The sequence below is a fragment of the Xiphophorus hellerii genome, chromosome 21, assembly GCF_003331165.1.
Source record: "Xiphophorus hellerii strain 12219 chromosome 21, Xiphophorus_hellerii-4.1, whole genome shotgun sequence".
In the NCBI taxonomy this organism is placed as follows: Eukaryota; Metazoa; Chordata; class Actinopteri; order Cyprinodontiformes; family Poeciliidae; genus Xiphophorus; species Xiphophorus hellerii.
The window spans coordinates 9,858,459-10,002,637 of NC_045692.1; the positions used below are offsets into that span (position 1 = coordinate 9,858,459).

Sequence of the window (144,179 nt, forward strand, 5' to 3'; positions counted from 1 at the left end):
ACAGCTGTCAAACAAGGTTATGATACAACCTGCCAGAGTACTCTCGTTGGGGCACCTGTGGAAAATAATCAATATCCTGGAGTACATTCTGAACCTTTTCCTTTGCCAATGAAAAACAGTCTGGGTCTTGCAAATTTGGTTATTACACTGATGTGAGGTGTCAAGCTCAGATGTAGATACCTAAAAACTCAAATTAGCCAACTTTCTCCACCACTCACTTCTCAATGCAAACTGGGCCTAGTGCCCTACAGGTTGTTGTTCTGGTATAATGATGACATGGGACAATAGTGTTGATGGTGGTAAGAGTTTGTCCTGCCTTGCCTGCTGGTGGTGGTGGTGGTGTGAAGTGTTACTGAACGTAGTGTGAAGTGCTTTGCTTGATAAAGCACTAAGCAGGTACAGACCATTTACCATGATTTCTATATCTTCTCTGTAGATAGACTCATCGCCCTTTTCGTCTTTTGCTGTAAAATCCCCCGTGAGGTGTCACACAGGTGGCTAAGCTCACATCCCTGAGGAGTCTCAGTGCTGACTATCAGTGTGTTATGATGCTTCATTATGAGTGTCAATGGACATTCAAAACACAGCTGCAATCATATATATAGATATATCTATAGATATATCTACAGATATATCTATAGATATATCTATATAGTATATGTGTGTGTGGGGGGTTGCGTGTGTAGGGGTGTATGTGTGTATGTCAATCAAAGGGTTTGGTTGATCAGAGAGCAATTTCCTCCATTTCACACTTCTTAGTAGAGAGCCTGCACACATCTCATGAGCACAGCATAATATTCCCACAAGGTTTAGACAAGCTCTTGTATGCAACCTCTCTTTCAGTCATGCATTTATACCCCCTAAAACCACAAACTACCAAAAGACCCACACACACACACACACGCACCATGCTCTCCTCTATGGCATGTAGCAGCTATGTAGCACAAAGATCTCCTGTGAGTCTCCTCTGGACACAAACATACAACTGTTAGGTTTGTGTTTGCATGTGTGATGAAGCAAAAATGTGACCAAAATCATTTATTTATCTAAATGTTTCTAACACAAGCATCTCTGTCTAAAATTTGACAGGAAATGTAGCTTCTTCCTTTAAACCAAAGGCAGAATGACTGATTATGTAAGCGATATTAGACACTCTTGGCGTTATTGTTTAATCAGTGAGTTAGGCCCACACAGAGAAGCCATCTACTCCAAAGCTAAGAGTAACACTCACATTCAAGGCTAAACAAAACATCTATTGGCAGCTCTAATTCAGAAAAAATGCAATTGTCCACAAGTTGTAATTAACTAACCTCAATCAGCTGGAAAGGGTCTTTAATTAAGTCTTCTTTTGATGAATGGAAAGAAAAAACTGTGCTAAATGCAACCGTGGTTGAAACAACTTCATTTATTGGTATCACATTCCACAAATTATCCGGAAGCTAACACAAAATATGTTTTAATAATAAATAGAACATTTAATAGAAACACAATTAGAGGACATCTACCCCAAAGTGAAACTGAGAAAAGAATTCAAGTCTTCTAGAAAAGGCACTCATGCTTGCACACTCTTAGATTTGGTCCAGTACATAAAATCATTGTAAATGAGAGACTGAGGCAAAAAAGGAACTGCAGACGGATCGTAAATGCTAATGACTGCTGGAATGTGGCTTAAAGACATTGCAAAAAGTGATGAAAGCTGTGAAAACAGTCCCAGTTTTGTCCTGGAATAATAATAATAAAAAAACACATACATTTTTTTTTTTCTTATTTAAAGTCTAGAACACAATTTTTCACTAGCTAATGTGTATCATGTTTAGAAATGTTAAATAACCACTCTACAACAAAAATAATGAGCCTAAAAGATAAAAAAGAAATGGATGCTTTCTCAATTGACAAAGTGGTAGTTTTTACTTTCTCTTACCACCATCTGCGTTTAAGGAAGTGTTGGTTTGTTTAAAGTGGATTCGGATGAGGTGCTTCCACACACTATCAGCCACTTTTAATGGATGGCTGCTTGGGAAGGGCCTAATTTAGAGGAGCAGGCAGAAGAATCATTCACTGTAAATAGTCAGCAGTAAAATTAGCATTTTTTTTGTAATTTCTTTTTTAACCAGAAATGCATCAACAAAAAAGAGAGAATTGGCTCATCAGCAAATTGCACCCTTTGTCATATTTAATTGCTTTTATAGGTAGGTAGGTAGGTAGGTAGATAGATAGATAGATAGATAGATAGATAGATAGATAGATAGATAGATAGATAGATAGATAGATAGATAGATAGATAGTCCAAATCACATAAAAGAACAATCAGTAATAAAATTTATAGCATTTATAAACCAGTGGTTAAACTTTTCACTCTTACTGTATATGTGGTGATATCAGTGTTATTACCTAATATTGTAGTTTTATTAATCTGGGACTATTCATACATCTTGAACTTAAGCATATCTGTCTTACTGTTAAGCTGTTAAATGCTAAACTATTACAAGAGGTACTTGTAATAGAAGTACTTTTGCAATAAAAGATGTATAACACCAACATAATCAAACATAACCATAACTTTTCTCCAGACTTTATGTATGTCACAGTAGGCAAGCTGAGTCTCTCTCTGTCAGCTGTTTTGCCTGAAAACAAAAGCTAGATGTGCTGACTATACTCCTACTTAGCTCCTGACATTGTTCTGGGGAAAATCTAGATGCTACGAAGTTGAATCCATGTCATGCATGTGGATGAAGTTCACAGGTTTTATCATCCCATCCTGGATTGCCCTGCAAAAGACACATTTGAAGTATGTTAACTATTTTTTTAGGCAAAGTCTCCCACATTCACCAGACACAAACATACACAATAAATAAATAAATAAATAAATGAGTTATCTCTCACCACAGAGCAGCTAGATATGCTCAACACCATCAGAAAACAACATGAATCATGTTTTCCCTTTTCCTTACCCTTAGAACTGTTACACAACAGCCACACACAAGAACACTAACAGGGGGTCTTTGTGTCCGTTTTCTCTCCTCTTGCCTGTTACACACTGTTCTGCAACTTTCCCTGATTCCCCGGAGATGTGATCTTATAGGCAAAGCTTCGAAAAACAAAAAAGAAACAATAAAAATGGTGCAATAAGGTCCGCCCTGCAGCAGAGATTCCTACAGGGCTGACATATTTGCAATGACATCATATTCTTTCCATGTTTCAACACCTTTAAAACAATGGGACTTACAGGACCGAAGCATGTAAATGTGACCATTGTTTCCCGAAGATGAATCCTGGAAATAGAAGTGAGTTGCCCAGACTAAAAATTAGGTATATATATCAGGAAACTTAAGGATATGAAAACAGATGTTCAGTTGATAGCATCCCGGGGGGGAAGGTATCAGAACACCAAAAGGTCAGTAAATACAGGAATGCATCTTCATGTTAAAACAACAAGTTCATGGGGTATTGCTTTGAGTGAATTATTCATGAATAAGAGCATAATCTACTTTACCAGGGCAATCAACAAGGACAGGTTTTACCTGATAAGGTGGGTCTCTATAATTGTAAGAAGGGTAAATGATCACTTCCTTGATTATTGAAACACCAATTTCCTCTGTTATTGATATACCTCAGAATCACAGTGCAACAATATCCACTCTCTACTTCCTAAGCAACAAAATGAACCTATAGGTCCCAATAGAAGTGAATCATACTCGTTCTAGGAACAGAGTTATAGCTTCATTGAATTGACAGTGTATAGCTTCTCTGCATTGTTGTATATAGAAAACAGAAATTTGCAAGTTCAAGTCTCTATTTTTTATTTATTTAGTTATTTTACAAATTAGTACTAATATACAGTATATTGTTATATATTCTGGAGTATAACCTTAGTTATCTACAGTCATACCTCTTGAATTTTCCACATTTCTGTTTTTTGTAAATTATGGGACATTTTAATGTGATATACCATCACCACATAGCACGTAATTGCAAAGTCTAAGAATGTTCTTTGTGTTGTCTCTGTTTTGCCCTGTGATGAACTGGTGACCTTTCCAGGTTGCTACCTCACCTCTCGCCCAATTAGCTTTCTTTATAGACAATGGATCGATGGCTTTTTCTTCCATATCATAATTATGCATTACTTTCAGTTAATGCTAGTTCAAAACAATGTTGTTGTACCTGTAATGTGAGACAATCTGAACAATGTTTGAGGGGTATGAATATATTTACTTGACATTATATCCATTTTTTATGTAATGCAGCTCAATTTGCTGAATTACATTAACTCATTCAAGAAGTTTCTTTAATAACATTTTTGTATTTGTATGTTTTATACGATAAAAGCATTTTGCAAACAGAGTGGCTTTCTGGGCAGATTCCAAAGAATTGAATTTGTTATTGTCAAGACACTGCCAGACTATTTCTCTGGGGGTCATCTTGAACATGTCTGTTTTAAGACCTGACAACATTCCTTCTGTGTTGTGTCACATGGGTGGAGAGACCGCTGTTATTAAGTTATCGGTCGTTCTATCTGCCCTTCAGTAGCCTCGAATTGATCACAGCTGCAGCCCTGCAAGAGGCAGTGTTCGGTGCATGTGTGTAAGAACGGAGGATGCTTTCAGAAGAAAACAGAGTCTCAGTTTGCCACATGAGAACACGTCTTCAGAATATGCTTTTGCTTTGAGCGTCTTGCATGACAACCCAAAGGTGAACAAAACACAAGCCTCTGAACTGAGCTGGAAATTGTGCTCTGATGCTAATCTCTTCCTCTTCTTCGTTTGCTCAGGAAGAATGAATACCCAAGATAAAAGGCCAGTAATGGTGAGACTGTAAGCTGATAGGTTCAATGGATGATAAATGAACTTAGGCTAATCCAGGCAAAAGAAAATGAGGAATAAAACACAGGCTGTGAGGCAGTTGTGTACCTCTGTTCATGCTCAGAAAAAGCAATCTCATTAGCCCTGACATTAGCTGCTTCACCTTTACATCAACATTTAGACAGAATGAGTATTTCTAACAATTAATGGGACGAGTTGGAGTACTCATGGGTTCTTTTAATAATTCACCACAATGACTCCCTTCCTTTCTTCTGTTGCTTCTTTTAGTCTTCCATAGCCATTTTTTTGACCACAAACTTCCTCCTGGGGTAGAAGTTGGAAACTTGAATCATGCCGTTCTGCTTGTTGCTGTCGGGCAGAGACACCAGCACATTAAGGCAACACCAAGGATTTTTGCAACAGTGAATATCACAATCTCACAACATCATTTGAGGCAGAGAGGAACTGGCTCAGCTCATAAACTGTCTGTGCTTCTTAGCCAACTGACACTGACTGTCACAAATGGTGGACCAAGCTGAACCGAAAGCAGTGTGTGTTTTCTGCACTGTCAACACTGCACAGAAAAAAACATACTGGCATCACTCTCTCAGCATTTTTAAGTCAATGTGATGCATAAATTTTTTTGTCATCCTGCGTTTATTTCAGCATAAATGTCATCAATCCACACACAATTCCACGTAAAAGCAAAGCAAATTCACATTTTATATGTATTTGGATATGGTGTGGTAAAATTTAAACGGCCTTGATCTGTAGTGCCATCCAAGAGCACTACAGACCAGGGCTTCTCATTTCATCTTATTGCTGAAATGAAGAGATTCAATGTGAGAAGTGTAAATGTACTCATCAGGATCATGCATGTCATATTAACTTGGTATTTTCTTGCCAGAATAAACTTCAGTGATTTTTAACTGGAAATGTAAGTTTGTGTCTTAACCTAATGCTAATGCAGACAATTAAGCTTTGAGCAAGCTTCTGGAATAATTCTACCTGGATATTTGTTGTTCTCATCAGAGATTTTAGGATTCATTAAAATTATCATTGTTATTTTTTCTTTGGCATTAACTCAACTTTTAACAACAATCTCTGTCATTCAACTGTGTTTGATTTGGTGGAAGTTGAAGAAATTCGAGAAAGTCCTCCTTCAGTATCTCATCTACTTTGCATCCAATTCAATTCTGGACTAGAGACAATTTCCAAAGAATTAAAACTTATACTCTTAAGTTTTAAAACTTTAAGTTGTTTGCTGCTTTAAATGCCATAAATTATGATGCTACATTTTAATTAAGCCATAATGGAGAATTGTGTATAAATCAATGTAATAAAAGTGGTTTCAAATTATTTAAGGTTTAAGTATGTAACATAAACATGCAAGTGTAAAAGAAGAACCTACATTAGTGGCATCAGGCTGTGGAGGAAGGTCTCAGTGTGGTCCTCTGCTTTGTCCCCCTCTAGATGAGCCAAGTAGGTGTAGAGATGGGAGAAGGTATCGAATGGGATCCTCGAAGGGCCACCCTCCTCATCAGTTGTCAGGATCTCACAGGCGTACTTCATAGAGCTTATAAGAGTCTGGAAAACGCCAACGACGGAAGCACAGACAAAGGAGTTCCATGCAAAATAAGAAAAAAAATAATAATTGGCAAGAAAATTAATATGCATTCAGCTTTGAAAAGCAATTACATGCCACATGTTATGTGTATAAAGAAATAAATAAGAGCCCACTGATATTAAATAAATAAATAAACGAGTGTAGGTCGAGACTGCCCTCATGTGGTTTAAGTGTTCAACCGACTTGATCGCATCTTTTCCAAAACTGCACAGTACTTTCCTAATTCCTGGTTGTTGTTGTTTTTTCTTCTTTTGCAGACACAAAGACATCTACATGCTGAAATAAATTCTCTTTAATCTGCCTCCAGTGCTGCTTCTCCTTGGTCCAAAAACGATTGGCTTCACTGGAGAAAATTGATTCATGTTAAAGAAAAAGGCTTATGGAATCCTTCTGTCCGCAGCCTGCGAAGCCAAAAAAAGAGAGCCTGGACCAAAGATCTCTGAGTCTAGGTTTGTTCCACTAGATGCTCAGACGAGGAGATGAAGAAACACAACTCCTAAGGTTCTCCTCTTAACCTTCAGATTAAGTAGTAAGAAGCAGTATTAGAAATTAGATTTTGCCTTGTGTTAGACCTCACCCCTCCAAGAGCACTACAGCCCAGGGCAAAAAACTCCATCCAGTTGATTTTCGAATCAAAGCTGCCCAACGACAGCAGAGCCTCCAGTTGTTCCATGGGAAGACATAGAGCCTTCCATTTCAGCTGCACATCCTCTTTGCTGCAAGTTTCCTTTGGAGACAACTGTGACAGGGTGGGAAAAGAAGAGAGATGCAAATACATAGGTGAAAACTGTGAGTTTACGTGCATCCTTATTGTAATATCCCAAACAATAATACAACACTGCTTTTAGTAGACATGTCTAGTTGAAAAATTAGCATAAGTAAAATCTCAGCATAGACGGAAAGAGGGATTTTCATTAAAGTTAACTACAAAGAAGGTAAAAATAATTTAACAATGATATATAACAACAACAGTTTTGAGCAAACTCTTCCTACCTGCTTATGGAGGATCTTCAGTAGACCTGGAGTCAGTCCAGTGTCAGTCTTCTGAGTGGCAACATTCATCTCCAGCCTCTCCTTTACTGGAAGACACTCCCCTTTGGCCAGCGCATTGAAGTATCTGGGATGTAGTTTTGGCATGTAATAACCACACATTATATTGATATAGAGTGTAGCAGTGTAAAAATGAGCATGTGCACCTCAACCAGCTTAATAATATTTTATATTATTGAGCTGGATGAATAGAGGAGTTGTACTCATGTATTGTTCATGACACCTGTTTGATCTTGATCTTGTTTCAACAATATTTTGATATGAATTTACAGGCAGGGTGACTTTCAGTATCTCTCGAAGGAAGCAGAGCTTTGTTTTACCTCCGTTATTTTTTTGCACAAAGGAAATTTGTAACATGTTGCTCGATTTTAGGTCTTTATAAAAGCTCTGTAGGTTAACACAATAGTAGACAGGACAATCCTAGGGGAAGAGAAACAAACATCCTGTATGCTTCGAATTCAGCCAGCATGTTAAACATTTTATTTTTTTACTTTGTTAAGAGAAGGCATTTAGTTTAACCACAGAAACTGCATGGACGCCCCTGGGAGCTAATTACAGCCTGTCAGTAGTAAGGGAGAGAGGTGCACAGGTGAAAGATAGCTTGGAGATACTTTTTATGAATTATTTGACGGAATAAATAAACCACAGCAAAATCGCACACGTCTATCCCCCCCCCCAAACGATGTTGATGACATTTAACACTTACGCTGAACACCACTGCAGCAAATCTTTGGGCTGTGTTCGGATAGCTGCCTTGGTGAAGCATTTGAGGATGTCCGGTAGCTCGGGAGGGATGTTGATTTGTTGGGAGCAATAGAATGTGTCTGGAAGAGGCATGCCTATAGTGTGTACACATTGCAATACAGTCAGGTTAGCAGATAAACACAAACCAATAGAAAGCCAATTTTCTTGACTTTGTGCCCATACTCGTGGAAACATGACTAATTTTGGTAGGCACAGTAATGTCCACAATGATGCATAATAGTATCAAGTAAAAAGTTTAACTATAAGATAAAGCTACCCGAATCTATCCAATTAAAAGAAAAATAGTAATAGGACAAATATTACATTTAAATGAGAAATAATATAGATTTTTGATCAGTTATTTGCTCAATTCATTTCGGCTTATCTTTTAACACTTACACGTTTTATTATTTTCAGTTCTTTCCAGCTGATTAAAACGTTGACTAAAAATGTTAAGATACCTACCTGGAGAATAACGGCTGTGGACAAAGACTAAAAAAAAACAACAAAAAAAAAGAAGAAATTTTTTAATTAAAGGCGAGCCGAGAGGTTAAAATGCAGCTGTTTCGAACACACAGTATTGTAGTATGTTTGTCGCCTAGCAACGGAGTTCTTCTTCTTGAGAGGTAAAGAGTAAGGAATGTTGTCATATCGCCCTCTGTCTTCCTTCTGCCTGTGTAAAAATCGTGTCTGATTAATACGTCGCACTTCTACGACAATGAGTGAGTGTCATACTTAAAGACAAAATATGGTTCATTATTTCCACGATTAAACACACACACGTATATAGTTTACATTATTTTTATATTTAAAAGGTTTTGGGGCGTATTCATAATTAGGACAGCTTGTAAATTTGTGTTTGACTTGGGGGAAAAAATGGCTAAATATAAAGCACATATTCATCGTTAAAACAGCTTTTCCCACAAAATGTACGCCAAAGTTTCTCTGCTGTTGTATGCATATGCCATGATGTGAAAAAAAAATATTAGTAAAAAAAAAATAGCACTCTGGAAACCAGTTAAAATATTTTCTGGTACAGCTGCCAAGGTCTCTCACATTCCTTTATTAATAAATAGTAAATCTAAACTAAAAAGATCACCAAGAAATATTAAATGCAATTTTGAAAAATCTATGTCAGTTATTACAATTCAGGGTAATCATGTAATTTATTGACCAATAGTGTAATTTGAGCTCAAAATCCATATTTGAGATCTACAATTTTAATCTATTCGGGTGTGTTGGAAACTGCATTAAATCCAAACTATTATGCCCTATGTAATTAATGTATCCCTCGTAATCAAAAGGAAAGCCATCTGCAAATTATCTTAGAAAAAAATCTGGAGAAACTCATCTGTGGCAGCCGGAAATTCAACAGGCAAAAGATTTTATTATTAAACAGCATCTCAAAAATACAGATCTTAACAGACCGAATAGAAAACAAGAATACAACTACAATTATTTGGTAATAACCAAAGAGACACGGACAAAAAGAGACACAGTTCTTAACCCAACGCTCAACGGAAGCATGATAGCTGAGTGACAGGCATATTTACACATTCACACGATCACTATCAGATCACATACACCAGATAGTGCAACCTTTACCTAGCACATGTATAAACCGAGCAAGCTGAATATGCTTGAGAAACTCAAAATAAACGTAACATTTTATAGGCCTATTGAGGACAAGGAGCACAGTATTTTTCCCCACAGTCTTACAATACCTTGGTGAAGACGCAAAGAGAAATTCTGTCTATGAGAAATGATCAAACAATTAGAATGCATCTCAGCAAAAACAGATTTTGTGGACAAAACATCGGAAAACCCACAAGATGTTTGTGTTCTTAATTTTTTTTTTTCTGAATGTCGTAGTTTCCTTCACTTGATACAAAAATAAAATGGCATCTTCCTAAAGACACATTGGACAGTCTGGGACCTAAACTCTACGATCAAATGTTCACTGACACTGGTAGACTCTGGCTATACTGTTCCCTTTTCCCATTACCTCTTTAAAAAAACAAAAACTCCTCTTTGGACGCAACTTGAGGGAAGTTAATTGCACAGCAGCTCTGTTCTGAAAGAGTTTTTGATGCAATGGAGAGAAAACTACAGTTCATTAGAAAGCACAAAACATGTTTATCTTATACAATTAGACAAAACAAAAAATCTCAAAATAACTGAGCAATTTGTTGTTGAACCAACTGTTTTTGCCTTAGCCTTTCCCAAAGCATTGTCACACCAAAGACAAGAGTGAGAAACAAACTGTTAGAGGAAATTCTAATGGGCATAATCATGCTTCATAGTTTCATCTCGCCATCTGACACTGTGCTGATGGGATTCGTTGCCTCTTTGCTCACATCAGCTATGGCATAATAACAGAATAATGATAAACAAAACAGGACAAATTATGCCAGATTGTCCACAGGATTCGTTCTTTCCAGGTTGAAATAATATTACTCAAAATAGTCTGTTACATGATAGAATCTTCTCCCTCAAACCAATGTTCCTTGCTTTTTAAGGTAACAATTTATCTTAGCACTGTTTCTATGCTTTTAAGGAGGCCAAGCTGTTCTTTGCTACAAGCCACTAGTTGGTCTGTATTCTTTTCTTAATCTGTTTCTATCTTTTCCCCCTTTTATTCCCAGCGGGGGGCTTCTTCAGCTGGAGAGCTGGGGTTGTGCCAAAGGCACTGCCTGGCTGGTTCGAAACACCAAATGTCAGCCCAGCAGACTGGTTGATGCCGGGGTTGCTGAAGTTGAAGCCGGAGCTGCTGGTGCTACCAAAACCTAGGGATGCAAGAGGGTCAGACAAAAAGATGATGTAGGAGGTTTCACATAAATATTTTAGGACACTTAAAAGGTAAGACGATTTTTGATGATTGTTTTTTTACCTACGGAGTTCAACCTCTGAATTTAAAACTGGACAATATTAGAGATGTGGGTCTGCCCGGGGTGTGTAGACATGCATAAGAAAACATTATGTCGAGAAAAAAGTTGTGAAGCTTGCTGAAACATGTTTAACTTCGAAAATACACTTCATTCTGCATCAATTACTTAGATTACTAAAGAACAGAAAATATAATAAAAAATAAATAAAAAGAAGACAGGCTGTACTTTTATTAGATACTGTCTTTATTAAAGCTTGTTTACTGGGGCATGTGTGATCCAGATTTCCATATACCTGCACTCAGACTGCCCCCTGCAGGCTTATTGGTGGAGGAGAATCCAAAAGAAGACCCTCCAGTTCCAACTCCACCAAACCCTGGCCCACCTCCAAAACCTGTGGGAGAGAACAACAAGGAAGTCAGACCGAGGTAGGTGTGCAGCCTGCACTGAGAACAAACAATGAGCAGTGTCTCAGGAGTGCACACAGACAGGCATAAGCAAGCGTAAGCAAAAAAAAAAAAAAAAAGAAACCTCAGCTGAATCATTAAGCATTATGTACATCTCAGCGTTTAATTACAGATTACAAAGCAATGTACTGCAAACTGAAGACAAAGGAGAGGTGATGTGGTCAAGTTTCACAAAATACACTCCTAACAAGGCAAAACACCAACACTGTGCGCTCAAACCACCTGCTCCCAAACTCTCAAAGGGATTTGTCTTTAATTTGCAAAAAAACGTTTAGTGACAGATTCCTTTCGCAGAATGACAAATTAGAAACACATTTAAGTCAAACCCCTCAGTTTTTTTAAACCGATAACGCATGAACAATGCAGTTTGTTAAGTGTTCCTGTGGTGTGAACGCACATTACAGCTGAGAAGGAAGAATAAAGAGCAGAAGGGGGGAATAAGATTCTGAGCCTGCACAAGTCAGGCCTGCCTCCCCCTCTCTCTCTCTCTCAAGCACACACAAGAAATTTTATAGTAAAAAAACAGACAAAAGACATTTGGGAAATTGTAGACTATGCAACATAATGGGGATAATAGAGGGGAGTATATACAACTCATAACAGGCAGAGGTAGTACCTCCAAGTGTAGAAGAGCCCAAACTAGTGCCTACTGCTGAGGCAAAGGGGTTTCCAAAACCTGCCCCCAAAGGTGCCTGGGTGCCTAAGGTACAAAAAGACAGGATTTGTTTTACTTTTATAAACGTGCCTTTAGAGTGCAAGTTAAAAACCAAACAGCAAAATTTGCAGCCATTATACTCAATTTTATTTTCTAAAACTCCCCCATTAAGAAAATGCCTTTAACTTTTAAAATATAGCAGAAAAGCAGCAATCTGGATCTATATTTTATTTTTTTAGGTCCAACCTGTTTTCGACTGACTTTCACAGATTAGGCTTTTTTAACTGATAGAGGTAGCAGATTTGAAACCAACAGAGAATGAATTACAATTATTCCTTACTCTTATCTGATTTTTTTCCCCATTAAACTCGAGGTGTATCAAAGCACATGGTGTTGGTTGAAGTTTTTATCGGTGGAAAAATTATAATCCTTAGTTTAGCTGCATTCAATAAACTGGGGAAAGAAACTGATCAAAGATGATGAAGGGAACAATATATCAATTCCATTGTTTGGCCTATTGATTGGTGTATAAATTAGTTCTGCAATGCCTGAACTAATTCATTGAATATACATATATTCAATACGTATATTGAATATGTATATTGTAATATGACAGATTTAGCTTTTTTTCCCTTTAAAACAAAAGCTATAGTAGCCATTTTTTACAGTTCATAAGTAGAAGTATGATCAATAAGAAAATTCAAGGTCTTCTACTACTCTACTCTAGATATGATTATAAACATCAATTCCACTTTTTCCAAAATGCTACAGCTCCTTATAAATGAGGAAAAAAAAAACATAACTAGACAGATTGCTAGTTCTTTCACTCAGAAACTTGTCCTTTTTCCCTTTTTATGCAGTTGTTTCTTTCTGTACTGCCCGGTTAGCCTCCACTGCTAAAACAACTTCAGTCAAAAAGAAACAAGGACAAACGTTTCTTTGTTTAAAAACTGATTTATTGTCAATTTAAATGCAATTCCACTTACATAAACACAAACATTTAGGAACAGAATTGGCTATTATTTGCTAACTGCTACTGCATTTGACAAGTTTCCAAATCCTCAAGATTTCTGAGAGTGAATGAACTAGCATACGCCCCTCCTAACAAAATGCACCACACAATTATTGTATATAGTTTATAAAGGCACACCATATTATATATTAATGTATTGTTTATTAACAGGCATTGGATATATAGGTTTAAACATACCATTACAAGAACTAGAGATTACGATAAAACAAAATCTGAAATTGGCATTTGTGATTTAGCTTCAGTGTAAACTGGTCAAAAAGAAAACTGTGGAAATGAATGTACAACGTTCTGTAAATTCCTGGAGATATTGACAAGTGTAATTTTGATGTTTGAAGCTCTAATAAATAAAAAAAAACCTACATGTGATTGTTTCAGGCCAAAATGTTGGCAATAAAGTATAGAAACACAAGGATAAAATAGAGAGTAAATTTAAACATTTAAAAAAAAAAATGAGGCTCAGTTTTCTGCACTGTCGTGCCAAACCTGAAGAAAAAGGAAAACTGAGAGGAGTTTGTCATTAATTAAGCAGGTCAAGAACAGAAAAAGAATTCTGATAATCAAAAAAATAAACTTCACATTTTTCCCCTTTATCATAAAAAAAATAAAATAAAGGGGGGTAGATGGGATGACACCTGCCTTACCAATAACATTCAAAACAATAACAGCATTCAAATAGAGAGAACTGTCAGACACTCAATATAAGAAATAAGGCCAGTAAATATCCAGTTAAAAACTTCAAAGCCCAAACACCTTATGAAACATCGGTTTTTGTTCTTTATTTTCAGTGTTATTGCGCCAACTAATGACTATGGAAGACGCCGTGTTAAATGTTAATGGAAGAATACACAAAAATGAATAGAAGATAATATTTTAGCAATCTGGCTTCACAAATGGTTAGGTTTAATAAATAAGGAATGAAATATTCAAAGTTGTGTTTTTTTTTGATGCAAAGTGACCATTGAGAAACAGAGTGGCTCACTCACCGCTATGACTATCAGCAACATTAATACTATTGTGTTCATTGGCTTAAAAAGAGTACCGGTAGTTATTTTTCTTACTATTATGCTCACCAGGTCAAAAAAACATAACCTTACATGGCACAATGAAACATGGCAATCTGTAAATGTGAATAAACAATGAGACCTCCCTGATCTCTCCATTTCATTTTGGCACCAATCGTAGATCACTGATAGCTGTGGACCAGCGTGAGCAGCAAATACTTTCTTCAAAACAATTAAAGAAACATAAATACGATCTCACCTGACTCGGAACCAGCTGAGACCAACAAAGTGTTCAGTCTAGAAAAGTGAGAATTGTTCATAGGAGATAATCCAAAGGGAGTACTACTATGCTTTAAAAAAATACACCTGACAGCTTTCTGTGAAGTGAAAGTAATTTTAAAATGGACCAGCCCTGTTAAGCCGACAGTAGCCCTTAGGTGAAGCAGCTTTTATCAAGTAACAGTGGTATGGCCTCCTTGCGAGTAACCCTACCAAATGGATTAAACTGAGACAAAGAGCATCTTTATGACTATTGAGCAGGATTTCCAGTTTAGGCAATTAATTGGTTCGTATTCTAGTCCTGAGTCTTTTTGGCATGTTCCCCCTTCCGTCCCGAAAGATACAAGTCTAAACAATACCAGGTCAACACAATCATTGGGACACTGTCAAGTATTTAGGTAAAACAATATTTTAGAGGTAAGTGCCAGCCAGCAGCACATTTAGTGTTGCGTCTGCTGTGAAACTAAACATCTTTCAATGTTATTCGTAGCTCGCACTAAATTAAGCACATGAAAAACAGATTAAATAAATAGTTTAATAAATATGATGTGTGATTAGGATTAAAGATTTTTGTTCAGAGAAAAGAAAAATAAGAATTGAGAAAAGATGACGATATTGCTAAAATCTGTCACTGAAAAAAGGATAACCTCTCACAAATATGCAACAACTTTAAGTGTAAAAACAATCAGGAGTGCATTTAAAACTGCAAGCATCCCCTATTGGGCAGCAAGAACATATAAGGTTGCAATTATCTAGTTAATCTGTATCAATTTAGCTTTACATCAAAAGAGCAAAAAATGACTGCAAGCAGGCAACAAGGCGGCTTTTTACTCCTACCACACAGCTTCTATTGTTGCAGGAGATGTCTGAACTGCTTTGTGTAAATAGTGAAAAAGCAATGGATTCCTCCTTGGCATGTATGATCAAATGTGGTTGGATTGTTTATACGATTTATACTAAAATTTAAAGAGAGGCTTATTGTGATTCATAAACAGTCCAAGAGCAGCTGAAGATCTTTTTGAAAAAGAAAACAGCAAAAGTTTACACAGTCTGCGTTTCTGCCATTTGTGACATTAGTTCAACTTTTAAAACTCAACCAAACTTTAGCCTTACAAATCTACAGACTACGCTAAATTATCATACATCAGAAGCCCTGATATGCCTGTTTATGCTCATCAGATGTCACTTTTAACGTCCCAGATATGACTGCACATATAAAAGATTATTGTTATTTGACTTGTAAACTATTTTTTTTTCTTAAAAGAACTAAAGTAAATACTTGGGGATATCTCTGAAGACAGACAAAGAGCTGATTTGTTGGGATACTGCAAAGGATTATTAAATCAGCATTCTTAATTAGTCTGCTCATGTACCAAAACAACTGCTATATTTGTTTGAAATATTTGATTAAAAAAAACATGTAATTAGGAAACTTTAAAGAACATTTGGGGATTATCTGTTTCCATTAAAAAGTGAGCTAAGGATTCACACTAGTCATAAGGAACCAGGATTCTCTGAACCAGGCATTTTAATATATATATTTTTAAGATTTTCCTTTTCAAAACAACATCAGAGCCAAGTTGTCCACTCTGCTTAAAATTTCTACTTTGAGTGTAAGAAAGCTTGTACCTTGATCAACCCCTCACCACCCTCGTAAGAAAAAGCTGGACTGAAAAAAGTAACATTTTAATATATAAACAAAACATCAACAGCCCACCTAATTAAACAGTAGATCTACAGCTCTGCGCAGTATTTCGATAGCTCGGTCGACATTTGTCATCTAAATATAAATCAATATAAATCACAGCAAATTTTTGATCCCAACCCCACCTCATAACATTCACACGTCAGGCTCCTTTGGATTGTTTGAATAAAAGAAGATCCCTAATGATTTAGAAACTGGAATATTTTGTTGTAGGCCTAAAAAAACCAAAAAAAACCTACAGGGTCTGGTGTTTGTTGTGCACATGTATTACACTTCCTTACTTTACTTTTTGTAAGGTGCATAAAATAAGTGTCTATAAACCACTGAAGTGTTTTTAAATTAGCGACAGGCTAATAAGGCAGCACAAAGGTTTCCTGTCAAAACTGTGCAGCAGATTTTTTTTCCTTTTCATTCTCCCTTTTCTTTAATAGTCACTCATATTTTAGAACCAGCTACATATGTTTTAGTCCAGTTATTTTCAAATAATTCTGCCAGCCATATTTTGAATGTTTTGCTCCCAAAATGTAGTAAATATAAAAAACACACAATCATCCCGTCTACAACGCTCTAAGACTTAACAGTCTCCTTTGCCTCATTGAACATCTTAAACAAGGTGAAGATGAGGAGAACTTTCTAAAACTTGAAGGCAGTCAGACCTGGAGTTGGCTGCTGTTGCTGGGTCAACGTGGCTGCCATAGCAACAGCTGCGGCATTGGGTACACTGGAGAATGGGGCAGGTCCGGTTGTGACTTGTGGCGCGCTCTGCCATTTCCTGTTGGAGGCTCGTTTGGACTCAAAGATGTCAGTGGAGTCTTCCAGGAAGGCTCTCCGGTAAGAAAGGTACTGATGTTTCAAGATCTATTGTGGAGAATAATAATAATAGAAAAAAATTACTTGCAGATGACAAATCCAAATGATCACATTTTCTTAAAATACACAAACATTTTTGAAAAAAATACATTATACACAAAACTATGTTGTTTTTTTTACTGCTGGATCTTTTTGGAAGAAATTCACACATTACAAAAGAAGAAAAAACTGACCTTAACATTTTCATGGACAGACTGAAGCTGAGCAGCTTGTGCAACAAATGTTTGGTATAACTTCTGCATGGCCAGAGTCAGATCTGTAAATGGAAAACAGACAAAAAAAATAACATTATAATCACATTTTATGTCAATTAATCAATAGGCACAGAAAGCAAAACCATTTAAAATAACAATGCTGTCCAGATTCTATTCTTGCCTTGCGGGGTGATGTGTGAGCCATTGCTCTGAGTGGTCAGGTGGTTCTCCAGTTCCTCTATCTGCTGCCGGAACTGTTGCAACTGCACCTCAAATTGGTCCACCAGGCTACGAAAATAACTGAACGGGAAAAACAACAGGTGAGAACCGCTACAACAGAGGAACAAGGTTCTGCTTGTCATTTGGTAGTCAAACGCTCTAGCATTTGACAACTTCACACAATGTACTTACAATGTACAATTCATAAAAGTTGGTGATACAGAGATTAATTTGCTTACAGCCCTGCATTCTTGCACTGGATTTACTTAATAACTCACTCTGATGGAGCCGTGTTTTCATGCTGAAGTCCAGGGGGCGTCTTTTGCGTCCGCAGTGCTATGTCAGCATTTTTAAGCTCCTAACAAACAAAATAAGAACAGTCAACAGAGTGCAGACCAGTTGCATCATCACTCTGCCCTCGCCATCCACAGAGGAATATGCAACATTAACTACTGACACCCTAGAAAATTAGAATTGGGATTAGAGCATAGATGAACCTTCATTTCCATCAGATTCATTCTACAGTGAATTCTTTAAAAACAGTTAGTGAAACTTTTCATTAGTTTTTTTTTTCTCCTTTTACCTGTGCTGTCTCCAACTTCAGTTTATCAATAGCCAGACCTTGGCGCTGCAGACCGCTGGCGCAGACAGAGAGAAGTTGTTTGAGGCTTTTGATGTCATCTTGTACTTTAGAAATAGTCTTTGATGACATCCTGCTTATGTCTTCCTGAACCTGCTTCTGCTCTTTCACAAATTTTCTGTTAAAAGTAGGTAAAGAGCTGACATTTAGAAATCACTTGCAAATGACAAATCAACATTTAAACATTTTATTGATATTCCCACATATATCAAGTACTTACTGAAAATTTTCAACATCTTGGCAAATGAACGGTGGCAAGTTCTCATCTTTTAAAGCCTTGCTGTCCCTAAGAGAAGAATTCAACTATTTTTAATAGATGTTAATAAGGTAAACATCATCATGACAAATGGCTGTTGAGTGCCTTTTTCATATTTAAAAATGCTTTACGATCAAGTAAAAATATATTTATTTAACACAATTAGTTAAGTAGGACATACTGTGCATTGGTTCCAGATGAGGCGTCACTCTTACTCTCAGAGGAAGTGCTGAAGTCAACTCCACCCAGACCAATACTCGGGGCAGGAGCAGCTGATGCTGCTGTAGAGGTAGCCAATAGTGACCCCAAGGTAAGTCCGGTTCCTCCTCCAAGAGTCTGACCCAAACCTGGAAAACCAAATTTAGAGCAGCTTTGAAGATTTTGAAACACATTTAAGTGTGTTCTCAGTCATTATGTCGTCCAAACCAACAAAAACGTTTACAGGCTTAGGTACTCTCGGCCCACCTGAGGTTCCAGTGCTGGAGAAGAGACCAGCGCCTAGGGACGGCACCGTTGAGGCTGCCGTGGAGGCTTGTCATACCACCAAGACCGAGTGTGAACCCCGTGGCTCCAGGCTGCTGTGGAGCTGTCGATGTCAGGATGGAGCCGAAACTTAAACCCGCCCCAGTAGTGGAGGAGGTGGTGGTGGTGAGCGAAAAAGGAGTTGCAGACGCAGTGGGCTTGTTGAAGGCCAAACTAAAGCCGGTGGCTGCAGATGTAGTGGCAGGGGCGCCTAAAAGACCGTTTACATAAAGAGAGGACAGAAAAAAATATCAAACTTAAAAAGTCTCTCTGCTTAATGATAAATCAAACCTTTGTTAGTTTTATTTTTGCATACATACCTAATGTAAGACCTGTGGCGACTGCAGAGGATGCTAAAACAATACAATTCCAATGACGGTTATTACATGATGGATAACATTCAAAACAACTTCTTGTAATTTTCTGCAATATGAAAGGAATGCTTACTTGAGGCAGGTGTGTTGAAAGAAAAACCTCCCGCAGGTTTCTGGGCAAAAAGAACACCTCCAAGACCAAGCGATGGGGTGCTACTCGCTGGTAGAAGCAGGGGTGGCAGCTGCTGTTCCCAGAGGAGTCCCAAATGAAAGGCCACCGGCATTGGCCACAGGTGCACTTTAAAAGAAAATCAGAATATTAGGTCAATCATTTCCCTTGAATAATACTAAAAAAAAAATCTGATTAAAACAAAGTCTGTCATCTGCACAGTAATTAATAATTATGTGCTGCAAATTAAACATTCTTAGAGTAAACTTTGAAAATAGTTGTAACAAATTACAGTTGGGTAAAAAATAAAAATAAGGAACAGTCCTAATGACGAGCTTTCGTTTTGTCCTCTCGTTCTTATATAGATGCATCAATTTATTTTTGCACATAAGTAGTAGCACAACCAAGAAACCTAAAACTAACACAAAAAGAGGAGGTAACCTATTATACCATGCGTTTAGCTAATCTTGTGCTAATCCAGAGTCCTGGAGTATAACATACTTTGGACTTACAATAAAAAGCAACGCACGCTTTCCTACAAAGTAAAAATTAAACAATGCTAACGTTAGCCTACGTCGGATATTTAAATATATGTATTACCTTGGGACGCCACCAAATGTGAATCCTCCACCCGTGTTGGTGGAGCCCAGATTCCCACCGCCAAAGTTAAAACCAGACATTTTGCTATAAAAGGTAAACAACTTGCATTAATAAGCCGTAGGATAGAGAGATCAAGCGTTAACTGTTAGCAAGCGTCAGTTAGCTCGCATGCCCGCGTGAGAGCAAAATAAGCGGTTTTATCTTTGCTCAAAACATTATAAAATGAGAATGTCTTATCTTCCCAATGACTCCGGAGCTATTTCACTACTGACTACTGATGTTTTACTCCATACGGTATTATTCTTACACTCAAAAAAGCTATAAATATAGTACTTTCCGCATGGTATTACTTTTTCTATTGCCCGCCTGGTATTCCCCGAATGCAAGTGCATTGTGGGTAATTTTTTGTTTCGGAAACTACATTGCCCATCGTTCCCACTTTACTTCCGGTTAAAGATTGTACATGCGCAGAATGCCACCGTTGGTGAAGTCATGACAAAATCTTATTCCGACATAGCTTTCCAAATAAAAGTTGTAGTTTTTAATTTGACTTTTCATGACGTTAAAATTATTTATCAAGAAAGCACATTGAAGCAATTCACTAATAGATAGGTTTGGTGGAATTAAACGAAATTATATACATAGTTTGCGGGCATTATTTCAGCTGTCAAACAGCTGTTTAATGTTGCCCATTGAGTTGTGAAAATCTTAGTAATTAGTTGTTTATTATTATTATTATTATTATTATTATTATTATTATTATTATTATTATTATTATTATTATGCATCTAAAGTAATATTAGGTAGCTAGCAGGACAAAAAGTATTGATAAGAAGACAACTATTGAAGAAACAAGTAAACAAATAAATACATAAAATAGTTTTATAATTTTACACAAAAATGTAAAATTGTAATCTAGTAGACTGTTTTTGCCACTGAGATACTATCAACATAATGATAATATCTCAATGTAATATGATCTCATTATATTGAGTCGGTATCTCGTCATCATGATGACACAACTATTACAGTGAGATAACTTTTTCATTTTTATTTTTTTATTTTTTTTTATCAGAGTGGCGGAAACGGGCTTCCATAAACAGGAAATAATATTCCATTTAATGTTTTTTTTTTTTTTTTTGTAAATGAAAAACCTTGCAGGGATTACAATAGTGTTCACTTTAATATCAGTGTTACTTCTCGAAGCAACTAAACAACGCACCATTTTTTTGACAACCGCCGATAAAATAATAATAAAAATAAATAAATAAAAAATCAAGAAGAAGAAATCTTCCCTTGGAGCCCACCTCTCCAGCCCCTAAGCACGTTCTCTGCAGAAATGCTCCGTGCCCTTATTTTGAAATTTTCATATCCTATGTCTTGGCGTTGCGGTGAGGGACTTTACGCGGATGGATGACCGAAATAATTGACAATAAACTCATATCGGGTACCACCGAAAAAGTAAAGGGAGTAATTCCACCGTTAAGGCTATCAACAATCAATGATAGAGTTATCTCAAGAGGGCATCGTGTGAACCCTTGCAGCCGCTGACAGTCTTCTGTACTCGGAGAAATGGAACATATCCGAACGCCTAAGGTAGCTAACATTTTTTGCTATTTGCAGTTTGATGGGGTACAGTCAGCAATCGGGCCCTGTCCTTCTGGTTTGTTTGCAGAGCTTGAATGTCGCCACATTCAGCCTTATGCAGATGTTGAATTGAATGTGTTTGTATTGAGCTTCTTGGTGTGACGCCGAGCAGGTGTCGCTCAGCAGCTCCAGGTGGGAGACGTGACGAGCATCAATTAGCTGTTTGTTTTTTTTTTCTTTCCGTAGAACAGATAGCATGGCACCCAGATTGTAAAATAAGGAGCTACCACCTTTATTATTGATTTGGGTAATGATCCACGGGTCATCTATTGAGATAGAAACCCCAAAGATGGATGAAGTTCCATAGAGACACACTGGAAGGCTGATAGGCCTTTTTGCAAAGCAGCTGGTCGTATGTCGGAGCTGTAGATCTTTAGCTTTTCTATTACCTTAACAGATTTATGTTTATTATAATAATGTCCTGGCAAATAATACTTTTTTCTGGAAATCACGACAAATAAATAGCCCACAGAAGCTATAGTCCAGAGATAAACAGGGAGTTTAGTTTAGCTTTGCCAGGCATTTGGAGCTGAAAAGATGTTGACAATATGGCAGGTGTTGTTATATTTCAGTTTTAAGTCATTTCTGGCCAGACAAAAAACACAATCACTGGTTTTTCTGGTAAGTGACCCAGATTTCTTTGTAACAGCGGAAAAGGTAAGTGAAATCCCATGCAGATTAAATCCGATATTTAATACTTTCAAGTGAGAAAAGGTGGCTTTTACTAGAGATGCACCGATCAGGTTTTTACTGGCTTATACCAATTTCTGATCATCTTTGAGGTGCAACCTGCTACTACAGATTACGACCAATTCCTTTTTTTTTGTAAAAGTTTAATAGCTGTAACATGTACAAGAGAGGGAAAAATGCTCAGTGTTTTTTGTTAAAGGTAATAGCCTTGGATGATGCAGAAAATGAAGGAATTACAATATTCCTCAGTCTACGGATTAAAACATTTCCCCAACACATATTACACATCTTTTTAGTTAATAATTAGGTTGCCTAATTGCCGCTGTTTTGATTAAACCTTTGGTACACAAAGTGCATCAAAACTCATGCAATTAGTTAGAATATTTCTAGAAAGAAAATGGTGCAAACTCTTAGTACTAAATCGCTTAAAATCTTATAGATAAACTGGATCGCCGATCAGAGTCAGTTGAGGGAAATTTGAAAAAAAATTCCAATTTCTGTCTGATAATTTATGATCTATTATTACCCAGTCAAGTAGGCTTTATGATGTGAGCTAAAGAAGATTGCTTTTTAGTTTAGTTAGGGTGTGGATTTTGGATGTTTCATCGTACAAGTCATGGTTTGACTTTTTTCCCTCTTAACTTGAAGACAGTTGAATACACAAAACATTGGGGAAAAAAAGAACACTGGGATTAAGAGGGTGTGATTACCTGCAGACAAGGTGTGTCCTAACTCTTTGTTAATCTAGAAAACCTGGTATCTAAATTCAATACTGAGAAATTGTTGAGAATCTTTTGTGTAAAGTCAATATCACATATTCCCAGTTGAAGTATTAACAAAGATTGTGTTCGTAAGTGATTATTTTCCAAAAGAAAGGCATTACATTCTCTCCACCTCTCTTTTTTTATTACTAACTTCTACCTTCGGCTAAACACAACCCTGACTTCCTGTATCTAACGAGAGTCTTATTTATGACAAAACTCTGACCCTCAGGTTGCTTGGAGACAGGACAGGCTCTGTTACAACATCGTATCAGAGTGCAGCAGCATAACAGCAGGAAGGAAGAGGAAGTCTGAGTCAACACTGGCAGAGTTAATGTGGTGTATCGCAGTTTTGGATATTTAGCAGCAATGGCAAGAAAGGAAGACTCACATTCAGTGCCTGGCAAAAAATCTCAATGCCCCTTCAGCATTTTCGCTTTTTGTCATCTAACAACAGCAAACCTTAGTTCATCCGAGCAAGATAACGTTGTATTCTCTTCAAAAAAAAAACCCCAGCTGATTTTAGGTATTTTTATACTTTACATTTATGTATTAAGAGATAAGGTACATGCTTTTTTTAAACTTTTGATTGGATAGGAGAGTTTCCTATCAGAAGAAAATAAATCTGTGATATTCCTACAAAATTAGTTGGTTAATGGTTAAAATTTTGTCCTTTACTTTTAAGTCACTGTTGACTGTATTATAAAAGATCTGGCAGCCAAAAGCAACGCCAGGTGGTCACTATTATATAATAGACCTGCTTCAATCAGCACCAAGTGCTACCCACCTTATTTTCAGTTTTCTCAGGTGTTCATAATTCATCTCTTTGTCTTAATAGCGGCTGATGTACAGCCAAAGAAGCAGACTTTCCTGCTAAGGGCTCACAGATTAGTTCCTCACACACTTGTGTGTTTGCAGGTGGAGCAGGTGCGGCTGGTGGATCGCTTCAGCAACAAATCCACAAATGGCACACTGTACCTCACCGCTACGCATCTCATTTTTGTGGAAAGCGGCTCTAACAACACAGCCTCTGCTGGCCAGGAGATCTGGGTGAGTAGGTTGAGCGGCGAGGCGTCTGCTTGTCTTTTATATGTTCACAAGTTTGGATCTGACTGGTTAGGATTCAATAGAGGGAAATTGTGTGAAACACGGCAAATGAAGCAATTCGATTCAGAACGAACTTAAATGTTGTCGTTACTCAAATTACTCAAGTATTCTCAAAGAGTCTTTGTGGATGGTGATGCAGTGGGTATGAATGATTTCTGGTGACTGAAGATTGTTGCTTTCATAGCTGTCGTGCATCACAGTCATAACATGTTCAGATCTCAAAATCCGGGCAGCAGAGAGAGTATTTCATAGTATGTCCTGGATGACACCATCTACCAATCCACCTCATTTGCTTTTGCCAGCACTCTTTAAGTCTCCGTCTGGCTGTATGGTTAAAAAGCTGAGCAGAGACGTTGAAGTTGGGGATATGATCCTTGCTCATGATGCCTCATTCAAAAGCTGAACGTGAAACTCGCACAGCTTTTGTGTCTATTATAAAAGTTGGTGCATAACTGTGGAGACAAAAGGAAGGAATATGTGACAGAACCTTAACACTTCTCGTCTACCTCCATACAACCTCCTTGTCATCAAACATGGTGGTGGAGGCATCATGCTGTGTGAATCACGATACTGCCACCGGTGTTCAGGAGGTCTACTGTTTTTAAACTAAGATAACGGGATTTGACTGAGCCAATAAGGATCCAAATGGTGCAAAGACAGTTTTAATGAGAAACTGCACAAATCATTTCTCATAATGTAAAGGTAAAAGTAATAACCTGGTCCCAATTGTTCTATATTCTTAGAAATATTTCAATCACTTTGACACAAATACGTTATTTTAAGATTTCACTGCAGCTGCACCTTTGCAGACAAGAAGGCCTTGCAGACGACTGCAACGGTCGTTACAGTTTCTCTACCATCTGAGTTTCTATACTCTGCCAGTCTTTCCATATGTTGTTGTTCTATACCCTGTATGCGCTCTCTGTCTGTGCTCTGTTTACACAAGGCAAAAAAAAATATCAACTCCTTTTTTTTTTTTTTTTTTACATTAGTTGCATCCTAATGGTTCTACTGTTTGTGGTGACGCTCCTTGCATGTGAAATAAAGGTGATTTAGAGCTGCATCAGTGTGTTCTGACACACAACGTGCCAGCTTCATAAAGTTGGATTTGCTGGATTAGCGTTTGTGTGCCAATTCAAAGCTGCATAAATCCGAAAAGTATCAGCTGTGGCTCAGCTTTAATCCTCAGTTTTTCCTCTGCCTATTGAATGTAACACAGATACACAGCAAATTCGCAGCTTGAGAGGCGTGGTGTAGGACGAGCCAAGATTTTAAAAAAATAAAATAATAATAATAATGAAGTCATTAATGAGATAAGGCCTGTTTCTTATTATAAACCTGCACTTAGCTGACTAATTAACTCTCCTTATTTCGTCGTGGCAGTGGAAAATTGGCAGGCTGGGAAAACTGCACCTGTAGCTTTGTAATTGTAACTCCTTTTAGCTAAATTGCACATCAAAGAATAGAACAATCGAGTTCTCAGCATACGCTTCAGTTGCAATCCAAGTCCATAAATGACTATTTTACTGAAACAGTAAAATGAAGGAGCCTCAGTGTCCTACTGCTTTTATTTCTCATTAACAGAGACTTTACAAAGCAAGTCTGCAGACTAAGGAAGTACAGTTTGCGTGTCAGCTGTAGAGCTGTTTAAGAAAGAGTGAAAAAGGAGGCACAGCTATTTCATAATAACACCCAATAAACAGTAGCAGGTTTTCCATTCAGGCTTTTCTGCGTACTGGTGGAGTTGTGTGTGTTTTCATTCGTGATCTGAAAGACGATCGCAGATGACTCTGATAGGATTTTTTCTTTTCTTTTTTTAAAATAATTTACTGTTTTTGTGTTGCCGTGGCAGAGCACAAGCAGTGTGAGGGGATAAAGAAGGATGTGAAACACTTTAGGAAGGAAATCATCAGATCTCTAATGAGGCCAGAGCTAAAGCAGGATCTATTTCAGCAGTTCATCCTTTAGCAATTACATTTTAATGCACAATTTACTCAGTGTGCAGTGATGATTTTTCAATCTTTAACAATTTTATAAATATTTCACTAGGTTTATGTAAATGCTCTCCACTAATATAGCCTCTAGTTTGCAGTAGGATGTAAGAGCTTGGCCTTGAACTGCATTGTGGGAAGGGTTTTGTGGTTTAAAATGCTCTGTGCAGCAAAATCCAAAATCTCTCCTCATTCTGGCCCCATTTCCTGCTCATTGTGCTGAGAGATGGAAGCAGTTGTTTTTTTTGTTGTTATTTTACAAATTTAACCATATCCGTGTCCTTACGTGTCTGCTGCTTCCTGTGTGTGTGTCTTTAGACATGACATGTGCATGACACTGCATGTGTGAGTGGTGTGGGAAGTCATTTTGTGATCAGTCTGCAGGGTCCAGGGAGAGATTTTATCAGAGTTTAACAGGAACCTCATGAAATATTAAACAGCATGTGAGAGAATGTCTTAACAGCTGGTGCTGTCAACATTAAGGCTGCACAAGTGTGTGTGTGTCTGTGTTTCTGTTCACCTCAGTGTCCTCTATTTATCATTACCCAATGCAGATGAGTCTATGTTTTAATTATTTCGTATGAGGGTGGGGAACAAACTACACCGAGGAATATAATCTGCTGAGTATTCAGAGTTTATGAATGCCTGCTTGTGTTGAGCGCATTTCAGAACAATTTCAGACGTGTTCTTGAGGGTATACCCAACATCCTGCATAGGGAGGATCCTTTGGGTTTTTCTGACATCTGCTGAAAATAATCAAATGTCGTCCCCTCCCTTTTTCTCCACAGATTTTGCACCACCATATAGCCTCAGTGGAGAAGCAAAGCCTGACCACCTCGGGCTGCCCGCTGGTCATCCAGTGCCGGAACTTCAGGGTGGTTCATTTTGTGGTACAGAGGGAAAGAGACTGCCATGACATCTATAGTTCACTGCTGCGTCTACTGCGGCCAGGTGATTTTCACCGTCCAGTCTCCTGATTTTTAAATTTTTTATTTATTTATTTTTTTTGTGCTTGTAAAGGTCTCGCTGATTTTTACTGTGGAAATGTATTTTAATATCAAAGATAACCTGAATACATTCGAAAAGCAGTTTCAGAATTACGATTTTCTGTATTCTAAGGGGAAAGGGCTACATAAGCCTGCCTCGGGTCTATGTGAAAATATAATTGCTCCAACTGTTAAATCCTTAATTATCTCTGATTAGCCACTTGTTTTGGTCTAGTTTCACTTGCTCTATATCGAAAGATCCTGAAGGAGAATATGCTGCTATCCTTTTGTGACCCTAAGATTAAACTTGCTTCATTTATGCAACAAGACAATGATCCAAAGGACACCAGCAAATTTGTCTCTCAGTGGTTAAATAAAAACAAAATAAAGTTTTGAGTGAGTTAGAAAGTTTCTGGAATTACTTCTGGTTACGATGTTGTGGCTTGACCTTAAAAAGCATGATATTATGCTTGACAATCTTCCAATTAAGAACTCTGCAAAAGAGGAGCTGGCTAAGATTCCTCAACAAGGATGGAAAAGACTATTTGCCTGTGAAAACAATTGCAGCTGTTGCTGTCAAAGATATCACAAGCAGTTATTTGGTTTCGGTGGCAATCGGGTTGAATTTTAGAAAAAAAAAACTTTCTAAAGAGAGAAGAAAAACATAAGAAATCCTGTTTTGCATGCTAGCACTTTTTCGCAGTAATGGAAGTCGGAGGATTGTAATTTTCAAAATGTTTTAAGCATTATATTTTTTTTATTATTATTTGGGAGAAGAGTAAATATCTACCCTGGTAATCTGATGTTCCTGAATCTTGCAGTGGAAATGATCGGTGTGAGAAAATAATCCCGGAAAACCTCCTTGAAAAGGTTTCTGTGGACAAAGTACGCTCAAACTGTGCATACTGACTGGAATTTGGGACATGTATTTTCTATATTTCTCAGTACATTACGAGGAACTCTACGCATTCTCCTACAACCCCAAGCAAAACGATCAGCAGAGAGAGGAGGGCTGGCAGCTCATCGACCTGGGGGCGGAGTTTGAGAGGATGGGCGTGCCAAATGACCAATGGCAGCACACTGACGTCAACAGAGACTACAAGGTAGACCATTAACTAAAGTAATAAAAATCTTTGATAAAGTCTCTCACAGAAGTTGTTTAGATAGCTTGACACATTTACCCATCTTTGTTGCATCTTGTATTTGCTGACGCCTTGGGTGCCTTCTACCTGTGGTAAAACGATTATCTATGGAAGGTCAGCTTAGGATTGGATAGCCTTGAAGCCTGAAAGACGCAGCTGGCAAACATGCTGCGTGATTGTGTTTGGTTGGATGTGTGAAAAAGTTCAGGGCTGCAGTATTATGGAGGATTATAGCAAAGTAAAAGTTAAAAATTCAACCACATAGAGTTCAACACTGTTTGAACCTTTGTACCATCATAAACTCAACCTTCCTCAAGGAAACAGAAGCATCAAGCACTCGGACTGCGTTTACTCTAATGTAATTTCCAACTTCCCGAATACCAACTCTGCATTATAGTTGCAGTTGACGTTGTTGTTTCATGTTAGACATAATGTGTTAGTGAAGTATTCTTTTATTATTATAGGAACATATTTTTTCAAAGGTTGTCGGCTATATTTGTGGTGCAGCCTTTTGAATTTGTAACGCAGCAGAAAAATGAACAATTGTTGAACATTTGGAAAGATTGTACCTTCATTGTCCACTAGAGGGGGATACAACTTAACTCTTAGTTTTGCTTTTGAGCTCCAGCAGTAATGTGGCAAACGTCTGTTCAGGATGCAGAACAGAACATCGATCACCCTACGTTTTCTCGTATTTAAACAAAACAACTTGTTAAACTGGAAAAGTCTCCGTTTCGTTAATATCTATTCATTTTTCTGTTGGTTTTCTAGGTGTGTGAGACATATCCACGCGACCTGTACGTTCCCATCACAGCCAGTAAGCCTATCATCGTTGGCAGCTCCAAGTTCCGAAGCAAAGGACGCTTTCCTGTGCTCACATACTTTTACCAAGAGAAAAAGGTACTTTCTGTTGGAGCATAGTTCTGCTTTTCAGAGCTTTTTAGTTGATTATGTTGTTTTATATTTGACATAGTTTGTCAAATATAATATGTACCATATGTGTCAATGTTATAAAGTCTAGTTTGACCTTTTTGGATGTTTTAAATATGCATTGCCTGTACAGTGGGGAAAAAAGAGAAGAACAAGAAAACCAAAAGCCTAGATCACAGTCAGATTGCAGTACTTGCATCAATGTGCAAGCCACGTTTCATGCAAATCCACTCAGAATTTAGTTGAGGATTCTTTGTCTGTTTTTAATGAAGGTGCATTAAAGAAATTGTCCTTTTTAAGTGCATTTTCTGTCGATTAAAAAATGTCCTTTCAAATTAGCTCAATATCACAAAAATATATCAAGTAACCTTTCATGACCTCTAAGTGGAAATTCAGACAGAAACCTTCTGTGGCATACTGATTGACAAGCTTGCCTCTGAGTTAGCTGAATTTTCTTGCAAGGTAACAGTGAAAGGCAAGAAGCTCTGCCTGTTTCTGCCCAATTACGAGGCAGAAACAGGCTTGAAGATATGCTTGGTCTTTCATCACATCAGCTTTACAGCATGAAAAAAAATAGATTGGAATTTAAATGAAGGCTTTAAAATGTTAATCTATGATTATAAATAACAGGTAACTCATGGAGTCGTAGTCGAAATATTGTCATATTTGGCTATTTCTGTCATTTTTTTGCTCCTCTGAACTGTGTGACAGGCGGCAGTGTGTCGCTGCAGTCAGCCTCTCTCTGGGTTCAGCGCGCGTTGCCTCGAAGATGAGAGCATGCTGCAGGCCATCAGTAAGGCCAATCACAACAGTCGCTTTGTTTACGTCATGGACACAAGGCCAAAGGTAAAGTCGTAACACTTTAGTTATTTATGTTTTTTAATGCAGAAATGGTTTATGTGAGTTTAAAGACTAGAATTTTCCTGCAGCTGAATGCGCTGGCCAACCGCGCTGCAGGCAAAGGCTACGAGAACGAGGACAACTACTCCAACATCCGCTTTCAGTTTGTTGGGATCGAAAATATCCACGTAATGAGGGCAAGCCTGCAGAAATTACTGGAAGGTAAGAGAGCTGCTATGAACATCAAGACACCTCTTTGCTTTAATATGCTGACTGACTATCTCTCTCTCCCTCTCCCTCTTTCTCTCTCGTAGTTATTGGCACTCGGTCTCTTACCATGAGCGACTACCTAGTGGGACTGGAAAGCAGCGGCTGGCTGCGACATATCAAGGCTGTAGTAGATGCAGCTGTGTTTCTTACAAAGGTAACTATTTGTCTTTTCATGAATACTGTTTCTCACAGTAAAAGCCTAATTCCTTTAATCACACTCACTCCTTAGGCAGTGACATTAGAAGGGGCCAGTGTGTTAGTTCACTGCTCAGACGGATGGGACAGAACTGCCCAAGTTTGCGCCCTGGGGTCACTGCTCATGGACCCCTATTATCGCACCATCAAGGGCTTTATGGTATGAATATTGGTATCAATCTCCTCTATCCGGGGGAGTTGCTGTTGTTTCAAACTTATGTTTTATAACATAAGTTATAATTTATCTTGTCAGGTGCTGATAGAGAAAGACTGGATTTCCTTTGGTCACAAGTTTGCAGACAGGTAAAGGCTAACTTAACTTCCATTATCCAATATATGAGGATAATGGCTTTTATTCCATTATCCTTATATCATTATATGTGTTTACTTGAGTACATTGTCAGTCAAGTTTCAATCAATCAATCCAGTTTATTTGTACAGCTCATTTCAGTAACAAGGCAGTTCAAATTGCTTTACATCATGAAAACATAAAAACATGATGGACACGTCACATGATCGACAATTGTGAAAACCAGTACCAGACATCGCATTTTGTCAAGTGCCATTGTTGTTGGTCATTACCAAACTCATCAATGTCTTTTATAACTTTTTGGATATTTTACAATTATTACACTGAACCACAGGTGCTATGTTTTTGCTCCCTTATTTTTATTTTATTTATTTTTTACCAAAATATATCTGATCACTGCTTTCAGTTAAACAAGTATGATAATATAATATAATACTTTTTTTAAAAATTACTTTTACTTTTCTTACAGATGATTTTGAAAAGTTTTCTGTGCAATCTGTTTGGTAACACAGAACAGATCACACAGCCAATTGAGTGTGCAACTGTAACCCTTTTTACATTTAACTCACCGTAATACGGATTATATATTGTACAAATCTTTGCTCTCTGTCAGCCTTTTACGCATGTCAGAAACTGCTTGTCTGCAGCAACAACATTCAAATTGTCTGTTGAAATGAAGCATTCTAAGATTTGCAGAAACAGATTCCAAGTGACTAAAATTAGTCACTTAGATAGGCTTATTAAATGAGAATAAAGGAGATATGGCAAAAAACTGGTGCAATCTTCTTTTTAATGGAGAAAGGTAAACATGAAGACAAAGCAGAAACAGGTGCCCATGGTTGGTTATTTTTTGACCATCAATTTAATTCTGTATTTCAAGGTGTGACCAGCTCAATGGGGATCCAAAGGAAGTGTCTCCTATCTTCACTCAGTTTCTTGAGTGTGTTTATCAGCTGACTGAGCAGTTCCCGCAAGTATGAGCGAATCTGCTGACAGCATAACGGATTTGCATTACCTACTTTCAATGTGCTTGATTGTCTTTCATCTAATAATGGCACTCTCATTAGGCTTTTGAGTACAGCGAGTGGTTCCTGCTGCAGATCCATGAGCATGTGCACTCTTGTCAGTATGGAAACTTCCTAGGGAACAATCAGAGGCAGAGAGAGGAGTTGCAGTAAGTGTAAACATCTCTACTTGTATTTTGTCGACAGTATTTGTACCCTTTTGAGACACTTTGAGCAGACTATTTGAAAAAAACAAACCCCTTTTTTTGCCTTGTCAGATTTATCAAAGCTAATATGTTGCAAAAGTTTAAGGACAGTAAATTAAGAGCTTCACAGACAGACTGCGTGTCTGCATTTTCTTTTGCATCGTTTTGTTTAAACTCTATACAATGTATGTAAAGGTTTTACTAAAACCGGTAAGTAAAATTGCATCTTAAGTCAGATGTTTTGGATTAACTGGTGTGTAAATGACTGCTGCTATTAACTATCACTCTGTGTCTTAGGCTTAGAGAGCGAACTCACTCACTCTGGGCCTATCTGATGAGTGAAAAGCAGAACTACTTGAATCCATTCTACAAGCCTTCATACTCTGAAGCACATCCTGTGCTGGAGCCCTCCACCTTGCCATACCATTTCAAGTCAGTACCAGACACCTAGACTACCTGTGCAATGTGTATTGCACATTTACAGGTCTCCAACTTGTAGTTATTTATGAATTGCCTCTATGCTTTTTAATCCTGTGCTCCCAAGGTTCTGGAGGAACATGTACCACCAGTTCGATCGGTCCATGCATCCACGGCAGTCCATCCTCAAAACCACTCTGACTCTGAAGGAGAACAGCCGCGAAGCGGAGAGCACACTGCGAGCTCTGGAGACTGTGAGTTGAATTTTCTTGTTCTACATTTACAGATACACTGAGAAATGTTTATCTTAAAGCGGTAGCCTGTGAACTTCTGTTGATTCTGACCCCTAAAATAACACTAGAAGAGATTTGTGACCTTCCATAATTGTCAGGGCTTGGAACACATTGATAACTGCTTGTAGTTCTAATTATTATTTGAGTTTACAAGTCTTAGTAGGCTGGGCAATAAATAGATAACAATATATATCGTGATAGGCATGTTATCAGTATCAGTAGAATATACATCAAATAGAATGTCCAATAATTTCACTGAACTTCGTTCCAGAACTGCACAGCATTCTGGTGGATGTAGGCAGAGGAAAAGCTTTAGCCTCTCAACCTCTCTCAGCTCAACTAAGCAAGGCTGGTGGTATAAACTAACTCACTCAATCAACCACTGGTAACATAGCAACACACTTTTTAGTAACTTGTGCAGCAGCTAGTCCGTTTTAGGTTTTGCCATAAAGCCTCTTAACTCCTTAAAAATGGAAAACAATGGCATGGAGTGAAGGGAGAAGAAAAAGTTGTGGTGGAAAATTATTGCAAGTTAACATCTGCTGATTGTGTTATATTAAATGCTTGTGAACTCTCACCACAAGAACCTGTTTGGGCTTTACACACAAGGTCAGAAGTTGTTTTGCTGCAGCTGCGTCAGAGCCAGACTGTCTCGCTCCTTGTTTTGGATCCCTTATCCTTGGCATAAAACTCGTGTTGTCTCTGCCTGGCAGAGCTTTTCACCCAGAACTGCTTTATTATCGTTTGTCCTATTAGCTCTCTGTATTGTGCACAATACATGAGTAAACCTGATTGAGTGATTTCACCTGACAGTGTTTTGGTAATATTTTCTTTCCACAACAAAGTACAGCAGCTTTCAGAGGAACTTGTGAATCAAACAGGAAGCATCACATCATCAGTTCTGCAGTATTTTAGATATTTAAAGCAAAAACTGATAGGTATTTTGTCAACCTACATAAAAAGAGAACCACAGACAACGTTTTAGTTTTCAATCAAGTCTTTTGCAAAAGGAGAAAACATAGCAAACCACTTCTCCAAGGTGTTTACCATGTGTTCTGCCATTCTGCTGCAGAACTTTTCTTTTTATTAGCAGAGAAAGGGAGTGAATGGGAAGTGGGAGAGTGATCTTAACAAGAAGGGGGGCTACCCTGATAACAAGGAAGGGAACAGAAACTAAATTCTACACACAGACAATTAGAAGCAACTGAGGAGTATCTCAGGAAGGCCCCCTAAAGAAACACCTACAAAAACATGCTTAAGATCAAGCAAAGGTTACTTATGTCTTGCACACAGTTTAACAAGTTCCTCCTCTCTGGGGTGAGAACACTAAACCTTAAAATATAAAACAACTAGTAATATAAAACTAATAATTCTAACAAAAACCTAATCAATCAAGAACACTAAACCTTAAAATATAAAACAACTAGTAATATAAAACTAATAATTCTAACAAAAACCTAATCAATAATCAATTTATTGACTAATATGAAACACTTATTATACTAGAAAATCAGATGACATTTCAGTATTTTGATAACACCACAAATAATATCAACAGCCAATATATTTACATATTTAGTTTGATGTCTGAGGAGGATGTACTTAAGGAAGCTCTGTTTTAAACCATCCTTTCTTTCCTCTACAAGTAAAGCTGTTACTGAGTCACTGAGTGCAACAAATGTCACAATGTGTGTGCTAACTCATTAACCCTGGTTTGGATTGTGTTTGGAGAGTAACTCCTACTTACATGGCTTACATTGATTGTTTGAAAAAGTTTAAGGAGAACTTTTTGTAGTGAAAATACAGTAAAGACATGACAAGTTTCCTCTTGTCAGCTGAGTTTTACAAAAAATCTGTGTGTTCCTTTCTGTAAGAACAGACCACAAAACTACTTCTCTCTGTTGATCAATCATTTGGCTTCCTAAGCTGTAGTTGCATCTCGCTGCAAGCATTGGCACCTCTAACCCCCCACTTCCTTTTGACATTTTTTTTCACCCTAAGTCCACAGTACATGGGTGGAGAGAAGAAAAAGTTGTTCAGGCCTGTTTGATTTGCATCACTTTGAATCACTACCTCTATTCAAATGTGAACTCTAATACCCTCACAAGTTTGAGCCTTAACAGGCAGCTCTGAATTTGCTCTAATCTCCTAAGCTATCCCACTTTACACATAGGTTTGCTTTTCAGTATTTTGTATTTGTATTTTTCAGTAATGATTCACATATTCCTAAAGACTGTTTCAACTTCAGTCACTTCAGGGACTGGTTTATTGTTTACTTGCATAATTAATTTAAGATGAAATTTGAGCACAGGATTCTGTCTGCAATACTGGACTCTGATATTTTGGATTTTGATTTTGTACACACAGACATTAACACAGGCTTAAGTTTATTATTATTTTTTTTCTTTTATACAATTACATAATCTCAAAAAAATTGAGGAAACTCTGTGGTTAATTTGAGCACATTTATTGAGGCCTTCTCCTATGCTGGTTCAGGTTTGAGCACACAGAAAGAGAATTTTTGGGCCACTGTTCATTTGACACTGTTTCCAGATCTAACCCTTCCAAAAATCATTTGACATGTACTGTAGGTACTGTCAAATTTGTGGTGACCCCAAGGCTCTAATCATAGCTGCATCTCTTATTTAATAAGCTCTGGAGATCTATTTTTTTGTCTTTCCGCCGCTCAAGATAAATACCACGTTGGGTCGTAAACAGGAAGCCATGAATTACTTATTCAATTTCCTTGATAAAGTCTGATGAACCTAAAAACAAGTCTTATATAGAGAAGAAAAGGTTTATTCAAATTGCTTTTAAAGTTATTATTTTTTGTCAATGTTGGTGCTTGAATAAAGTCCACAGAATAATGAGATATTCCTATTAGTTTGTAAATACTATGTTACTTTAATAAAAGTTTAACTTGCCAATGATAGGTTACGTGTGCAGATCTTTATAGTTTAGGTATGTAAAGATAATGTATAAGAACTTTTGTTATTGTTATTGTTATTATTATTATTATTATTATTAGGTTTTTACTGTTTGTTTCTGTCAAAACTAAGTTTAAAATGTTCTGGAGTTTTTAAAGTATCTTAGTTTGTATTGAATTTGACTATTGATTTAAATATCATATAAGAGCGATATCACCTCAGAATCTGCTTCATTAGCCAAGTTCATGCTCATGATTAAGAAATTTGTCTTCACTTCAACTCACTATCAATGTACAAACATTTAAATATACATGTATGAACTTTAGAGAAGCTGTCTAACTTGATGTCAAACCTTTTGGGTTTCTTTCCACAAACTTCTCACAATAATTTGCAATAGTTTCTTCTGACCCATTCCTCCCAATAACTTTGTCTCTCTCAGGTTTGTTGGCTGCGTCACTCTCACGCGCCTTGTCAGATCTATTCACAAATTCTATATTGTATGATGCTGCCACCCCCATTCTTTGCTGCTCCTCCTCATGCAATGATGATCATTATGGCCAAGCAGTTCCGCTCTAGTTTCATCAGACCTCAAGACATGTCTCCAAAAAAATGCCATAATCTGTCATTTTGTCCTTGTGTTCATCTGCAAACCATAATCTGGAATTTCATATTTCTTTTGGATTAATGGCTTCTTCCTTTCTGAGTGGCACTTCAGCCCATATTGGTACAGAATCTGTTCTACTGTGGATAATGACCAAAATACTTTCACCTCTGGGACACTGGGACCAGTCTCCTTCCTGAAGGTGGTTGGACATTCCCATCATGTCTATACTTGCCTATTATCATTTCAACACATGAATGCGAAACCTTCAAGCGTCTCAAGATTGCTCCGAAGGATAAACCAGACTGGTGCATCTACACAATTCTCTTCCTGATATCTTGGGCTGATTTCTTATGATTTTCTAATCTTGTCAAACAAGAGAGCAGTGTGTTCCAGGCGTGACCTTAAAATACATAAATTTTGGTGCAATTTAATTTAAAATATTTTTTAGAAGTCTTTTTATTCAGTGTATGTGAACTTCTGGTTTCCACTGAACTCCACTGTTTGTTCCTGTTGTAAAATCAGGCACAAGGGTGAAAAATGAATCCAGCTAGGGTGAATAAAATGTACTTTTTGTCCCATACTGTTCATTCAGAGGCTCCAACAGCTTGGTGTGACCCCCATTGCGACCTCTGACCCCCCGGCACCTCCTCCAACCAGAGACCAACGCACCAACCCCCTGCCACCGCGGCCTGACTCCCTCATCCTAGGCGCACCTATCAACCACAAAGAGGTGCAGCGTCGGGAGGAGGAGGACGAGCAAGACGAAGTGGGCGAGGAGGCCATGGAGAGTACAGACACAGAGCGGACAGTAGAGGGCAGCAGTGGCAGCGAGAGCAGGAAGCAGAGCTACGGAGAACTGGAAGGGACATGCAACGGTGAACTTGCCAAAGAGGAGCCAGCTGTTGTCAGTCTGGAGCTTGGCGTGGCACGAATGACCTGCTGAAGCCAAAGCAGGAGTGTTTCTGGACGGAGAGACTGGTGTGGATGAGTGAGGGGGCTTTACTGTAGGGGTGAGTGTGCGTGTGTGCGCGTCTGTGTATGTGCGTGGACAGGAAGCTGTCATTCCGTTTGTGATTACACTCTGATTACGCAATGGCTAGTGGCTGATATTGTCTCTGTACAGTTTAAATCTCAGTGGAAGGCCTCATAAATATGTCATATACTGCTCCTACCATTGAAAAGCTTCTTTTTTTTTTAAAGAATCTTGTAAAGCCTAATAGAGAAAAAAAAAGAAAATAAATTCATTCAAAACCATAACGTCTTGTATCCTTTTTCAGCTATAAATGCCACATTTTAAAGACATGACCTAGATATTTTAAACAGCTGTTTATCCTGGTTAAATACACGGCGAATCAAAGTTTTTGGCTCTGGACATATTTCATTTCATTTAAAGGCAAGAGGCCAACCTAATCTGATGCTGTTGATCTGAATTTATGTTGATTTGATTGGCAGATAAATAAAAAATAAAAAATGTAGAAGATGAAAGATGGCACAACATATCAGGCACTGGAAATTTAGTTCTGCTTTCTTTATACACTGGTTTTCTCAACTCTTGACAGTCTCTTCTCGTCATCCTTATGTTATTGTCTGGAAGTTGCATACATTCATTGATTCATTGCAAAATATCTATGGATCTGATTCCACCGTGAATCCATTAATCCGTCATCCAATATTTATTCACCTACATTAATTCTTCTGTCCTTATTATAATCCTTCATCCATTCATCAATTTGTCCTCTTCCTTCTATCCATCATCCATCCATACATCACAAACATCCATCTATCCAGCCAGCTAGCTTGCCATGTTTTCTTGTAGGTTTCATGTTAATTTATAACAATATTTTGTAATATTTACAAATGAAATTTATTTTTTTCTTGTTTACTGTTTATTTACACAGAGACGATGTTACAACATTTCATTAATCTTTTAAAAGGACAGATGCGTGGCACCAGGTCATAGCTAAAAATGCTAATGAAAGGCTGATGAAATCAAGTACAATTTAACAGGTTATGAATTGGTGAAAAGATTCAAAACTCTGGAGGTTTACATTGGGAAAAGCTTGGAATTGACTGGAAAACATTTGTAAAAAGACACCCTAAATTCTTCCGCTTTATTTTTTATCTACACTTACTAAAACAGAATATGAAGAACAGGAAAATTTAATCTTAAAGTGACCGACTTACATTTACTTCTGATGATCAAGAGGAGCCTAGAGCATTTACCCTTCCTGGGTTTAGGGATGCACTTGACCTAAATGTAAATGGTGTAAAGCTATGTTTTGGACTAGTAGTGTGATGCAGTCGTCTTCTATTAGTGTGATGTTTACTTAGGACATCCCAGTAAAGTCTGTGTATTTTGGCTTGGCTCAAAATGCCTCAATTTTGAAGGAGTTTGGTGTTAATTCCAGACTAATGTAACTTTGCTTCATATTGGAGCTCAGAAAGGATTAAATCTACTCTGGATTACAATCTACTGTTCAAATAAACAACTTCTTCAATCTTATTTTTTATTTATTTATTTTTTAATTTTTTTTTTATCAGAACTACATGATGTAAAACTTAGAGGATGCCAGAATATGCAAGGTAAAGCTAAGCTGTGTTTCTTTCAGTCAGTGTGCCTTTAAATACTTTATGGAATTTGTGCAAGCAGCATTTGCAGTGGCCTCACTCCTCACCTCTTGCTTAATTCCGCCTCCACATCTCTGTTGGAATGAACAGAGATCTGTGCTTACACACAGCAACCACACAGAGTGACATTTAGCATCAGACAATTCGGTATCTATTGGCAAATAATGCCATCGTTGTTCATTGGTAAGATCTCGGAATAAAGATAGACTGGCAGTGCACTGTGTTATGATGGGGGAAGATGTTGTTTCAGCTCTCTGTAAATGCTTCGTTCAATGAAAAACTGGTATATTCACACAGAATGACAAATATGAAAATAAAAAATAAGGCTTGCTAAAAAACAAATTAAATTTACATTTGTTTTTCTGTTGACTTTTAGCTGCCATTTCTCCTGCTCTGAGATATTGTTTTTCAGCTTTTCATATAAGGAATAGTATTAAGTCTTTGAGATTTATTAACAGCAATGCCTGGGGTAGGCTGACTTATTATAAAGAAATATTAATAGTTTGACATGGAGATGTTTGTAATACTTCCTGTATTATGTGCTCCTTTCCTGCAGCCTTCTTGTGCATGCTATTGTACATTAAACATTAAGATTCTTTTCCCGAGACAAGCTACTGACGGCTCACCAAAGGTTTTGAATCATTCAGATGAATGCTGCTGCACACCATACACTCCTTGATACAAGACAAGAATGTTGTATAGTAAACATACATGGATTCAACATGTTGGAAGAGATTTCTATACTGTATGCATAACACTGAGCATGCTTTTGGAATTTGTCCACTCTTCTGTCCTTGACTTCTCCTTAAAATATCCTTGCAGCTAATGTTTAACTCACTGAGGGCTAATCTAATTTTCATTAGGAATATCAGGGTGTATTTAAAACTACACCCTGAGTTACTGTATTTAAACTAAATAAAAATGACTAATTTACATTTTTATCTGAATACCGGAGCACTGTGAAGATGTGTCAAATTGAATTTGGAAGTGGTTTGGTTGGGTTAAAACTTTAATAACTTTTTTTTTTTTTTAAATTGAGCAACCACTGCTGCTCTGTTTATTCTCTGACCTCAATGTCCCTCATGTGTCATGGGATATGCTCAGGCTCAGGCAGTTTGCATGGACAGAAGCTGTGAACAATTCACAAGTCACAGATTCTTAATGGCATTCAGATCTGGATTTGATCTAGCTTTGATCTAAGCCATCCATTATGTATAGGGTTGTTGGCCTGCTAGAAACTGAACCACACTCATGTTTTTCAGACTCTCCAACAGGTTTTGTTTCAGGATTTTCCTGTTTCCTGCTCCATATGTTTTCCCATCAACTCTGAACAGCTTGCCTGTCATCCCAGCTGAGGAAAGGCTCCCCAGAGCACGCTTCTGCATCTGCCATGTGTTGTTGTGGGGATGGTGAGTTATAGCTATAATGCGCAGTGTTATTTTTCAACCCCACCTTCTACTATTTGATTGCTGGGTTCCATACATGGCTTGCAGCAACCTGCAAGATGAACTTCTGATTACCTTTTTCTTTCAACCATATCTTTCATTTTGTCTACCATGAAAGATGTGTGGAATGAAAAACTATTCGTTTCCTGTTAACAGAGCTAATTCCAACCTGAACTGCAGCTCTCTTCTTGTGCTGTCTTTCAGCTTAGGTGTACTTAGTACGTTTGCTCTTGTGTCATGCTGGTTCTGTTTTCCGATTATGCCTTATACAGTTCTCTGAATGTTTAAAGATAGGTTTACTGTTTTATGACCCCACCCTGCTGTAAATGTGAGCGTGACTTTATCTCTGATCTTCAAAGTCCTGCGTGTTCCTTGGTGTTTGTTTTACTTTTCAATAATGTTCATTGTTTCTGAGGCCTTCACATGCTGACAAAATCATATGTATTAATTAGGTTGCTTTTGAAGATAACTGACTTTAAAGATGATTATTCATGAGAAGTTATGAAACCCTTAACATCCTTCCAGTTGTGCAACATTTGGTGTTGGTGTATTAGATAAAATGCTAACAAATTACATTTAATTTCATGCTTGTAATGTCTCACCGTATGTGAAAAAAATCAAGTAGTATGAAAAGTTTTGCAAGGCACTGTACTTACTGAGTGAGGTGGCTGCAAACAAATCAGTTTGCCTAATGAGGGTCCTGGACAAGCTAGAATTCTCTGACCAAGAAAGGGTGAAATGAATTATCAAACAGGACCAATAGAAACCACAGAGTCTTTGAGATTCACACGTGTTTCAGAAGCCTTGTCTTAGACAGCTTAATAACAGTTTGTACCACCCCCCGTTGTTTCCTTAAGGAACAAAAGACCTCAGGCAGTAATCCAGGGGGTTTAATACTGTACACACATATGCGAATGTGTGAATTCACACACACACTCCCACACCCCCGCCCACACGCCCTCGTACATGCTGTGGCTTAGTTTAATCCAGAGCTGGAAGACCCTCTGTCCTGAAACCTGACCAGCAGGACATTGGTGGTGATGAGGAAAAATGTGGGTTTTGATTTATGGGTGCCAGTTTCAATCTGTTCCCGTGCAACAACGCCAAAGCCAACTTGTTTGTATAGGACACTGGCTCTCAGTCGGGAGTGAGAATGGGTTGCTCAGTTCGTGAATAACCAGCCACACCCAGTGCTTTGTTTGTCTGTCTGTCTTGCGCCTTTAGTCCTACAGATACATTGCAAAGTGAAGGCTGTAAAAGTTAAACTGACATGCAAAAATGTATTTACTTTTGATAAAATCAATTCAGTTACTGACATTTGCACAAGGTGGAAATCAACACCACTTTGAGCCCTATTAGTAAATGTGTCAAGACAACACACACCTTACATTAAGTGTTTCTTTTAGTGAGTGTTGAACTCGGGGTCTGTCTGCAGGCAGTTAACATCTGGTACAAGAAGAACACCATTGCTCTTGCATTTCTGTGGAAAAATTTCTGAGTTGAAAAAATATGGTGGAAGGAAATTTGGTTAAAGGCAACTTCTCTAAAAAGCAGGGTGTGCTTAGAGAGGTTGTTTGTCTGACCTGTTCTTTTTAACCAATAATGAAAAGACTACAGTTGATTAAATAGACAGAAGAATGGTTGGCTGAGACATAATACTATTTACTTTTGCTACTAGTGACTCTAGTAACTGACAGTATCATGGAAATCAGTTAATTAAAGGTGGACAATAAGGACAAAGCCCGGTAATAAACTGTGATGATTGCATGTTAATGACAAAAAAGTTTAATTTTTTTTCAAATCGAGCTAACGTTGGCTTAGTGAGAGTTAATGAAGGCATTTATTAGTATATTCACAATCATTTTCAATGGAAACAAGAGCATAAACAAAGAAGCTAATTACAGTCTCTGCTATAGTAAGAATTAGAATTCAAGTGCATTATTTTCTTATCCAAACATACTAATCCTTTAATTTCCGTGTGATTTAACTTTCATCCTTTGTCCCAGGCAGTAAAAAGTAAGTTTTTACTGTAAATGAGACTGAACAGCAAAGAAAGCAAGCGTTACAGACAAAAAACAAAGCCATTTCAATAGGCAACCATGACGGAGGCAGAGACAGAAAAATGTCCTCTAACTGTCCCACTTAGTGCTAAGCTTCACTCAAGGGGCTGAAACGGGAACCCTAGTTAGACTGCGTGGGTGGGGGGAACCAGGCGTGTGCTTTTTCTCTTGCTTTCATCTGCCTCTTTGCTTTTAAATACTAGGAAAGCAATGAACTGATCATAAAAAGAGAACTCGTGTTGCATTTTCCAAGAATCAAACTGACAAAACCTGTTTTGTGCTAACAGCTGTTTTTCTCAGCTCACAGTGAGCATAGATGCACCTTTTGTATATTCTAATAGCTGATAATTAAACCCACTTCTTTCTACAGCAGTTACTTTTTTGGATCACATATGGATCAACATTTATGATAATGGTCCTGAGCGTGTAATGCACTTGTATTGCTATGTTCTTTAATAATTTACTGGCAGTTAAGCAGCCTAAGTAGAGTACATTTCCATCCTAATAGCTGATCAGAATCCTCTGTCTAATCATGCAATAGCTGAAGTTACTTGTCAGTCTCCGCTTATCAATCCACCAGCCATCTGCTGCTCGGACTCACTTCCAAGTCCATCCATTAGCCAGCTGACTTACAGATAAGTCTGCACAAGTCTGCGTATCTGCTATACCTGAAAACCCGGGTGAGCAGACAGATTCTCTGTCTTTTTAAGGTTGAAAGCAAAGGAGGGATTCGCTTTAGCGCTTCGCTGCGGGGAAGCCCTGAAAATGTGCTTGTGTAGGTGTGTGTTGCCTTGGGCTTATGAATGCGCACATTGTTTCATAGCGGTCGTCTGGAAGATGGGAGCCTGTGGCTGCAGACGCTGAAGAGCAAGAGGGGGAGGAGGAGGAAGAGAAAGAGAAAAGGAATAGAGGGAGAGACGTAAGGATGGGAGAGAAGGTATATAAGTGGGTCGGGGTACCGGGGAATTTCATGGGGGGTTGGGAGCCAAAAATAGGCAGTGAAAATAAAAACCACAAAGAATCACATCAGAACTGCAAACTGGATTATTATTTTTTTTTACAGGCCTAAAATACATTTGGATTATTTACAAAGATGATCAAAAACAACCTAATTTAACCAATAGGACATTTTGTATTTATAGTGTTTGCTTGGTAAATAGTAGAATGAAGAAAGTATCAAAGTTCAAGTAGATTGAACTTGTAAATTATGTTTTCCTAGGCAGCTGATTGTTGTGCATGCTCACAGAAGCTCTGCTGGTTGTCAAGGAACCAATGAGGCTTCATGACCAGTAACACAAACCTTGATTAAGGTTGACAGGGGGCCAGTTAAAGGCGTTGCCATAGCTTCAGACACCTGGCCCTGGGTGTCCATATGGGGGGCCACAGGCCATATGGCTTTTACGTGTGCCCAAACTGTACAAAAGGCTGTGATGTGTGATGTGTGTGAGGGGGTGTATCTGTGTGTGTTACTTTTGTGAGCCTATCATATGCTTATGCAGTGAAAATGTGGAAACCCGATCCCTTCCAATGCAACTTGTTAAATTTTAGACCAGTGTTTCTCAAAACTTGAGAAGAAAGCACCGCCTCGGTAAATAATACAATTTTGATAGACATTTTAAAGCACTACTGTAATTTGTTGTGGTAGAGCACAAAAGACATTATTCCGTGGCACAGGCATAATTGTTTGAATAATGTGCTTCGTCAGTGTACAAAATAGTTTATGCTCAATTACATTGCATAAGGAGGATCAGTGAACAGCACCTTTCTGGAATTGTCACAGATTCTGAGCTATAGACAGAATACATTCTACTACATGTATTTAGGGTTGTCGTCCTTCTGTAAGGTGGTTCTCCACACCAGTCTAATGTCTTTAACATGCTTTTTGTAGGATTGTCCTATATTATCTCCATCCATTTTGGCATCAACTCTGACCGGTTGTCTTCTTTATCAGATGAAAACCCTCCTCCTACCATACTGGTGCCACCACCATGTGTCATTGTTAAGATGGTATGTTTATTGAAATGGGCAGTGTTGGTTTTAGATCAACACTTTTAGCATGTTAATCTCATCGGACTACAGCACTGGACCTCCACATATTTGACACGTTCCCTAGATGGTTTCGATACCAAAAGACAAGAATTCTTATGATTTTTCTTTGCTACATTCACTTTGTTCATACTACTGTCCTATAAGGGCCAGATTTCTGCTCAACTGATAACTGTCTTATTAACAGATTCTCCCAGCTAAGTGTGGATCTCACAGCTCCTAAAGAGTTTCTGAACCGCTTGGCTGCTTTTTTGTTTAACCTGTCATTTCAAGGGGATGGTCATGGTTTTGTAGATTTATACCTGTTTCATACTCTCTCCAATTTGGGATGAAAAACTTAACACTTCTCAATGAAATCTCTAAAACTGTGGATGTTGTTTTGTAATGTAACCATATGTGACATTCCTTCATAACTGTATTACTGGTTTGTTGCTTTGAGTTTTTGATGGTGCTTTATTTTTTGCTAAACATCTGTAGCTATTCTTTGTAGAACAGCTGTATTTATTCTGAGATTAAGTAATTAGTTAAATTCTTGTTGGGCTGGATATGATTTTGAATCATTTGAAAAAAGGGGGATGAATACAATTGAATGCCAAATTTAAATTTTAATTAGTAATGCAAAAAATCATGAATTTCATATTTCTTTTTTTTTTTTCAAATTGTGCCCTAATTTATTACATAAAATCTCAATGAAATACTCCGAGGTTTGTGGGTGCTTCCTGACAAAGTGTGGAAAGTGTGTAAACTCAACTTTATACTCATTTGAAAGATTTGAAATTCCTTAGACAAAAATGTAAACAAACACAGCAATATACAATGGGTAGTTTTATCTTTGGCGGTGTTTATATTCACGTTGTCTTACCATTGTGGCACCTTGCACATGCAAATTAATAAAACATACTGAAAGTATGATCATTATAAAGCTTTATCTGTGGACCAGAAGGAACAAGGAAGCAAACACACCCAAACACACACAAGAGGAGTCCTATCTAACTAAAGCATCTATGTAAATGCAATTGCCACACATCCTGGAACATGCACAGTAAAACTGTATATTGTAGGATCCAAGCAGTGAATTGTGGGAGTTTGAATAAGTTATCTGTTTAACAAATAGTGCAAACAGTGAATTGGTAACAAGCAAGGTGGAGGAGGAGGAGAGACAAGGGATGGGGGAGGGAGTGGAGGACAGACTCTGGCGCCCTGCCAAAGCTGACGAAAGCTGCTTAGCCCACCCTGTTGCTATGGCTACATCGAGGAGTAGCACCCTCCATGCATGTGTGTGCCTGCCTAGGAGAGAGAGAGAAAGAAAGAAAGAGAGATGGGAGTGAGAGAGGGAGGAAGGGAGGGAGGCAGAGAAAACCAGCAGGCAGGCGTTAAAGCAAGCCAGAGTGGGAGTGAGGGACCACCAGAAAGTAGGGTGGAGGGTAAAAGAGAGAGAGTGCAAGTGTGTGTCAGAAGGGGAAAGGACATAAAGGCAGCCAGAGCAACCAGAGGGAAGCAACCCTGTGGAAGCAACGGAGTGTTGGATAATGGAGGTGCAGTCGGATTGTGTGGAGCCTCCTGTGGCTCCACAGTGTGACACACAGCCTGCAGGGAAGATCAACAAAGCAGCCTTTAAACTCTTTGGGAAAAGACGCACTGGCTCTGGAATGGCCAGCTTCTTCTCCTTCAGGAACAAAGCTGCTGCAAACGGTGGGAACAATGGGAATTCTGACAACGGGAATTCTTTGAATGGAAACAGCTCGGCGGCATCAGCAGAGCTTGTGAGGAGCAAAACACATGACGGGCTAACAGGCTCCAACAACGAGGCTGTGGGTCAGAGAGGGGAGGGCCTTACTAGCCTGGAGGCAGGGCCGGTAAGGTCGCTCAGCAAATCGTTGAGTTTCTTTTCCTTTCTCCGACGTGGGAGTTTTAGGAACAAGTGAAAATGGTGGGACAGGAATTGTGAGAAGAGGGAGGGGCCTGAAGGGCTTTTTCAGCAGCATGCGATGGAGGCGTAAAGAGAAAACAAACGAGGTTGAGGGAGAAGAGGTGGAAGGTAAGAAAGCAAGGGACACAGATGCTACAGAATCTGAGACCCCGAAGGACATTACTCTTACCCTTGAGCCGCCTCCGCATCATCACCAGGAGGACTGTGCAAGTGCAGAGACAGGATCTAACCTACAAGCATCAGACACTCCCACAACTAGTGTTACCATGACACCCACACACTGTGTTGCCATGCCAGGACCATCTGGTGAGCCAGACTCTCCTTTTCCTTACACACCCACCGACTCACCACTGCGCCCATCTATTCAAAAAGCCAAAGCTTCAATATCTAGCCTCACCCCGTCCCTTACTACACCTCCTTTGGACCGCTGCAGCATAGGTGACCAACCCTCGGAGCCCTCTGTAGATCGACTCTGTTCCATCCTTTTCACTGATGTCACATCTCTGAAGAGCTTTGATTCACTGACTGGCTGCGGTGACATTATTGCTGATGCAGATGAGGAAGGACCAGGGGGTAATGGTGGCAGTGGAACGAGTAGTAGTAGCAGTGGAGGTGGAGGAGGGAGTCTGAGCACAAATGTTGGGAGAGCTGTTGGTTTAACTAGTGCAACAACTCATGCTTCCCCAACCAAACCTCCAATACCTTCACAGATTACCCAGCCTATGTTCTCCGTTCCCCAGAGTTCGGCACCTATCTGTCTCCCTGCTCGGACCCGAGTGCCTCCTCCACCACAGCAGCATTCTGCTGGAAGTGGTGTAGTGGCCTACATGGGAGGAGGGGAAGAAATGGCAAGTCCAGAAGGAGTGGACGATGCAGACATGCAGGGACTTTGGCACATGTTGCCTTCTGCAGGAGAAAGCTCCCCTGCGTTGCCCCGGCAGTACCAGCCTTCTTCCAGTACCCTTACTTCCACTTATCCCCCTCGCAGCAACTCCCCCAGTGCACTTCGTCCCTCAGCTCAAAGAAGCGCAGAGAGAAAAGCTCCTCAGGTGAAGTCGCTGGGCCTCAGCAAGATTCCAGTGGTTGGTGGAGCAGGAAGCCGGGCAGGTAAACCCCCTCTGCCTCATGCACATGGCCGTCATCCTGTATCACCTGGTGAAAAAGAACTTCTCAGTGACGAAGGTTACTGGGATACTCCCTCAGCAACACCTACAGCAACTCCTGATGAGAGTGGGTTGCAGCGTAACCAGAAGATTGCCCTATCACGCGATAGCTGCTCGGGAGACCACCTTTACGACTTGTACAATGATCCTGAAGAGGACGGAGAAGATCAGAGGGGAGACAATGATGTAAACAGTACCCCCTCTCCATCTGCAGAATTCAAAATGAGTCCCACCTCCCAAAAAAGTCCCCTTTCAACCTCCTCTTCCTCTTCCTTTCAATCACTGAAAGGCAGCGCCAGCCTTCCCCGAGACTCCAAGATCCCAGTAAGTAACAGACAGACCTCGCCTCCCCACTCTGTAAGCCAGTCTGCTCTGTCCTCTGTACTGGAGACAGAAACCCCTCCGCCAAAGACCCATGCACCCCAACCAGCCCGCACCAGAATCCCTGTGTCAAAGGTGCCAGTTCGCCGTTCTGGAAGCAAACCTGCCACCAGCACAAGTGGAGGAGCTGCATCCAAGAAGTAGATCTTTTTGACAAACATTTAAGCTTCGCCTTCTAAGACATAGTACAGGACTGGTTGCTCAGAGCCAAAAGTTTCCTGTGTTCAAGAAAATGTGGAGCTGTAGAATCATCAGCTTAAAAATTGCATTCAGATCTTAGAATTTCCCCTAGATTCCTTTTGGCCAGCTGGACAATAATCAGTGCTTCTGACACAAAGACACTCAAAAAAGCTGGTTTCATACATGACTGACCTTACTCGCACTTTGGAGGCTGACTATTGACAATCCCTCTTCACAGAGACAATTCATTCTTCAACTTCAAGTTGTCGGAAAAAGCTACTGACCTGTTGAATTTGACAGTTACTTTGAGAAAAGAACAGAGCACCTTTTTATCTTTGACATTTTTGTATGGAATTCAATGTGACATCATTCAGTTTGATAGGACCTAATTCAATCAAGGTTTTCTGTTGTAGTTTTTTTTTATTTTTTAATCTGTCTAATTTGTTATAAATTACCTCCTAATGTTGTGATTTTAGAGCCAAAGCTAAAGAAAAAAAAAACAAACTCAGAAAGCTTAGATTTTTTTCCTGTTAACTTCTGGAACAGACTCAACAATATGCTTTTTACTGACCTTCGCTTTTTAAAAACGGTTTTCTCTGGACCGCTCACTGATTTCAAAACTGTATGTTTTAGATTTACAAATACAAATACAACTGATGCAGTTTTATAACTTACTTACTTTGCAGCAAAAAAGCTACACTGGAGAAAGCCACACAATATCTATTTTTCTTTTGGAGACGTCCTCTTTTATGGGCTTGTTCATTTTGGCATGTTTCATTGTGTGGACCCCACTTCTACCACACAACTTCAATGACATACGTTATTTGAATTTCTCTGGGATTTACACTGATTTCACTGCTAATGTAAACCTATAAAGTCTTTGCAATATAACACACTGAGAGATCCTTTGCACTAATGCATCCTCATCCAATGCAACCTAAGCAATTCAACATTCAGAATAAAAAAATTAAAAAAACATGCACGCTCATATTGTCAGTTGCTCTCTGCATGCAGTGCACCAGAGGCACAAAAGTCAGGGAAGATCATGTAGAGATGAAAAGATTTTCGGCATGCACACTGTACTACAGTTTGTCATTCTCTTCGTAGCTTACACTGGTTAACTTTTTCCTTCAAGGACACGTGAAAAAAAAAAAAAAAACTTTTCTAAGTAAATATTTTTTTTATCACGTTTTCATACTTTTTTATAGACTATGTGAAAAAAACTGCTCAGATCTCAAACTGTGATTTCATCAGTGTCTTAGAGCAACTTCCTCTGTTTCTGCTTTTTTCCTTTTTTGAAAGTTTTGATGTAACCGAATGATAAGGAGGTATTATTTCTACATGCCAGCCATTTTTAAAGAGCTAAGACAGAATGCAAAGCAAACTAGTGAGTTGGTCCTTCACTCTTCACCTGCTAAACTCTTCTGCTGATGCTGTATAATATGATTTCACAATCCACCGCAGCTGTTTGTAAATCTGAATGTAGCTCAATATCATCAGAGATCCTTTACTCTGTATTTAAAGGTGATGAGCGCAAGGCAAATGCCAAATTTGCCTATTTTCTACCAACGCTCTGGAAGACAAACGACTGCTAAGTGTGTCTAGCTTTGCAAAGCAACACGTTTATAAGCGAGGGGATCAGTTGTGGTTTTCTGAAGCATTTGTCAGATATTCAGAGACATATGTTAAAAGCATAATCTTTTTTTTTTTTACTTTCAAAACATAGGGACAGTGTTGATAATTGAGGGTCATGTTGATTGAAGTTAGAATATTACAGACATTAAAGTGACAGGTTTGGTAGCAAAGCACCTTTTTAATGTCAGATATTTTGATATGTTTGATATGTACCTTAATGTTTTCCATTACTTACTTTGTTGATATGGACCTAATCTAATCAAACTTTATTGTTATTATTATTGTTTTTTTTTTTAAGGTTTTTGCAATAGATCTTGGAACATATGGTAGTCTATAAGTGTCACAATTCAACAAATAAATCATTAAATCATTGTGAAAAGTGTCAATAATTTATATCAAATTTGAGACATAAACTATTATTTAGTTTAATATATATGACATTAAATAATTCATAGCTAGTCATGAATTGATTTTGCTTGACAACATTATCCATCAAAATGAGTGCAGAGGGACCAACATGGTTTTACTCCATTGGTCTTAAGTGGACTGAGTGCAGGTTAAACAATCTGAAGTTGAGGTCTCTTTGATAAGCCACACTCCTCACTGTATTTCAGCAAGTACGCAAAGAAAAACTGAAAAATTTAGAAATAATTATATATAATTTTAATTACGTGAAATCTTAGGCAGATAATTGTTTTAATCATTTGCAATTTATATACTATGGCTTAAATTATTTATTTGTATACTATATTTATTTTTCATGAATGGGTTAAATAATAATTTAATGATTTATTTCATTCTGGCACTGGGAAGGATTAACCGTCCTGTGGTCATAGCACAGCGGTCATACAGTGGGGAAGCGGGTGGGGGATTGTCCTGTCAAACCGTCAGTTCCCGAAACCACTGATACACAAAAATAACTTGGAAAAGCCCAAACTGATGACAGGGTAAAAACATTGTGGGTTACAAATGACCTCATCCTTTAAGACCATGGGAAGGTTAATCTAAAGCCACTTGGATTAATTTAACTATTCTCATCTCAAGCAAATCAAATTAGTTCACAGATTCCCCACCCATGTTGTGTTTTTCCCTTTAATTTATTCTTATTCCTTATGTTATTTTCAAATCTCACTTTTCCTAAAGTGATGATTTGCAGCAGTTTAAGTAGAGGATAGGGATAGTTTTAACAAAAATATCTATTTTACCAAAAAGGTTCTCTGACGTATTTCACATGAACATAAAACGACCCTACATCTACTCATAATATCAATGTTAAAAACAAACAAATGTAGATGACTGGGAACTGAACTTGAACTGACTGTTAAAAATGATTTATCCTTCTTAGCTCATCTAATTCTGTTTTCCCAGAGCCTGAGTTTCAGTTGAACTTGTATGGCATGATACCCGATTTCTATGATCTGACATGTACGCACTCCTGAGGCAGCCGAACCACTGCCAAATTGAGTTCCAAGTATTTATTGCAGCCTGAAACGTTTTCTCTTTCTCTTCGTAAATATGGGATTTCGTGCAAGCGTTGCAGCAGGAAAAAAATAATTCAACAAACCCAGCAAGTTGTTTTTCCCACTGTGTCACTGTTTTTCTGTTGACAGTGCCACACTGTTGTACCATCTGTTTTTCATTAATTAAACTGTTTTTGCACTAATAGATCAGTGCTTGACTCTTCATACCTAAATTTACGTCAAATTCCTCAGGACGTGATATTTTTGTGCCATTTTGATGTTAAAAAATAATTAAAAAAAATGTAATGTCTTTACTTAACTTTTCCATTGTTTCCTAAGGAACAGACAGGATGAGAAAAAAATGGTTTGCTATGAAGCTGCTGCATCACATTTAGAAATAGGTCAGCTTTGGATGACAGTCTTAGGCAATCAATATTTTTTAACGACTGTTAAAGCATTTGTTTCTCTTTTGCTCTCTACCAGAAAAAGGCTACATAGGGTCATGATGATGCAAGCAAATTTACAACTTCTATGTGATTCCATGTGTTCTTAAACTTCATGGAATATATTAACTCATTGTTTCAGGGAATATGGGTATCTCTACAACAAGAGTACATATAGTTGACAAGGTGTGTAAATGCATGAAGAGAAAGATTTGGTGCAGTGCAAGTCCTTTTTATAATAGGTGCAGCAGCTCCCTCTTCTCTCTCTCTCTTGTTTTGCACGCTGAGATTTATATAAAAGCCTTACGTAAGACATTCACTTCTACCGGCCCACTTCGTCAAAGCCAGGGATGCTGACAGTGAGAGGGTGCTTGGTGGAGCATGCGTATATGTGTCGGCTGATCTTGTCATTAATCTGCTGGATGAGAGCATTTGCTCTCAGTGTTTGCCATCATTGCATAAATCTGATGAAAGTGCTCAAGAGGGAGATTTTAGTGTTGTGCTGACCCGCAAGGCTCATGTTCTAATTACTAAAGGGCAGAACAAGGCGTCTTGATGAAATGCAAAGCAGAAGCTATGGAACTTTGCAAAGATGCTTCAGGAACTTTTGTAACTTTCATTGAACATCTCGCCAGACTAAAATTGTCATGCCGCTCCATTAAATGTGAATATGAAAGAAATTGTGAAGTGAACTGAGTTATGTGAAAAATAGCACCGTGATTGGATTAAAATAAGCTTTAGTGCTTTTTTTGCTTTCTTTAGTGCAGGATGAAAGTTGACCTCCACATTTGTGTGTTGTGGTAACCTGATCACGCTGCAGCACCAGTCAACCCTACTTGGGAGTGCCTGAAACCAAGAGATACACAAGTTACTTGAAGAGACGCATATTAGGTTTCAGTTTTGAGTCTGTTATTGACGGAGACAGTCCGGCGTTGATGGGCACAGAACATGCGCGGAGCCTCTGTGCTCCTATACGTATTCATGTGTATAATTTAATGTTGCTCAAAGTAATTACATGGTTCATTTCCAGTGGTGGAGAAAGTACTCAAAAAATGTACTTAAGTAAAAGTACAAATACACAGGCAAAAATGTACTCAAGTAAAAGTCAAAGTACCACATTAACATTTTACTTAAGTAAAAGTAAAAAAGTACTGGCTTTTAAAAATACTTAAGTATTAAAAGTAAAAGTACTTGCTGAATACATAACCTAATCGCTAATATCATTAAGTGTGCCGATAGTATTTAATTTGAATACATCATAAATGTGCCATTTTAATAAACAATGTCACAGATTAAACATGTTCTTATTGTGTTTATTCTCTGTAAGAGTTTAGACTTAGATATGTGATTCTATGCATCATAATTTCAGGGATGGAAACATCTTATTTCCTGTCCTAACGTAGCATGAACTTCATTAGTGACATTTATTTAGAAAGACATCCAACTGAAAGGGGATGGAACGAAGGTGTGGGGGGGAAGACATGCAATCGAGGAGCCACGTAGCAGAGTTGTAGTCAAGACCACTGAACACGAGACCAAGACCAGCGCCCTGCGCTACATGACACAATAAAATGAAGTGCACCTATCAAAATTGGTTCTCAGATTGATCTGAAAGATCCACATTTCCATAAAAACACCTAGATATAAATACTTAGAGCTGAAATATATTTAACCAGTATCAATTACAACTCATTTCATTCTGTTTTGCTTTCATCACTGTGCTACAATCCGCAGAGGTCGCCTGCCATCCCTATAAAAATAACACCCTGGGCGGTTGCCCATATTGCCCATGTCAGAAACCACAACTGTCTGCACCATTAAACCATGAAACATAGCAATTAACTGTAATTGCTATGTTACAATTACAGTTGTAATTGTAACATTACAACAACACTATGAACACTGTCCAACTGCGCAACAAGCAGAAGGAGCACCATGACTGTTCTCATCCTCCCTCCCACTGCATGTTTGCCACCATGACAGGAGACAAAATCAATCAATGAGCATGCTCTGTGTTCATACGTTCAACTTTTACTTATTCGGCAATTAAATAAATGTGTGTGTATATATATATATATATATATATATATATATATATATATATATATATATATATATATATATATATAGCTATATATAGCTATTGCAGTGTATACAAGAACAAAGAACGGCTCTCAGTGAGGCTTCAGTCCCATCAACCTTAGTAAAGATCCGTCCAGAAGAATCGGATCGTTCCTGAATCCACACAATAATTCAGCGCATGAGTGACAACTTTTTTTCATCGCAGATGCAACATGTGTCTCAGTGCAGCTAGCTTTGCTAGCATCACGTCCACAGATCTTACCTTTCTTTAAGCTTTCCTTCCAAGTGACGCTAAAAGTTGGACAAAGTCCCACCGTCTGTGAAAGCGAAGCGCTGCTGGTTTTACATGTCGTCATATCTTATGATTTATGCAGCTATTATCGATTAGTTAGACATCTTCTCAGCTCAGAGGAAACCACTGCGCATGTCTGGAGCTCCGCGTGCTAGTAAAGGAGGAGGCGATGGGTGACAACAGACACTAAGTCACGTTATTGCTTGGATTTTACGGCGCCACCTTAAAGTCCCTGAACTTCATATTTTAACGGACAAAAAGAGAGCAGTGCGACTTGGATGTAACGAGTAACGCGACACTTTTGTAGAAATGTAGTGAAGTAGAAAGTACAGATACTTACTGTAAAATGTAGTGGAGTAAAAGTAGAAAGTACCCATTATTAAATCTACTTAAGTAAAGTACAGATACATGAAAATTGTACTTAAGTACAGTAACGAAGTACTTGTACTTCGTTACTTCCCACCACTGTTCATTTCTCATACACTTTACTATCTTGGTTAAAATCTGTATACTGTTAAATGAATTCCGGTGCACCTGATGAAATTAATTAATTTCCGTCAACCAATTCATCACTGAAAACAGAATTTTCTACTTCTCAGAAAATTTGAATATCACGTAAGACAAATGAAAAGTATTTTTAATATAGAAATGCCAGTCAAGTATCTTCTTCTTGAAAGTATACCATAGCTTCTAAATGAAGTTTAAGTCATGCAAGTTTTTAAATTAAACACAATACCATGCTCTTTCCGCCAGATATTTGAATGTTGTAGTGGAAAAATTTAAGATTACTATGATTATTAACTGAATCTATGCATAGCAGTATTATGATTCTTGTGTGATGCATGAGCTCATGAAAAAGACTTCTGAAGGAGTTTCTCTGGCCTTAGCGTATAACAAAGTCATTGGCCTTAACATTACAATAAAGTCATTGGATTGTTTTATCTCTCATGGCTCCTAGTGAACAAAGACGTGTGCTTGCTATCTGCTGTCTGTTCTGCAAGTAAATTATCAAGCTATGTGATCGGAATGAACCTCTCCCTATAAATCTGTAAGCTGTGTTCTGCTCGAGGCTCTTTCTCCTGACTGCGTTCAGTGAGCAGAGACTTGGAACGCTGTAAAGCCTTTGAATAAATACCAATTGAGAATATATTCTTTCTCGGGTTCTTGAAACAGTTTTGCCTCACTCTTTGTTAAAGGAAAATTTCCACAACAATTTGGCGTCACTAACAGGATCCGGCGAGTTGGAGAGGTCGAGGGCGACGAGAGATCGGATGCATTGGCCAATCAGAGGAGTTTGTCTTCAGTTCACCTCCAAATTGAACAAGGGGAGTCCTAGGTCTCGTCCCTGCGACTGCTGACCCACCGGATCCATAAGAACCTTAATAACTTTATCAAGTGAGGACTGTTTCAATTTGGTTTGTTGTTTTTTTTTTCTTTTCATGTCTGCTGGGAGAGGCTCCGACACACTACAGCTTGCTAGGGGGACAAGATTTTAGTAGGGCAGTAGCGGGCCGCACTGACAATGCGGGTGCCCTTTTCACCTCACCCCTTTTTTCTACTTCCCAAGTGGAGATCCAGGCTCTCCAGGCAGATCTAGATTTGGACTCTCATCCCCCGGTCTGAAGAGCAGGCCCACAAGACCCTGGAAAGACAGCACCGCCTCCTCCGACGGAGAGAAGCAGCAAAGCTTCGTCATCAGCCCGATTCAAGACCGCCCAGCAGTCTACGTCCACTCCCGGCAGAGAGCAGAAACATGGATGCTCAGCCAAACCCCTTATAGACCCTGTATAGACCCACACCAGATCCAAAACACATGAAGACACTTACATTTGCCCTATGAGGGAAGTGGCAGGCGCGGAAGCAGGAGCAATGTTAGTTCATCGCCCCTGGTGCTGACATAACATCAGCAGCCTCCCTCCTTCCTGAGCTGAGAGAAGATGGTGTCAAGATTGTCACTGAAGGCCCTGTGCAATGAAATGCATCCCACTGTGCTAAAATATGACGCATGGCTGCAAAAATCAAACCCAGCGATCTTGCCTACCTGACTGACTATCTCCCTGATCCTGATCCTAAAAACAAATGATGTCGGTCTCAGAAATGTGGACTACAAAAATGAGAGTTCCAGCATCGACCCCAACGCCCCTTATCACCTGGCCATAGAGGTGCTGTGCAAAGCCTACAAAACCATTTTCCACAGCGCACTGATAACACCATCCTGCAGACAATAAAGCAACGCCCTGATAAAGCAACTGAAGATTTCCTTCACTGCCTGGAAGGAGCATTTAACAAATACTCTGGTTTGGCCCAGCCTCCTCATCCACTAACAAACCCTGCGGAAGCCTGGGAAAGACTTTTGTGCTCATATATCCTGGATGGACTTTGCCTGAGGTTGCAGCTCAAACCAAAGCTTCATATGTGGGTTGGCGGTTTGGCATGAGGCTGGCTGATCTAAAACGAAACAAGTTTGCCTCACTCTTTGTTAAAGGAAAATTTCCACAACAATGTCTTGCACATTTCACTCATATTCATCTATTGAATATGAGATTAAACCCAATTGCTAGTGTACATTTTCCTTCCACTCAACTTTCTATCAAAAATCGTCTGAAAAGCTGTCCTCAGAAAAGCTAACAGAGGAGATCAGCAGCGTCTAATGAATGTAAACATGAAAATATGAAATAGTGTGAAAGTTGGATGGATTTAATTGAAAATGGATTTAATTCACAGGGGTTCTCAAAAATAAATGCAACAGTGGTTATTGGTCAAGTTTGGAAGAAAAATTTAAGAACCTTTTCTGCTTATGTGACTTGCATCTTAACTCAAGACAGAAAGGGTGGGTTTTTGTTTATAATACAAAAACAGAAGATATAATGAGACAAACTTTTAAATTATATTACACTTGCGCTAAATTTCAGAAAAATAAACCAGAGTACTGATGCAGGTGGGTTTCATGTGAGCACACAAGAGAAGTGATAGTCATCTTCACGTCTTTTGAAACTGATGTCATTGTGGTAGGGTTTCCTGACCTCAATAAATATGTGGCTGTTAGGGCATGATGGAGCACCATTTGAAAGCAGCACCCCACACTCTGCATGGCAGCCTCTTGGCAGTCGTTCCCATAGCAACTCCAGTAGGTCAACCAATAGGAAGAGGGGGCTGGGCAGGAAGGAGGATAGGAAGATGGGGACGGGGAATGGTGGGCGGAAGAAAAAGGGGGTGACGGAATGGGGGTGGGGTTCTTAACACAGAATGCAATAGAAGTCGAACTGGTGCAGAAAAGCACTCATGCAAAAAACCCACTGACTCCAAATTACATGGCGACATACACATTCAACTGTGCTAAAAATAAATCCAACTGGTTTTGTCTGTGTAAACACATAAAATAATCACTCTTGAGACTCAGAGTGAAAAAAACAAAGTCAACAAAAAAAAAAAAACATAAAATAAACTAGACTGATAAAAAAGAAGGATCAATACAGTTTTTGTTTTCTTAACTCCAACTTGACTTCTCGCTCTCATGTCAGATTTTATCGATTTCACTGTCTGTCACCATTTTGTTTCTCTTTCTGTAAGAATTTCTTTCTCTTATTTAACTTCTCAGTCCTAGGCATTCCTCTTAACATGTGTTTATATCAGTCTTCCCTCTTGTGGATAACTTGACAGTAAATATGTTTTTGATTCAGTGATCAAACACAACTGATACTCTAGAAATAAACAGGGAAAGTAGATTGTATTTGCAGGACATATAAAGCTGGATTATGTTTTTACCTCACTGATGGGACTTTTTAGTTTTTGAACAATGATTTTAGTGTCTTTTGAAAGAGTCATTTAAAAGTCACATGGCTCTGAGTGAGGAATATAGCAAGCATGTGTTTACTTATTGTAAGAAACTCAAATGTTGCTCAAAGAATAAAGCAGGAAGTGTCTAATAGGATTACATTTCAGTTCGTGAGCAGGAAAGCAAAATTAAATTATGAATCACAAGATGAGCGCTGAGACCAAAAAGGTCAAAAGATGAAAGCTAAGATAACAACTTATACTTTGATAACTTAGGATGTTTAACAATTGTCTTGTTATGATGCTGTCAGATCTGCACCTTGAACAGATGAGTCACAACATAAGTTATTGTAAAAACAAGAACCATGTCACAAGAACCTAGATTTTTACTTTTTTATTCCTTATTTGCCCTATGTAAATAAATATGTCTAATTGTATGTGACCAGGGTAAATGGAAGTTGTTTAAAAAGACTTTGTTTCTGATGCCTGGGATTTCCACCTGTAATAATATATAAAGATGTTAGATGTAAAAACTCAGATTAAAGTTGAACTTGCTTTATTGAGAAAAAGGCAATATGATATCAATGCTTTTTAAAATGTGATGGTGAAGCCCAAATGAGGAATTAAATGTTAGTGAATGGCTTTATCTCTTTACATTCTAATAACATTCTAGTAATATAATTTTGTACAAACTCACTTAGTAATATACAAAAAAAACCCAAAACAAAATAAAAAAACAGAAAGAAAGTAACAATATGACCTGTTCTGCAAGACAAAGTTGCATCCCTGAGGAGGTACAGCAATAGCAGCAATTTTAGCCATTTTTTTACATGACGTGTTTGAGCTAAATCCAGCTTGCTCTGGCAGTATGAAGCTTTTCTTTAAGTGGAATCAAAAGAAAGTTGTAAATTTCAGAAGTGTTTGCCATAAAGACGGTCTTGTTGGGCAAAATCGTCAACTTCAACTACAGCAGGAAAATGTCAGTATTTTATTTTATTTTTCTATTTCTGCTAATTTAAAATATGGTATACATGGGATAAACAGGATAATTAAACCAATGGAAATCAGCTGGTACTGACCAGGTTACAAATGATGTACAATGATATGTTACGGATTCATAAGTCTATTCTTTTTGCAGAAGAATCCTCGAACAGACTCTTCTTGCAGAAGAATAGATTTATGATTACATAGGTATTCATAAAACATTCACAGAGACTGAAAGGTATCTGATGTTGTGTCATAGATTTATGAATCAGATAGGTATTCATAAATCCTATCTATTTATGAATAGATAGGATTCACCTATCTATTCATAAATCTATTCATAAATCATTAACAGAAATTTGATAATAATTTTCTTTGGTGCTTGTTAATATTTACTCATTATCATACCAAACCTATTGTTTCACAACAATCAGAGGTTTGTAGAAAATCCAAAATTGGAATAAACTAAGAGTAGCTCTACTTTAACCCATTTATACTCAGTTAAAAGTAAAAAATCAAGCAATCAAAAACAAATAAGTACAAAATAACAGATTTAGGCAGAGAGAAGACCTTTCCAAATCATTGTTTTGAAAATGTAACTAGCTTCTACCTAACTGTGAACAGTGCTGAAACCCATTACTAAAACACCAATGGTATTTGTGAAATACAGGATGTAAAAGCTCTCAGTCCAGGTGGGAAATTTGCATGTGACTTGCACTTCCACATAACACATATTTTTGTTCATGCTTAAGTGCATTACAAAGCAATGAGGAGAGTGACCTGTTTATAAAACTAGTAAAAGCTGCTATTTAAATTTATTATTGTTTTATGATTATTATGATTATTTTAGATCAATGCTGACATTTCCCCACCTTAATTATCATGTTCTGTTGGTAATCATTTCAGCTAGTTATGTGGCAGATAACCACAGGTATCATCTGAAAGACATAAAATCCAGTGCAATGCACTGTAAGCAGTCTACAAGGTGTGGAAACAGAGCTATGTGCAGGTTAATTTTGTAACCTACATATAGCTACATAACAGACATTTGCTTATGTTGTACTTTATGCTATAATTAGTGACCTGCTTTGGATCCTGCATATGGATGGATCATTCCATTAACTGGTTCTACTGGACTTACTGTAAGTCCCTTTGCCTCTCAATGTTTCTGGGAACTTGCTTTGCTGGGTCTGCTGGTTTTGGCACGTAAAAATCTAATCCGTTCTTGGGTGTTTCCACAGTTGCACAGAAGTACTTGTAAATACGACAGTTAGAACAATGTTGATAAGATCACATAAAATGGGTATCTTATGAGCATGCTAGCTGCACTTAGCAATAGGAACATTTCACTCATTTAAATAGTGATTGACAAAGAAATAGCAAAACAAAAAACTGACAGTGGAATTTTACTTTATAATGAGCTGAACTAATGTTAGTTTTTAAAGTGGAGTCAAGATGATATACGGGCTAGCTTAGAGCTTTTGATATGGCGTTCAATAAAGTTATACAGATCTTCTATCTTTATTATAGAGATTTCATGTCCCCCAGAGTGGCACATACTACAGCTTGCTAGGCATACATTGTCAGCTTGAAGTAATAGTCCTGTCTGTCAATAGAAACAAGCTAAAGCTTTTTTTTCTTGCTGGTGTGCTGCTAAAAACATGTAATATACATTTCTAATTCAAGTCATCTGGTCAGAATAGGTACGTGTAACAGATTCCAAAGGAATTTCCAGAAATGTATTGCTCTAGGCACTAATTGTAACTTACACACAAAGAATTAATGATCTATCGAAAGACCATCTCCAAACCTTATTTAATTCTCAACCACTAAACTGCAAAATGAGAACACAAAGAAAGAGCCTTTATTAAATATGAATTTATATTTGTAATGTAAATTGAGACAATTAAGTGCAAATAATGAATGTATCGGGGGAGGGAGGGAGAGAAAGAGACTGCAATTTGCAGACTGCATATAGCTACACAACAGACATCATTGGTTTCAAAAGTGTATTAGTTTTGTAAGTCACAGAGGTATCTAAGCTATTTGGTACTGGTGGAACTGGTCAGATAGGAACTGACGAACTTGTCAGACAACTACAAACCGTAAATGTTTAGGCTTCTTTTAACATGCAACTCCTAACATTTTTATGGATAAAAAAAGTTCTGCTTAATCTGATGGCTATCATAATTTTCACAATTCTAGCCACAAATAGCATGCTCCCTTTATGGCTAACCTGGAGACATTCACACAGAGATGCTTTTCATAAATACCCCTTCACCCAAAACTGCCAGCCATTCACAGTTATTTCAGTTCCATCACACACATCAGCTTCACAAATGTTTTACCATGTTTTACAGATCACCAGTGAACCTGAAACTACACTCTGTCTTTCACCCATATTTTACAATTTCCATCAACTTGCTGGAGCATTAATCTCCACAGTAATAAAAGTAAAATATAAATCCTTTGAGATCTCCTTGACTGTATAGCTGAGGGTATTTAGTCCATCGTTATCCATGGTCTCCTTTGTTCTACTAAGTTTTCCAGGATTCTTTGGATTAGGCTCATTGTGCTTGTCTCTTTGATGCCTGACCATCCTGTACTTTCCAGTCACTCCATCTGGTCGAGAAATGGACATTCCACGGAAGATGATGCGCCTGTAAATGTCGTCGTCCTCACCGCCCCAGCCCCAGTAACTGTTTGGACAGCCATTTATTTTAGAGAACTGTTGCTTCGACAGTGAGGAGACCCCACCAAAGTAGGTGTTGTAGGGTAGATGAAAGTTAAACTTGTCCATGGCCACAGCCAAATGTCTGGGATTGTCATAGCATCTGTACATGTTACGGTCATCAAGAGGCACCAGGTCAACATCAGAGAAGACAAAACAATCATAATCGTATTCCTTCTGTGCTTCTACAAATCCAACATTCATCAGTTTAGCTCGGTTGAAGATTCCTTCCCCATCCTGGTTGATGACGTACACGCCGTAGTCCAGCTGCTGTCGGATCAAGATAGGATGCATGTAATAAAGCCAATGCACCAGGTGCTCATGTCGATTTCGGAATGGGATGATAACTGCCACCTGAAAAAAATAAATAAATCATGTGTGAAATTACTTTACACATACACTCATGACTGTCATGACAAAATGTAGATTTTTTTTGATTTTCTTCCTTACTATTGCAATACGGTTACAAATGGTAAGATTCCCAGATGTGGGTTGGGTTTTAGAGTGAACGCTGGCGCGACTTGCTGCCGCTGCTCGCCGATATAATTAACTTAGTTTATGGTCTTATGACCTAATTTGGACTATGCAATTGCGCTAATCAGGCTGACTAACTTCTGTCTGTTCAGCAAAATCGCTGATTTTGACAACACTATCTTACTTGTTGCTGTACACCTATCTTGGCCGCCGACTCCTCTCTACAATGCTAACTAGCAGGATATATAACTGGGCTGTGCTTCTCTGGACTCTCCTGGCACTTTTCCAACAACCTGTTACGGGTCTGATCCAGTACTCTGCTGCTGAACTCCTTCGGCTGCGGTCTCATCTACCTACACCCTCTCCTGCTTCACTGTTCATCTTGGATGCAACCCCCTTACCACGCCGGAAATACATCCACCGCGGGTCTCGTCGGAACACCCAAGAGGACATCTCGAAACCCATAAAATCCATCTGGTCTACCTCTCGTCGTCTCCGGCGTGCTCCCAGCAGGGTTGTTGACCGCAGTGTGCTAGCTTGCCTAGCCCGGTCAGCTAACACTCCTGTAAAGTCTGATAATTCCTCTGTAAACTTCGGTCTGCTTAACATCCGCTCACTCACGGGCAAGGGACATCTCATCCAGGATCTCCTTACTGACCGTAAGTTTGACTTTCTATGCTTGACTGAGACCTGGCAACAACCTAATGACTTCTCTCAGCTTAACGATTCTGCTCCACCGGGGTTTGTTTACATCTCTCAACCCCGTGGCACCGGCCGGGGAGGAGGTCTCGCGGTAATCCACCGCGAGAAGTGGATAGTCTCGCCGTTGTCTGCTCCCACCTTCTCCTCATTCGAATCAACTGTGTGTCAGCTTTCTGGACCTACCCCCACCATCATTGCAACCATCTATCGTCCCCCGAAAACTAATAATGCCTTTGTGAATGACTTTGCTGCTCTCCTTACTCACTTGTCAATCCTTTCACCAAACATTATAATATTGGGTGATTTCAATATTCATATGGATGATTGCAATAGTCCTCTGACTAAAGACTTTTCATCCTGCCTCCAGAGCTTTGGTCTCCAGCAGCTCATCAATTTTCCCACTCATTCCAAGGGTCATGTCCTGGATCTAGTCTGTTATTCTGGTGTTTCCCCTTCTGATTGTAAAGCAGATGAACTTGCCATAACTGACCATTTTCTTCTTTCATTTAACATTTGTCTTCCTCTCTCAATCACTAAGCTTTCCCGTCTTATTTCTTTTCGTAACATTAAGGATATTAATTTAAATTCTCTCTCCTCCAGTGTAAATTCTCTCATGGACAACATATACTCCACTTTAAATTCAACTGCTCTTGACGACCTGGTCTCATATTATAACACTGGTCTTCACTCAATACTCAACTCTCTTGCTCCGCTAAAAACCAGATCTGTTTCTTTTGCTCGTTCTGCCCCCTGGTTTACTCCTGAACTTCGGCTCATGAAGGCCAAAGGACGGCAACTTGACAGGCTCTATCGGAAAACTGGACTAGCTGTTCATAAAGACATTTATAAAAATTACATAGTACACTATAAGGACTGTATTACTCAAGCCAAATCCCTCTATTACACTGGTCTAATCTGTTCAAATGAAGGTTCCACCAAGTCAATATTCTCACTTTATAAGAACATTATTCGAACCCCGGACTCTCTACCTTCATATCTGTGTTCAACTGATTTTTGTAATTCTCTCATGTCATTTTTTGACAGCAAAATTCTAAAGATTCACCAGAAACTCAGCTCACAACCCTTCCCCTGTTCTGTTTTTGAACTTTCTCCTCCAGCCCATTCCTTCTCCTCCTTCCAGCTCCCAACAACTTCAGAAATTACAAGTCTAATACATAAGTCCAACTCGTCCACCTGTCTGCTTGATCCTCTTCCTACAGTGCTGGTTAAAGCCTGTGCTTCAACCATAATCCCTCTTATTTCTACCATTATTCACTCCTCTCTCTCCACTGGAAAAGTTCCTGCATCGTTTAAAATTGCTGCCATAACTCCTATTTTAAAAAAACCTGGTGCTGATTACTACAATCTGAATAATTTTCGTCCTATCTCCAACTTGCCTTTCATCTCTAAAATTCTTGAGAAGATAGTAGCATCGCAACTTCACACTTATTTATCCAACAATAACCTGTATGAACTGTTTCAGTCTGGTTTTCGTCCCCTCCATAGTACAGAAACAGCTCTCATAAAAATCACTAATGACCTCCTTATGGCAGCTGACTCTGGCTTGCTGTCCATTCTTATCTTACTTGATTTGAGTGCAGCGTTTGACACTATTTGTCATGTCACCCTACTTAATAGACTGTCTTCCATTGGTATCACTCAGACTCCTCTAAACTGGTTTAAATCATATCTTTCCTGCCGCACTCAGTTCGTTCGGATCAAAACCTTTTCTTCCCAGCCTTCCTCTGTTACATCAGGAGTTCCCCAGGGCTCTGTTTTAGGGCCCCTTCTTTTTATTATTTATCTTCTTCCCCTGGGTAATATTTTTCGTAAATATAACATTGATTTTCACTGTTATGCGGATGACACCCAGCTTTATGTTTCCAGTAAGCCCGCCTCCAACCTTCCACCATCCTCGCTTACTGATTGCTTGACTGAAATTAAATCCTGGTTCTCCTCTAATCTACTTAAGCTTAATAGTGATAAAACGGAGGTCCTTCTCATTGGTACTAAATCTAATCTGGCCAAAATCAAAAACTTTAGTCTTGAAATTGATAACTGTTCCGTTTTCCCCTCCCCTCAGGTAAAGAGTCTGGGTGTTATTCTTGACAGCACCCTTTCTTTCCAGTCTCATATTAACAATATTACCCGCTCAGCTTATTTTCATCTACGCAACATCAACCGTCTTCGCCCCTCCCTTACTTCCCATTCCGCTGCCATTCTTGTTCACTGTCTTGTGACATCACGCCTGGACTATTGCAACTCCCTTCTGTTTGGTCTCACCCAGAAATCTCTTCATAAGCTTCAACTGGTCCAGAATTCAGCTGCCCGTATCATTACTAAAACCCCATCCATGCACCACATCACTCCTATCTTGCAAAGACTTCATTGGCTGCCTACCAAGTTCCGCATAGAATACAAAATTCTTCTGTATACTTTTAAGGCTCTTTACAATCTTTCCCCACTATATCTCTCCAATCTTATTCATATTGCCACTCCCTCTCGTTCCCTCAGATCATCCTCCTCTATCCATTTGTCTGTCCCCTCTGTCCGTCTTACTACCATGGGGAGCAGAGCTTTCAGTCGCTCTGCCCCCCAACTCTGGAACTCCCTACCACCTCATCTTAGAAACATAAATTCATTCCCTAAATTTAAAATCGAACTTAAAACACACCTTTTTAGATCTGCCTTTTCAACATGACACAATTGGTTTGCTTGATTTTTATATAGATTTTTACATAGATTTACATATAGATTTTATATAGATACATTGTTGTGTATTTATTCTACCTACTTTTAATTGCTATATTTTATTGTTTTTGCTATTTTTCGTTCTTTGTACGGTGTCCTTGAGTGCCAGAAAGGCGCCTTTCAAATAAAATGTATTATTATTATTATTATTATTATGATGTAAATTGATAGCAAAAAAGATTCCAACTCCTGTTTAGCACTTCAGGTTTGACATCGGGTTCATTATAAACTCCCAGGACTCAATCATTATTGTTCAGGTGTTGTTTTTCAAAAGAATCATGTAAATTCTTCTTAGATAATTAACATTAATTTAGAATTTTTTCTTTTAGCTGTAGAATCCTGTAATAACATTTCATTTGTCCAAGGTTTTTTTTTTTTAAATGCCTTATAAGTCCATTTCTCAACCATGTTGAAAAATTTACTTTGGAACTGAAGAGGCCTTTTAGATGAGAATCTGTGGTGGGTAGACATTATTTTTAGAATTGTGCTCAAGAAACAAGAGAAGCCGAGTTAGCTTCTACTTAAGCACCTAGGAAGTTAATTTCTCCACTATTTTGTGGAGTTTTGGAATAATCATAAAATAACTTCAACAATAAAAGTGAGCTTGTTTGCTTCTAGTTTTTCTTTTCATCTTCTTTACCTTTTGCTTGCAAATACAAAGTGTTAAACTGTTCATACACCTTACCTTTTTCACATTTCACAGTCTTTCATGTTTTTATTTGCATTTTATACTTTTATACTGCACCTTTACCAGCCTCTGTGTACTGTAAAATAGTTGAAAGTACAGAAATTCAATACGCCAAACAAACAGGCAGAACTTGTACTGGGAAATTGAATAACCTATCAAACTCCCTAACGTAAGGATAAATAGGACCAGATTTTTAACTAATACATTTCAGTAGAATTTTCACTGTTGTCCATTTTGTGTAACATTTTGTATAATTTTTCAAAAATTATTTGCCTAAACATGGGAATAGTTTTTTTTTTTTTTTTTTGCATTCTGAATTAATTCAGTCTTTCATGACTAAAAAGTTTATGTTTTGTGACATAAGACTTAATCGTAGCAATTTTGCTATTTGCTTTTAATTGAAGAGTTATACGTTTTTTCCTACCTTGTGTCGGGAGATACAGTCAGATGGCTTGTACCGTCCTCCCTTCTGAAGGGAATAACTTGCCTCCGCTTTCATGCTCTCTAATGTCCGTTTTGTATTGAACTCCACATTCAGAGGCCCCTCAAGTTTTGGTGGCGTTTCTGGACATGAATCCAAAGTCTTTTTTGGAGTGCTTGGCATCTTTGTGGTTTTATGACCGACCTCAGTCCACTTTAAATTATCTTGTAACTTCCAGGAAGATGTCTGGTTTCCATTTACAGCAAAGCGGTGAACAGCAGGAATACCATAATAAACATTATGATTGTAGTATAACACCACAGAATAAAACAGAAGGCTGAGGAAGGCAAAAAGTGCCAAGCAGGCCAAGAGTTTTTTCAGCATTTTTAAAATCCCCGATGTTTTGCGCTTGCATGCAGAAGTGACCTTTCACAGCTCTTCTTCCTGTAGTTCTCCCTTTGCAAGTCAAACCTCACCTAAAAACAAGAGTAACCAGATCTGTTTTTCGTTTTTTTTCTTTCATCAACTTCCTTGTTTGACACAGCAGATCAGGTTTGGCTACATACCTGTGTGTAATAATCATAAGGTGTAAGGTTTCAAATTTAAAATGGTCAAAACCATTTTTATGAGTTACAATTCAAATAGCAGTTCAATTTAGGTATAATTATCATGAATTTAATTGTATATAAAACAAGTACAGTATTCACTCCATTCAGGTGTTTTCTCAACAAAAATTGTAATCAGGAATAGAATGTCTTAAAGGAATATTTGCATGACTTACTAACTTAAGACAATTTCACGAGGAATAAAAGTTAAAAATACTAATTCAATGCAGGAGCAAAATAATGCCAAGACAAACCTTAAAGAAACTATATTTTGTCATATTGTGCCCTCTACAGGCATGTATTTGATGGTGCCGAGTCCTCAGCAGGCCAAACTCAAAACGCCGTCAGGAAGCCTTCATAGAAAGAAATCTGCCAGACATCTTCAACTTGATGAATTTCTGTCTGTTCTGCTACCTGTGGCGAGGAGCTGTCCATGTAATCCAGTCTGTTTATGTCTTTGCTCTGTCTCAAAAAGGTACGCCCGTTAAACACCACCAGCAAAGGACTGGCTCACGCTGAATAGAACAGAAATGAATGTATTTCCTCTTAGAGCAACTTTCGGAACTGGAATGTCACTGATAAGTAACCAGCACCGCAGACTTCCCTTTTACCAGAAGGCTGGCCAATCACAGCATCGGTAAGGGGAGTGCCGTCAAACACAATATGAACACTGGACCCAGGCGGAAAAAAAAAACCAAACTAAACCTGACAACAGGGTGTTGTCACAGCATACAAACAACCAGTAAAAAACAATCAATTTTTGTGGAGAAAAAGAAGAGCAGAAAGGTTTCAAACATTTCCTCACCCAAAAGAACCTCAGGTTTAATGTTATGAAATGCCAAAGATTCTTGTTTACAAACAGAGTTATGCAACTACTGTATATCTTCTCAGGTATTCATTTGCAAAAAATAGGTCAGCTTATCAAACAATATTTTTTTGCAATGTAAAAGAAGATAGAATTAAATTTAGCATCCTACAAGAGAGTTCCAAAGTCAACAAGACTTAAAAAACATGTGAACTAACCCTGAATTTTGATGTGCTAGTACTACAGCGGTGGCTGTTCAGCTGCAGAACGTGTGACAAGTGGCATGTAGAAACAAGATCAGCAGAGAAACTTTGCCAAGTAGTTTGCGGGAAATTGCAGCGTTTCTGTTTCCGCCACACGAGAAACCTTTTTGTGGTAAACAGACACAATGCGGAAACAAAGAAAGCTCATGTGCTCATGTGTCTATTTATGTATTTATTAATTATTTCATCAAAGTTTCAAAAAGTTAAAATTCCTGATCTTATATGTGCTTTCCAGTAGAGAATTTTCCATCCTCTACTGATAAGTATCAAACAAAAGTTATCCTTTTATTTAGGAGTTATCAGCTCTGACACTGTGCTCATCCTGAGAGAGGCTATTCTGCTGCCACCTTCTGGAACTTTTGCCTCAATTGCTCTGTATGTGCTCTGATCTCCCCACTCTTAAGAAAGAACTCAAAACCCACCTGTTTAAAATTGCTTTTGTTGTTTAAATCTGCCCTTTTTGCGTGTTTTGACGTGTAGTGTTACATTGTTTGATTTTACATTGTTGGACTTTTGTAAAACGTCTTTGAGTACTTATAAAAGCACTTTAAAATATATTTTTAAGATTATTATTAATTATTAATTATTATTATTATTATTATTATTATTATTATTATTATTATTATTATTATTATTATTATCAAATGTCATGTTATCTCCAAAAGAGTCAGATACTGAATCACAAAATAGACTAATTCAGTAAATAAATTTCAGCTTTCATTCACAGTACTTCATCTTGTCATGTACGTTAATTTTAATCTGCCATCCCCACAAGTTGATGACTTTAAGCAAAAATAAAACAACAACTTTTGGTTATGAAAAGTAAACGTCTTCATAAACATTGGAAGATTCCATTAATATTCCGGTTTCACAGTTGTGATCTGGCAATCATATACTATTAAGTTCCTTACAGAGATTTAAAGGGACAGTATTAGGTATTCTTCAGGCACTTAGTGCCATTTTATAGCACAATCAAGTAACTATGTTACATTAAGATATTATAAAAATCTGTAAATACTGCATTTACAGAAAAGATTTGATGAGCTTAATTAAAAACAATGACACAAGTTTTCCAACTAAGAGCAAGAAAACATCTGAACCTGGTTTTGCTATATAATATATTGAAATTGGGCCTCAGTCTCATTAAGAAGTCCTTGTTCTTTCGGACACTCTGCCATCAGCCCTTCATCACAACAACATTTACAAAAGTTCTTCAGAGCATTGGACTGAGAAATAGATCATAATAAGCTCTGCAGATTCGCAGTTCCACCAGGTGTTTGCTAACTGCTGAAACCACTAGTCTGGAGCAGCTAAATGGAGAAGGTGTGTTTGGATTGGGGGGGAGTTGATGCCCTCTGAGGCAGAAGCCCAGAATATTAGGGAGCTGCACAGAACCGGCAGCGCTTGGTGAGACCAGATGTTTTGGCAATCCAAAAAGCTGCCACGGAAGATTCGAAGATTTCTCAAACATGCATGAAAGAATGAAAACAACACTCCAGGTATGGTTTTGATGAGGGTATAGTAATATAACATGATGTAAAGTTCAATAAAGTCTAATGTTTACCTGTGCTGTCAGTTTTGATGAAGGACAATGGGTCCCTTTTGTTTGCACATAAAGTCTGCACAGAGGAATAAGCCTCCAAACATAGTGGATGTTATTTTGAGCTAAATAGGAGAACAAAAACATTTACTTACATTAAGATTAGACCACAAAAGAACAGTGTTATGAGTGCAGATACAGTTTTTACCACTAGATGGTACTAAAGTATAACCAGTAATACAACATCCAGACAACATGGTAGGGCGATATGAGGGGAATCTACCTGTTTATTTTATACAATACACATATCTAAAGAAAAACGCATAAAACTAGAAAGAGATTTTCATGAATAAGTCTTAAATGATTAGTTATTTAAGAAGTTTGGATTGAAAATGAGACAGGTGAAGTTAGTTGCAGTTAATCTCAAACTCAATCTGTAATCCTCATTGGACAAATTTATATAACTTTCCATTTATTTTGTTGTTGGTTTATTGACTAAAATGGTCTAGAAATCACTTCATAAGTCAGAAAGTGTCAGACTGCAATAGTGCCAGGACAAGGAACATATAAAGAAATTAAAGGGTTAAATACAGACCTGACTGTTTTATTAAATCTTCTTCCCTATGTGTTTTAATATAATTTATTTATTTTTATAATTATTCTGAAAAAAAAAGCGAGAGAAGAATATCTATGTCCACTTTCTTTGAAATTATTTAGATTGCATACATCCCTTCTGTGCAGGCATATACACAGAGGTACCCACATGTATCAAACAGGCCTAGTTTCAGCTTAGAGAACGCAGCGGTTTAGTGAAACGTGATGCCTAGACCATACAAGTGTATGTGTTTGTGTGCATATATGATTGCTGTGAGCGTGTGTGCAGTTTTGAGTGGTCTCAGCTGTGTAGAAGGGAGTGCAATGACAGCCAATCAGAGTTAATTCAAAATCAGAGTGGTTCTGACGGCTCCATGGTCTACCCCGGGGAACAAAGCGCTTTGTGTGCGTGCGTGTAGGGGTGAATGTTGGTGTGTATGCGCACACACCTCTTCAACCTTCCTCTTACACTCCACCTGCTTCTCATTGCCCAAATGGCCTGACAAAATCTGTTTTTTGATATGTATTCACTACTCAGCACTTGCATTCCACCGCTTTTATTCCACAGATGCAAAATGATGGAAATGTGTGGCGGTTTGATCTTGGAGTTATAATGTAATAGGCTGTCTTTGGGCTTCTTTAGAAAATGCCTTGGTGCTTACTGTGTTTCTTTTCTCAGGTTTACAACCCATAGTTTAAATTCCTTGTGAAATTTTCCCTGAAGCGATCAGCTAACACATTCAGTTTAAATCAACCCTCCAAGCTTTGGGAAAGCTCACTTTTAAGTGAATGGAAGAGATGATACCCTTCCTGCACCTATTTTTTTCCCCCTGCAATGGATTTCAGTTATTTCATACAGCTAAAATGTTCATTTAAGGCCTTCCAACAGTTGCAGCTTTGAGATTCAGTTGATATCAATTTCATACACATTTTAAGCTAAAAAATATTTGTGTGGATTATTTATTTCACAACTTGGCTACATTCTTAGTGTAGCCAAGTTCAACAGCAAGTGTGCTGAATTCATGTTTGTGACATAAAATAAATAAAAATCTTTGATTTAAGAAATATGTTACTAAGCTAGCAACAGCTTGAAATGCCACGTAAAGACAAAGTGAAAAACAACGACATGATTGTAGTGAGAGATTGGATTATTGGACTTTATTTATTGGACTTTCAGTACTGGTTGTAAGACAGGCTGTTAAATTTTTGTTTTGAACTCCTGTGTTAGTTTTGACTGGTAGAGGCAACACAATAAAGTCAAGTTTGAGGTCAAATTATTTATGTAGTGCACATCATGTGTTCACCAACACATTACACACTAAGGAAACCAACTGTCTTTTATACCTTAAGTGATTTACAGGAAGGAACCATCAGAAGGGGTAGTCAGAAAACAAACAAAAAATAAAAACAAAATCAAACAAATCTAACACCAAAAACAATAATTGGTGCACAACAAATCTTCACATTAAAACAAATAATTACAACTAAGCAAATCTAAGCATAATCAAAAGACTAACTCAAGTTTAACATTACTTCCTTCAGAGTTACCCCTTCTAATCTAAAGAGTTTGCTCCAAGAGCACCTGGAGGCTGTGCTTCCCTTTTGCTGCCATTCAGAGGAGACAAACTAGGACAAGGTGAGTGTTTGTTCAAATAAGTTTGTATTTGTTAAACTCATGAGTTAAACCAACACAAGATTAAACACAAATGTATAATTTTGTACTACATTCTCTATATACATGATGGCTGATCCATCTGCTTCTTTAAAAGGTCTCTCTAAACTTTTGAACTTATCTAAAAACAAGAACTCAAAAAAAAAAAAAATCATTTAGTTTGCAATCTCAAAGATACATTGCACAAAATCAACAATCGTACTTCATAAGTAATGAAGTACTTATGGTCTGCAATATATTCAACCTTTGCTTTCATAGTCTCTTAGCTAAAGTATAAATATCGCTGGACATTTTCTTTTTACAGCTTAGACCATCACATTCATTAAATGCAATATTTTTGTATGGAGATGTTATGTGGGAATGCTTTAAAAATCTAAATTTGAAGTGTGTTGTGCATATGAGTTCCTGAGCTTACATTTTGTACAGTCATCTTTTGCTGGAATTAGACTTGCAGATTGTTTGGGATAAACCTCAGCTTTACATATTGGAATATTTGCTCATTTTTTGGTTAACAGATCAACCTCAGTCAGCTTGGATGTAGAGGCTCTGTCAATATATTGCTGCAGATTTCTTGTTGGATTTAGGTCAATAAGATTGACCATCTTACCTGTGCCTGCTGAAGGAAAAGTAGTAAGTTCCCAAAACAGTAAGCATTCTGGCTTTTTGTTTGACAAGGTGAACTGTACCAATCCTAAAAATAAGTATTGCTGCTCATGTCTTCTGATTGAAAATTGCCCCCTAGACTGAAAGCAGAAATAAATAAATAGCAATGCAAATGCATTGGTGGTGAGAAGTATTTTTAAATTACCTAAACGTTTGCGTCTGGTTTTCCCTCGTTGCTAGTACCCACACTGCCAAGTGTGTCGAATTAGCAGTGTGGCTTCACGGCAGAGCAGTAGCACCAAATTACTCCTCCTTGCCTGAGTTTTTCCAACACCAGTTCAAGAATTTGATCTCAGTTTAGTTGTCAGCAGTTTGCCACACTTTCCTTCAACCGGCATGGATTTGCAGTCTTTAAGTGTTGGTGACTTCAGTACCTCAAAAGTTGGAGAAACTCAGCCCCGCAGTGAGTCATGAGGGCTGTGGGTGAGAAGCCAGGGAAGGAGAGATGACAAGCTCCGTCCTCTGCTCCCGTTATCATTCATCGCTCTCGTTTTCTACATGACGTCAAGTCAGTGTTCTCCCAATGGACCTGGGGGCGATGTGTCAGTTGCAAGTGGGGAAGGAAGGAAAGACACTCAATTAGGACCAATTGACGTATGGTCTTCACTCCGAGCTATCTTCCTGGATAGGTAGCTTTGTGGAGTCTCACTTTCCATCACTTTGTTTGCTCAGGCCCACAGCTACTGCCTCGAACAGCTGTCTCACTTACTCACACATTTGTTCGCTTACTTCTACCTTCATTACTGCTACTCGTTTCCATCTCAGTTAAACAGACTTCAAAAGTAATTTCCTTGCCTGTCTGAATTGTAGAACATGGTCTTGTGCACTTCACTCCTCTGAGAGCTTTGGAAATAATCCTGATGGCAAATGACTTTATTAGAAAATAATTAAAAACTGACCATAGAATCAAGCCCACTCCCAAGTAAAATGAGTAACTGCAAGTTTCAACGATTTTTCGGCTGGCAAAGTCTACATTCTGACACCCATGTCACTTTTTGACAGTTTTTGCTGGGAAACTCAACCTGCCGAACACATGCAGGAGGTTTTTGCGGATAAAGTGTGCAGAGCTTTGGTCTGTTCGACTATAAAAATTGGCATTGAAATGAACCGAGTGAACTTTAAGCATGCGCTACAAGTCTGTTTTTTTGTTTTTTTTTTGTAAGGAACACTAGGATTCTGTTAGTTGCATTAAAATAAGGAGTGGATCAAAGGTTTCTCATCATCTTTCAACATTGAAAAAAATAGCTTCCTTCCAGGCTTGTTGTAAATATTATACTACTTTCAAGTGTGTTCGTCACCCTTGGAAAATGTTTTCGAACACTGTTTGTTCTACTGCTCTGTGGGCATCAGCAACTCTTTTTCACAAATTTAAACTGATCTTTGTTTTTGGCATGATAATGTCTGAATTAAAAGATCAAGCCCTCACTAAAGTCCTTATACAATGACAGAGGTGGTATATAGTCATACTGCAATCATCTTGTTTAGTATTCAATGGCGGTAAATGAAAACATATAAACTTTTTATGCAAAAGAAATCAAGTTATTAATGTCCTTCAATTTATTAAAACACTTGAAAAGATGTTGACTATAAAACATAAAATTGTGCCTTTATTTTTTTACATGTTGCCAATGAACTCATGGCCTCATTTCTTGATTACTGTTTTTGTTAGTGATTGAAAGAAATATTATTCATTTAATTGACTTGTGACCTTTGTTCATTGAAAAGGTCATATTTTGAAGTTAAAGTTTCATAGTCTGAAGTACATTTATTTGAAATTTTTTTTTCTTAGTTTTGGAAAATGATTTGTTTGGAGTGTATTAGTATTCTCAGCATTTAATTGATTCTGGTTCTTGCTAGAAAGGAAATTAAGGTTAGAAACATTTATGTTCTCACATAAAAGGGTTGATTCACCTGTAATAGATGTTTGAAGATATTTACTGAAAGGCCTCTGAACCTATCGCTAAAAAAACATTTCTGCTCACCTTTTAAATGAATCTAAACATTTTGTTTGAAAAAATGTTTCACATTGCTACTGATGTTTTGCTAGCAGAATGAAAATGGGTAATTGAAATTCTGGGTATATTTATTTATTTATTTGGCTCATTTAATAAGTGGAAAGTCTCACATTTTAATCCTACAGTAGCAAACATACATTTGTTGAAGACAGTACAGTTAGTAGAGTAATCAAAAGTTTCATTTGATGTCGGAAAGGCCGATTCTACTTGTAACCGTTTCTTGTTTTTTTTTCTTTTTTATATCTCTGAAGTCTAGTTTTCTATATAGTGGGAACAGCCTGGAATGTGAATAGTTATAGTTACAGCTAGGTTACATTTAAAAAAAATAATTTAAGTATTGAAAACACTTTTTTTGCATTGTCTTTTGCATTTTAAACACTCTTCTGTGTTTAAAATGCCACTCCCTTGTTTGCCTAAGAATGCAAGTTTGATGAAGATTCTAGGGATTCGCAGGTTTGATAATAAATTCATCACCTACACATTTTCAGAATTATTCTTCTCCCTCTGGCTTTTGTGCTCATCACAGGGGACCATTATCATTTGCTGTAAAAACATTTCAACTGGGATGTTTCTTTAGATAGTTTAAGTATTATCACATTTGAAGTAACTATGTTTTTTAAACCAGTTTGAGAATCTCGAAGCACGAAGTAGACAAAAAAGATACTAAAAAAGATATCGAGTTATTTGCAACTCGTATTCATATTTTCATTATTTACTGAGGTTTATAAGATACAAAAGTGAGTTTAAATTACCAAAACATTCTTGCTGCTTTTGTTATTGCGTGCATCAGTAACTATTTCTAACACAAATTGGGTTGCTGTTTTTTTTTTTTTTTTTTCTTCTCCCCACTATGGCGACTTAAGTTCAAATAATTAGTGGGAACTGCTTTGCATGTACAGAATTACCAATGCATTTAAAATCAGTTTGGAGTCTCTGTCTCAAACTTCCGCTGCTGTTTCTCCTCTTCTGTGTTTCAGCTCCTTCCTTTCTCCTGACACGTGTCACATTTTGGGCTTCTGCTCTCGAGGGATAAATGCCAGATTACATGGTGTAGTATTTTTATCCGTAGTACATTAACCGGCAGAGCTTACAGCATCAAAGCCTGGTGGAGATCATCATGCTAGAGGATACGCATGCATATACACACACGCAGACAGAAACGCATGCTTGCAGACACCCACTCTTATCAGAACTGAAACGAAGGGTGCAAACTGCCTCCTTTGATCTCTCCTTCCTTCCTATTCCTAATTACCCTGGTGACACACGTGCATGGGAACACACACACATGCACAATGCACTGATGTCGTGGCACCTATACAAGCTTACAAAGAAATAAACCACATTCTAGGAAATTTTTGTTAACAAAATCTTGAATTCCTCAAATTTTCATTGTTTCTGACACAATATATGATGCATATAGGAGGAGAGAACCGAGTTAAAAAGCCTTTCTACAATGGCTCAGTCCATCCATCATGTGTTTTATATGGTGATGGACTATTTTGACATACCTGCAGACATCTGTGTATTTTACATGTAAAAGTGATTTCACAAGGTATGCCTGCTCTGCACTTAGTTATTTTTTTGTTTATTCTCCCACTAACTTTGACATAAGCAAGGGTAAATATGCAAGGGTAAAATTACACTAAAACATCTTCTTACAATGAAGAAAAAGCATTCAAAAATATGTGACACAAGTATAAAGAGAAGGAAAGTAAGTGCATTTTGTGGAAGATAATAGTCCTGTCATTTCTGAAATTTGTACATTACTTTTTACGGAGCCCTCTAGGGGATATGGGGAATTTTTTTTCTTTTGCGTTCCCTCGCAATACTTTTGCGTTCCCTCGCAAAACCTTTTGCGTTACCTCGCAAAACTTTTGCTGTTACCTCGCAATACTGCACTGGTCAGTTATGCAGCATAATTGAATACTGCAAGCCTTTCTTACGGTGGCCGCCGTACTTTATGCTTTAATATAAGGTTATGTGAGGTTTTTCCATGAATGTTAGTATCTTTTTGTGAAATATCTGAAGTTTCATATCTTTCTTTAGGATAGAAAGGTACCCACAAACCTACGATATAAACAGAAACTTTCCATAAGTAGGAAAGAAATAAAAATACATTATAATTTGGACTATTTCTGAGTTATTATCGCGGGTAATAAGTTATCTGACAGTTTTGATTGTGTCTCTGTTGTGTTCGTAGTCTGAATGGTTTAAAGAGCTGCTTTCAGTGCCGCTCCATCTTGGCCTTAACAGACATAAACATGCAGTAAAAAAAATCGATTTTCAATCAGTGTTTTGCACCAAACAGTTCTTATTATTAACAAGTTTTTATTATTAAAAACACAACAAAGTAATGATGGTAAAGGGCCACACTGGGTTAACTCGGGGAATCTCATCTGTCCATGTATCAATCAACTCCAAACCTCGCAAAACACAATTATGTCTTTGTTCTGTCACAATTATCGATTTATTCGATTTTGATGATCATGCTCCAAACTTTGCAAGGACTGACCACCCTGCTCACCGCTTCCTAATGACACACAAAGCCAGTATCCTTTCCATTCAGACCTGGTGACGTCACTCCCACGTCGACACACCTAAGTATCAAAGCCTCCTGCTCCTGTCATATCAATAATTACTTATTTCATTCATATGGCTCTTACAGAGCCTCAGTGAAAACTTGTTTATTATTATTAACTGTTTGGTGCAAAACACTGATTGAAAATCGATTTATTTTTTACTGCATGTTTTTAAGGCTAAGATGGAGCGGCACTGAAAGCAGCCTCTTTAAACCATTCAGACTACGAACACAACAGAGACACAATCAAAACTGTCAGATGACTTTATTACCCGCGATAATAACTCAGAAATAGTCCAAATTAGGATGTATTTTTATTTCTTTCCTACTTACGGAAAGTTTCTGTTTATATCATAGGTTTGTGGTACCTTTCTATCCTAAAGAAAGATATAAAACTTCAGATATTTCACAAAAAGATGCTAACATTCATGGAAAAACCTCACATAACCTTATATTAAAGCATAAAATACGGCGGCCACCGTAAGAAAGGCTTGCAGTATTCAATTATGCTGCATAACTGACCAGTGCAGTATTGCGAGGGAACGCAAAAGGTTTTGCGAGGGAACGCAAAAGAAAAAAATTCCCCATGTCCCCTAGGGGGCTCCGTAACTTTTGACATGCATTGTTCAGAATAATGTGTGTCAACTGAGAGTATAGGGTGGAATTCACAGTGTTCCTCTGCATCGTGACCAGGTACATTATTTTTCTGCCACTTCTCTTAATTCTTTCATATAAACTGAAAGACAGTTTCTTCCTTTAGCAGGCTTATTTGATTTTTGCAACTTTGTGAAGTCTTAGAGACTGCAATGATTTCTTTATTATGATATATGCACTCTGATAAAGAACAAATGCTCCAGTCAGAATGTTGTGACCCATATCTGCTCTCCTTTGTTTGTTTGTTTTGGGGGTTTTTTGCACAACTTTGACCTGACAAAACTAGTTTTGGCACATTCAGATTTCTCTTTTAATAACAACCGCATGTAAGGAGATATGAGCTGCATTCAGATTGTTTTTTCTTCTGACCATTCTCATGTGATGGTCATTTTGCATGTTTCTGTGGGAAAAATGGTAGCCATAGAATACAATTTTATTAAATATTCAACTGGTTAAATCTTTAATATGAAAAAATAAATACATACTCGTTAGTATAACAGATAATCCTCTTTAAAAAAAATGTATGTCCTCTGCCTTCTTTCTGTGGTCCTATTATCTGTAGAAGTCAGAGCCAGGAGGAGGGTCCTTGGTGCCATCAGTCAAGCTTGCCTATGCCCACACCCTCACGCTCTAATACGCTACAACTTCTTCTCCGCACCTGAGCTTGCCATGAATGTGCAGGTTGGGTAGCACAGCCACCGATGACAGCAGATAAACGGTTTATAAATGCTCTTCAGGGTATGAAATGACTCACCTGGTTTTAGTTCCTGTCTTTGAAGCACTCTGGTTTCTCACTGGTTCATCATTTGGCCAAAAGGGTTTGATTCAAGCCATCCATCCTGAGGAGTACACTGCCTTGTTGACCTTTGGGTGCTGTCAGTGGATCAATGAGGTGATATTTTGCCCGATTTCCACCATTATTGGGTAACGAACCTCACCGTACTTCATGAGGTCGTTTAGGGGAGCTTGGAGTGGTGCAGAGGACCTCGGCTGAGCGTGAGTGCATATTGTACTCTAAAGATTTAAAGTGTGTGTTATGATGTTCATGGTAGCGGTCAGTGGTTTGTTCAGGAGGTGCGGTACATTTGAGTTGCTCAGGGCTGAATTGGTTCTGCAGTTACATTTGGTTTGGGTGAAATCAAGAATGACCAATCTATTCAGTGCCTTAATCCAGGTTTGTTTCTCTCATCCAACAGGAAGAGCAGAAGCAGTATTTTGAACCTGTTGGGAGTATTTTCATGCATTTCTGGTTGTATAGCACAATAAATTACTTTAATTTATTTTAATTCTAGTTTGACCTCTCACTAGTTCACTGAGATCAACCCTTTGTTTTACTTTATACCCCTGTAACACTGTTTTATAACCATTGACTATACAAGTGGTAAAAGAAATGTTCACCTTTCTGCTATTGTAACACCGGATGATAAACAGTTTGATTAACTAAGTCAGGCTGCCTCAACTGTTTTGGACATGCCAAATTTCACTGCACCAGAGCTGCTGCTCACAAACATGTAATCCACATGTGTACCGCTGACACGGTACGGATGTAGCTGTGACTCAACTGTCACAGTGAGACACAATATTACTTAATCTCATGCAACACTGTGGAAACACGTGGCTCACTTGGACATGCTATGTTTTTGAACAAGATCTGATGTACTTTCTGATTTATTCAGTTGAAAATTGTTGCGCTAGGAGAAACTCGTAGCATTTAAGTTTAATTTCCTCATGCTCGGTGGATACTTTATATGAAAGAATTAAGAGAAGTGGCAGAAAAGTAATGTACCTGGTCACGATGCAGAGGAACACTGTGAATTCCACCCTATACTCTCAGTTGACACACACTATTCTGAACAATGCATGTCAAAAGTAATGTACAAATTTCAGAAATGACATATTATCTTCCACAAAATGCACTTACTTTCCTTCTCTTTATACTTGTGTCGCATATTTTTGAATGCTTTTTCTTCATTGTAATAAGATGTTTTAGTGTAATTTATAGCGCAGTTTCAGTCTACGTTTGCATAGTCATAGAAGCAAGACGTTCTCAAAACAGTCCAAACTTAAAAGTATTTGTAGCATATTGTTTTATGTCTACACTCTCTTTTTGAGTTTGGTGTGGTAACCAAAACTGTTTTGTGAAGTTTAGAATTGAAAAGAAAACCTTTTAAAATACTTGATTCAGGGGTTGAAAAGTCTCAAATTTGCTGGCTATATTCTGCCCCTCAGATTTTGATATTCTGCTGTCTTACTGATATTATCCCAAGAAAATTCTTGACAAGTCTTTAAATTGTAACGTTGTCCAAGTTGTAATGATCTCATTCAAAGCTCTTAAATTAATGTGGTTTGTGCACATCGACTATGTGCAAAGAAAACATTCTAATTTTGAAACTGCATGCAAATGAAGAACTCATAAAACCTGTTCATACAAAATTATATTTTTAGTGTGGTTTAACTGAAACTAATATTTATGAATGTTCCTAAATATGGTGTTTTGTCATAGACATTAATGAGCATATCTCAAATGAGTTAACTGTGGAGGACTGGGTGGTAAGTTAGTGCACAGACAGGATCTGTCTGTGGCAGCCAATAACCACTTTTCATTAATAAAGTGAAAGAATGAAATCAATGCCAACAAAGCATCTGACAGTTTATCAGAAATTCACAGATTTGTAGCTTTAAATTCCTCAATTTTATTTTATTTTTTTAGATAAAAATTTTAGATGCTCTCTGCAAGAAAAAAAATAAATAATTTTTTTGCTCTCTGAGTTGGGTCTGCTGTCTCAGACTTTAGAGAGGACAACTGCAACCTTATAATTACCTGCATCTGCTTGGACTTGGGTGTCCTTAGCTGGACTTGCCAAAACCCGTTTTCTGAAGACAGTGCAGAAACGTTGCACAGATAAGAAATGAGGAAACTCGCATCTCTTGATGACCCCTCTGATAATATGTAGCAATAATCTTATCTGTACTACAGCAAACCATAAACTTATCTGGTGGTCATCTGATTAGTGTGATAAAACGTGATTAATGACCAGTAAAAACATTTAGCAGCTTCATTGTGAGAAAATGCATTTTTCTGAAATATCTTAATTAAAATTTCTTTTTGCATCTCACAGCAGGCTACAAAATTCAAGTATTGGTTTACAGCTGTTTACTGCACGCATTTCATTCTTTGCATAAATTAATCATTTGAGGTGGAGTTGAGTGTTAATATCTGTCTCCCTGGCTCTGTGAGGAGTTCTCTCACCAGGGGTGGCTGACAAGTGATGACTGTAGCTTACCTCATACTGTGAGTGCTACTCTTCTTTAATCTTCCTCCTCTCTTTCTCTCTGTTTTTCTCCCCCACTATCTTAATTTTTCTCAACTCTGGCATGCCAAAAAAAAAAAAAAACTTCATTTCCATCTTAACACTGCACTAATCCTTCAGCAGGTTTTTGGGTATGTCATGCTGTTTTGGGTCTCTTCTACTGACACGACGATTTTGTGTCATAATGGCTTGCAAACACCTGTCCAATTAGGCTGATTGTGATGCACTTCAAACTATTAGACAGATCCCGTGGTGTGGCACTGCGATTTAGCAAAGCGCTCTTAATATTTCTGATCTTGCGGGATGTTTTTGCAGCTTCGTGACAAATGTCTGTTCGTAAATCCAGGTTTAGTGAGGGGTAATTGAAGGGACTTCAGGAGTCAGCTGTCAGAAAAGGACAAAAGTCTTTCTAGCAAGTTTAAGTTGCCGTGTCAGTTTGCTGTGTATCATAAATTGTTGGCGGTTCATGTTTTTGATGAGTTTAGAAATACTTCAAAGTTTAGAACAAACAAGTATAAATTTCCGTTGCACTACTTTAATGATATCAGAGAGTCTTAGTTTTACTTATAAAGGTAGATTAAATATGATGAGATGGCTGAAGTATATTAAAATGATTAAACAAATTTATACAGCTTTGTGTAAGCACAGCCGCTGACAAAGTGGACATGTTTTTCTTGTATTTTAAGCACATAATATGGCATAAAATATAATACTTTTTTACCTTCCCCTGTTATATTTTCATAAATACTTCTTTAGTGGAAAGGTTTTTAGTTTTGACATTTAGTCAAAAATGTGGTCATAAAATCATCAGTTCAGCTGCGAGACATTAGTTATTAAAAACATAATTTACATAAAATCTTGTATTCCTCAGAAAGTAGCACAGTTAAATTGTTTGAGTATTTTGCCAGATGGAATATTACTCAAGATCATAAATGTTATGTCTTTGCTGGAAACATTGTGAAAGTTTACTTAAACTAGAACTAGTTAATTTATTGGGGTTAAAACTTCATAAATTCACACTTTGCCCTCTAAATATCCTACACTGAATTACTTGACCCAAAGTAAAAAAAAGTTTGAAATAATATAACTGTCATTATGTGGTTTCATTTGGGAATTTGCATATTCAGTGGGTCAGCAATTACCATCATGTCTTAACTGTTCATTTCTCTTACTCTCTCTTGTTCTCAACAAAGCTGAACTCATTATAAAAATGTTAACCATGCTTTAGTTATCAGAAAGCAAATTCAGATTTTTTCCCCCCTGAAAAGTAGCTCACTAAATTTGTTTTTTTAATGTAGATGCTTTTAAAGTGTTTCTCATTTATAAAACTGACAGGCTATCGTATGTATAATTTTAGCCTAAGAGAAGTGTTGTGTTTTATTTAGGTGTAGCTTATGTTTTTTCCTTCCTTTACCACAAAGTCCCTGCTGGAAGTGTAAGGTCTGTAGTTGCTGGATGAACCACAATTTTCTCCTGACCAATGTAGATACAGATTATCAACTAATAGTCAAGAACAAATCCTTATTGTTCAAGCTCTCATTGGCTTACTTGGTCACGCTTTCATGCTCTCCATCTCTAGCTGACACACATGTACGGTAGAAGCAGTCACTTTTTTTTCTCTTTAGGCATGCTCTCGTTTTCATCCTGAGCATGATTAGAAGTAAATAGTTGTCAGGGAGAGACAGGTAGTGGTGGCGGTGGTGTGTTGGACTGGGGTAAGGGAGCGGGATGAATGGGGACATAAAGGGACATGTCATACCATTCGCAGAGCACCAGGTCTGACAGAAACCCTCAGGACATGGCACTTGTATCAACTGGGGACCAAATGTAGGTGGTACCAGACTGTCAGTGCTCTCTACTTAATTAGAAGACATGACTGTTTTGGCTCAGTGAGGGCAGTTGTAAATCTCAGTCAATTACATTCAGGGGTAGGACAAGAGTTTGGCACCTGAAGCCAGCTTGTCACATCTTATCTGATACTGACCATAATTGCTACATACTACACATCCACAGTCGATGATGGGATGTCTACAGATATTCCAGAGTTTATATTTAGTCATCACTAAATAAAAAACATTAAAAAAAAAATACAAAGTGATGTCATGTGCTATATTTGTTCCTGCCTTTGCATGAAACTTTAGGCTTCATACGTCAGTTTAAAAAAAAAAAAGTTGGAAAGGACAAGTTTATTAAGATTGAGCTGTTAACGATTATGATCAATATTTTTCTCGCTACTCTTCCATCATATCTCTAAAACTCTCTCTCATCTTAACCATCTAATTTACAAGGATCTAGACTATCTGTGGCTATAAAGGTCAGTAGAAGTCCATCCACTAAGCTAAATATAAAATGGGAAGCATTTAAACTGCATGACCAGTGATGTATAACAGGCTTTTAAATATGTATTGAAATGTAATGGGTAAACAGTTTTTACCTGTTGAGTTTACAAATAAGAACACTCTGAAAAGAGGAGATTTGAGTTAAGGGGAAAGTGGATTGTTATTTAGGTGGTATACCGCTTTAAGATGGTTGAAAAGTATCCAGACATGTGTTTAAATATAACATTTCCAACAGGCATTCGATTCCCATTGTCACAGACCGGTTGAGGACTAGAAACACTGAAATATTACCAGTAGTTAGTCAAAACAGTCCCATTTTCTGTTTGCAGTGGCTAAATTAGTTTTAGAATTAGCCAGATTGGACTAGCTGTAATTTTTGAAAATGCTGAAGAGATAAGTACACTGAATATTTCTTTCTGATCTGGTTTTTATCAAATAAACTTCTAAAATATTCTCTGTTTGAGTATGCTCTCCTAATGTTTAATGGAAGAATACCCAGATTGCACAATAGCAGAAACAGCACACGAGGGTATTTTAGTTGCTTTGCCCAGGAACATGTGGAAATATACATATAGACATCTCGCATTTGGCCTTCTCAAACAGGTTCAGGAAAAGTGCTCCTGATCTGTATGTAGAATCTCTCAACAACACAAACAGCAACGAACCACTCAGGGCTTGATCCTCATCCCTAAACACAAAGGAAAATGCTTGTCAAGTCTTGAAAGAAATCATGTACCTGCATTTGAAAATCCATTAGGCAAGGCGTGGAAGCTGGAGTAACTGAGGGCAGTGGAAGCAGATGAAAGGGGTGACTCATTTGATGGTGGCACCATGTATTTTGAAGATGGAATACGGTCTCTATCTTGGCCACATGAATAAAAACTGAAAAGTTTATGGACACATGGTCACGCTTCTGTGTGAGCATGCACAAGCATTAGGTATGAGTGAATGCATATGCTCTCGGTTGTAGATACACTGATGCATGCACATTGCCCTCTGGGGCTCAGACCCCCTGGTGTTAAAACCAAAAAGCTACAGGAATGCACACAAAACATTGCTTGTAGACAGAAAGAAAAGTGTCGGAGGGCATGGAGGGGTAATCAAACAAGAGAGCACTTCAACAGAAAACTGTAGGTTGTTGTTCTTGCGCTGCTGTCCCCATCCTCTGTAAAATAATGGCCTGTCCATCTTTCCCCATTGTCTTTGCTCCTTGCTTCAATCTCCCCATCTTTTAGGCAAATTCCATTACCAGAAAACCACTATCACATATTGAAAGGGAAGTATCTTTAGTTTTTATGCTCTGAATTAGCAGTGCATCATGTTTTTTTTGTTTTTTTTTTGGTCATATGTAAAGCCAAAATACAAAGCTAATATACTTTGCTGTTATATAATGGATGTAATGGAAAAAGCCCCACTTGTTCGATATGTATACAGCTAATATCCTTAAGAGAGACAGGAAATTATTAAAATTCTTATTTTTAAGTTGGGCTCATCTGGTGGTGTTCTCGCAAAGCCACTTGAAACCAAATTAAGTCACTTAGAAAAGATGAATGAAGCTTGCAAATGACATGGAAGGAAAAGATCATAGACCCTGTTCACTTAATTTCAGGTGACCGCCATTTAAAATCAACATGCATTTTATAGTGCACATCTCTTCTATGTATGATATTTATAGTCATGTGATGGGTCTCAGGTTTTGAGAATTGCAAGATAATTGTAAAATCTTACCTTGTGAATTAGACATTAACAGGTGAAGGGGAATTTTTTACCGTTGGGGATTTGTCTGCACTAGGTTCAGGAGATGTGTGTGAGTGTTTTAATGAGAAAATCCAGAGAGGTTTGTAATGTGGAGTTATGGAAAACCGATACTGAGATTCCAAACTACAGGTAAAAGATTTGTAACTGTTAGTATGATGAAAGCGTCAACTTATCACTGAGTTGTGTCACAATACCAATTTAGCTGAATATCTAGTTTGTAACAAAGCTGGTTTAGCTGGTAAGTGGACTTAATTTACAAATCAGATGACTTTGAAAATGAAAACGGACAGATTAAACTGTGTTTTAATGAAAACAGGGATTAATACAAATTCAATCCACCTTTTGAGATTGTAGGGTGTTGATATAAAATTGTAAACAATGTTTCTTTTAATTCTACTTTACAATTATGCAAAAAAAAAAATCTTTTTTGATAAAAATTATTTTTCAAACTGCATTTCCTCTGCCATTTATTATGAACTCCTTTACCTAAGATTCAGTGAATCTCTTTCAAAATAGCTACACAAACCATAAATGGAACATGTCAACTTGACACAAATCTTGCTACCAATCACAACAGTGTTTGGGTGAATCAACATTTACCTGACTAAATTATGTGTTTGCACTTGATGTTAATGCCATAATTTCTGTTAAAAAAAAGCTCAAAATTTAAGCAGGCATCAGATCTGTTTTTTTTCAAAGACCAGGGAGTAGGACAGACTGCAGCTGAAGCCAAACGGGTTGGTGTGCTTTGTGCTGTACATGACTGACGGTCAGCACATAAATACAGCTTCAGATATGATTTCATAAGGTTTCTATTCTTTACATTGCAAAACTGTTTGACAAGACAGTAAAGACGCACACATATACAGTATTTGCACAAGAAATGTCACACAAGCCATTTGTCACGTTTATTTGTACAGCACATTTCAGCAACAATGCAGTCCAAAGTGCTTCACCCCATAAAAGCATTACACAATTATAAAACAAGCAGTAAACATTGCATTTTGAACCTCACCAAAAATCAAGAAGATATGTTGATCAGTGTTCCACTTACTAGTAATCAAAGGCTTCTCTAAACAGATGGGTTTTTAGCCTTCAATATTGTACATTGTTTAGTTGTCCAGACATTAATTGTCAAATGCAGTTTTTCTCAATCAAATCCACTTCGAACACAAATCACTTATTTAACCATAAATGGAGGAATGTTTAGATTGAAACACAATATGAAACATATGCCATTTGTAGAAGGTAAAGCAAAGAACACAACTGAAGAGAAATGGTAAGCAAAAAAAAAAGAAGAGCATGGTGCATATTAAATTTGTACATTTATAATACTTAAAATAAAAAAAATAATAATAATTTTACAGACATATTTAGGCCACATTAACTGCCTAGACAGCATTTTCCAATGTAAATGCACATTAGCATATATTATGACTTGGGTTATGCAAATAAGCTGCATTAATTAGGGATAAAAAGTAATCTCTCACACTCAAGGAAGTTTTTCTCCAGGCAAGCAGAGCACTTGGCTGTCAACTGGGAATTAACTAAACAAAACCTCTATGGAGAAGCACAACTTCTCCTCATCTGACTAATTCCCAGTGTTTTCTTAGTTAATGGTGTCATGATTAGTGCCTCACTGAGTGGTCTCAAAGCTCTGCAGCTGTGGACTCAGTCTTTGAGCAGCTTCAAACTCCAACTGAAACAGTAAATGTGATTGGACATTTCTGGGTTGACTAGATGGCATGCTGGATTAGTTGCCGTATTAATTATGCTCTTAGACAATCAACAGCTAAGACTAAGACTATGCTTTGATATTGAGCCTCGTTTCTACACGCTACAGCATAAGTACTGCTTGGATATGCGCTAAGCCAGAACCATGAGCGTTTTTAAATATAGTACGTCTTTTGCATACCAAACAGACAAACTTGTCAAATTAGTTGTTGGCTTATGTGACTTATCTCCTTTTTTTTTTCTTTCTCCAGGAAGAACTTCTCATCACACACAGTGAAGAGTAAGACACTTAAGCACACATCAACTTCAGTGGTGTCTTTGTTTGTAGGTTAGACTTGACACACATGGGCTTGAAACAGTGTCTTAACTGTTATCTGATGTCAGGAAGGTATCCTACTTAAAAATGTCATTTGGGGTGCCTAATGCTCAGGCTACTGTCCTCAGTATATTTGTTCCTACTTCCCTGTCCAGGACCATTCCTTCTCTCTTTACCCTTCTTGTCTAGCTATTAATGAATAAAGGCCGGTAGGCCAATAAACTTAAAAAACAAAGAAAAAAAAGAAAACATATTTTGGGGCAGGCTGCACAGTGGCACAGTTGGTAGAGCTGTTGCCTTGCAGCAAGAAGGTCCTGGGTTCGATTCCCGGCCCGGGGTCTTTCTGCATGGAGTTAGCATGTTCCCCCTGTGCATGCCTGGGTTCTCTCCTGACCCCACCAGGGACAAGGATGTAAGAAAATGGATGGATATTTTGGGGCAGTATAACAAAAACTTTGGGGCAATATAACAAAACTGGGTAACCAAAATGGAACAAATGATACAAAAGCCATTATTTTTCTTTGTAGGGCAGATAATCCACTGGTTTCATATTCTGACAACTCTCTTCAACTCTGGCAAAGGTGAGTGAATTCCTTTGGCTTTTTGCTTTGTTTTTGTGCATTGGCTGTGCTTCTACAGAGGAATCTGTGAAATGTCAGCTCATACCAAAATATCTTTTACTTATAATTCTTGGAATAAGATTGGAATGCATTTTAAAGACTTAAAATACTGTGCAGCCTTATTCTGGAACAGCTTCATGTTTTTGCAGGTACTGTGGAGATTTATTAAAACATATTAAGCTTGGAATACAGCATGGAACTGCATAAATGTCAGGCAGAAATGAATACTGGGAGAAAGACTTGCTGACATTAAATTGGCAATGATCACTTTGTTTGATCAGATACACCTGTACTTCTTCACATCAACTGCAAAGATATTCTGAATCCACACAAGTTGGTCATAGATGTCAAATCCATGGATTGGTAAATGTTATAAATAGTAGCCATTGTACAGAAGCACACTTTTTCCAATAGCCACTAAATGCTGGTAACAAGAAACGAAAGCTCAAAGTTAGACCTTTGGATATTAACTTTGCTCAGGCTCACGTTGGAGGGTTAAAAGGAATGTTATTGTAGTCTTATGTAATGTATTGTAATATTTTACTTATTCAAGTAATTGGAACACAAAACTAACCTATAGATTAGAGAAGGTTCATGTTTGGCAACAGACTTCCAATTATTTTTGCCTTCCTTGGCTTTTGTTGGGTGGTTTTATAGTTCTCACAATATAAGTATATTTTGGTTATACTCTGTTATTGGGTTTCACTTAAAGGCCCAAATCCTTAATTGTTGCTAAAATTATACAGTATTAATTATTACAGTCATGACATTAGTATTAGTATTTTGGGGCGACAGTGGCTCAATGATCACTGTCAGGATCTTTGAGCCACTGAGTTACAGGAGTTTGTCCTGTAACTGGTGAGTTGGTAGTTCAACACCTTCGATCCGTTAGTCTCAGTCGTTGTGTCCTTGGGCAAGACGCTTCAGCCGCCTTGTTTCCTAGTGGTAGTTAAAGGGTCTGGTGGTGCCAGGGCAGCTGAGGCTACAATGTAGTCGCTAAACACCATCAGCATGTGGGGGTGTACATAAATGTGTAAATGAATGTGCTTTGGAGTTCTAAGGACTAAAGTGATGTACAAGTACAGGCCATTTAAAATTTTATGTATGCTACTTGAAATAAATACATTTAGTAGTCTTAATGTAAACAAGCTTTTGGGGCATATTGCATGTTTTTGCTGTTTCGTTGACTAGATAGTAACATCTAGACATGTTACTAGATGTTACTATCTAGTAATGACTGAAGATGACTGAAAATCATCTGTTTCAGTCGGACTACCTATTCTGAAAGCTAACCCACAGTCAGCTACTTACCAAGCATTCTGCTAGTAGCTTTACAGCTTTAGTTTCCAAACAGCCTTTACAAAGTGATGCATAAAGCTCTTTTAGTTTCCATGTAGTGATTGTCCATGTGTTATAGTCTATAACTGGAAATATTTCAAATCATCATATTTCTTGCTGGCAGGTGAAGAAAACATGCAGTTTTCATTTCAGCCAGCTGACCAACAGTGTGGAGTAAAACCGGTGGGGTTAGAGTGCTTATGCTTATGTTCCATAGAGCTGACACTTCCCCTAGCATCTTATTAAAATGACTTCAAACAATATTCATTGTACGTGGGAAAATGTAAGCAGTTTTGAAACTTGTACTTTTTAAACCTTGATATACGTTTACTCTGTAAACAGGTCCGGTCACATGGTTGTAGTATTTTTGTTAGGCCTTCCATGCCTCACTGGGGAGTAAGAGGTTGTATGTTTGATTTCATGCAGTTGTTCTAAAGACACAGGGGGCTTGTGGTAGTTTGAGGAACCCACGAGTACACACAACACATACCCACCCCAACATGCACACACTTGTGTTTGGTAGGGCCCGATTGTTTCAGATGATGGATGTCACACTTTAACCCATGAACACAGTGCCCCTGCTGCCTTTAATTGCCCAATCAGAAGGCTGGAACATTTGTTATTGTAGGGCAGTTAGGGCTGGATGCCAAACTGTACACACACAAACACAGACATGCACATAAACAGCATCTACCTTTTCTCTAATCACCATTTGTCTGATTGGAAGGTGAGCTGTTCCTAAAAGAGTACGAGCTGTTCCTGCTTTCTTTATGCACAGCAGTGATGACAGGGCCGCGTTGCTGTCAGAGCACATTAAAACACAGTGACACCTGCAAGTGTGCGCTCTCTTCAGAACTGTCCACTTTAATCTCCACAACAACAGTGACAATTTAGCAATGAATTGTAACAGAGGGGCTGGCGTTCTGATGTGACTTCAAGACAAAACGCCACGTTTTTAGACAGATAAAAAAAAAAAGGATGAAAGCTCAGAGGAAAAATAAGTCTCATCAGATGTTGCTTGGTTTCATTTCTCATTTGTATCCTGCTGAGGACTGTGACTTCATTCTTGAGTTCACTGCCAAGATCTTTCCTTTAGGAGGTTAGTGAATTCAAGTAAATCTAGTTTATGCTGTCAAACTATGAACTCAAATCAAAGCTATGCTCATTGTTTTGCTACGGTTTCCTTGCTTGGTTTAAGATGTAGGTGATGAGGATGAACAAAAGGGGGCAGTATAATATCAGCAAAACAGAGGTAAGACATTGTGTTTCTACTTTTTTCATCTCTCGTTTTTAACCCGTCCACAGTTCTCCTTGCTGACTTGCTGTCAGCTTTTTTCTTTTTTTTTCCCCAACATCCAGCTCTTTTCTCATTGTTTTCAGATTTCAATGCCCACTTTTGCTTGCTCTAAAAAACACACACGCACACAACTGTGAAAAAACACAAAAAGAAACGTGCACAAAAGTGAATTAATCTCTAGCCTGATACACCAGCTCAATTATGAGCCACAATGCGTGTAATTAGAAAAGAATAAAATGCATTTCAGTTTGCATTAATGAATTTCATTGATTGGCTCTGTCTCTTTGTTCCTTGTTGTGATTAAGTTAACTTTGAGGCGAATAAACGCCACACTTGCAGCAGAGCTACACCAGTAGCAGAAATAGTCGCACCCATGTGTGTGGCATTGGCTCTGTGTGTTGTCTTTGGCTGAGTTTTGGTAGCGGCTGCAGAAAATAGAAATAGCCTTTAAAACAAACAGAACAGAGAGATGGAAGGGGAGGGACTCAGAAGAAACAAGTCATAAATCTTCTTATGGAATGACTGGAAAAGCAAGAGACGGTGTCATTAAAAAAGGAATGAGTGGACAGCGAAGCACACAAATGACCAAAGTATTGCCACTGTACATCATTGTATGTTTGAAAACATGGCTTAAAATGAGTGTAAAAAGTAAATTTAAATCTTTCATGTACGCTATGAACTGTAAGGTGCAGTGTATCCGTCAGGAACTCAAATGTTTGTATGTTGGCAGGAAGGCATGCTGACGCTTCACATGTTTTTTATGCCAATGGCCATCTGTAGATGGGTGGGTGCACTTAATGCCCACACCTCTTTTTTTATGTTTGGTGTGTATTTTATAGACAAGCCAGTGTGTATATGTCTGTATTCCAAACTTTCCTCTGTCTGTGTGTGTGTGTGGTGTGTGTGCACACATGGTGAAACAGAGGCTCTGTGTCAGCAGCGGTGTGCCCTCAGTGAGCCTGTCTCTAATTACAGTCTAGGGTTTCAGCGTTTCAGCCCGTCCATCTCCCTGTTTAAACCCAGCTAAGGCAGCCAGGCCCCACTGAGCCAAGGTAAACCATACAGCTAATTAGACAGACAAGCTTCCATCTCTGTACCAACGGGGGAGGTAGATAGGCAGTGGGAAGGGGTCTTGGATAGGGAGGAGTGTTACTGGAGAGCTGGAGACTTTGGTGGATGAACTTGAAAAGTGAGCGACTGAAAGAGCAGATGGCTCAAAGGGAAATGACAAAAAAGACATTAAAATGAGGAACATTTCAATTCATGTTTAAACTATTTACGTAGCTTAAACGCTGTCTGGTTGCAAAATGTGGCAATATCGATTAGTTTGGTCAAAAGAACACGAAATATATATTTTTAAAAAGTCTAATAAAATGCCTTACTAGGTCTCTTTCGTTTGCACTCGCATGCAATGCTCACAGAGATGGTGTGTGTGTGTGTGTGTGGGAGGGCTGCGGGGGGGGGTATTTTTGTGGCATTACAATATTAGTCTAAAGGTGTTTTGACACCCTCCAGCGCGTTTTTGAACCCAGGGGTAATTTGCATATTGTAAACAAATGTAAACGGGGGGGAGAAGGTCATTGGTCAACCTGGGGCAAGCTAATCTGCATAATTGGCTCCGGTGGTTCAAATTATAGCGTGCTGCTGCGTTGCTGTAAAAAAAAAAAAAAGTAGGGGAGGAGAAGGAAACGAGGGGGGCAATTATGGTCATATGCAGCCAATGAAAAAAATTGTCCTTTCTTTTTTTCCTGCAGCCTTTGCCTCTCCTTTCTGCCTTTTTCTGACCAATGAGATTGCTCCATGGTGCCCGACAGCAATCAGAAATTCATCTCGCTCCACGACAGCTAGACCCCACCCCCCCTCTTAGACCGAGATGGAGAGTGAAGGGAAGTGAGAGAGACAAGAAACAAATGAATGAGAGAAGAAGAGAAAGAAGTGTGTTTGAGTGTGTGACTGAAGGAAAGAGTGAAACAGAGGGAGCCAAAGTGGTAGATGGGATCTAGACTTGCCAGTCTAGGCGGTACAAAATGTAAGGGGGAAGGCACAGGGAGGGGTGAGGATGGGAGAGGAAAGGGTGAGAGGCAGACTTTGGCTCTGTCGAAGGAGCTAAAATGAGAAGAGGACAGAAGGAGCAGAGAAATGGAGAGGAAAATAAGATGCTACTGCAGTGTGAGATAGGGTGACAGATCTGTTCTCCTCAGTACCAAACACCATTTTCTCCTGCCTGTCCTGTCCCAAGTGAGGGGGGCGCAAGTGGGGTAGAAAAAAAGCCACATTTGCAGATTCTACCTTATCACCGAAATACTAGAAATCATCTGTCCACATGTGTGCAGAGAGAGAGAGAGAGGGGTTGGATAAGGGCACAGTAAATAAATCATGGGGGGCTCATTGAAAAAAGGTCACCGGCTGGACCCTGCCTGCACACACAAACGTACACGCCAGCGTGTGCTCACGGCCGTGCACGTTGACAGGCCCCTGCCCCTCATTTCGGGGTGCTCTGGGTGATTCTCCCAGCGTAATGGCTTCTACCCCATTCCCAGTCTCCTGTCTGAAAGAAATCACACACAGTCCCTTCAACAGTAGCTCACACACTGACATACACACACCTGGCCAGTCTGGCATTGGGGAAAGGGAACGGATGGAAACAGTCGGGTAAATACCTTCTTTTGTTATTATTTGGCGTTCATATCCACCAGCATGCCGCTGTAGTGTGAGGGGCTATTTTTTTTTCTTCCTTCTGTTGCTGTAGTTGTTGTTGTTTATTTCAGGCATTGTCAACAATTGTGTATATTTTCACCTTTAACTCTGTTTTTCGGCTATATTCTGACAATAAACTGTCTCTATTTGTGTGTTGGAAGAGGCCACCGTGTTCAGAACGGCCATCTTGGGTAAGGGTCTCGATTCAGACCCTAGTTAAAATGCAAATAATTTTTTATTTTAATTTTTTTTGGGATTGCACAGGGAAATGAGTCGAATAGTCGCTTTGGCATTGCTGCAGAGTTTATCTGGACTTTTTCAGTTATTATCATATGATGAGGTTCAGTGCAGAAGAAAGTCGACACCTTGAGTGATTTAAAATGGCCGCAGTTGCTTATTCAAAACTGTGTTTTTCATTTAGCATCCTGTGGCTGTAGTTTACAGAGTTCATGTTCACCTTCAGGAGGGGCTACTCTTGAAAATATATTTGATCACATTTTATACATGAGTTACAAATGGGCACATATGGAACAGATTAAACATGTTGAGTCAATTGAGGCCCATTATGATTGAGACCTGAGGTAACTTTGCCACTACATGGATAACATAAAATTATAGATAATAGTAAATGTAAAATATATAATTAGTTTAATGGATTGTTTTGTTTTTTTGTGTGTGTGTGTGCGTGTGTTTGCATGTGTGACTGGATGGAGTAACAAGTGAGTGACAGAGCTACAGACAGAAAAGAAATGCATGGAAGCAGTGAGAGAGATGCATATGTCTGTCTGGATTTCTATCTCTGTGGTGGGTGGTGAGTGGGAAGGTCTATCAATCATTCCCAATCATTTATATTCAGCAGTTCATATCACTTCACCATGATTGGGAGTGGGAGAGACTTGGCTCATTTACATATGGAAGAGTAAGTGTTAAAAGCTGTCAGAGCAAACAAAATATATAGCTGCATTGATGTACACATTTTTTTTTTGTACCAGCTGGGAATGTGTGTTTGTTTGTGGAATTTCACTGTGTGCTGAAGAATGCAGACCTGTTGTGTGAAGGAAAAGGCCTTTTTATGACAACTTTTGCAAAGCTTTTGTTGCCTTTGTAAAAAATGTTTTCTTTACGCCTGTTTGGGTTTTTTTTGTTTTTTTTTTGCCACACTCACTGCGTACTCTATACGTTTTACTAAATTAAGTGTAAATTTACATGCTTTCTCCCTCTGAACTTTTTAAATTGTGTGTTATTGTTAGGAATAAAATAAAACACACATCATTTCACACTATAAATAAAATATATTCAAGTGTTTTTTTTTTGATAATATGGAGTAAACAATTTTATTAACAATAGGAAAGATATGGATTCTATAAATCTTTTTCAAAAATTTTGGTTCGCTCCTTTTAAAAAACACATTATCAGTGCAATTGGGATAACAAAAAAAACTAACAAATATTTTACTTTTACTATAGTGGTTTTGAAAAAGAAAAGAAAAGATGCATTGAGAAATGAAAGAAATTGAATATGCAAGAAAAACTAAAGTGTCCTTTCATCCGCAACAACCTTGCGCATACTTTCACATCTTCGTGCTTTTAACACACATTAAAAAAGGTTATTTTTGTAAATTGCCGCACCAGACATGAACAATATAATATTTGTGGATAAATATAATTAAATTTAATTATTTGCTTTTATCTTCTATAATTATTCACCTGGATGATTAGATGGCAGTTATAAAATTCACAAGAAAATATAAACGTTTATATCCATAGATGTTTTGATTCATTTTTTTTTTCTCCAGTTTTAAAATTTTGTTCAATCTGTTTTTAAACTATGTATTAAAAGCTATGTATTAAATTCTTTAATAATGCTTAGTCCATTTAATTAATCTGCTTCACACTGTATTTACAGTAACTAATAGATTAGACACTAATGTTGTCTGTTTAATTGAAAATCTTTTAATTTTCTAAAAATAAAACTGGGGTGTTAATTTACCTAAATTTAGATCCATGCAAACTACATGCAAATAACATTCAGTTTGTTTGAATGGATTTTCTACAGAATGTTTGATTAAAAAGTGTATAAAATGAAATGTGGTCGTGCTGTACTTTCCTTCTGCCTTCATTTCTTCGTCCTTCACTCGGTCCTCTGTTTTCTGCCCATTTCACTCTGACTCCCTCTCTCTGTGTGTGTGACCTTGTGTTCTCTCTGAGCTGGTGTGTGGAAATTGGGCACACCTAACTACAGGAGCTTAAGTATAATCATGTATTTAGCTGCAGAAATGTACTGACACACTGTTCCTCCCTGGAAAAAGAGAAAATCCCAACGTTAATTGAGGGATATTACTGTTCAGATCAATTTCCATGTTTCCAACGGTGATATTCATTCCCCCAAACCTGAACAAATATTTATGTCTGGGTGCAAAGAGAATAAATGAGAAAAAGAATCAATATGAAACTATTCTATTATTTCCGACAGATTTCAAACTACCTGCAATTGTGCAATTACAAACACATTTAATGTCATTTCAGTAAGTGTAATATCTTTTGTTGCTGGTTTATCATCTTTCCTATTTCTGTAACATGGAATAAAAAAATTCTCATGCTACATTTTTATTAGTGTGAAAATTTAAGTAATCCAAAACATTTAAAAAAATCAACAAAAGAATTGATTTTTACAATTGCGAAAAAATGCTTTTGTGGTCATTGACACACATTACCCAGATTTATCAAAGTGGCAATACTGCCAATAGGGGCCAGTGTGTAACCAAGTATAGGGCCTTACTGAGACCGGTGTTCACTGGTGGAGAAGAAAGCCTGGCTTGAGGGAGCTTGCGGGGAGGAAGAGACGGGGGCTTATTGTTGGAGGGGTTATTGTGAAATGGGAAACAGCAAACAAGGCAGTCTTTAACTCCGGTTATAGAATATCTTAAAGTGATGTCTGAGATGTGTCGTGTGGATTATTTGCCTTATCATAAAGTGCCTTTATGACACAGTCATAAATATGCATCAGTACAAGTGTTTCCATAATTTAGCCCGCCGCCCCAAATTCCCTTGTTTTTGTGCTAACGGCAAGAAAAAAAACCCCAAAAAAACTGCCTAATGCAACCCCACTAGTTGATGTTTAGGAAACATTTCCCTATCTCCTCGTGGGTTACTGCTCTTTCTCCTCCTGTCTCTTTTCTTCTCTGCTAAATCTGCTTATTGTATTAAATTGTGGGATGATTTAAAAATGTTTTGAAGTCACAAAGCAATTAGAAAATTCCACGAATCAGTGTAGCTGTACGTATAACTGTAGAGCAGCGAGCACATTGCTTGCCCTTCTCCTCCTCCTCTTCCCCTCCCCGCCTGCCTCATCTTCATCATCAAAATCCTGTTTCTAATTTCTGTGGATTTCCTGCCACGAGCAGCCATGCTGCTGACCCCCTTCACTTGAACATATAATGTTCTTAATATCCAGATTAAAATTTTTTCTTTAATCTCTTTTCTACAACATGTTAAATTATTTCTGCAATCAGCCACAAAAGTCAACCCCGCCCACACCCTTTCTCCTCATCTGTGGCCCTGGCCTCCCCAAACATAACTTCATATGCAGATGCTCTGAATGCAGCCACCACCCACCTCGGCGCTCGCCACCGCACACTATGCTCACCCCAACCCCCCCACCCCTGCACTGGTCTCTCTGCAATTAGAAAGTGAAAGACTGCAATAAAGGTGGCGCTGTATAGGAGGGCAGTTAATGAAAGAAAGGATTATGGGTAAAGGCAGCATCAAGGGGAGATTAGGAAAGGCTCGCTGAGACAAAAGATCCTCCCGACAAGGGCCGCTTTGGGTTCATACGGAGCAAAACATTTTCTTAAACACAAAGCACAATCAGACACATGACAATATGTGCATCTCATAAAAGCACATATTGGCATGTTCTCAAATGCATGCCCTAAAACGTTCTCTATTACATTACTGCAAAGCAAAACAATCAAATGTTTGTTTTTTTCTTCTTTGTGTTTCTATATCTGCAGAGGTAAAACTATTCATTTATGAACTACCAGGAAAACCTGAAGTCTTAGTGACAGTAGATTTACATTGATTATTTAATCACTCAGATCTTTCTGTCAGATGCTATACAACAAACTGCAGGCGCATGTTGTACAGCATTGGATTGTTTACTTCATATTTATCACTAAGAGCTATTGCTGTGGTAGAGAACTGTAAATTATCGTGACTTTTTCTTAAGCATGGTGTTCCACAGGGTTTTTTTTTTTTTTTTTTTGTTGAGCCTCCCATTTTTATGGTCTCATGTTGTCATCCTCCCATCATCTTTTAAATTTGTTCAAAGATATTTCATATCACTGCTATGCAGATGATATTCAGCCTTTTTACACTTTTAAAACTCTTGTGTGTTTAGAAAGTTTTAGTCCTACTGTATGCTTTGAAATGCTGTGTGACAGTTTTCACCAATTGAGCAAGAAAAAAACAAAAACATTCTTGTGCTCTGGAAGGCTTGGTTCACCAGAAAAACAAAAAAAACAAAACAAAACAAGATTGGTTGCCTTTCTGTACACAACAGAATCCACCAATAAAAATCTGGGTCTAACTTTTATGAAAGTTTAGCATTTGAAACACTTTAATGGAGATTCTTGAATAGATTACAATAAGTTTATCTTTACTTCTCTCAATAAATCTAATTCACCTGCATCTTATCTAAAATGCTTTTGCTAATCCAAAGTTGCACATTTATTATTTGTCCTTGTTACAGAATGCAGCTTAATGTTCTGGTTGGATTTTTTTAAGGTTTGGCACTGGTGCCACACTATCATATTTTTGGTTTTCTGTGTCCTTGTCAGCAATAGGACCTTGAGATTTACTGATCAGAACTGATCTGTCATTAGAGCGAGGCTGAATAGTCAAGGCTACTAAACATTTACAGTTCTTTATCCCAAGTGGGAATCTGGTTCCTCTACATTCTTTGGACCCAATGGAATCATGGGACAGATGACCAATTTATACTGGCATTTTGATAGCATTATACCTCAACCTAAGAAATCTAAACAATCTAATATATTTACTAGTTTTGTCAAACAATTAAAAAAAAAATCATCAGATTAACTCCCTCTCTATTAATTTCCTATGGAATTTGAGGTGACAGTCTCTTGCTCTCCTCTAGCCAAGCCACCAGCGAAATTTGTGCATTCAAAATTTGAGCTCCTACATGTAGACGTGCACAGATGGGCTAACAATGTAACACAAGAAAGCTTAAAAATGTTTAATTTTTGTTGCTGTCACTATTGTCTCTATTGCGTTCTGTGCGTTGGGTACAAAATTTCATTTTGACACTCCCAGTGTGTAGAGGCCATAATACGTGAACTGGACAACCCTTTGTGGGAGAGAGGCTTTAAGGTTAAAATGGGTTGTTCAATTAATCTGCATTCTATAATATTAACATGTAAAACCTTTTAGATTTGTGTTAACGTTGACACCCTAGTTTTTTTTATTTTATTTATTTCTTTTACTATTGTTGTGAAGCAGATCATGATTTGTCTTGAAATGCACCATATGACTATTTAATTGCTTATATCTTACCTTAACCCTAACATACATAATACAGATCTTGTTACCAGTATTTTTGTAACCTTTTTTGATTCATCAAAGTGTCTGGTGGAATTAGAAGGTTGGCGATGCTAAACAAGTGCTTAGCATCGCAACGTTGTTGAAAAAAAATTGTGCAGGGCCACTAGGGGGCTCCACTCACAACTAGATGACAGGAAGTTTTGATTTTAAAAAAATGTAGAAATGTAAACGAGGTGATCTCCAACACTATAAAATCTTTTCCCACTGTAGAAATGGAAAAGTTAAATTGGAAAGATAGTCAAAACGTCAGCTGTTTTACTTCCAAAGTATCTAGTTAATAACTAGATACTACATTACAATAGATGACAAATTATAACGTGGTGTGCAGACTGTGCTGTCCAGAATGAACTCCTTGCCTGTCCACAAGCTTTACCCACCATGAGACAGGCATATGGTCTATTTAAGTAGAGTGATAAGCACTTCGGCCTCAATACTGAACAGGGAGCAAATTGAAAGTGAAGATTGCCTTCCCATAGACTTTATCTTTTCCCACTAAAACAGGGAGCGGGCTGCTACGACTACACCTATTGATTTTGCAATTTCAGCAAATTAAGAAGGAGACAGCCAAGCCTATTAGAGATCAGTCTGTGGCTAGGCCTAGCAGGGCCCGTGGTGGTCTGTGATGGTGATGAGGAAAGATGGAGACAAAGAATGTGTGTCCAATTTGGACTGCTGTCTAATTGCGTTTTATCCCGTTTAGCATGATGTATACGAGTAAGCATGTGCCAGTCGCATTTTGATTTCACGGTATATGATATGATATGTCATCAGCTGCTGGCACAGCAGGCGAGCTGAAGCATATAACAGTAATGTGTAAATATAACACAAGGCAATCAGAATGAATGAATTACCCACACATGTGGCCAGCCTCAGAAATTCAGTAATAAAAGAAGCTAGAGGCCAATCTGTACCAATCTAATATCTCCAGTAATAACCACTGCAATAAAAAGAGTAATGACATGAAAAGAAATTTCTATAAGGCTGTGAGGAAAAAGGTGCAATTCAGTTACACGCAGTACATGAAATAATGCAAGTTCCCATGAATCGGCTATGTTTGTTCATGTCTATACGAATCCCATGATGCCTTTTTGTGTTTTTAGCCATTCTCTTTTTTTCTGCTTGATTAGCCTTAAATGCATGAAGAGAAAGCACAAGGTTTGTTCATCTTCAGAGAGGTCAACAGATTATTCCCGCCACCCCCCCTGAAGGAAGCAGCCTTCCAAGTGCACTAATCCGTGATATACATTTATAGGCAGGAGGTGAAGTTTTCTCAATTTTCAATCTGATTATGTTATAAGCCTATATGACTTCCATATTGGAGTTTTAATATGGAAAATTCAATAGGAGCAGTGATGGATGATTTCTCTGGCAAAAGGTGCACATTTTTCATAATGATAGGTTTTTGGGTCCTCTAAGAATGATGAAATATGAGGGTTTTTTTTATTGATCATTAGTCTTGGGACTGCACCTGCTTCGCCAATTTGTTTCCAATCAGAATTGGCATTAAGATTCATATTTCAGATCAGCAGCAGTGAAATTTTCTCATTATTCATTTGATAACATGCAAGAATTACAAGGAAAAAGAGCAATACAAGATGCCCAATTTGTTCATTTTCCTCCAGTGTGACTTATTTATTTATTTTTTTTACTTTTTGTAAAGGTAAAATTAAATTGTAGTTTTTGCAGCTGCCCTAAGACATTAGATGCATGTGGAAAGTAGGAAATAAAAACTGAAATTGGTTTACTGTTCAGAAAAAGCTACCACTTGACAAATATTTTTCTTTTTTGTGCCATCTTCAGTTTCTCAAAAGTGTTATAACCCTTGAAATTTTTCATATTTTCTCACACAATCACACACATTTTTATTTGGATTTTATAGACCGAAGAAAAGTAGCATATAATTGTAATGCAAGCTGAAAAGGAAGCTTCCTGGTTATCCACCTAATCCAATAGGCCTTAACACCATGACTATGACGTGTGGTAGTGGCAGCATCATCCTGCAAGAGTGTTTCTTTTTGCAGGGAGAAAGAAGCAGGACTTTAGGAAGATGGATGGAGTTAAATACAGGCAAATTCTGCAAATTTACTAGAGACTGCAGAAAATACATATAAGACTGGGGTGAAATTTAGCATTTTAGCAGGGCAACTGCATTCAATATACAGCCATAGATAGGTTGGAATGCAATAATTTAGATCAAAGCAGATTGAGAATTTGTTGCAGGGCTTGAAAATTGATATTCAGACACTCTCCATCCTACCGAGCTGGAGCTATTTTCAAAGTAGCATGGGTTGGAATAGCAGTCTCCAGATGTGCTAAACTGGTAGAGCCCCCACCAAAAATTGTAGAACACTCACTATGATGGTTGACATTTTTTCAATTTTTCTTTTCTTTTTCCTTTCTATCTCCAATTGATTATATACTTTACGTGGTCTTTCACGTACAATCCCGGTAAAACACATTCAAGCTTGTGATTATATTATAACAAAATATGCAAAAGGTCATGGGGTGTGGGGTATTGTTGCATGGCACTAGATGTACTTTTTTAAATGATGTATTTCTTGAGCATTAAAGTCTCTAATGTGGAAAAACAACTTTGCGAGAATAAGCGGGAGACGTGAAGAGTATATGTGAATGGAAGAGTTGATAAGTCAACATGGGGATTCTCAAGCTTATTCATTGATTGCCTCTTGGAGGGGATGGCTGCTAATTGTTAGGTGATTAACATGGCAATCTGTAATTATGTTCGCCCAAGGACTCGATTAGTGTTTCTGCATGTCTTATGGGCGCTGAGGGGCTGTATCTCTGTGTGTCTAAGCCTATCTGTTGGCTCGAGGACAGATGGCACATTGTCAAAAGCTGACATGTTTTGTTTTCCCTGATGTGTGCCTATGTATGCGTGTGTGTGCGCGTGCGTGTGTGTTTGGAGAGAGCAAAGCATACAGAGAGACGAGAAGAGAGGAGACAAGCTGCGCCCAGGGACGTGTCCTTTTGTTTCAGCATCGTTAATTAAGTGCTAATTGAGTGTAATTATTTACATCATCACACACAGCAAATGGAGATGTCAAGTGGCAGAGGCACAAAGGCAGTTGGTGGGAGGCTGGCAGTTGAGAACCTCCAATCTGTTGATGCTTTCGCGGTTGCGTCCCACTGGCAGCTGAATGGGGAACAATTAGCAAGAAGCTATAAACATACATTCAACAAACCTGCACACACATGTATGTTTTTTCACCTCTGCTGACGCTAATCTTTGATTTTTGCAACAAAAAATAAGAAAAACAAAATTCTCAAACAGAAGACGAACTGAACGGTTAGCGTTTCAAATGCAAACTTCAGAAACAAAGGGAGAGTAGAGGGCATGATGAAGAGGAAAACCAAGTGGGATGGAGAGTGACGTTGATCAGTCAGGAGGAGAATGAGATAAGGCAGTATCTAGTGTGTTAACACCTACAGCTAATCAAGATGACAGAGTTTAGACTTGCCCTAGAAACAAAACATACATGCAGAAACTGGAAAACACACAAGTCAGTGTTATTACACACTTACACATGAATGCAATGCAGTGCATCTCTTACTGACTCTCTAAAATAAATGTTAGAATATTTATAGAGCAAGTTATAATCTCAAACCACCTCACACCTCCTGAATCTTCTCTATCTTCATTATATGACTAGTAAGCTCTGTCAGAAATTTGGCAGTAGCTGGACTTCCCTCCTCTGGTTGTTTTCTGTGACAAATGAACAGCAATAAATCTTAATCATTTGCCACACCTGTCTGCACATGAACATTTTAAAGGCCGAAAAAGCCAGAGCCTCTATCGGTTTGATGATTGTGTGAAGCATGAAGAACATGGAAAGTTGAGTAGCCTCGAGTCTGGTAACAAAGACAAAGTGTGCCTTAAGACAGGAGAATGAATGTCACTTAAGTATGAGTTAACGAAAGGTCACTTAACAACAAGCCAAACCAAAACAGAATCACAGGCTTTTTAACAAACATGCACCAGGCAGTGTTTCAGAAACGTTGTTTATTTTCAAGAGGTGTAGTCAAATACTTGCGACATACTGCTGTTTTAAGAGTATAGATGTATTAAGAGGGAGACAGAAAATATCAATGTTGCAAATCAATAAACCTGAAAAGTAGATCTAATGTGGTAGCATCATTGAAAATTTTAACCATTGCAACATTTTTATGCTCTCAGCAGATGCAGTCTCTTTCACAAAATAGTATTTTTTTTGGCTGCATTCGCTTGTAACATTCAATGGTGACTATTATGTAACATTTGCATCAGTTCCATGTAAATTTGAAGCATTAGGTATGTAAAACGAAATGCTTTGCTTAAACGTATAACAGTCTGGGCCCGATGCTGCAGCGTGGTGTTTGCTGACATCCTTGTGATGAAGACTGAATAGTGAGCAGCGAGAACAAATAGGCACCTACTCCATATTCAGTTTGTGTGCATGCGTGTATGAGCCCGCATGTGCACGCCAGCACTTCAGTGTGTGCGCGTGTGCTTGAGTACGTAAGAGCTTAAGTGTGTGTTTATGGGGGTGTGAGTGTGTAGAGGGGGGTTAAGCAGTGGGGTATTCTCGCCTCTGGTCAGAGGTGGAATTAATTTTAGCTGGCAGTCCCACGCTGCGGTCATTTGGTTTAAAGGGAGGTGTTATTATCCTGATTTGCCCATAACGGCTGGGGATTGGATACCCGACTGGCAGCTAGACACTCTCCTTTTAAAGACAAAGGGGCTGGAGACAGTGTGTTCTTTTATGACTGCAGGATGAATAACAGTGGAAAACCAGCTAGACAAATCAGGAAAATCTGCTCCCCTCCTGCCCCAAAAAATCCCCCCCACAAAAAACAAAACAAAAAAACTAGTATACTTCATTTCATGTCCATTTATTTCATAATTCAAAAGGATGTCTTTACAGAACAAAGCATGACATTGTGATTGGAAACATTGCTAAGACTGCTGTTTTGCAGAAATACATTTTCTGAGTAATCAGACGAGTAATACATTGCAGTGGACATTGCTGGGTTCAGTTTAGGATTTAACATATAACTGCAATCAGCTTCTGAACAATATGTAATTAAACACATTCATGTTGACCAGCAAGTGTTAAAGAAAATGCAGTTTTCTTAGAAGATTACCGAAGCCCAGTGAGTGCACATGCATGTAAATAAATGGATGCAGCATTACTCTATCAGCGATGGCGGTTATAAAGTAATTTTATTGTATATTTTTCAGAACAACCCTAAGCCCCTATTTCATTAAATCAAAGATCTATCTTTTGACAGAAATACCCAAATGACCACATTCCCTGTTTTTAAATACCAGCCATCTGCCAAGGAAGGCCTTTTCAGCGGCCCAATCATATGCATAACCAAAAGATTATTATTTTCCCCTATGAAAGTTGAAATGACTGAATAATTATAATGTAGTGGATTAGAATGAGAGGAAAAAACATGCCTTGATGTCAGAGAAGATTGCTGAGTAGTCACTATAATCGCTGCTTAGGTTTTTAATCAGAGTGAAATATGGGCCATAAATTATTGCCTTTCATGCAAACTTGTGTTTATGCACCGCTGCATCACAAATCTAATTTTTCAGCATTTTTAAGAGGCTTAAAAGATAGTTATTTTTATTCAGGAACTCTGAATTAAAAATCGTTCGGCTATACTTTCACTCGTGGGGATTATGTTCCATACTGTAAGGTTTTTCCCTGAATTACACTTGGAAACTTGAAATAACCTGTGCTGGCTTCGGCACAAGAGCTTTTGTTTCCTACATGCCAGCTAACAGAGATACAAAAATAAATGACGTAAACCTGTAACTTGCACCCCACTTTGTGTAATATTCCCCAAACCCTTGCCTTGCTACACAGATCAGTGTTGTGTAATTCAGAAATCTTCACCTAGAAGTATGTGCTGTTTTAATCTTATTTCTGATGTAGGTTACTGCAGAAAGCTGTTCTGTGAAAAGAATTCAAACATTTATTTACAGCATCTTTCAGCCAGAATGTGAAAGACGGTTTTAATATTACAAAAACATCTTAGAATCCGGCTTCTAAGATAAGATCCTGTGAGCCTTGAACAGAAAAACACCACACATAAGTACAATCGGTTTATCTATGAGCTCCATTCTTGCAGCTCACACACTAAACACGGCAAAGTCTATGATTTCTGCACTCCCCTTATCCTTAACAAAGCAGCAAAGCCAATCCATTGTGCTGGAGCCTTCTGTAACAAATTCATACATCCATATCGACACACCAGGAAACAAGACACCCGAGGAGAGAGGGATGGGGCGACGGACAGGGAAGTGGTGGAATATATTCTCCTTCTCCTTTTTTGTTTTGTTGGGGCATTAGTAATCAGAAGAGCCCCCTCACCCCCAATCACCACCACCCACCAACTCTGGTCTTTACAGCTGCAAATTGCTTTGCCACCTCTTCCCCCAGCAGTCTGTCCTGCCAAATCCGCTCATGATGTATCATTATCGCAACTTTGGGTGGAAATCCATAGAATCAATAGGTTTGTCAGGGAGACTCACGCCTGGGATTGCTTACATGCTGTGCAGCTTGTTCATCTACTACTTGGGCCTATCCTGCCACAGGCAATGGGAAAAAAACAAAACAAAAAAAAAACATTGCTGCATTAAAGAGAGACATAAAAGCTCAGTCACATGTAACGTATAGCCATATGCTAATACTCATTTTGCTAATGGAAATAAATACATTCAGTTATCGCAAAGATGCATTGTTTGTCTATATTTGTCTCTCTTGTTTTCCTCTTGGCCCTCGTCTTTGCTTATCTGTGTGCTGTACTTCATTAGTGAAGCTGGTCAGCGGGAGCTGGATGGACGTCTCTTCCCATGTAATTACTGTCCAGTAAACAGGTCAGAAGGGTAGAGTCCAGCCACAGCTGCTGCAGCTTTCAGCAAGTCACACGCATATACGCGCACGCACACCCCTGCACCCCCACACACACATACACACGTGTGCACGCCGCCTGTGGATCCTGAGCTTTCAGAGTGGTATTGATTGGTTGGGCTGTGACATCTCCTAAGCCATGTCACCCCTGTGAAAGAAGCCTCCAAATTGACCAATAATAAAGTGGTGGAAGTTGTAGTGGCACTCTCCAGGGAGCTGTCCATGTGGACTGTGTCACTGTGTTTGTGGGTGAGCCATGTGTCTATGTAACTATGTAAGTGTTTGGGTATGTTGTGGATATAAATGTGTGGCTTCTTCCCTGTCTGTCCCTCATGAAAACCACAATGACCATTCCTTCCTGAACACATTTGCACATTTTAAGCATCAACAAACAAGGTTGCTTGGAGCATACTGCATTCTGAGTGTGCACTAGTATTTATCAGATAATTAAAAAATAGCTTCAAGTTGTTCCATATATTACAGTAAAAACAGATGCGATTTAATATTTAGTTTTATTCAATATTCAAAAAATGCAGCTTTAGTTAAATATCATAAATTCTTGAATCATTTTTTAATTAGCATGAAACAGGAAAATACAAACTAAATTCCATTTTAGCCTGAGTTTACTGATTGTTTTTGACAAAAACTCACTTATTGTACTAATAACACAATTGTTGCTTAGAGAGCTGTCTTTTTCAAATGTAGCTGAAATCTACTAAATATTATCCATGTGCAAAGAAAAATAAAACAGGGACCCTTAAACACTTATTAGATGTGAGATGCATCAACAAATTATATAGGATATTAGTGCTTTGAATGTAATTCTAATCAGGGGATTTTAGAATGAAATGGTTTATGGAAGATGGGGTTAGAATTCAATCCCCCAATACTCGAGATCAGATCCACATGAAAACCAGGATATTTGATTTTTCCACATTCTGGACATGCAATGTTTTGTGGTGAAGACAGGATGATTGAGTCATGGAAAACTAGATGGATGGATTTTTTTTTTTCAGTTGCAATATGAATTTCAACTATTGGATTCATGAAAAACTCTGGAAGTAACATGTGGTTGCACTATGCAAATGCAATTATGTCAGAGATAAAAAAATTTATTGGGCCATTGAAGAAGGATGCAGTCCTAACGATTGTCCTCTAACTTCAACAAACTGTTGTCGGTGCCGTTACTGTAACTTACGTGACATGTATCCCATACTAGAAAATTCCACATCATTCCTTAAGAAACATGTAGAAGAAAATTGTGTGAAAAACTGTCATCTCTAATGCAGAAAACACTCAAACCTGTATCTCTGATACTGTCTCGGATAACCTACTTTATGATTATCCAACTCTTGAGATGCATTGCAGCGTTTCACACAAGTGGGGAAAACTTCCACTTTGTTCTTTTGTTACCAGAGCAACTTCTTCCACATGTTTGCACCTTCCCCAACAAGACTTGTGGTATACTGCAGGTGGGACAGAGTTATGAATCTCTGCTGCTCTTTAAGACTTATAGTAAACCTGCTTGGTGCCTCTGATTAATGCACTACCTGTTGGTTTACGTTTTATTAACGACAAACTGAACTGTCCTCTGAGATGTTCAATGCTTTGGGTATTGTTTAAACTTGCCATAAAATCCTCCACAACTTGTTTCCTGACTTGTCAAGTGTGTCTTGATCTTCCTGAGGCTTTTCGTTAACCAATTTTCTTGAGTTGCTAGCAAAAGATTTAATCTTGCATGTCAGAGTACCTGGGGTCCAAATCTATATTTTTCTTGCGATTTATTATTTTAATTTTTTTTAATGATTCAACCTTTTCCCCTCATTAGGACAGTGCATTCCTTTGTGTTGAACTATAGAATAAATTTCAAATGAGGTTGTGGTTTTACTGTGTGACAAGATGTGAAAATGTTCCAAGTGGTATGAATACCTTTGCATGTCATGGTAAATATGTGAACTGTTAGCATTGCAGTTATGAGAACACACCTGTGACAATCACACCCATGGAAGTCAACAATAGTGAGTAACTAATAGACTTGTTAATGTTATCTACCTGAGTGCAATTTGAGATCGACCCCAAATTTATCAACTGATTAATCTTTCCTTTGAGAGGGAGAGGGAGAGGAATCAACCTCTTACAAGACCAAAAAAAGTTTATCTGTGTGTGTGTATGCAGATGTACCAACACCAACCTCATTATGGAGGTGCATTATGCACAGAGACTGTGGGGTCACATTGATTTGACTCCCTGGAGTATTAGCATGGGATTACAGCAGTCAACAGGCCTTCATTAATGTGTGTGGTGTGTGTGTGTGTGTGTTAAGAGTGAGTGAGGATAAGAGATGAGAGAGATGAAGCAAGGGTAATTAGTACATAGAATAGTCTGACATTCTGCTTCTCTGCTATGAAGACTGTTTGTGTGTGTGTATGTGGATGGGGGGCCTTGTGCAGTGAGGCTGAGTGTATTTGTGTGCCCTCATTAATTCTTTGTACTAATACAACCACCACCCTGCTTGAAGTGTTACACTCTAAGAGAGCTTCTCATCTTTATGATTTAACACTTTGATCTGAGAGTTTGATTGTGTGTGGGTGGGAGCAAGTTAGTTAATGGTAGTGTGTATTCCCCTTTGTATCAAGTTCTCTGTGTGTGTGCTCATACACTTGTGTTCAATTACTGCGCATGAATATGGAAATGTATGTTATATCTTCACCTGTGTGTCGCTCTGTGCGTGTTGTCATAAGAAAGAAACAGAATTCACAATCAGATAGTGTGCATGTGTGACAGCCATTTCAAACACTTTCTGGATTACTCATCACTGCAATTTGCATAACTTTGAAGTATTCATAGCATTAGTGAGGCAATTACAATAATTAACATGGGAATCCGTGTCAATGGGCCACAGCCATGAGGCAAATGCAATTACAGCTATGCTAATTAGGGTTTGATTAAGCTTTTAAAGAACAATCAGCTTATTTAACTGAACATATTCAAGAGGCTAGAGATACCACCCACACACACGCATACTATTACTCAGCCTGATGGCGAAACATGGATGTAAGCACATACACTTAGAAACAGGTGTGCAAGGTGGGGAATGTAGATGCAAAAAAATAAAAAATAAATCAGACAATCACATCCATGCCTTCATGTTTGTGAGCACATATTCTCACAGCTATATACAGTATATGCTATATATATATCTCCTTCCTTGGTTTTGTCTGCTTTTGTTTCTGTCCACACATGAAGTGGGTGTGTGTGTGTGTTTTCAAGAAAAAGCGAGTGAGTTTCTTTTCTTTCTTTTTTTTTTTTCATTGAACAAGAACAATTTGCTGTCTGATGTTGGAAGCCTCATTGTAGTGACGGGGCCTAAATTAAAGTGTGGGCTTATTAAAGCCTGTGTGTGTGCGTGTATGGCATGTGTGTGCACATGTGCTCCTGACACTGATCCACCCAATAAACTCACTGTCCGTGACTAAGAGTGCGCTCGCAGCAAGACAGACACAATTGCCTGTTAAGACAGTGTTGCTTTTATTGGGCCTCCCTGAACAATGCCTTGATGTGTGTCACGGCTCAAACCAACGTGAAGGCAAACTGAGATTATTTTAATGAATTAACATTTCCTCCATTTCAGTGTCGGTGCGTATTCTGAACGACGCTGTTTGGACATGTTCAGTGTCTTACTATAAGCCATTTAACAAATTTCTATTTTAACTTTGAGAGCATGGTTTCATTTGTATGTTTTATGAATTCTTCTTGAGGGAAAAGTTGTTTGGAACCTCTCTTTTTATTTTTTTTTATTTGGTAGTGCCCGCAGTGTTGGTCTTTCTAGTTCAATGTGCTAAGCAGAAAGAAATAAAACTCAATCATATTCTTCCCATTGCTCTGCAAAGACTCCCCCTTTTTTGTTAAAGAACTGAAATAAGTAATTTAATCTTTTATCATGGGTCTGGGCCTCATTAAAATATATTGGTTCTTTGGTCTATAATGACCTGCCAGCACCATGACCTAATCTTTGGTCCCAACTCATAGTGAAGCCAATTGTTTCAACAATATTCTTTACATCCAGAAGTTTATTTATTTATTTTTCTCTTTGATAAATTTCTATTGTCAGACTTTAGAATTGAAGAAAATCAAAGGAAGAGATGAAAGACTGATTCAGTCAAACTGTCTGATCTGAGTTGGTTTGGGTCAGCGAGTCGATGAATGCCACTCACCGCCATGTCAGGGTCATGAGATGGAGCAAATAAAACGCTGTCTCTGAAAGTCTATAATAACTATTGACAAGAGGAGTGCAGTTTATTTGTTATGACTTACATGGAGGGGCAGGTATACTATACCTATCCATACTCTTCAAATCTACACTCGCAGAAACATGCAGAGGGCCACACTAAAGTGCTGTCATTCAGCTCAAATCCATTTCTATCTCCAAGTAGCCTTTGGAGAGCAATTTGGTAAGACAGCCTACTGTATGTGTGCATTTTTTTCAGACAGTTTGATATACGTAGGTGTGTGTGTGTGTGCGTGTGGGGGCGTGTGTGTGTGTGTGAGAGAGAGAGAGAGTACTGTATTTACATATGTGTGTGTGGCTGTGAGGTTGTGCTGCAGTCATCATTACCCCAGTCAATACCCACATGTCCACATATTGATCTCTCTATTGATGAGCGATGAAGGATCTCAGGCTGCAGAAAGCTTTGCAGATCTGTTTAGACTTTCACCAAGACCACACAACGAGATCAGCACAAGTTCAGTTTCAAATCCCTGCCAGGGATAAATTATCTGCTCTTGTATAGTTTTTACAATCTGGATTGTATACACACCTGATTTTAATTTTCCAGATGTAATATCATTACGCGTGCAAGTCTTTTTATTTCAGTTTCTCCCCCCCCAAAAAATGAAGTGTTTTCTTTGACATCTGTTTGTTAGATTTATCCTCAGGAGATAGATACTTTACTACATTTCTAATCAATACATGTAATATTTGTCGGCTAGAGGGTTTAATCTCCCTCCGCAGACATGATGATCAAAAGTTTGATGTTGATGGTGTAAATTATAAATCAGAGGTGCATGCATTTTTTTTATTTTATTTATTGAATCAACCGTATAGATTCTTCAAACGGCAGTAAGAATATTAAATTAAACTTGTACTTTGTGTTGGCTGACAAAGAAGTTTATGGAGAATAATTTTGGTTCATCAAAAGATGATGCTGCTAAATGGCAAACTGATAAAATTTGAATTAAATTTTCTGGTATGTTAACTTGTGAAAGAAGAAACTCTTTAAATTCAAGGGGTTGACATAATTTTGTCTAGTGTTTGAGGCTATGCTTTTCTTTTTTTTTCACTTCATCCATGTTTGGTTAATAATTATATAGTAGGAATCTAGTGTGTGTATCTGTACTATATATTTTTTTCTAATTCTGCAAAGACAAGTTCATTTGTATTTTAAAACCATATTTTGAGGATGTACATCTTTTTGTAACTGTATACTGTGGTGCTTTGAACTTTTTCACAATATCTCCAACTTCAGTTTTACAAAATCTCCAAACACTCCACAGATGTGTAATTTATACACAGTTTAAATACAGTTTTTTTTTTTTGAAGGCCTCAGATGTTTATTAGAGAATATTAGCGAACAAACAGGCCAATGAAGACCAAGGTCAGAGATAAAGCTATAGAGCCAATAAAAGCAGGACTTGGTGATATTATAAAGCAGTATTCTATACAAGATATGTGCCAGCCTAAGCTTACATGCTGAGTACGGAGAGCTCGTTTCAAAAAAGCAGCCAAGAGGCCCATGGTACCTCTGGAGGAGCTGCAGAGATCAAAAGCTCTGGGAGAGGAATCTGTCAAAAAAAAAAAAAAAAGAGCAACTAAGGACCCATTTACACAGTGAAACTGCTTTTTTTGTTGCAATCCAGCTGCACATTTACATGTCTTCAGTGATCAAAGTGTCTGACTCTGGCACTTTCTGGAATTGGGTCTCAGAATGAAAGTCTTTGGGACCTTCTCCCATGGAGGTGGGCAGTACTCCACTGGTATGAAAGTGTACATGCGCAGGAAGCATGGTTGCAGTGTTTGTTTTATGCAGGCACATACAAATAATTAAAAAAAAGTGGTTGATAGCATTGATTTTAGCATGTTTCAACAATGTGCTAAAATCACAGTGCCATATGTTGGCCTGGCATGACAACTATAGTGGTTTGGATCCTGACAACCAGGACAGAGAAGGACTGGTTTACAACAAAGCATATTCATCTTATAATAATTCACTCTCACCAAGTTCAGTCATAAAAGCAACTGACTACCCAGTGTAAGACTACAACATTGCAGTTTACAAATTCACCATCCAATTATGTGACTGTCGGCTATCTTTCAAAGAAAAGAAAGAAAAAAAAAAAGAAAAGCATGTCAGTGTCTATGCAAAGCTGGTAGAGACGTGCCTAAAAAAATAAATTGCACCTAAAGGTGGAGGCACAAAGAACCGAACAACGGGCCCAGAATACAAAGGAACATCAGTCTTTAGGTTTTCATTTGTAAAACTAATTGAATACCATGTGCTATATTCATTCTGCCTCACTACATCAGACTATACTAAAGTTTCTTGTTGTAATATAACTAAACGTGTATATAAATTTTAAAATGTAAGGATGCAGTACCTCACAAAATTGTCGGAGAATGTCTTTTTTTTAAATATAAAAAATATTTGACTCATGCCACCACCCAGGAAGATATGATGGATCACTGGCCAAGGTACATTTTGCAAACTTTCATTTAATGTGGTGGAAAACAAAAGTCTGGATTTGTAAAGATGCTGAAAGCAATTCTCTTTGGAAAAACAGTTACACAAATGTGGAATTACAACGGCTCCTGGCAGAGAGCAAGCCTGCAACTATGGAAATCTGTTTGCACTGGTTCACTGGTAGTAATCTTTATTCAAAATAATGGTCTACTTTAATAAGCATTACATATTTATTGCAATAAATGACTAATTGTATTCAGCATTTGCAAATGCACTGTGCAAATACTTTTCTTTTGGAAATTCGCCTTGAGTCTTTCTTTTTTTTTTCTTCCTTTTTTTCATTAACCCAGTGCTTCCCTCCTGACTTGCTCTGCCCTGTAAGTGAAATTTCAGTCATGTCTGTTTTACTCCAGAGGTTCTTCATCATTTCCTGCCCTCGCCAAAATTAGAAGTTTAGTCTCCCACCTTGAAAAGAAGGCTCATTAAAACATATTACTACTCTTGACATGTGGGGGTGCACCAGCAACCCATTTAGTATTTTAGCTGGAGTTCATGGAAGCAATGGACAGTTTCTGTGCATAATTAGCAGGCTGAACAACCTGTTTGACCTGGTTGGTTTTATTCTTGGCAAATTTAAAAATGAAAGCCTTGAGAAACCCTAAGTGTGCACAGTTGCACTTTTATGTTTCCTTTTTGACTCAGACTTGCATAATCATGTTAGTAAAGTGCTTTTCTTTTTAACAATTTTGTAAACTGCACATTGTTTTTCTTTAAAAGATGATTTAAAGCTGAGAAACACTGGTTTTCTGGTTTTGTTCATATGAAAGATTTGTAAAATTTTTACGCAGTCCCCTCGTCCCCCAACCAAAAACATGCATCAGAGACATTCACTTGGACAGTGTAGCGTTTAATGATCAGAATCTGAAAACCCTAGTATGTGAACACTTCTGTCTTTTTAGGGCCTTAAGAGCCATGTTGGTACATGATTCATTTGATTTCAAAGTATTCTAAAATAAAGTAGAAGTATGTGACCATGCTTTATATCTCAGCATGACGGCCTTTTAGTTAAATGGCCTTGAGGCCTTCTGTGACAGTAAGAGATAAGCTTTGAATTTTAAATGGAAAATGTGGCCACAATTTACATACAAATTGATGATTTCTTTTCACCGAAAAAGACACATTTTATTCAGTTTGTTGTGACAAATTCTGTACACAATCCTGCAAGCATGTAGACTAGATTTTTTTTTCCCTTGCAGTTTAGGCAGAATTATTTGATGTCGCATGTTAACCAGTACATTTCCATGACAGCATTGTGGCATAATGTGTGTCAACATAGTCAGTTTGTCTGGAGAAAAAAAAAAAAAAAAAAAAAAGCCTTCAGGCCTCTTACATTTTCTCTCCCTCCGCTTTTCAATTTCTGCTCCCCCTTGATACTCTTCACCATCACTCTCCCTTCTTCCTCCCTACCCCATACTGAACCCCTCCTTGTCTATGGCTCCAGGGTGTCCTGAGACCCTTCATTACTGTCGCCATGGTAACACCTCAACCATTTGACGGCAGTCCCGGACACTCCTCTTCACTTACCCATCTTCTTTTCCTGAGTTCTTCTATCCCCCTGTCCTTGTCTTCCTCTGTCTTTCCTTTGCACCCCCCTCCACCTTTCCCCCTTTCAATAGTCCCCCCTGCTCCTCTCAAAACATGGCTTCCAGACAAAAATCACCAAATCACAGCGGCAAGTGGGGCATATGATGATGGGACGACCCCCTGAGGTTTTCCTCTCTCCCCAAACACCCCATAAATGGCTGGAGCAATCATAACGTCCTAACACTTTGAAGTCAAGTCTCAATTCCACTCTTTTCACTTTCTTGGTCTGTCTGTCCACCTACCCGTTCGTCTGCTACCTTTATATTTTTTTTTCTTGCGCGCTTTCCCCAACAGTCGTATTGGCTGACTTTTGGGCCTCCGTTGCCGTGACAGAGGGACGTCGTGCTGACTATTTCGCAACCAAATCAGTTGGCATCCAATTAAACATGGGAATATTGATCTCACGCCTCATTTCTGAGGATTAGTATTCCCTTTGAAAGATGCTCTGTTTGAAATGGGGCCATGATGAAAACACACATGGACACACGCACACCCCGATACGCACACGCCCACACGCCCACCCCCCCACACACATACACACATATAATATACATGCTGAGAAACACTAGCACTGTTGGTTGTTTGCCCTCCGGGAGTGGCATGATGATCAGCTGTCATTATGGTTTTGCCTTCATGTTGGCGACGGCCAGTGATTTCAACATGAGGATTGAAGCCCCATGTTGCTTTTCTTTTTTTTTTTTTTTTCCATTTTTCTACCTTGCTAAGGCCCATAAACAAGGATGAAGTGGGTACATGTGTTCGCAAATACACTCAGATACACACATTGGGTCAGATCAGTACTCCCTGGCCACCTCCGTGCTTTGTAGCAATGTTTTAATCATGATCGGGTTTGTTTGTAATTATAAACACTCTGAGACGCCCATATCAAAGAGCCTGATAGAATTCAGGCCTATGGGTATCCTTGGTTGCTTTTGAAAAATGCACGCACTTTCTCCCACAACCGCATGGACACACGCACACACACACCCCTACACGTACACTAACAAACTTACAGACTTAAACACTTCACTTCAAAAGCAGATGCCTCCTTCTGAGATGTCTGACCAGCTTTGCATACACCTTGAAGGCCTTTTGCCCAAAGCGCCAAGGTCAGCACAAGTTGTTTGTGCTTGTCATGTCGACTCCCCCGTCCCAAAGGCTCAGCTGCTTCAGAGACCAGGCCCTGTTTTTTTTTTGTTTTTTTTAACCAATCAACACCATCCTTCAAAGACAATCCCCAACACCAGAAAGAACCAAGGCTTTAACTTTTAAAATCTGTACATCTGTACAAGTTTTACTTTATGTTTTTCCCATCACATTATAATGATGGGTGGTGTGGAATCTTAACAAATGTACATAGGCAATAAAAACACAGCCCGACAATGAAATCAACTACAGGATTTCATAAAATAGTTCTTAAAAAGTGATGAAGAAAGAAAAAGCCTTGAGTTCTATGAGTATTTTTGTTTGATGTCACAAGAGGTGCATGAATAGACCTGATCAGTTGCTGATGGTAATCATGGCAGATAAGCAACCTTCAGCAGATTTCAACATAGATTCTGAAGTCTTGGAGTTTCTCTTGAGTCGCGCAAGGCTTAACCTTGCATATCTTGAACTTGGATTTACTTTTACAGAACTTTTCATCAATCTTCTTTCTACTCATATCTGATCCTCTTAAAGTAAATGTTTGCTTGCATCAACTTCCATATGATTTGCAAGAATATTGTGCTGCAGTTTAAGCTACTTGGACATCCCCAAACAACTTATTTCTTCCTGCTGAGTGACTGGAGTTTTTTTTCTTATTATGTTTTAGGTTCTGACTGTTATGATGATCATGGTGTGGGATACATTACATTGGAGGCTTTTCTTGCCGATACAAACTGATATTTGGTACCTTAGTGTGTGTTTATCTGGTAATCATCTTCAGTGAACCTGGAGGGCAATGTAACAGTTCAGCTGAAAACACCATCCTTTCAATAGGGCACATTGACCACCAGACTACATGGTTTTGAAATTCATTGAATATTTTTAATAAGAACTTCAATGGCCTTAAAGTGTGCAATCTGACGATTCTACTCTGCCTCAGTCCTTTCTACAAACTACTTTCATGTGTTTAATTGTAAACAAATATATGTGAAATGTTTACACTTTCAGATAAGTTGTGCAGAATACAAGTTCAAATCCTGAAGGAGGAAGCCAATTAAAATATACTAATAAGGCAAAAAAAAGTAAAAGTTGCCGCATGCATTTTGTGTTGTCAGAGAAATAAATGTTCAGAAGCCTCTGTTTCAAAAATGTAGCTTCTGTCTTGATTAACCAACAATTTATGACAAAAGGCAAATGAAATTGGGAAAATGTATTATGGCAAATGGTTCTATAGATGAAAAACTATATCAACTTTAACTCATTTTACAATTAAGTCTTGCTAGGAGCTTTAAAAATAACCTATTTCATTACTTTTTATGGTACTTTTCCAATACTTTCTGTTCTCCATGCAGTTTTTTTTAATAGTTCACAATTGGTATATAGATAAAAACTAATTAAGCCAAATTCATCAGAGGGTCATTCTATTTGACCACCTTTCTACCTTAATTGTTATGCTGCCCAACATCCAAATAAACATGCTTTTTTTATACAATCTGCTTTATAACTTCCAATAACCCCCCAAAGAAAAAGATTCCAATTTGTTTTGCAATTCATAAAGCTTAGCTGCACTTGTAAACAGTCTTAAGCAAACCTTGAAACTGTTTATTCTGTTCTTGTATCCAAAGGTAAAAGCAAGCAATGTACACACTCACACATATTTGTTATCAGCATTAAGGACTGGGGAATAACAAAATAGACCTAAGTCAAAGTTCACAAAGGTTTCCAAAAGAGTTCATGTGTTAAACCCAATTATTAAGAAATTTTACAAAAGAAGGGTGTTACCAGCCATTATATGAAAGTTTGAGGGAAAATATAATTGGCATAAAATGGGCTGAGAGTCTGGATTATGCATAACTGACCTGATCTTGGATAGGTTTTAAGTATGTGGGTGTATCTGTAGAAAACATATTGACTACTGACTAACCTGTACAAGAGTGTTTGTACTTCTTGTGCAGAAGATATGAACTCACTTATTTGATTTGTTAATGATTATATTTATATGTACAGAAAACAAGAGTTCCTACTGAAGGGGCCTCAAGATATGAAATGTTTGACCAATGAATTTAAATAAAACATTTGGCAAGGCCTCTGGTTCAAGTCGAAGACCCGCATCTGACTTCGGCATGAATTATAAAAACGATGTCTTTGAAAGCGACCTTGTACTTTCACTTTACTTTTTTCCCACTCTCTATAAAGACCATGAAATGAAAGAAATATGTGTTGTTGTTGGGGCAAAGGAGTGCATGGTGTCTCCAGAGTCATTTTCATTCACAGATAAACACACGGCAGCATCGGTAAACAAGATTCACAGGGAAAGAGTGAGACACATTTGATAGTCATAAAGGATTTTTTCCCCTCAACGAGCAGAGATCAAATAAACTCTGTGTGTCTGAGGTGCCGCGTAGCCTCAAGCACTGAAGCATAAATTTAGAACAAATCTTGTTTCTCTTACAAGGATATTACTTTAATTTTTATGCTTCTGTAAAACGGAAAATGTGGGGAGCAAATTATAAAAAAAGTAAAAGAATTTGCCATCTCTTCTATCCAACACTCATATCCATCAGAAAACATGCTCAATCTAAGCTCAAGTTGTCACCTCATATACCACCTGACCCCATCTCCCTTCTAAAATCAGTTTTGTTTCAAAATGAAAAAGCAATTTTCCTTGGATTTATAATCCTTAGTAATAGTCAACCATCATTTTTAATCTTTAGATGCATTTTAAATCCAAGCTGTAATGTCTTAACTCTCTGCCAAGGTCAAATATCTTAGCAAATAAGGCTTAAGCTTTGTTTTATATGAAAGAATTACATGATTAATACCGAAGAATTAATCACGTACTCTTCAGATTTCCCAGATTGGGTTTGTGCTAAAGGATTATGCTGTCCTACTTTTTCACATGGCATAAATTGACATGGAGGTTTGTTTAGCAAAGTACTGCTAAATACATTCTTTTTAACTCTTTGGTGGCAAACACGCCTTGATTGCAAGTTGCAGAAGGCAGCAGAGGTGCAACATCAAAATAACCTTTTGTGGAAAAAAAAAAGTGCTGGACAATCAGAGTTATGGCATTATGGGGTATTTCAGATATAAAAAGAGGAAAAAATGTACTTGTTTCTAACACAGCAACAATAGAGCTATAAATTAATCTTGAGCAAATTCAACCTATTCTTCACAAACTTTACAAGTGCACTATGGGAGAACCTTGGCAACTTTTCTATCTAGCTACTCGGTCATCATAGGATAAACCAAACTCAGATCATCAGCTGCCACCTCATATTTTGTTATTTATGGCCACCCAGGTGGGCTCTTTTTTTTATATTAATGCACAGGCCTATGAACTGGACAGCAGTTTCACTCCTCGGCCTCCTGCTGTAAGTCCAAACAAACCATGATTTATCGCTCACATGATTTATGATCTATTTGAGTGTTGAAGTGCCACCTTCTGTTCAGCTATTTGTTTATACATGCACTTGTACAGATAAAGTAAAACTAGATGTAGATGCATTGGATGATTTCATTCAAAAGCCGCTCATGTGTTTATTATGCACAATAAATCTAAAACCACTTGGAGTGTCAAAGCAATCTGTTGCCTCCATTGCAGTTTTACTGCTGGGCAAAATGACGAGTTGCTTTGTAAATTGCAAGGATAGCAACACATGCATATTAATGGGAAATTTTAGATACTGCCGCATTTTGTCAAAATGAATAATTGCAGGATGTTTGGTGACAAAAGTCTTATCATGGATAAGCTGTGGGAATTTTATAGTAGCAGACCAAAAGATATATATTTGAGTCAGACAAACTTTAACACTTATACAATGCCTAGACCAGTGAACTTTCCCACATTTTATTGCTTTAAAACCACAAGGATTGTAGCTCAACACAAAGTAGTGCATTATTGCAAAGTGGAAGGAAATTAAAACATGTTTCCTAAAGATGAAAATGTGCAAAGAGAGGCTAGTAATTGTTTTCAGCCTCATGCTTTAGAACAAGTTCCACTGCAGTTACACCTCCAAGTGTAATGTCAATCAATCAAGTTTATTTGTATAGCACATTTCAGCAACAAGGCAGTTCAAAGTGCTATAGATAGCATGTAACATTACTAGTATTTCTATTGCAAACTGTTATCATCTGAAGTAATTAAAATTCTTTGGTGAGGTTTACTGACAACACTTCTAAACATCTGATTTAAAAGCCAGTCTCTAATCTTTTGTTCGTTTATAAAGGAGTTAGAACTTGTCACTTTCATGGCTCCAAGTTTAAATTATTCAGCACAAAAACATAGCTGTAAAGGCGACATTAAGCATACATTACTGCTTTTATAAGCTTTGATTCATCCGTTTTTGTTTAAGTTTAAATGTCTAAAGGAGGTTTGACGTGTTTAACTTCTCTACTTCAGTTTTTACGGTTTTATTAATCATTTTTGCTAGATGTGGAGATTGAGAATTTACTAAATATAAGTAATGGAAAAATAAAACACGGGATCATCGGAATAAAAATGTATTGCATCTAAGCAGTCAATTTGGAACAAATATACACGTGGGGAAAAATGCAAAAAAGAAATATACTTTCTAGGGGTCACCCACCTGCTTGACATAGAAGTGGGGAGAGGAGGGCAAAACATTCTTATTTATTTTCTTATTTTCAAAATTTTACATAAAATACCTTAACATTATGAAACAAAACTGTGCTGCATTATAGCATATGCCATTGGAAGTTATTTTTTATTATTATTTTTTCTGCACATTTTTCTATCTATATGCAGACATCACTGAATGACAGGACCTCTCTACCAACATGTGAGTCTTTGCTGTCATCAAAGAATACTGAAGAAAATCAGGTAAGTAACATTGGGCTTGTTGTAGCAACAAGAGAAAGAAATACTGGCAAGCAGCAGGTGGGGGGGGCAAAGCAGGATGGATCGTACTTAAGGTTTCATCATTGCGTGTCCGGTGCTTTTCATATGCAACATATTTCTGTTTGTAAGAAATCTTTCAAGTCCAATGAAAGTCCAAGTCAAATCCAAAGTCTTTTGTGATTTCATCATGTCCAATGTCATTAAATCCGTGTCTCGATTCTGATTGGATTCTCAGTTACATGACTGAAGCTCACACCAGGTGACGTGAAGACAGTATGGGTTTACGGGTGTTTGAGTAAAAGGGGGAGTGGGAGACAGAACAAGTACTAATCCACTTTAGGTTGGCATTTGTGAAATATTTTCACTACAGTTAATCCTTTTTCTTTACGTTAGGTATGCGATTCTTTGGACTGGTCTGTCACATCTCAACAAAAAGCAGAAAATCATAATGGGTTTGAATAGTTTTGAGAGATTGTATGTGGCTCATAAAAAAAAAAAAAACAAAAGAAAACTTCTGAAGCACTTAAAAAAAACATGCTCATGTTTTCTCTTCTATATTCATTCTGTATTTTCAAAACAGCTGACATGAATTCCACGCCGTTAGTGCGAGTGCATGAGATTATCATATGAAAGGTTAAATCTGACCCTCCACAGTCACTTGCATTTAGCATCCATTTTGAGGCCCTCTCCTCGTTTTTGTTCTAGGTTACCTTGGAATATAACCAGGAGGGGACTGTGAATCTAATCAATGTTGATGTCTCTATATATGATGGATATTGCACAATAAAAATGTTTCAGTAAAACTCACCATGTGGTGTAATTGGTGTTGTTTAAAAATGCATCAGGTGGAGCGCGGCGGCACAGACACATATGCAGAAGCGCGCGCCCACATGCGCACGGTTGCACACCCAGGCACTTTCTGATCTGACCCGTCAAAACTCATTAAGGCTTAAAACATATTTTCAACTGACACCCAAAGTCTCCATTAGAGAACCGCCAATTACCACTGAAAGATATCCCCCCACCTGCCTGCCACATTTGCATATGATTGGAGCGATCAGTTAAAATGAGAGCATTTTGGCGCTGCTCCAAAATTCACAGTATGCTGCTAGATCAAGGGAAGGGAGGGTTGTGGGGGGGCATAGTAATGTGAAGTCAGCGCTTTAACTACAGGTTTAAAAGTTGCTGGACTGTGAGGGTGAGAGAGGGGTTACATCCTCAAAATTGCGCTTCTGCTGTAGATGCAAGCTAGACGGCAGTGCTCGATCTTTGCGTAGTTCTCAGCGATGGACTGTTTGCCAGCATAAAGTGGATCTAAACATCTCCCATTTAAATACATTTGAATACAAGGACAAGAAATAATAGGCTCTGAGCATGCAGCTCTATTGTCGTGGGAGTTAAGAGCGCTAGCAGTGCAGTTTTGTGCAATTATGAATGTTTTAATGGCAAAGTTTTTCTCAGATGTTTTTCTTGGTGTGGATTTACAACATGTGAGGCTTTGTTTGTCTGTGTGGGATTGTCAGAGAGAGAGGGAGAGTGTGAAACAGAGCAAGGGACAGTGAGGGAGATTTGGGGTCTTTGCATCATGTTTTCAAGAAAAGCAGCAGTTATAGCCATTACAATCAAGATCATTCATATCCTTTATCTGTGTGTGTATCTCTCTCTCTGTCCCTGCGTTTTATTCCTTTGTCTCTGGCACAGTGATTGTCTGACTACTACTTCCTTGATAAAGTTGTCTGGAGATGAGAAGTCAAGTCTTCAATCAGTAGGCCTAAGTAGGCCAATAGATGGGAATCTCAACATATGTCAATCAGAGATATAATCACAAGGCCCACGGACGAGGGGGGAACTGAAACGGCAGACCCTGCAGATGGGCACATCTAGAGTCCCATTTATATACCAATATGTAAGTAGGTGTGCACATGTATAAAAGCAAGCACAGGAGTTGAGGTCAAATGAGGTCAGTTAGGCTGCATGGCATTCATATCGCTGGCAAAAGTGACCGAAGTGATTTTTTTCTGTCTTTTTTTGAAGAATGAGGGATGTCTGATTTCTTTTTGGCTTTTTTTATTGCGTGATGCAACTCATATTTCACAATTTTGCACTGAGGGAAGCAATGCGCAACGAAATAAAATGTAAACAATGGAAAACAAGTATTGCAAAGTTGCAGTTTTCAGCTGCATCTCTTTGACCACATCCTGTGCAGAGTCACGCTACTTCGACAGGGTCAAGCTAACCACATAGACACAGTATTTAAGGTGTCGGCCAAACTGAGTCTTTCCACACAGTATTTAAGTGCGTTAAGTGCAAACACACTAGATGAGGCTAGTCATAATTTTGCTGTTTTGATTGCTCAACAGCCTCTAAACAAATACAGATATGGTGACATGTTGCAGCATCTACATTTACTTGAGCAAACACGGAAGCGTGCCGACTCTGTCATGTCATTTTCTGAGCATGCACGTCATTTTAGGGCAGCAGACTGTATTGGAGTCTCATGTTGGTCTACTTTAAAATTCTAATGTAAAAAAAAAAACGTTTTTTTTAATCAGAAGGTATTTTTAAACTCAGGGTTGATGTCAAATGTTTGACGTATTCAAGCGCGCATAAATATGTCTTTAGTATGAACCAACCATTGTTATTTATTTTTTTTACCTTTCATCTTTAACAGACTGCATTTTTCCCCACTTCGGTCGGTCAGCTGGATTTACTGATTTTGGCTAAATGAACCTTTGGGGCAAAAAATAAAAGGATATCAGAAAAGCAGAACATTAAAACTTGCAGTCTGAACATAGCCTCAGAGGGATGCTCATGCTTCATGTTAAACTTCCAAATACTTTTGTCTGTAAATTGAAGAAGTTTTAATGTAGAAATTAATTTCTGCACCTTCAAAGTATTTCCAGTTGTCACCCAAAGTATGTGATTGACTGCAAGCCTTAGTTTATTTAAAAGCAGGTGTAACTTTCTGTATGCTGCTGTAGTATGCCAGCGTTTTCACAGAAACTGCCACATTTTAGTGATGGGAGGAACCAACACAAGATCAGACCAAACATACAAAAGTGTATTTGTTACTGTTCTGGCTTATTCTATGTTGCCATGATGGAATTCATCCTAAATTGCCCTGGATGAGTTCGTTAGGCCAAGTTAAACAGGAGAAAATTTAAATACAAATACATCAGGTTGAGATGATGTGAACTGGGTTATTATAATACAGTTGGAAAAATTGTGATGACATTGATTGCAAGGTGTGACAGACTTCTTTTCTTCTTCTTTTCTTTTCTTTTTTATATACAACCGACATTAATGACCAGTGCTGATGGGAGTACAATCATTATCACCATAATCATCATTGGTATAATCAGTTCTGTTTTCAGTGGGAGATTGCTTTGAGCCTTCTATTGGATTGTTCAGAGACTGATATGGACATGAAGCGGCACACACACAGCGCGCGCACGCCGGCGCTTGCACACACACATACACCAACGAATATACCCAGTGGCTCTAAACGAGGCTCTTCATTGTTTCCCATGTGATTAAAACTGAGTGCCGCTGAGTCTCTTATATTGTCATCAGCCTGCTTTTGTGATGTGTGCTGTATATGTGTGCGTGTTTGCCGTCCTGCAATGGCCCTGCTCTAAATGAATGTCAGCTTGCCTTAGTCCAAGCATGGGCCCCAATGCGGTCGATCGATACTTCATTAGGGCTGGATTGTCTTGTGTCCATGCAACCTTGAAGCTGTTCCTTAATTACCCCGGCATTAAGGCCCCGGACAGCGGTACAGACCACGCTACACTGAGGATGGCCAGACGCAACAAAGCACCACCCCCACACCCCCACCTCAACCCCTTTCCACACCCCTTTGCTTTCTTATATCGGATGCAAAGAGGTTTGGACATACATGCACAGTCGCACACATAGGGACTTGTGTACAGAGACATATATGTGAAAATACACAAAAGTCTATGTGGATTTCTTCATGCATGTATGCTTTTATATTTCTTACACAGAAGGGAACACGGCAACTTCAAGCTATAGTTTTGGGGTTTCAGAAAGAAATGGTCAAAAACTATATTAAAGAAATATTCATAAAATGATAGAGTTGAAGTGAATGAGAGTTCTGAATAATTAAGATTTTTTGTTGTTTCTTTTGTAACCAAAGGCACAATTTTCAGTTAAATTAGTTTTAATCATTTCTGAATATATACATTTTAGTTTCACATGTGCTTCAAAGCATTAAGTCAACCGCTATTTGATCTCAGTGTTTATTGTGGAGCTTATGTTCAGAACCGTTTTGTTATTTAATTTGCCCCCCCCCCCCAAGATCTGAAGCAGATGCCATACAAGATAAAATGCTTAAATGTCACCAGGCTTGACATTTTGACCATGCACGTGTGTATGTATGTATGCAATTCCATAAAGTGTGTAGGTGTGTACTTCATGGCTGTGTCTGTGCATTCGAATGCTGATGAGCGTTCCGCCCTGAATGCCAGTCTAATCCTTCCCATTCACAAAGACCAGAGATTTCTCTGAGGAGGACGAAGAGTGAGGAGAAAGACTGAAGAAATGGGAGGAGCAAGGATAAAATTATGTGAAAACTAGTCGTAAATAAATCAAAGCTCTTTTGTTGCTGTGCGCTGAGTGAGAAATGGGTAAAAAGGCAAAAAAAAATAAAAAATTACAAAGCTAGAAGACTGCAGTGCTGTTAATGTAAGCAGCTGGGAAAGTAAAGCAATATTGGGGAGACTCGGGGCAGAGTGAGGGTTCACGATCGGGGAGGATGAAGAAAGATGAGAGGCAGTAGAATGTGTTCAAATAGATCATTACAATGAAAAGAGAAAGGGAGGGAGAGACAGGCAGACAACGGAGGAGGTAGAAGAGTAGGAAGTTGAGGAGTGAAGAAGGGGGGAGAAGGGTGTGAGATGTGGAAGAGAAGGCAGATGGGAGGGAGAGACGGGAGGGAGGATGTGGGGTGCAGTCAAATGGCACTCATGACAAATGACATCCCCTGTCTCCCAGTCCTCTCTCCTCAGCACCATGATTTGTCATCTCCACTTCTGACATTTTTCATCGCACTATCAAATCACCCTGACAGAATGATATTTTCTAATTCTCCCAGCCTTGGAGCACGCCAAAAATAATGGCCTCCACATGCTATGCACACTCTTTCCTCTGTTTCCCTACCTCTCTTTATTTTTCATCTTTTGTCTCGCATAAACATCCGGCGATTCCTTAATAATGAAAATGCGGCACCGCAAATACATCGTCAGGCAGGACCTGACTGGAAGCAATCGGCTTCACAGTCATTTGAGTTGTCTCATTTAAGGGGCGGCACGTGTTACTGTCATTTGTAGATGGCGCACGTGTAGTTTGTGGATGTTTGTGGGTTGAATATGAGATGGAATAACGCATGTAGAAATGGAATTTTTAAGCGCAAGAAGGAAAACGTGACCTTTCCTTTTTTTAAAAAATAAGTGGGGGGGAAAAATACTGAACTTTCATCATTAAAAAAAAAAAAGAAAAACTTTCAAAAAATTTGAATTTTCTTTATCTTTGTTTTTTGGCATATTAATAAACGGGGGGAAAAGGCAAAACAATTAAAGTTTTATCGAGTTTTTAAATTAAAAATTAGTGATAATCAACAGTAATTCTTTGTCTTCTTACGGCAAACAGGACAGGCAGGTTCCCACCTGCTGAGCCCTTGACTTTCAAACGTATCACCCTCCATTGTTTTATTGAATATTAATAAGGACACTGTCATATCTTCCATGACCCACCTTTTCCATAATCCGGGTCAAGGCACTGAAAATGAGTTTATAGCTAATTCCGTCTCAGCAGGAGATCACTATCGCTCTGGCCCAAAGGCACACTGAGAAATAAAGATCTCCTTAAGTCTTCGCACGACTGCCATCTTTGGATCTATTTTGATGACAGAGTAGCGGTTACCTCCGTGTCACATGCATATACAGCATCTGTCTTGATCTAAAAAAGAGGCAAAAAAACCAACCAAACAATGCTGTATAATATGAGGATCATGAAACAAATATAGTTATGCATTTCTTTATCTATCAAATAATTATGATCATATTTTATATTAAGTCTATTTCTGGCTGTCTCATACGTTTTAGGTTGTCCCTTAATAGTATGAACATACATTTCTATAAAACTCTGCTAATTTGCTTTATATGGACACAGACATAAAGGTGTTCTTGTTTGTTTTTATTTTGTTGATGAATATTTCACATTGGGTTGATTCAAAATTGTAACAACAGTGTATATTTAATAAGGCTTAAAAAAAGCCCAGAGAGTTTAACCAAAATAATGACTTTGTATGCAATTTCACAAAATACGCATACTTCATGTTGTCTGCTTTTTACTTTGTGCTTTGAAAATGGTATATTATACAGATACTAAACAATTGACAAAACTAAATTTGTATTATGGTTCATAAATCTACTTTTTGGCCATTTTTTTCCCTCATGTTTCTGACTTTCGTCTGTTGTCTCTGTTACAGTTGTACATCAGAGATAATTGCACACTATCCAACAAGGGATCAGTGTCTAGCTCCAAGCAGCACCCTGGTGTTGTTGTTTCATGTAATAAATGTCATGTATGCATGGCTTCACATGCGCTTCGTTAGCAGTTTAATGCTAACCATTAAGCATCACTCGTGCCTTCCAGCTATGAGCCAACATCTGCTAATGACACCAGCATTAAGCAGAAATCGTCACGTAGGGACAAATAAACATTGAGAGTAATACCTTGCTACTGTAAAATGCATATATTTATGTCTATTGTACTGTTAACGAGGATTTCAAAGTATTTTATCAGAAGTTATACTTAATCTCACATGGCCAATTTAAAATATTTAATGTATTCACAAAAGAGATATATTTGTACCAACCCATCATTTTCTTCTTTCATCTCCAGCTGAATCTTAGCTCTTCTGCCCATTTCACCTCATCAGTTAGAATTACTGACTTTGTTAAGATGAACATCGAGTTCCTACAAAATATATTTTTTTTCTCAAAATAACTTAGAAATCAAAGCAGACATCTTTATGCCCTTCAGATTACGTCAGAATTCAAGATCTTTGAAATGATCTATTTTAATATGTTATATCAGATTGAAGAAGAGATGGTTTATTTTACTTTTTTTAAAAATTTTAGTTTTATTACATTGTCAAAATATTTTATACTTTTTTAATCCTGTGACATGATTGAGTATAGGTAACACTTTCAATGCGCAAAACAGCGTTCAGCAGACAATTTTACTCTCCCATTTTTCTTCGGAGAATAAAAAATTAAATTAAATAATAAAAATAATAATAATTAATTAATTAATTAAGAATTACATTCGTATAAGATGTATCTTTGAAAAACGTGAAAAGCTTTTTGTATTTGGTCACTGACTAAAGCACTAGATTTGAATCCAGACCGCAGCTTTCATTCGTCTTCTCTTGCATCAGAAGAGACAGAACGCCAAAGTCTGTGTTGGCAAAATTACCTTAAAGATGGTTAAAGTTACACATTTCCGTTGAAGTTTTAGTTACGTTCTAAGCTACAAACTGTAACTGCTCTGACAGAATTATTGGTTATCGTTTTATTGCTGAATATCATAGCTTTTAATTCCCAGTGGAAATCTTTCTCTTCCGCTCTCGGCCACTGAGTGGAAGCCTGGCTGACACCACTGCAGGGGAAAGGGTTAGCACTCAGTGACTATGACCCTGCTTTGAAACTGAGTGTAGAAATGCTCACAAAGAATGTCCAAGTCAAAGAAACATTTTTGGGAACAAAAAAAAAAATAACCTTTTTGGATCTGCTAGTCAAATGCACCTAAAATCAGTCAGATGGTAATGTGTTCATCTTTGTTGGTACATTGTCTGTCCCATTAGAAATGAATCAGCAGCAAGTGTTGTGACACAATGAAGTCACTTTCTTGTTGTCCTAGGTGACCCTTCCTCTGTTGGATTTGAAAAAAGGTCATCAAATTTCCATAAAGAATTTTAAAATATCTCATTTCAACCCAACCATAAGGAATTAAAGAGATACAAGATAACTTTTCGTTTAATATCAGAAATATTTCCACTGAACTGTTAGTCAGCAAATATGGTCCACTGTATAATTAGTTTATCACTTACTTTGCTTTACTTTCCTCCATGTTGTTCTTTAGAAATGAGAATACATGCTGATTAATACATTTTTTTCCCTCTACAATCTTTAATGAGCTGATTATTTCCATGTTGTTTCTTCAGGCAAAATATGGTTGTCAATAATCAAGAGGTTCTGAGTTCTGAGCTGAGCTTTGATCTTTTCAACATGTGGATGTCATTGTATTAAAAGAGGGTGTTTCATATAGGAAGAAGAAAGCAAACACTTAGGGAGAGGCTGCAGAGAGAAGTTAATCCAATACACAGTCACATTTAGAAAGTTTGCAGAGTTTTGTCGTTTGCTCCAGAGCAGCTCTTGCAGCCATCTGTTGGATTTGAACACTTTGCCCGAGCGCACTTTTGTTGCAAGAGGTTACAAGGTCTGTTTCATAAGTTTAAACATTTAAAGTTATCGTGGTTTCTTTTCTTGTTAGCGATCCCCGTGACCATGCTGCTGAAATACAAAGTATTATGCCAGCAACACGTTGAAACTGAGGGAATATTAAAGCAATTTCAACTCTGCCCGCTTTCAGATTGGACGACAGTCAAAAGTAATACCAGAGCAGAGGAGATCAGTTTTCTATCATCTGAGAATTCTCTAAAGATGAAATAGGTCCTCATAAATGAGTCTCAATGATAACTGATGTATGGTAAATGATAGAGAGAAGATAATGTAGGAAATTGAGCGAATAGTGTCGGGAGACCAAATCAGTTCATTTTAGAGTAGAGATTTACTGTGGCCATACATTTCTTTTATTTATTTATTTTTTTTTGTACAGTCTGTACTTTGCTGCATAGCTCATACTAACTCCCACATCAAAATTTACACACATTTAGCCCATATGGTTCATGCGTGTACACGGAAAGAAACCGAAACGGTCACTAACTCGCCAAAAGTAGTTCTTCTTATGAAGGAAATGGAAGAAAGGGAGCAGTTATAGTTAAGTGGCCCAGTGGAAATCGACCTACACATCACAGGCTGAAGGTCTGCTTTTTTGATGTGGTAAAGAGCAGATCAACTGGGCTGTTGATGTGCTCTTGAGCAACACGCCGGCTGCTTAGTGTTCTGTCTCTTCAGGTTCCTTGATAAGACCATCTGACTGAATCTGAGTGTAAAATGTTTGGGAGCAGTACAAGAGGGGAGTAGGAGATTAGTGGAGGAGAGGGAACTGGAGTGGAGTGGATAGATAGCATGAAGGTAAAGGAGGAAAAGCGGGGAGTAAGGAGGAGAGATTGATTTGGCCGGCCAGGAGATGACTGCTGATGAAGGCCTCTCATAGACAGATGGATACAGAGTTGGTTCCCCGCTCCTACACACCCTCAACCTAATCCACCTCAAATTTTTCTCTGATTGCTTCTAAATTGCCTTCTTCCAAAGTTTCCTGCTGATTTCTCTATGTGAACTCCTTCCCTCCCTGTCTGCCTCTCAGAACAGCGAATGATGTCTAGCTTGGTGAGCTGCTTCCTTGGGTTTGACCAAAGAATGTGCTAAGAGAGCAAGAGGGGAGGCTGTGAGAGGTGATAGCTCCTGTGCCCTTGTTGTGAGCGGGGGTGTGTGGGCGTGTGTGTGCGCGTGGGTGTGTGTGTGTGTGTGTTTTAGTCCCTCGTGAAACCAGTCCCAGGCCTTGTCATTAAAATGCGTTATCATCCCACTGTGTCAAGAGAGGAGACAAATAGTCTTTCTCTCTACCTGCTATCTCTGTCTCATTCTCTCTTTCATACACTCCCCGAGTCCATCTCTACAGGGGTGTGTAGATGTGGTGTTGCTGGAGAAGTTTTTTTTTTTTTTTCGCCCCTTTTGTCTCTCCTTTTCATTTCATGTTTTTTACTGTTTTTCAATTGAACACTGGTTCTTTCCTCTCTTCTTAATTGTGGTATGTAAGTGCTAATGATCAGAAGAAATTCAAAGCAACATTTAAAATTGCAGACTGCCATGATATAAATAACTTTTAGAAAAAAAACAAAACAGATTTATTTAGTTTTCTAGCTTGCATGAATTTTGTTTTGCCAGTTCTTAATGTATTTCCATTGGTTTAAGATGTAAACAATCTATTCCATTGGTGAGCCCAGAACCTACGTAGAGATTTTGTTTAGTTAAGGTGACATGTTTCGGGAAGATGTGGAATCTACCTTTGCTCATCTATTGTCATGTGAAATTTTGAGAATGACTCTAATGGTATTCAGAAACTTTGCTTCTGCTCCTTAGTCAGTGAGGAAAAAACTTTATCCTTCTGGTTTTGAGTCCAACTTTTAAGGCACTGATTCTCAGTCATTGGAGTCGGGAAGAGAAAAAGCTTTACACTGTGTGACAACCTTTTTTTTGTAAAATCATCATCACAAAAAAGTTTGTGTGCAAAGAATGTAGGTGAAATATGTGCTCATGAAACATCAGGAAACTAGGCAAGCAAAAACTTTATTAATTGCTTCATTCGGTCATTTTGGCATATAAAATTGATCAATTTATTTATGTTAACACAAGAGTTAGGATTCAATCCCAATGTTTTTTTTTCTGCTACTATACACTGTAACTTTGATTCGTTGTGCAGCTGCTTAAGCGTAACACGGAATTATAAAGAACGCGAACGCAATTTTCTGTCAGTGGCTTTGGTGCCAAAACTCAGCAGCAGGAGACTACGACTATAATCTAATACATTCTGACTTGTTTGCGACGCATTTATCATGCGACCTTTACCTGTCCATTAATGCAAAGAGAAAGACGGTGAGACGGACAGGGAGAGACGGGATGGACATCCAGAATGACAGAAAGGAAATAAGGGCAAGCGAACATTTGTAGATGCAGAAAGAAGAGAGAGGTAAAGAGACAAACAATGACAGAAGGCGCTTTAGAAAGAACAGAGGGACATTGAAGAGAGGTGGAAAATTTAGAGAGTGAGATAGCAGGGAAGCAGCAGAGAAGATTGCATTTTAGAATTACTGGCCAACACCTGACAATTTATGCCCTCATGCAGCGCTTGGCAGCAGCTGGAGTCTGCACAGCCTGCGGTGAGTGTGCATGTGTGCGTGCGAGAGATAGAAAAGGTAAACTATAATACCGTGTTGCAGAGATGTGACATTATCAAGGGGCATTAACGGGAAGGTGCATCACTGCCCCAATACGCCCGTATATGTTTTTATTCGGTGACACAAAGCTCTGCTCAAACCGTGCACAATAATTTTGTCAGAAAAAAAAAAAAACAAAGCAACAGATTCAGATATGTGTCTTGAGCTGTCTGCCGCTTTTGTCATTAAGTTTTTGAAACTAATTGGGACATTTTCTGTCAACATTAAGACCATGTCACATCACTTCTGCCAAGTTTCTAAAGTTAATGCACAAAACGGTGCTGCATAAACTATTTCAATGCATAAGTGTAATGGTACAATTTTAATATATACGTTTTTCATTAAAAAGTCCAAGAATTTATGCTTGTCGGTAAAATTGGGGGAGAAAAAAAAAGAAGAAGAAAAAAAAAAGAAAACCAAACTTTGTGATGAACTCCACAAGGCCTGGCAGACAAAGAACTCCCATCAGCCAAAACTGTGCGAGCCCATATGAACAGACCCTAACGCAAACCATTCGTAGTGCTGTTTTTTATGAACAGTTAATCCATTACATCATGAGATTGCAGTTAAGAAAACTTTGATCCAGCCGGGGGCAAAAACGGATCACAGTTATTTTGTCAGTTTGTTGATAGTTGAGTGGATTAAGACCCTGAAGTACAATTCTTGATCATGTTTTGTCCCCACATAAAAAGGGTTTTATGGAAACAAAAGAGCCCGTTTTAGACATAACATCTTGTTACGCACATTTCTGCATGAACACACAAGCGTCATGAAAGCAGGCCTCATCAGCACCGAGACTCGGCGTCAAGCCAATGTGTGTTTGTGAAGAAGAGACCACGGTGACCATATCAGGCCGTAAAGGTGACGGTTAGAGGCCAAAAAAAAAGAAAAATTAAACTATCTACAGGGAACTGCAGTCCGAGAATATGAACAGAAAAATGAAGGTGACATTTGAAAGGGGGAAGAGGGGCAGTGGAAGTGGAAGGGGGAGGGGGTACACTGGTGCGGCTGGGAGGGGGGATTTAATAGGTCCCTGAGACGCGAAGGGTGTGAGATGAGATGATGAAACCAGAGGATAGAGAGAAGGGAGGGCGGGACGAGAGAGGGAGATTGTGTGTCAAAATGTGGATGTTTGGAGATTGGGCTTCCAACCCTGCCAAATGATTAAAATGTTCCCTCTGACATTCATATTCCTCTATCTAGATTCCTGCCTACGTATGTTAAACTGCGTCGAATATGAATTGAGAGATAGCCATATAGGTTTTGATGTGAGAAATGCTTATGACTGGAGATGCAATTTAGGCTTGTTGATCATAGTGACAGTTTTTGGATGAAGAGAGTCAAGATGCAATTTTATTTAATTATTCGTTTTTAGCATTGTACGCCACTGAACCATGGGCAGGAGTTCTCTTTTAAATGCAGATATTAAATTCAGTCAGTATTCAATCACTGAGGGCCTTTTTTGTTTAAATTTTGCTTCTTGATCATTTTTAAAAATTTATTTGTTTACATATTAGCAATTATTTTAAAAAAAGTGCATAGTAAAATTTGAAAAGGATAAAATTATTTAATGTTAATGACGTATAAAAATAATTTTTTGCACCACACACAAAAGTGTCCACGTTTTCATTTGACGACGTACACACACAGAATAAATGCACAACAAAAGAAATCAGGGGGACCTCAGACATCAGTATCTCCCTGAGTGTGAGTCGCCATCCCTTCTCTAACGGTCTCGAGATGAGGGTTGTCATGGTTACGGGGGCAGAAAAATCACCCCATGGCCCAACCCCCCCTCCCCTCCACCCCAAGTGACACACACATACATGCACACGCATATACAGACACACCATTTTTCCCTTTTTTCCTTCAGTTGTCCAGGCATTGCTGATGTCACTGCTGAAACTATGAATTTAACATACAGGTCAGAGATGCATATCTGGGCCGCGGTAAGCCGCCCAGAGACGAGGGGGGGGGAGAAAAAAAAATGGAACAAGAGACTCGCTGCCTGAGAGACATGGCGTCCGAACGTCCTTGAAATTTAAAAGAGAAAGTAATAAAACAGGAGAGGAAATTCAGAATTCAATCTCAAAGAGATTTGCTTTTGAGGGTGCCCTCTTATTGTTCCCTTTCTTCTTTTCAGGTGCAATTAGACCCATTTCTCTGAAAAAAACGAGGGGAAAGGGCAGAAAGAGAGAAACATGGAGCTTCAGTAAAAAAATAAAAAATGGATAGATGGATGGGTGAAAAAAGCATGTGAGGAGATTCTTTGAGAGTTGCCTTTGTTTTTGCCAGTGATGTCTGTGGCATTATAAACGGACTTCACTAAGCACTTAGGGGATTACAGAGCACTTGCTTCTGATAAATGTCTTAATTTTGATGCGATTTTTAAGCCATCAACATAATTATTGTTTTTCATTTTTCTTCCCCCTTCCAACTTGTTTTTAATGAAGAGTCTTTTCAATAAACAAATGGATATGCATTAAGGGGGATGATGGGGCTTTCAAGTATAAACCTCTCATATTTATTAAGCGCTCCTGTTACACCACAAGTCAAGTCTTCAACAGAACCCGGGTATAACAAAAACAAAAATTATATATGAATGTTGCAGACAGGGAAAATGCACAATGCAAACATATCCAGATTCCTAATATTTTGCTAAAAGAACAAACATTCAAATTATTAATGCTGTAAAGATTCACAGATTGAATTTTTACAGCATGCTGAGAAACGACAAATTCAAAGCCATTTATGCTGCATGTCGGGACATTGTCTTCATGTAATTGGTGTTTGATAACAACGATTGACTATTGATCGACACTGGGATTTGACCTCGGCAGTAAATCCAGACCCCTGCTGGCAGGGACTCTGCATCGTTGAATCCGAAATATTTTATCCAGGGCTTAAGAGGAATAGCCACTTATTCTCCCCTTACATGGTTTTTTTTTCTATTTTTATGACAGCACTGCTCTCATCTTTCCTCTTAAGTTTTACCCTTTTGTGACCTTTTGGAGAGACCAAACGTGTCCGCGTTATATATGGGCTGTCCAGCAATGAACGCGTGTAGGTGGCAGGGTTGGAGTGTCGGAGGGTGGGGGGCCGCATTAGCAAGTCCCCACACACCCAACCCAACCCACCATTGCAGAGTCCCCAACCCCTACACCGCTTCACTTCATTCATTTTGTTCCTCCCCTGCGGTCGGCCAGCAAGGCCTCTAAATCCTCCCTTTATTGTACACGGCGCACACAAAGGCTTGGCCTGCTCTCTCGTTTCCTTGATGTGCCTTTGGACTGCAGCGGTGGCTTTTTAGGCATCGATACAAACATTTGCATGAAGCAGCTCCTGTAGATCACCAAACAATACGCCTGACTGTTTCTGGTCAAGCTGGTAGACTTGTGAGCATGTGAGTTAAATAATCGGGCAGGGGTTACTGGGATTTTGGGTCATGTGAGATCCAGCAGCAGAAGGTGGCTGATGATAAACGATTAAACGAGGGGGGAGAGAGAGGTGGCCATGTTGATCCTTCATGACGGGAACTTTTTCCTTGGCTTTGGCCCCAGATTTTTTTTTTTTTGTCCTACTCCTGCTCTTCACCTTTCTCTTCACAACCAACAAAAGTGGGATTACCCGGACAGACAGAGAAAGAAAGACTTAGTAAAAAAAAAATGTTGGTGTGTTTATGACTGAGTTAAGCTTTGTGAAGCAGGGGGTTTCTATCCTAAAATAGACTCTCTTCAGGCTGCCATGGCTGGTGATTATTGACCAGAGAGAAGAAAGTGGCAAACAACGCACTCATTACACATGGAGATTGATTGCTCACCGCTGAACATCAGAATGGCAATGCAAATTGGTGGCAGCCCCCTTTTTGTGTGGTCAAAAATGTGGTGGTTAGTTATTTCTTTTGGCCCGTTTAATGTTCATGAGTTGTATGTGGGAGTCAAGCTGCCTTTGAGGAGGTGACAGTGGTTGTACGAAGGGAGTCAGTGGCCCTGGAGCCTTCTTCAAAGGCTTCACTCAATCTTTCATCTGTTTGATGTAAAGTGATGAGAATACAGAGAAGAATAGGAGCAAATATAGCTTTCCCTTGAAAATAGGGAAATATAAGTTTGCTCTTGAAAACATCAACATGGCGGAAAAACATTTATATTTTGATAGTTATGTGATCAGATTTGTTTGTTATAATGATTGGTGGGGGAGCGAGGGGGGATTTAAAAACAAAATATGAAATGGTGTGAGCATTATATGCAGCAATATTTGTTTTTACTTAGCATAGTTACAGTAAGTTATTAAATATATTATTTTAGGACACTTCAACATAATTATTGTAACTATGTGCCATTAAAATGTCTTGTCTTTTGAATTTAATTGTAATAATTACAAACTTAATAGTTGAGAATTAAGTTACGATTAATAATTATAGGCCCTATATATATATATATATATATATATATATATATATATATATATATATATATATATATATATATAATGTTAATATGTATAATAAATAGATAAATAAAAAAATATGTGTGTGTGTAATGCTTATACATGTTTACATATGGAAATGTATTCATATTTATACAAACGTGTGAAATTTTTCAAAATCCTGCCATCACACAAACAGTGCTGGAATATATTTCTATATGTTTCTATTTACCTACAATGAAACAAACAAACAAAAAAACCAACCCTGTCTTGTTTTCTATCCTTCTCAATAATAAAGAAAAATGTATATATTTGGATGTGATCTCCAAGTCTTTGAAGGCCTCCTTGCCATCGCCCTAATGTTTAGCTGTGTCCACAGAATCTCTATCAGATTTAAGTCGGGGCTCTCGCTGGACAACATCAAAATGTTACTGTTGTTTTTGGTCAGAAGAAATGAAAAGGTTGATTTGAACCTGCATCTCGTCAGGTTTAAATCAACACTTTGGCCTAAATTGTTAAACATTTTAATATGTATCTTTACATCATCAAGACATGTATGATTCTTCAACTGTTCATAACATTCATGATTTTTTCACTTCTTATAGTTTTATGTTTTGCTCAGATGTTTTCTCCTGTTTGTTTTTAGCAGTGTCCTATCAACACATGCAAAGAGACAAATTGTGTTTTCTTTTTTTTAACACTTCAGACCTCCATTTTCTTCTGCCTCACTTTGCAATGCATTTATTTTGGCTGTGAAAGAGGATTAACATCTTGCCTCTGCATTTTTCAATTCCCCAATGTTTATCAGGCAGATGAGAAGCAGCGAAGTTGTAATAGCAAAGTGCCATTACTCATTGTCGATATTAGCTGTGTGACGCTGTCGCTTTCTCAGAGGCATGGCAGTTGGTTTATTTCTTCCCATCAGGCACTGGGTTGTGACAGGGGGAGGTGTTGTTAGGACCGAGGTCCCTACAATGTCCCCTGATGTGGACAGACATTATAAATGACATTGCCCAATCAGATGCGAGATGGCGACTGGGGGGTGGGGTGGGGGTTATGGTGTCGGACTGCGTTGGTGTGTGTGGCGGAAAAAGAGGGGAGAAAAAGGGTGGTGAGGTAGGAGAAGATGAGAAAACATGGGGAGCCTCATTTGAAGCAGTTAATGTGCAGATTTATGTAGAGGGACAGTGGTCAACATTCATAATATCTCCCTCCCTGCCCACCTCCTATCCTTCCCCCGCCGCCCACAGCAACCCTGTTTCCTCCCAACCCGCCCCATCTTTCCCCATAGACTTCCTATTTTCTGTCTTTTCCACCTCATCCTCTCCAACCCTGTCACCCACCATCATTCCTCCCTTCTCTCCTATTTTTCCTCGTCTGTCATCCCTGTTTCCTGGCTCCCTCCCTCTGTCCCTCCTTCCATGTCCTATGAAAGGACTGAGATTGTTGTGGACTGCAGCAGTCAGACCAATAGGAGGCATAGGTAGACCACAGAATCGCACAGACTACAACGCAGAAGAGCGAGAGAGAGAGAGAGAGAGATGATGGCTATGTCTTGTATTCAGTAATTTTATTTCAGTGTTTCACAAAGAGTCCAGCATGTCTATATAACACAACATTGTATAAAGGTATCTATTTCAAGCTAGTGAAACACAATATATACAAAAAATGTACCTGATAAATTGAGATAAGGTATGTGCTGAATTTGGATTTAATAGCGGAAGCTCAGCACAAGACTTAAAAGAAAATGTAAACAATTTTTTGGCACTTCTGCTAAAATTCGGCATGCTTTTAAGTTATTTTCTACTTTTAAAAACTATCCATTTATAATGAACAATCAATTTAGTGAAGTATATTCAAAGTTTTGTGTCCAGTTGATCAGTAACTACAATAAATTTAAATTGTTTTTGAACGATTTTTAATTTTATTGACCATTTCTATTTTAAGTTTAGTTTGCAGATACAAATACTAAAGTAATTGCAAGTGAGGATGTTTTGTATTATAAAATACATATTTACGCTTTTCAATATGTTCAATGTAATGCTCTTTTAGAGTTCAGACCTATTCAATTTTATCTTTGGCCACCTTGAGTAATAATTCTGTCTAAATGAGTTTCTGAGAAAGACATGCTTCTTTTTTTTCCCCCCTTTCTTTCTATTTGCTGCTCAGTATTGCACACACTTAAGTTTGTGTAGCAATGCACACTTTCTTTTTCTTTGGTTTTCATTTATGCTTGCTTGTTTGTATTTTACACACAGTGATGAACCTTTTTACTCACAGATTAAGGGATTTGAATTTAGTCCTTACAATGGGACTCACTTGAAATAAAAAATAATAATAGTTTCCTGATATTATCTGAGGTGAAATGAAAGAGGAAAAAAAAAACATAATTAAACACAACTCAGGCTATTTATATAGTACGATTTAACAGATGTCATTATAAGACACTTTAAAAGACAAATTGGTCAATTTCATATCCAATTACATATAAATACATATTAGATTATATATTATCAGTGCAGTTCATACCAATAAAATACAATCAGAAAGACTAATTGATATTTAGTAATGTACAGTTGAATTTTATTCATATTATAATACAATAATACAATAAGGTGTAATTCATTGAGTAGGCATACTGTAATGTTGTTATTTAGCATTATTATAAATTATTTACTTGGGGATTCATAAAGTTGTTTTAGACAGACTCCCCTCACTTTGTCATCTTTCTGCCCTTCATACACTGGGCTACTTTCTCTCTTAACCTCTTTATCCTACGCTCTCTCCCTTCCCCAGTCCACTGGCTGCTCTGGTAATCCCTCTCAATCATTAGAGGCCCTTCACTCTTGGCAAAAAAGTTTCTCACCCTCGTTGCACCTCAGACTTCCTTCCATTTTCTTCCTCCCCTACTCCCTCTCCCAGACACAACCCAATGCACGTCTTTCAGTTCTACAGTGTATAAAAACAGAAATAACTTTTCAAACTCCTTTTTGATGTGCACATTGCTAACACATTAGTTCAGGTATATGATGGTATTTACACAGCTAAAGAAGAGGAAGTTGCACAAAGAAAACTAACAAAAAAAACCAGCTCACTGTTAAATAGTTAAAAGCAGAAAAGGTTTTTGCAGCCTCTTGCATATACGATCAGATATCTATCCAGTGAAATACAAAAAAAAAAATGCTCAGAGTAGTATATACTAAATGTTTGCACTTGTGCGAGGGTACATTTTAATAGGTAAAAATGCAGAGGAATGCCAACATCAGTGAGATTCAAATGTAAGCCTCACTTTCATGCTAGCAATCATTTTGTCACACATTCTCAAACGGGGAATAGCTTGTTTTGGAACGCAACTGTTCAAGCTTAGTGTTTCTACCTGCAGCAGCAGCCGTCTGTAGTTTTCTCTGTCTGAGAGCCTAAAGCTGCAGCTTTACAAGTGAACCTGCCAGTGTGATCTCATACTGGCTGCACCCTGGGGCAAGGCAGAGGAGACTATACATGTGTACGTGCATGAGTGCGCGTGTGTTTGTGCGAATTGTTAAAAAACTGGCACAACCATCCCTTAAACATGCTCTCAAGAACCTTGATTCCATAGCTCAATATTATGATCTCTGAAATCTCTCTTATGGCAGGGTGGAACTTATGGATTTGGGCATTCACCTTGCAGTGTTATTAGCTTTCTATTTCCATACATTGTTTTTGGCCTCGGGAGAAGAGGTTTTGTCAGACTGTCAGCTATTGTTTCCATTGTTAAAACTGTAAAAAAGTTGTTAATTATCGACTGACCTTACATGCTAGGATATTTCCTTTATTTCTGTAAGGGATTGAAATACATCATTAGAACATTTTACGCATGTATCCGCTGGGATTAATTGCTTTGGTGTCATTTCCCTTACATGGATTTTGATTCTCTGTCATGTATTAAAGCTTTGCTTGATGAGAAGATTTTTATTCTAATGCGATGTGAAATTACACAGGCGATGAGGTCAGTACACACCTACCCTTGCTGTCTGAGTTTATAAAATGTGGCTGGATCAAGAACAAGCATGTTGAACTTAAAAGACTAAACTTTCCACATGGAGAAAACTAATTTTTGCATTTCTCTTTCCTGCATCGCACATTATAGTCTTTAGCAGTATTTATGGGGTGCAGCTTCAAGATGTCATCATGAAGTCGAAAGCTGTGATTTTAAAGTTAACAAAGAGTTTCCTTTCATTCCAGTTAGGGGAACAGTGGCTTGATTGACAGAGAAACACTTGAAGGGGTGATACAAAGATAGCTAGCTGGGACGGCTAGAGATAGCGAGAGTGAGTTGTGCTTGCTAATTAAAAGAGAAGAAGCAGTCTCTTTTTTTTCCTGTTTCTGTTATTCCCTTGTTCCTGGGAGTATTAATGTTTTATTCAGGAGAAACATAACTACAGATGAAATTAATAAAATCAGGCTCTGCCTTTCCCTTGCTATCTCTTGGGGGGGTGGGAAATTCAAACGCTCGTTTCTCCCGGCTTTGAAACTGCAAACTCAAAGTGCTCCATGTTCTGTAGTTTTCATTTCTTCATTTCCTGCATATTAAGTTCCTATTCCCCTTTTGTTTCAAAGTGCATTGCCCTGAAAATAAGGATCAATTTTTCAGTGCAAGAGGCTTTGGAATTAGAGCAGTGTTTTCCACACTTGTGAGATGATTTACTGTTGTGCCTGCATTATTCTGTGCTATATGTGTGTGTCTGGGGGTGGGGGTACGTGTGTGTGTGTGTATTATATAAATACTGTATATATTTTTATTTATGTTTCTCAATACATTTTGTATTACAAATAAACTTTGACGCTGTTAGTATTGTTCATGGAGGTCTGCATGATATAGTAAAAAGGGTTGTATTGTAGGGTTGATTGCATATTTTTTTGTCGTACCTTTGCCGCTGTATTTAGTGGGGTTTTTGTTTGCGTGAGAGTGCACATTCGCATGCACACGTGCGTTCGTTTCACTCGAGTATACATCGAGGCCCTGGGAGTATTTGCTTGTCTGATCACCTCATGTGAGTCTAAGAAGAGAAGCCATGCGTGACTAACATGCACTTCAGAGTTGAACTAATTGTGTCATTTTTAACATAAATCTGTGCTTGCCCACATTTTATTCACTCCCGTTTCCTCTCCTTCTCCCCTGAGCCACACAATGAATAAAGACTGTAGCAGGGCCTTCCATCCATCCAACTCAAGAGGAATTTTCAAAGCTGCATACAGGTGCATCATTTATTTCCTCCCCCAATGCTGGTGTTGATGTAGGTGTGTGTGCTTTCAAATCTCTACCTTCATAAGGACCAAGCAGCGTCAAATAATACGATTTAAAGAAATGGCTATGCTGCTGTTTTCTGTTGGGTAAATGTAAGCTATTTCCCAGATAGGCTGCGTTATTGGTGAGTGGTAAAATTTTGCCTTTGTGGGAATATATGTTGTGATTTCAATTATATTGAATTGAAACCATTCATTTATAATGATGCATAAGTTACAGTAAAAAATATAAATCTAAAAATAAAATAAATGTTGCAAAACTTACATCTTTATTTAATATGGGGCTAAACAAAAGTTCTTAACATTCATGCTACTCAAAAGTGGTAACATACAACCCAAGGATATTACTTTGATCAGTAACAACTCAACCTTGCATTTACTGAAAAAAGGAATAAGTTTCTGCTTATATGCTGCCCTATTTGAACTTAGTTCTTATCTCTTTCTTTGAGGGAACTTTTTTCTTTTAACCTAAATGCTACTTAGAAGAAGCAGGATGCTGGCTCACTCTAAAACAGACTGGATTTTCTGTCTTTGCTCTGTACCTGGTCTGGCTTCTGAGAGCTAGAACACGTATGAGCAGAAATTAAATGAGGACCACAGGCTGGCTATGTGAGAAGAATCATCAGCTGATGTCATATTATTGTACACTTTTACATATTTACCTCTTTAAGGTCCAATATGTTGACAGCAACAACCTCAGCCAGTCAATTTATGATAATGTTTGCCTCTTATAAATTGTGATGGAAGCTTAAACATTTTTACTGAATAGTTTGTACTCATGCTTGCAGTAACATAAGCAACTGGGTTTATTATTGATGTAGTTTTTTTTTTTTCCATTTGTGTTTAACACAGCAAGATTATTAAATAATTCAAAGCCATAACATTTTTAGCTCAATTGCTCTCCATGTGGCTGGTAGTCTTGCTCTCTGCACGATGAATTCGTTTTGATGAACAGGATCAACCTGCTTCTGTCATGTTTGAATGAAGGTTTCTGACCCACATGCAGAATCAGAAGCCGGATGTAAGGCAATTCAAAAATTAATTTAAAATCTGTAATATAGAGGTACAACAGGAGTTCCCTTCTTAGGTCTGGTCTGAAGTTTGCCTGAAGATGGAAAGATTCATTAGAGATTGTGGGAGATGTTGACAATGGCTAGGAATATAGCCTAGTCAAGTGAGACAGGTTTATGTTCCCTTGAAGGTTTCTCAAAGGGAGGAGGCAAGCAGGATCAGGGCAAAAAGAGGCATCTGAGGCGAGTCTCTGGTCTGTAGGGGGGGAATGAGTGGAGAGTGGGCAGGCAGGTAAGACTTGGAGCTGCAGGTGAGCTTTTGGTTTGGTTCTTGTCCTGGAAGCAGGCGAGTTCAACAGAGTACCTGGGACGAGAAACAGAGATCAGGAAGCGAGGCAGAAACGACAAGCTTTCTCAAAGACGTCACAACTAGCGTTTTCTCAGGAGAACTACTACAAAGCTAGAGACTACCTCTGGTGAGTAATCATCTGGCAGAGAGTTGAGGTCTTGCAGCTTCTGAAATCCTCTGGCTGATGACCAAACGTGTTGCAGGTGCGCAGCTCTGCTCCAGGCCACTCCGGCAGGGAGCCAATGGGGAGCAAACAGACTTGCACAAAACACAGATCCTGATAGCTTCTGTTGGTCTGCCATTGCCATACATGGTAGGTTGCAGTAAAAACTTCTGATGTTTACAAATCACACCTATTGGAGACAGTTGGTAAAAACAAGCATCTTTTTCAATGTGCAAACTGGAGTGTTGCGTACAATTTGAAGAGAAAAATTTGAGTGTTTGAACATCCAAAGTACTGCATAGAAATAAATATGACCTGAAAATGTACACTCAATATGTTTTGAAGGCCGAATGTCGAGAATAGAATTTTTGCCAACAGGCCTCTTGGAATTTAGGTGACTTCTTGCAAGTAAACCTCAGGAGCCAAAATGAGGGCGGTGTCAAAATTATTTTCATTTTGGGTCACATAAAGATTATAAATTTTCTCCAAGGGCCAGTTGTGGCAGGACAAATTGATTATCAACCTTAAAATATTAAAATATTATAGCTTTCTGGGCATGCTGTGGTGGCGTAGTGATTAGCGCGACCTGTATTTGGAGGCCTTCAGTCCTCGACGCGGCCATCGCGGGTTCGACTCCCGGACCCGACGACATTTGCCGCATGTCTTCCCCCCTCTCCTTCCCTGTTTCCTGTCAGCCTACTATCACATAAGGGACACTAGAGCCCACAAAAAGACCCCCTGGAGGGGTAAAAAAAAAAATATTATAGCTTTCTCTGTATGCCACAAATATGTCTAAGAATGAAATAATATTTATCAACCCTTTACACCAAAGTAATTTTGCACTGTTCAAAGGAAACATTATGATAAGATATTATTTAAGCACCCAACTGTTGACTTGAAGTTCTATTTCTGACTCTTTAGAGACTAGAGGGCCTTAGAAATAGTTATGGCACGCTAAATTTGGCTGGCGGGCCTTGAGTTTCATACACGTGCCTTACAATAATGGAAACTGTCAGTGCCTCTACTGTTCTTTCTAAAGTTTTACTTCAAAAATTTGCTGTTCAATTTCTTCTCTTTTGTATTGAATGATAAAATCCTACATTAGTTCTTACACTGAACATTCCAGCATGACGAAAAGAAGCAACTTGTATCTTCGAAGCAAACTGTTCCACTGTTGTTGAATGCGTGTACGTCCAAGTGTGTAAAGCCATTCTTCACATTGCAGTAAGTACCCAGGCTTTTTAATGGAAGAGTCTGTCTGTTAGCCCCGTGATCTCACTCCACTCAACAAAAGGCACAGAACCTTAATAGACTTCCTGCTACACAAATAATGAGATAAGCTAAGACGTTATTGAGAGCGAGACGAAGATGTAAAAACATAGAGGGAGAAAGG

The 144,179-nt window shown here is 38.2% G+C and overlaps 5 protein-coding genes and 2 long non-coding RNA genes across 9 annotated transcripts; 2 read left to right on the forward strand and 5 right to left on the reverse strand.

Annotated features, from left to right (window-relative positions):
- Positions 1–1,387: 1,387 nt before the first annotated feature.
- On the reverse strand, positions 1,388–8,829 carry ropn1l (rhophilin associated tail protein 1-like). Of its 3 annotated transcripts, XR_004337210.1 has the most exons (7): positions 8,686–8,829; positions 8,183–8,315; positions 7,420–7,543; positions 7,004–7,165; positions 6,211–6,386; positions 2,952–5,168; positions 1,388–2,768 (listed from the first exon to the last, which is right to left on the reverse strand). XR_004337210.1 is itself a non-coding variant. In XM_032550718.1 (6 exons), the coding sequence occupies exons 2-6, from the start codon at positions 8,311–8,313 to the stop codon at positions 2,699–2,701; spliced, it is 663 nt and encodes a 220-aa protein (XP_032406609.1). In that variant the 5' UTR covers positions 8,314–8,315; positions 8,686–8,829; the 3' UTR covers positions 1,388–2,698. The 3 variants fall into 3 exon arrangements, 2 of the variants coding, with proteins under 2 accessions (XP_032406609.1, XP_032406608.1); XM_032550718.1 differs by lacking the exon at positions 2,952–5,168; XM_032550717.1 differs by having other exon boundaries at positions 1,388–5,168.
- Positions 8,830–9,572: 743 nt separating this feature from the next.
- Positions 9,573–20,432, reverse strand: nup58 (nucleoporin 58). Its single transcript, XM_032551349.1, is given in 16 exon segments — positions 9,573–11,006; positions 11,401–11,499; positions 12,189–12,272; positions 16,902–17,103; positions 17,289–17,371; positions 17,491–17,609; positions 17,807–17,886; positions 18,112–18,286; positions 18,389–18,454; positions 18,606–18,771; positions 18,890–18,956; positions 18,958–19,157; positions 19,267–19,299; positions 19,394–19,478; positions 19,480–19,558; positions 20,030–20,432. Coding segments are annotated over 16 exon segments (1,785 nt in total). The 5' UTR covers positions 20,110–20,432; the 3' UTR covers positions 9,573–10,839.
- Positions 20,433–21,402: 970 nt separating this feature from the next.
- On the forward strand, positions 21,403–37,606 carry mtmr6 (myotubularin related protein 6). Its single transcript, XM_032552214.1, has 15 exons — positions 21,403–21,625; positions 24,046–24,177; positions 27,014–27,176; positions 28,157–28,314; positions 29,125–29,253; positions 29,995–30,129; positions 30,213–30,345; positions 30,438–30,547; positions 30,623–30,748; positions 30,842–30,891; positions 31,779–31,872; positions 31,966–32,072; positions 32,406–32,540; positions 32,653–32,779; positions 36,942–37,606. The coding sequence occupies exons 1-15, from the start codon at positions 21,602–21,604 to the stop codon at positions 37,290–37,292; spliced, it is 1,974 nt and encodes a 657-aa protein (XP_032408105.1). The 5' UTR covers positions 21,403–21,601; the 3' UTR covers positions 37,293–37,606.
- On the reverse strand, positions 33,650–36,499 carry LOC116712343 (uncharacterized). Its single transcript, XR_004337512.1, has 2 exons — positions 34,276–36,499; positions 33,650–34,201 (listed from the first exon to the last, which is right to left on the reverse strand). It is a non-coding gene; the product is annotated as an uncharacterized LOC116712343 (long non-coding RNA).
- Positions 37,607–45,859: 8,253 nt separating the features above from the next.
- amer2 (APC membrane recruitment protein 2) lies at positions 45,860–51,482 on the forward strand. The gene is given in 2 exon segments (XM_032552213.1): positions 45,860–46,444; positions 46,446–51,482. Coding segments are annotated over 2 exon segments (2,088 nt in total). The 5' UTR covers positions 45,860–46,057; the 3' UTR covers positions 48,147–51,482.
- Positions 51,483–58,407: 6,925 nt separating this feature from the next.
- LOC116712342 (beta-1,4-galactosyltransferase 1-like) lies at positions 58,408–67,807 on the reverse strand. Its single transcript, XM_032552215.1, has 3 exons — positions 67,479–67,807; positions 66,623–67,095; positions 58,408–61,937 (listed from the first exon to the last, which is right to left on the reverse strand). The coding sequence occupies exons 2-3, from the start codon at positions 67,001–67,003 to the stop codon at positions 61,269–61,271; spliced, it is 1,050 nt and encodes a 349-aa protein (XP_032408106.1). The 5' UTR covers positions 67,004–67,095; positions 67,479–67,807; the 3' UTR covers positions 58,408–61,268.
- Positions 67,808–87,733: 19,926 nt separating this feature from the next.
- On the reverse strand, positions 87,734–103,974 carry LOC116712335 (uncharacterized). The gene is made up of 3 exons (XR_004337509.1): positions 103,965–103,974; positions 89,380–89,389; positions 87,734–87,855 (listed from the first exon to the last, which is right to left on the reverse strand). It is a non-coding gene; the product is annotated as an uncharacterized LOC116712335 (long non-coding RNA).
- Between the last annotated feature and the right edge of the window lie 40,205 nt (positions 103,975–144,179).

Coding starts and splice junctions, on each gene's coding strand:
- mtmr6 (XM_032552214.1), top strand. CDS start 21,602: ATGGAACATATCCGAACGCCTAAG. Junction 27,177..28,156: donor GCTGCGTCTACTGCGGCCAG/GTGATTTTCACC, acceptor TATATTTCTCAG/TACATTACGAGGAACTCTAC. Junction 32,073..32,405: donor AGGCAGAGAGAGGAGTTGCA/GTAAGTGTAAAC, acceptor TCTGTGTCTTAG/GCTTAGAGAGCGAACTCACT.
- ropn1l (XM_032550717.1), bottom strand. CDS start 8,313: ATGCCTCTTCCAGACACATTCTATTGCTCCCAACAAATCAACATCCCT. Junction 7,544..8,182: donor TTGCTGCAGTGGTGTTCAGC/GTAAGTGTTAAA, acceptor ACTACATCCCAG/ATACTTCAATGCGCTGGCCA. Junction 5,169..6,210: donor CACAGCCTGATGCCACTAAT/GTAGGTTCTTCT, acceptor TCTGCCCGACAG/CAACAAGCAGAACGGCATGA.
- LOC116712342 (XM_032552215.1), bottom strand. CDS start 67,003: ATGCTGAAAAAACTCTTGGCCTGCTTGGCACTTTTTGCCTTCCTCAGC. Junction 61,938..66,622: donor ACTGTATCTCCCGACACAAG/GTAGGAAAAAAC, acceptor TATTTTTTTCAG/GTGGCAGTTATCATCCCATT.